The 142,197-nt window shown below is 44.5% G+C and overlaps 2 protein-coding genes across 10 annotated transcripts in view; both read left to right on the plus strand.

The window, feature by feature from the left end:
• Positions 1–4,320: 4,320 nt before the first annotated feature.
• On the plus strand, positions 4,321–69,671 carry GLCE (glucuronic acid epimerase). Of its 2 annotated transcripts, none has more exons than XM_088452787.1 (4): positions 4,321–4,400; positions 58,348–58,919; positions 59,842–60,084; positions 64,695–69,671. In XM_088452787.1, exons 2-4 carry the CDS (start codon positions 58,361–58,363, stop codon positions 65,717–65,719), a joined length of 1,827 nt encoding a protein of 608 aa, XP_088308913.1. In that variant the 5' UTR covers positions 4,321–4,400; positions 58,348–58,360; the 3' UTR covers positions 65,720–69,671. The 2 variants fall into 2 exon arrangements, with proteins under 2 accessions (XP_088308913.1, XP_088308912.1); XM_088452786.1 differs by lacking the exon at positions 4,321–4,400 and adding an exon at positions 4,426–4,486.
• Positions 69,672–100,678: 31,007 nt separating this feature from the next.
• PAQR5 (progestin and adipoQ receptor family member 5) overlaps positions 100,679–142,197 on the plus strand; it is a 47,307-nt gene continuing 5,788 nt past the window's right edge. The window contains exons 1-8 of one of the 8 annotated variants that reach the window (XM_088452788.1): positions 100,679–100,756; positions 106,637–106,755; positions 126,114–126,245; positions 126,330–126,457; positions 131,278–131,483; positions 133,400–133,526; positions 137,840–137,884; positions 140,023–140,119. In XM_088452788.1, coding sequence (XP_088308914.1) covers positions 126,195–126,245; positions 126,330–126,457; positions 131,278–131,483; positions 133,400–133,526; positions 137,840–137,884; positions 140,023–140,119 — 654 coding nt within the window. In that variant the 5' untranslated portion in view covers positions 100,679–100,756; positions 106,637–106,755; positions 126,114–126,194. The other 7 variants (XM_088452789.1, XM_088452793.1, XM_088452791.1 and 4 more) reach the window with 7 other exon arrangements.

The raw sequence follows: 142,197 nt of genomic DNA on the forward strand, positions 1-142,197 counted from the left end.
AGGGGAGAGAAGTGAGTCAAGTATGGAAGAAAAAGAAACTGTGTCGATGGCCTCAATGTTACCCCTAGTGATAGTGGCCTTAGGAGGTAGAGGAGGGGAAGGAGAGAGGGATAAGTTAAAAGAGAGAAGGTGATGGTCAGAGAGGGGAAATGGGGAATTGGAATAGTCAGAAATATCACAGCGGTGAGTGAAGACCAGATCAAGCGAATACCCACTCACATGGGAGGGTGAGGAGGTCCATTGGGAGAGGCCAAATGAGGATGTGAGGGTAAGGAGTTTGGAAGCAGAGGATTCAGTGGGGATATCAATTGGAATATTGAAGTCACCTAGGATAATGGAGGGAAGGTCTGAAGAGAGAAAATGAGGGAGCCAGGAAGCAAAGATGTCAAGGAATTTGGAGGGAGGGCCAGGGGGACAGTGAATGATAGCTACTCACAGGTGTACTGTTTGTTTGTTCATGCATATAGCATGAACCTCAAATGCAGAAATGTAAGGGATGATTCAGGGGGTATAAGTTGGTAGGTGTAACCAGGATATAGAAGGACCCAACACCACCACCATGGCGACCCCCGGGCCGAGGGGTTGTGAGAAAAGGTGAGGCCCCCAGAGGAGAGAGTTGCAGCAGAAGTGGTGTCAGAGGGTGATATCCAGGTTTCAGTAATGGCAAGGAGATGCAAGTTGTTGGAGATGAAAAGGTCATGGGTGGGAACCAGTTTATTACAGATCGATCTGGCATTCCAGAGGGCACAGCATAAAGGGACAGTATTTGTGAGAGAGATGTAAATGAGATTATCAGGATTACTGTAATGAGTATGTGAGAGTAATTTTGGGGACCAAGAGGAAAAGAATGGAGAGATTGTGCGGGCACCAGTGCTGGGAAGGGAACCTTTAGGCGCTGAGTAGGGAGGGGGTTTAACGAGATGCGGATGGAGGTGGTATGAGGCGGCACGGAGAGGAGGGTTGGAGGAGGGATTAGCAGTGGAGTAGTAGGACAATGGTGGGGTAGAAGAGAATGCAAGTGTAATAGTGGGAGAGAGTGAGGAAAGTAGACAGAGGAGGGGAGATAAGGGAAGAAGGAGTAGGTGAAGGAGGCAAGGGGGAGAGGATAAAGATGGAAGAGGGGTGCATAGCAGAGGATTAGGTAGACACTGAATGAGGGGGGAAGTGGAAGAAAACATGGTCATGGTGAGGCAGAGGTGAATATGAGGAGGAAACCTGGAAGAAGGAATAAAGTATGAATGTGAGTGAGTAGAGGAGATTTGCAGAAAAGCAAGTGAGAATACAATGGAGAAAAGAAGTCTGCACAATTACAAAAGTTTTTATTGAGGGGAGTAAAAGTGGAGATTTAATGGGTGGAGAAAATGAATGTTAAAGTAGACTGTGTTAGAAGATAGATTACATGTGGCAAGGCATTGGACTAAGCCAATAAGACATTATAAATTAAAGGAAAACTGACATTGCCACAGAATACAGTAATTTTAGAGGTATTTGTGTAATCAGAGAGCTAGCACAAAGATTAGCAAGTATAATGTTGAGTACTTATAATGAGCAAGCAGAGGGCCTGATTCAGAGCTGAACGCTCTGACCAGAGCGCTCGCTCTGAATCAGGGCCCTCCTACCTGTTTTTGGAGCGTCCTCATGGACGCTCGCATAGCTGTGGGTTACCACCCACAGATTATGCGAGCGTCCATGATGATGGTCGCGATGGTCAAAGACCATCGCGACCATCGGGCTTGCGACGAGACCCTGCGGTAGGGTCTCGCTGCCGCAAGCCCAGGAGTGATTTTGGCTCTATCAGAGCCAAAGTCACTCCCACTGACATCATTACTGATGTCAGTGGGGCCGGACTCAGACGGTAGGCGTTCCCATGGGAACGCCTCCGTCTGGCCGCCACGCCCACCAAAGGGGGCGTGCTGTCAGTCACCATCGACAGCACGCCCCCTTTGGTGCGAGACCCCGAGCGACGTATTTCTTGTCGTTTGCCGGGTCTCACGCATGCGCACGACGGAGCTCCCTCCGTCGTGCGCATGCGCATTCGACAAACATCGACTCGCTTGCGAGCAAACTTCCCTCGCGAGCGGGTCTGAATGACCCCCAGAGTCCAGTGATTAAAGTCCTGGTAATGCTGACATCCAGTGCTTGTATTGATTACATTTCTTGTGGATACTTTGTCTAAATGTTGTTGAGACTTCTGGTGGAGTTTAAGTATTATCCTTCTGTTTGACTTCAGTTTAACGGTGGTATAACGGCTAAGTTATGTTTAAATGGCACTTTTAATTTTGCACTTATATATATAGCACTATAGCCAGGCTTCTACAGCAATATAGAAGCTCTTAAATAATGAGAACTAGCATGTGTATGCAATGACTACAAACAACCCCAAACCCCACCCACTAGATGGCTAGCAATAAATTAAATTAAACAAACAAGCAATAAATACCACAAAGCTAAGAACTGGATCTATACATCTATAAACTAAAGAAAGAAAATAAAAAAACAAATGCTTGAGATATCTGGCAAGAATGCCTGGTATGGATTTACCTAATAATCAATAGATGTATATTATTGTATATTGTATAAGCAATGTATATTATTATTGTCCTCATCCTGTATGGTATTGTACTGTAAGTCACTGGTCAACCTATTTGTTTATGTACTTTGTAAGGCACTGCAGAACACTTGTGGTGCCATATAAATAAATGATAATAATAATAACAATAATAATAGATAGATGGATGTAGAAACTCCCCAGAGAGTGAGAGACTGTAGATAGATAGATAGATAGATAGATAGATAGATAGATAGATAGATAGATAGAGAAACCCACCAGAGAGTGAGACACTGTAGATAGATAAATGTAGAAACCCCCAGAGAGTGATAGAGAGAGACTGTAGATAGATCATATACAAAACCAAAACTTACTTCATATGTAGGATACCAGCTATTGATCCTCCTGAGTGGGATCTCTGGAATCCCTGAGTCAGGTCTCTCCCGCAAGCTGCATGCTCCCACCTCTGAGCTACATGCCATCCCTCAATCACCTTAGCTTTCAGTTTGTGGTCAGCATTGCAGGGCTGACTTCTGGCAGGTGGGACAGCACAAATGGAGATGGGAGCATCTAGTGGCACCTGGCAGTACTGCATTCAGCAGTGACACTGACAGCAGCTCTCTATTTTGCGCCCAGCTGGCTCATAGGAGACATTGTCTGGTCAGAGCTGTAGAAAGAGTGTCTGCCAGCCAGTCCTGTCAGGAGGCTTTCTGGATACTCATAAACCCACCTTACATGCACTACTGTAGAGCATATTCTAAGGTCAATATTAAGTACTTCCAGTGGCGTAACTAGGGCAGGGCCGCCTGGGCTCGTGCCTTGGGCGCCGGCCATGGTACAGGCCCACCCTAGTCCCTAGTCACTCAGTGTAGTGCAGACCACAGTGAGTGGGGTCCATACTAAACAGTTACACACACATCGCTGCCGCTGCTGCGGCGATGTGTGTGTTTCAGCAGCCAATGAGAGTCAGACAGACTCTCATTGGCTGCTGCGTCCACTGCCAGAGCTGGAGCTCACTCATGATCTCCGCCTTCCGCCTCCTGCAGTGGGCAATGGGAGAGATCTCTCCCATTCCATCCACAGATGGAACTGATTATTTCACCTGCGGTTCTGTGAGGAGACCTGGAAAACATGCACTGTTTGGGGTCCTGAGGACAGAGTTTGAGAAACTGTGATCTAGACCATACTAGCCTACCTTGTCATTTCTCTTCCCGGGAGAAGCCCGGGTAAGAGAATCAGGAGGGTGACTATGGGGGTGGGGCCTGGTGATTTGCATTATTAAGTGATATGCAATAGCAAAGTCAAGTTGAAGCTCTGTAGTTATTTATTAACATTTACTTATATAGCACCAGCATATTCTATTTCTCTATACAATCTGTATAGATTGCTGTGTAGGAATGTTACACGTGACAGTGCCTGGCTCAGCAACGTGTTTTTATATACAATATTTTAAAAAGCTTAGGCAAACAAGGTATACCAGCTCCAGGAGCAACCAGCCAGATTAACGAGCCGTGATGATGTGCAGTACTAAAAAGCCACGCCCAGGTTTGCGTCTCAAGCCTCACTCTGGAAACATTTCCAGCAACTGAGGGGCGGGATTTCTGAACACCTTCCCGAGAAGGTGTTATTGTCGCCTTCTGATTCGCCCATCGAGGAGGGGAGAAACCCCACGTGAATGACGAATCTCTGCGCCCATTGGCTGTTTGTCGGCCTCTCTCTAGCAGCTGATTGGCTGTGACGTTCTCTCGCTGTTTTCCCCCCAGGAGGAGTGCTGCTGGATCTGGGAGCAGAGGGCCCGAGAGACAGAGACGAGTCCCGGCGTAGAGAGCAGCAGACCATCCCCGGAACGGAGGTGTGTTTGCCCCGGCTGTCCGTGGGGCAAAGTGTGCACGGTGCTGTCTCCCGACAACAGGGAGGGGGCGACTGCATGTGCCGGCGGTATGTCTGTGTGTACGGGGGAGACTCCTATGTGGCTGCGGTGCTGCAAGTACCCTGCAGATTAGTGCTGTTAGCGGCGTCCTGTGGCTGATCCAGGAGCTGTGATGCTGCCTGTGCCATGGTCCTGGCTGTGACTTGCTAATGGGGGATTATCTGCCCTGAGCACCCCACTCAGGATTTTGTGTCTCCCCCCCCCCTTCAGACCTTGCTGGAGATGACTTGTTGCTGGTACTGTTTACATGAATATTGAGTTTTTAGCTGTGCATTATATTTATCAGTGCACAGTGACCTTGCGTACCGCTGTCTCATGTAGCGCTGATTCCCTACAATGCATGTAAGCGTTCACGATTGAATCATCCAATGGGAACGCTCATGTGCGCTGTACCGCTCAGCCACGCGCTTTCTTCGCTGCATGACGTGTTCCCAATTGTAAAGCGCAACGGAATATGCTGGTGCAATATTAGTAAATGGTAATAATTTTTCTTACTGGCTTGGTCCCTTGCCATCCAGTTGGCACTGAGGGGTCTATTTACTAAGCAGTGTTAGGAGACAGTGAAAAGTGATAAGGTGCCAGCCAATCAGCTCAAACTGTTATCTCACAGGCTGTGTTTGAAAAATGACAGTTGGGAGCTGATTGGCTGGCACCTTATCACTTTCTTATCACTTTTCACTCTGTCTCCTAACACTGCTTAGTAAATAGACCCCTGAGTTACAGCAGTGTCTATATTGACCCTGTGTAGAGCGGATTTACATGAAGCTCCATCACCTATGTGAGGTAGCTGCTTGTGTCTGATAAGTACCAAATCAGAAGCGCAGCCCCCAAGCTTTGAGACATAAGAGAGCCTGAAGACCCTGAATCTAAGGTGTACCCTGGTGCTCTGTGATGATGGGTCTTTGGCTTTTGTGGGTTAAAGAGAAATGGTGCTTATTTGCACAGCATGCTTTTACACTCTCCTGGGTGATTGGAGCATACTTCTATGGCTTCTGTAAAAAACAATAATAATAAAAAAAAAATAATATATATATAAATATATATAGGACCCGTGATGTTCTTGAGGTTGTGGTTATGCACTACAGCGCTGTCTAGAACTAAGGCTTCCCTGTATTGGATCATGGTAGATTTTTCCATCACCAAGGAACTCCTCACAGCTAAGCGGGGTTGCCCTGTATGTAGATCAGGCTCTCACTTGGAAGTCACTACTGTGGCTTGCTGGTACTCTGCCTGGTTTGTTGGCATGTGGTTAAATCAGAACAATAAATTACTTTTTTATGATATGAACAATATTTGTGTTGCACCTGGAAAATGAAATGCCAGTAAGGGTGAATATAAGTTTACATTCGAAACTTTCTAAGGGTTTTGTCACCGGATGTTTATTGTGAACTTGTGGTGTTTCATTACATAGCACATATGACAGATATAAGTACAATGTGGAAAGATGTTGTTTTTATATATGTAAATAGGATATGCGTTAGTGCAACACAATTATTGTTCATATCTGTATTTAGAAGTTTAGTGAGACTTTTCTATAGTGATTGTCACCTGCAGAAATTTTTTTTTTTTTTTTTTATTTGCGCAGTATCACAGACCATTTCAGATACCTAGTATTCTTCATGAGTCAATGTCTTCTCCCAAAACTGTTTGCATTGACAAAAGATTGTTCTGCATGCAGGAGCCACTCAGCACTTCAAGCCCATCTTCACCTGTCAGAGCTTGTAGTTGTGTTTGGAATCTGGTAGTAAAACTAGTTGAGCCATGACTTGTTTTGACAAGAGGCCGTGATCACCCTCCGGTAGCGAGGAGAGTCGCTGCGCAGGTGACTGGCTGAGGTTAAGTGCTTGTATGTTTTGTAGAAATTGAAAGGTGAAACTGCACTGTGGTTGCATTAAGCCACAGGGATCACCTGCTCTATCCTGTCAGAGATCTAGATAATTATGCAATGACTTGGAGCAAAGAGACTAAAGATCAATGTAAAAAGAATAAATCGTTGCAGATAACTGTAGTTACCAATACATTCTAGTGTGGGTTATCTTTAGTTTAGCCTTATCTGTACTATATGTCTGGGATCTTTTTCCTGGGAACACGGCATTCGGGAGAGCATATTCAGTTAGTTGCGGTTTGTTTCACGTCGTCTATATTCCAGGTAAAATGCCTAAAACTATCCAATTAGAGACCGCCATCATCCCCAAGGCAGCTGTTAGTGCTTATTTCTGTTAGAACCCTCCTGAGCTGCAAGCAGAAATAAAGTTTTACGCAATAATATGTTCTACACAATCTACAGCTAATTTGAGTCTTCCCCAGAGACTTCAGAAAAACAGAAATAAAGTACATATACATCTTCCTTTACTGGGTTATTTTTCCATTGCACTTCTATATAATAAAATAATGCGAAGGGGAACGCTGACTACAGCATTAGGATAGGTAGTGTATTTCCGATATGTGATTCTCCCAAAATATGAAAAACACTTTTTTCAGAATCCTTAAATCCCAAACATTTCATATTCTAATCCTTATTCAGCCACAAGACAGTGGTGTGTAGCTGTTCCTCCTGCCCGCAGGTAACCTGCAGTGTAAATACCATGTTCCTGTCACAGTCGTTCTGATAAGCCCTATGAATGCTGCCTGCGGGGAAAGTACCAGTTTGCCACTACCCTTATCCTCATTGACAGCAGCTAAAGCCGCTTGATATATTGTGTGACAGATAACCATAGAGGAGATGCATCGCAAAAAAACTGATCATATGAAATGCCTAGAAAAGTTCAGCAATACGTAACATTAAATATTGTATTTCCGTCCATCTTGCCCCACAGACGTAGCTTTCTGGTATTTTGGGGCCACTATCTTTGTATTCCATAAGATATTCACACGTGATATTTAGGCACAGAGTGCCACTGATTTGTATAGCTGGGTTCATCCTAAAACTTGATCATTAAGTGACTCTAATCCAGTACCACTTGACAGGTCAGTTACAATATTAGATGAATACTATGATCATCCAGCAATGCTGGAATTCATCTGTGCTCTGATATGATTTGATTGGGGTCACAGTACCAGACTTGCTGACCCCTTTTCTGTGCCAACCAGCAAAGAGTGCCTTTCTTTTAGCGAAGACCAACTCCAGCAGCCAATCTTTTCCTTCAGGTTTCCCTGGAAACCTTCACTTTAACTGGCATCATTACTTGTACACAGAATATCACAATAGCATGTTTGAAAACATAAGGCTTACTAAACAGTTCACTACTGTGGGGGGGATTAAATTGTCGTGATGGATGCGATTTGTTGTTTGGCAATCAGCCAATCGTGTCCATCTACATCGTGAGTTTTGCCTCATACCCCATAGAGGTGCACGGGAAATCTTACAATGCCAGGGCTACCATCATTGGCTGATACGTGCGCATTGTGGAGATGCCCAGCAGCACATCGTTCTGAATGTCATTCCCCCTTATGTTTGGTTTTTATTTAAATACTTATTTTTTACTGCTCTTGGACTTCATGTACTGTGTAGCTTTTTTTTATTTTTTATAAAAAATAGCCTAAATGAAATACCTTGTTTTAGAGGAAGAAAAGGGTCATACGTTGAAATGCGTGGGGGGTAAGTCAGACTGCTGTGCTGAATAGAAAAAAATATATATGTTTACAGGTCTTTTTCATTTATAGAGATGGTTCGGGGGGAGCCCAATCTGCCGTAAGGTGACCAGGAGTGGTTCAATTGCTAATGGGCACAAGCCATTATTTCTGCTCGCATCCTCCTGAGGTGGCTGGCAGAAATCAGTGGGTAGTCTGTCTGTTGGGCACTCAAACTGCCATTTGGGCAGCGCACCCATTACTTTACACAGGTTTATGCGTCTAAACCCTGTGCATTTGGGCGCAACGGCAAAACAATTGAATATCACGTGCGGGTGCCCATTACTTACGGTCGCGGGGAAACTACTGAATTCCCCCCCTTTTGTGTTTGCATGTTAATGTCCCTGTACTGCCTTTAGAACCTGATGTTGATGTTTCTGTAGCAGCTTTTATATAAAGGTGCATACACACTAGACGATATTTTACATGATTCACCCGATTTGGCCGCATCGGAATGACAAATCGTGTAAAATATGTCCAAATCGCGAGTGTCCCCTCACGATCACGATGCTCGTACCTGTGGGTCGTACACCGCATCTTCAGATCTTACCTACTGCAGACAAGATCTGACAGTCTCATTCACGATTTTGTGCAGATTGATCTTTAGTCGGGTTGGACTCATTTTAGCACCATATCATGTCCTGGAGAGTCTGAGAGTTGAAGGGAAATCGCTCATGATATCACATTGTGAGCACATCGTCTAGTGTGTAGGCTCCTTGACAGTAATGCTGCCAATTCATTTAGTCACAAGCTTATACATTTTAAACAAAGCTGGTAATTTTCTGACTGGTGTGGCTATAATATCAGAGTATAGCGTTCCATCTTTGCAGCCAGTATTTATCTATGTATTTAGCTGGCTGTATGTCACATAGCCTTTAGATGCAATTGGGCTTAAACAGAGAGTCCACTTTTGTAAACCTTTCATTGCTTACAGTGGCTATCAAAAGTATCCAACCTTCTGCCCATTTTGCAAGTTTTCTTTTCTTACAGTATGGTCTGTAAATGTATTTATTTGGAAATTATTACCACTGATCAAAACAAAATAGTATGTATTATCTGATTAAAAAGAAAAGCTTTGGGTAACAAATGGGAAAAAACAGAATCAGTGTTTAAATGTAGTATTGTACTGTTGTCCCTCTTATGTTAGTACATGACAGAAGCACCTTTAGCTGTAGTTACAGCTGAGAGTCTCTTTTTCTCTCCTTTTCCTGCATTGTTGTGAATTGACAGGAGGTTGGAAGGGATTTCTTATTGTACAGCAATATTTCAGTGATTCCTTAGATCATATATATCATTGAAGTCTGTGGTATCAAGTCATGCTAATTGTGTGGTTTTTTTTTTGTTATTTTTTATTATTTATTTTTTTAGATTTTCGATCAAGTCCTCTGTTTTGCAGACTGCATTATGTTTTTATCTTTATTAGGTGCATATCTTACACCATGCTTTTATATTCTCTATTTTAACAAGTTTTCCATTCTGTGAATCTGAGAAGCATTACCGTTATTATCATCTTTTATTTTGTATGGCACCATGAGGGTTCCATAGTAGTGAGCAAGAGGATAAAAATGACAGCAGGATACATTAAGTACAGACAGTGTATAAATGCAGGGCCGTAACTGGGGGTGTACGAGCGGTGTCGCTGTGCAGAGCTCTGTGGGCTGCATTGTCGTTCACCCACGGCCCCCACATCTGGCTAGCAGGGTGCATGGAACAGCACCCTGCTGCAAGAACCGCTGCTGCAGTGCCGCCTGGACGCTCCGGACATGCACACTGCAGCTCTTACAGCACCCTGCTTCGGGCAGTGCTGTAATTCCCCGCGCTGCCGCCGCCGCCGAACCCTCTGCATGATGCCCGGTACAGAGAGGACCTGTTGTGGTGCTGTATAAATGCATATAGATACAGAATTACATTGAGCAGTTAGTATAATTATGTAGAAAAGACAAAGGGGAAAAGTCCCTGCTCATAAGAGCTTACAATCTATAGAGGCTATTTATGGACATAGTGGGTAGAAGTAAAAAGACTGCAGGGTCAGGGGTAGAGGTTTGTCAGCTAAAATAAAAGAAAAGTGAGTTTTAAAAACACGTCTGAAGACTGGGATGCTGGGTGAAAGTCTAATGCAGCGAATGAGGGCATTGTAGAGGTTAGGAGCAGCCTGAGTGGGAAGTGATCAGGGAGGAGGTGAGGCAGCAATCATTAGCAGAGAAATGGAGGGTGTGAGGGAATGTGGCTGGATATAGGGAGGATCGGCCAGAATGAGAGCTGTGTAGGTGAGAGAGAGGAGTAGGAATGTAATCTGAGTGGTATAGTCAGCGCCGTAACAAGACTTTTTGGCGCCCTGTGCCAGAGAGAGCATTGTTGCCTCCCCCCCATTTTTTAAATAGGGGGGGAGGCACCAAAAAAAGGGGAAGGGTCAGGGAGGAGATGGGGGAGGCCAGGAGATGCTGGGGATAAAATAAGAGGAAGCTACAAGTGAGAATGATAATAAACAGGAAAATTTACAGGCCCAAACAGTGCCCCCTGTGCCATGGCAATGGTCGCACTACCCTAGTTACGGCCCTGGGTATAGTGGAGTGACTGCAGAGAGGGGCAGCAGAGGTAGAGCGATGAGAGAGGGAAATGAGGCAGGCAGCAGAATAGAGGACAGACTGGACAAGGTAGGATTTAGTGAGGCCAGAGAGCAGTGGATTCAGATAGGCATTCAGCTGTAATAGCATTCTTCCTGGAGAAGGATAATGTTTATGTGCCTTGTTAGGATTGTGCAGAGACCAAACATCTGATCTTGATCACAGAGGTGTCGCCTCGCACCCATATCGGTGCACAGTTAAACTTGCGATAATTCCGTAACTGGCTGGTAAATGAGTTGAGCATCACTGTTTGGCGGAAAATCTCCAGTGATTGAATTGCTCCTATTCTCTCCATTTAACTTTCCCAAACTGTAAAACCTCTCGCCATTAGGAGAGTCTAACCTTATATTACTTGAAGCACTTTGATCACTCCTAAATGGATTCCATTAGTGCGATTCAGTTGTTTTTTTTGGGTGGTGATAATGGGCGCCGGACTGAACAATTCAAGTCGTTTTGGGAATCCATCAATTATCACTCTTGTCACACCAAAAGCACCAGGTTCACGCCCAAACCATGGACTTTTTTGCACTTTTTTATTTGCACTTTGTGTATTTGTCAGGAGGCTGTGAGCAGAAATGTGGGTGCTTGTTGCACTCGCGTCCGATCGGAGCTACAATTGTATTGCTGTGTCGGGTGCACAAAAAACAATTGAATCCCCCTCCCTTTCAGATATACACCCAGGCAAATACACGGCTCCGACCCAGGTATTTCAATACTGGTGTAACCCAGGTCCCAGAACGGAGAACCCCTTTACACTACACCGCAGACACTGTTTTTTCCCGGGTCGACCCCTTAAGCCATGTCATTCAGTTTGAAGTAATTTAAAGGGGATGCTTTTTTGGCTCGCAAAAAATGTGGTCATGCAAACTGGGTGGTGACTTGTGTGCTTGGGGACTGCATTGCTGTAATCATGGCTGACGAGTTACATGTGTAGCCCAGAGTCCCTTGTTTTCAGCATTTGTTTGCGGTTTTACACAGCAATTGAGAGTTTGATGCGGCTGCTCACACTGTGCTACATTGCGCAGTGTCACTTCAGGAGAAGAGAGCAATTTATGACGATGGTTTCCGCTCCTCATCTCTCCAATGCGCCATTTCTCAAGCTCTGCCATCTGCCACTGATTAAGTCATCTGTAACAGCCAATCGTCTCCTGCTCGGTTCGACTCAGGTTTAAAAACCCGGGTCGCGCCATTCAGACATAACCCAGGGCACTGACCTGGGTTGCAAGTCCCTGGAATAATCCTGGTCGATTGCAGGGTCATTTACCCGGGACTGTCAACCCTGGTATGGTCCTTTCAGACATAAGCAGGACCTGGGTCAACTTTGTTTTATATTATTATAATTATTATTATTACCCTTCATTTATATGGCGCCACAAGGGTTCCGCAGCGTCTTTCAAAGTACAGAAACAAATGAGCACAAGAAAACAGTTATTAACAGTACAAACAATGCAGAACAAGTACATTATTTATATTCATTGCTGCATAACACCTAAATAAGCAGCAGGGTGTCAGCAGCCAAGTGTTCGGTGCCGTTGCAAATTAAAGTAAAAGTAAGGCAAGGAGAAGCATATGAAGGAAGAGGGCCCTGCTCGTGAGAGCTTACATTCTAAAGGGGAGGGGCAGACAAACAGGGGAGACACAGATGGGTTAGATCAGGGGTTCCCAACCACGGTCCTCAAGGCACACTAACAGTCTAGGTTTTAGGGATAGCCATACTTGAGCACAAGTGACTTCATTAGTAGCTCAGTTATTTTGATTTAACCATCTGTGCACAATCATGGATATAACTAAAACCAGGACTGGTATTATGCCTTGAGAACTGAGGTTGGGAATCACTGGGCTAGATAGTGAAAAAGGAGCATAGAGTAGTGGGTTAGGATGAGCGCTGGAAAGCTTTGAGGAAGAAATAGGTCTTGAGAGCCCATTTGAAGATTAAGAGCCAGGAAGCAAAGTTATGGAGGTTGAGCTAAGGCCCGGGGTACAAAAAAAAGGCAGCTACTCGAAGAAGTTGGAAGAGGAGATTGTTATGAGTGTTGAATGGGAAGAATGAAATAGAGGGTACATAAGGTAAGAGTTGGTAGGCGTGACCCAAGGATAAAGGGACCCCAAGACCACGGCCAGGGTGTGTGAGAGAATGTGAGGCCCTCAAAGGAGATAGCTGCAGCAGTGGTATCTGATGGGTATATCAAGGGTTTGGTGATTGCAAGGAGAATCAAAGAGTTGTAGATGAAGGGCTCATGAACGGGGACCAGTTTATTATAGACAGAATTGGCTTTCCAGAGGGCACAGGAGAGAGGCTCAGAGTTAAGAGTAGAATATCCACCTTAATAATGTCATAGAGTGGAGGTGAGATGATTTAGAGCGGGGGGATGAAGAGAGTTTGGATATGTGGTGGGCTTCCGAATGAGGAAAGGTTGACAGCAGGTGGTGAGTAAGGTGGAGGTTTAGTGTGGTGTGGGTGGAGAAGAGAAGAGGTGACTTGAAGAAAAAGGTGGGTGCAGGATTTAGTGATGGTGCAGCAGGACCATGGTGGAAGAGAAGTAAATAATACTGGAGTTATGGGAGATGCAGTGGAGAGTATTAGATGGGATGAAGAGAGACAGAGGAGAGGAAGGAGCTCTCATCTTAACTTGCTGCTACATACTACTTCCTCCCTGCCTACCCCATCTATGTCACCCCTGTTTGTCTGTCCCTCCCCCTTAGAATGTAAGCTCCTATGAGCAGGGCCCTCTACCCTCTTGTGCATCTCCTTACTATACCTTCATCTACTTCTTAATCTCTACCAGGGCAGCTAACACTTGATTGCTTTGCATTGTTGCTTATCTGGGTGTTATGGTCGCTAATGTAGCAATGTATATTATCCATGTCCTGTAATGTACTGTACTGTAAGTCACTGTAAATCAATCTATTTGTTTTATGTACTTTGTAAGGCGCTGCGGAACACTTGTGGCGCCATATAAATAAATGATAATGATGATGATAATAATAATGAGGGGGAGAAGGTGGAGGAGACTATGGATGAAGGAAAGAGGTGAGAATTGGTAGTAGAGGAGAGAATAGTGTAGATGCTGACTGAGGTGGGGAGTAGAATGCATTTGTATTGGTGCTGCTCTAATATTGGTTACTAACTGGGTATTCTATGCAGGTTATTTATATAATACTATAAATTCTCCTTAATAATTTGAATCTGTAATATATGCACACCACAATTTTCTCCTTCAGTGATTGCTGGCTTCTGACTTTTGTGCTTGGTTCCTAGCTTTCGGATACATTTGTCCACACTGATAAGTGGGTACACATTGAAGTAAAACTGACTGTAGAAGTTTCCTGAAGTATAATACAGACGTCTGAACAGAAACCCAGGGTAAACCAGAAATGTCAGAGCTGGTGGGAAGAGAAATATTGAGCGCTAATGGAAAGTAATCACAGTACTTTCAGACATTGCTGTTTGTCTTGAATGATATGTTCCTACTAATTGCTGATTTCAGACAAACCTCTCGGTTTGTTCTTTGGCAGAGTGTAGGGGTCTGTAATACATATTGATTTCTTCTGATTGATGGGACATTCTGGGACATGTTGATTCCAAGTGATATTTTATGTTTTTGCTGGAACGTTAATGTATTTGTGTAATTTATGTATGTGGGATTTTTTTTACTCTCGTGTCTTTTAGATTGGGGGATTGTATTTGCAATAACTGCTCTCTAGCATTTGCCTGTAGGGGCTAATGAGTCCGTTTTGAATTGTGAAACGATTAGGGCTCATTCACACCCATCTGCTTTTATTTTGTGCTTTTTATGTTCTGGTGCATTAAAATTATAACTTAAGCTGTGATAGTGCTGTTCCCACTCTTGTGTTTTAATATGTTAACACAGCGTTTAAAATTGTCACAAGAATGCAACAAAACCTATTTCTTATGCTTTTATTGCAAGCTACCAGTACAAGAATATGGGCAAAAGTGCACCGCATGGAAAATAGTTAAATACCCCACAAACATGCTCATCAGACACACTTGTATTCATGGGAATCGGTATGTAATGCCGGCGGCTTAGCCGTTAAGCCGCCGGATCAAATACTGACAGTGGCAGGCCGGCGGACCGAAATCACGACCGCTAAAGGGAAGTAATCGAACCCTCCCCCTAACCCTAACCCTCCTTTAGGGGTGCCTAACCGTAACCTTCCCCCTTAGTGCGTAACCCTATCCCCCTCCTCGCACCCTAAACCTAGCCCTCGCGGGGGGGTGCCTAACCCGAACCTTCCTCGGGGGGTGCCTAGCTCTAAGTTCCCCCCGGGGGTCCCTAAACCTAACCCCCCCCCCCATCCCTGGGTTAAGTATACTTACCCGTCCGAGGACAATCTGGATGGAGGGGGCTGGAGTTCCGGCGTCGGGATTAAGATAGGCGTTGAAATGCCGAACCCTATCTTTAGTCCCTTGTCGGGTAGGAGGAGTTGGGCTTTAGACCGACAGCACCGCGTCCGCCGTTTTCATGCGAGTTTGGTTGTTTCCCGGAGCATGTCTACGAATGAGTCCTCTTATTAAATGTTTTAGAACATCAATCACTCCAATTCTGTATTTATGCAGGCAAACCCATTTACCTGTGTTACACAAGTCAAGTGACAACACATCTATAAGCGGATAAATAAACAGTATATTTAAGAGTAGAATTGTACAGGTAGTCATACAAAGTAAAAAAAAAATATCTTTAAAACTCAGAAGAGACGGTTGGTAGGTTGTGCAAAACAATGGAGTCAAGTCATTAAAACTTATCTATATAATAAGCTAAAAAGCATGTCTGTCTGTTTGTCCTTTATGCATAGCCAGCGTTTTGGACCTAGCTCCACCAAATTTGGCATGGAGGTGTAGTTTAACCAAGATTAGGTTTTTGTCTAGGTTTGAATTTCGTCAGGGCCACACACTGTCACACAATCCATTAAAAATGGGGACACTCTTAAATTACAAAGGTTACAGGGCAGGCTCCAGTGGAAATTGGCAGCCTGCAAAAAAAAAAACTGTGAGAAAGCTACAAAAGTATCCTTTTAACATCAGTCTGAGCAAAGCTGATGACTCATGCAAGTTCATATTCAGAGCCTCTGTGTTTGCATGCAAGGGCTTAGCTAGAAGTTTGTGGGCAACATAGCAAGATCTTAAAAACCTCTCCACCCCACCCACCCCCCAAAAGAGGTAAAAAAAAAAGCATACATTTGCCCCCAGACAAAGCCCATTCAGGTTATGCCATACAGTAGTATCCCTTATACACATTATGCCACGCAGTAGTAGTGCCCCTTATACATTATACCATACAGTAATCAGTGTTTCACCAGAAAATTTTTCCAGCCGGGTGGCATCAAGACGTAGCCAGGTTGGGACCTTCGCAATTATGCGCGTGCCAGGACAAGGGGTATGACCTTTTTCATCAGTGTAGTGTACCACACCATAGTACCTCTTATACACATTACTCCACACAATAGTAGTGCCCCTTATAACACATTATGCCATGCTGTAGTAGTATCTCTTATTACACATTATGCCACACAGTAATGCCCCTTACACATTATCCCACACCCAGTAATGCCCCTTACACATTATGCACATTGAATACCCCCACCCATTTGATTCACATAAAAAACACGCACGCACATGCCCCCATTGGAATACATACAAACATAGGCCCCAACTGGAAAACACACACACGTGGGCACCCTCGATGTATTGCTCACCATATGCTTCTGTAACCAGACAGTAGAGCTGCATAGACGTTTCAGAAGCAAGGAAGGATAGGCACAGAGACGTGGTTGGGAGCAGGGAACGGAGTTCCACCCAGCGGCAGCCCGCACTCCAGCAGGAGCCAGGAGCAGTAATTTGAGGAGGAGGGAAGGAGAGGCACAGAGGGAGTGAGACCAGAGTCCAGACCGGGGGACAGGAGAGCTATCCAAAAGCAACCCATGAGCATAAGTAGTTAAGTGCCATCCAGCCTTCGGAGCTGACATCAACAGAACTTCCGGCGGGAATCACATATAGGCGAGCGGTGCTGCAAGGTATGTGTGAGTCACACGCAGTGTTAAAGCCACTCCCCCGCTGTACAACCGCTCACTGTACAGACACAGCAAGTCCCGGGTCAACAAGGACACATTGAGGGTGACAGGGGATGACGTGCATAGAGGCGGGGGGAAGTGCCGGGCGGCAGCCTATTTCTGCGGGGCGAGGCTTGTGCAGAATTCAGCCTGGGGAGAACACCGATAATGCCCAGTAATACAGATTATGCCACATAGTAGCAGTACCCCATATAACACATGGACAGACAGCACCGGCACACATTGAATCTGTCACCAGTCATGAGCCAATTGGAAGTCGCGTACCGGCCGCCAATCAGGAGCCACTGCTGATAGGCGGCCGGTCCACGAGTTCTGATTGCCTCGCGCCCGGCGGCGCTGTATCTTCATGACTGCCTGCCAGTGCGCCTGCTGTAATCAGCTGGCGGGCCGGGACTAATTCAACAACGCTGACACCTGGATCTCCCTCAACGGCCCTGACTGGGCCGGCCCACCTTGTGTGCGTGACTGGGTGCAGGGGGAGTGGTGGGCCACAGAGGCAGCTCGGGCACCATAGCACCCCTTTCACCCACAGTATTTACGGCACTATTTGCATGCATGTTAGCCAACACTGGGGTCCTTCTCACAATCAATAAAATGAGGTTATATGCGAGGACAATGTAAACAAAGGCTGCAGGTGTACTCTAAGGTCGTCTTCAACAATCTTAATCCATTGTCCAGGTATCCCAGCTAGAGCTAAATATAGTAACATACATGGTTTAATAGCCCTGCAAAGTACATGCATTATAATCCAGCGAGACTGGATGTGTATACAAATGTAAAAGACGTCCATCCCAGAGGAATACATGCAGGCCACGCCCCCTCTGTGTGATGTCGCATGGGGGCGGGGCCACAATCATCGGTGATTGTGGCTGCTCCGTGGAGCTGTAAGGGCAGCAGTGTGACCATCTGAAGCGTCCTAATGACACTACAGGCGACACTGCTGCGTAGATTCTGGCTGCAGGGTGCCATTCTGCAGATGAGGCTGGCAGGAAAAAGCTCAGAGGACCAGACCAAATCATTCCGCGGGTCTTTTATGACCCCTGGGCCTGAGGTTCCCCATCCCTGCCTTAAAGGATCAAGATCCGTTTCTTATTTAGCCAGCATGCAATATCCTAGAAAAAAAAATCTTATTACTTTAAAAGTTGGGAACATTACTACAGTACTACCTCATTTTTTTTTTTCTGTTTCAATTGATTGGCCCTCCATTACAGAATATATTCAAGGACACAAATGTTCATGCAGTATGTAAAATGTTCCCATCTTAGTTAGGCAGATGATAACTAATATGGTCAGACTAATTATAGGTGGGGGGAGGCAATTAGAGAGAGTGCGGAGGGGGGGGGGCGGTGGGCCTGGGCCCCCTGGTCCCAAAACATGAGTGTCACAGCGAGGGTACGATATCATTTTAAAAATATTAATGTCTGTCTGCAGCATAACTTAACCCACAGCACTGTGCTCCCACAAAACTATTACAGACCGGCATGTGTACCCCTAAGAAAACATTTCACCAGCGCATCGCTACACTGGCCCAACGTCAGTGCAACTATAGGCAATGGTTGTAATCTGCAATCTGTAACCATTTTGTGTCCAAACCACATTTAAGGGTTTTACAGATCTTTCCCACCGAGAACATTCAATGTTTTGTGGGATTAATTAATAGGGACTGTTTTACTAATCCTTTTTTAGGTAAATTGATATTTGTGTTGGTTATTGTTGATGATGCCAATGTGAGTTTTAAATACCAGCATGTTCAATTTGAGCTGTTGATACAGGATTTCTTCTTATTTTGTTGTTTGTTACATAGAGCATTGTGAATCTCTAACAAGTGCAGTGAATTGGCTAAATATGCTTTTGCTACTCATCCATGCCCAAATAATTTCTAATCCCCATACATGACGTGGTAGCGGAATAAATCTACATTTTGTCTAACCCCTCCTCTAATTCCCGTCGATGTGAAGGAGCTGGGGAGGAGAGCAGAATACATTACGAGGCAAGCTTGAAAAATGGCTTTAATATTTAAACCTTTGGAGTGCAGTGTCTGGAGACTGAGTTTTAATCCTTAAATATTTAATGTTCCAGGGCAGTCTGGCAGACTGGGTGTTTGTGGCTTTTATTTTGTGTTTTGATTACATAATGTGATTCTCCAGAGTCTGAAATCCTCCTGTCTAGTGACATTGGTATTGCCATCTAAAAGCTGTCTAAATATTTGGAGGACACGGAAGAAGGATTTTTATAACCCCTGTGTTGCAGTTTGTGGATGTGAGATGTTACAGGATACAAGACATCATCCTGCTGACCTATTCTCCCGTCTCTGGTAGAAGCATATGTGGATGTGACAGGGTCGGTTAATTGAAGTGTGTGTGTGTGTGTGTGTGTGTGTGTGTGTGTGTTATGCAGGGATAAATGGGGTATTTTATTTATGTAGTGCACACATTGCACAACGCTTTACGGAGAATGTTTCAGTCATTCACATTAGTCACTGCCCCAGTGGAGCTTACACTCTATGGAGGAGATGCAGAGGCTTTGGAATGATTTTATCTTGGGGTGGGGGGGGACATTAAATCGTCCCTCCCTCCCCTCGCCACCCCAACTTTGCTGTTATGCTGGAGCACCGTTGGCATGGAACCGCACTTCTGCCCTCACTCGACGTCACATCCGGGTCCTCTGTAGCTGACAGGAAAATTGGATTAACGCAGGGACTGGAGCGGCAGCCGCGTATGGTCAGAGGCTATGCTTTCTAGCAATAGCTGCGCAGCCCCTGCACCACACGGAGGAGGAGGTGTAATGTGCTGTCTTTTAACTTAGACACAGCCCCTGACCATCTGCGGCCTGGCGCCTTTCAAATGTTTGCGAGGAAGGTGAGCTACCCTCTGGGGTATAGCGGGATCTAGCACCACGCAGTTAAAGCTTTTGCTGCTCCCAGGATGCACTGGGTCCATCCTCCTCTATACCCCGCCCCAGCCACAGGCACCTCAGTTTTAGTTGGTGCCCGGCCGGAGTCACGTCACCCTAGCGCAGGGGGGCTGCTTAGCAGCCCCTAAGCTTCTTTTTAGAGTTTCTTATTTTCTTTTTTTTAGGGACTCTTCAGAGCGGCAGCATCAGACTGTCCATTGGACGTCCAAGCAGCCGCTCCTACACCCCACTGGCGCCGCGACGCCAGTACAGATCTGGGGATCGCGGCGGGACCCCAGAGTCTGTACTAGCACGGGCTCTGGGCTATCCCTAAACTGCTGCCGGAGCGCCGGGGATAAGGTAAGCCGCGGGTCACTGCTTGCGGTGACCCGTTTGTACAAATGCAGTCGCATACCTCCTGTCTCTGGGGATGGACCAGAGGCGCTAGCAGTCGCGGCGGGCTCCCCCTCTCCGGAGGCATACCCCGCGAGACCACTAGATCACCAGGGTATTATGCGGCAGCGGGAGCCGGCGACCCTGGGGTTAATCGCTAGCCAGGGGAGGCAACCTTCCCTGTTTAGCGGCTCCTCCCCTCAGCTCAGTGCACCTTTCCGCTTAGGTCTGGCGACGCTGAGCTGCTTCCTCCTGCGGCCACTCCTCCTCTGAGGTCTCTGGCGGCCATCTTTTCTCCGGTGGCAGCGCAGATCTTGCAGTCAGCGTGCGGTTGGTCCCCCTGTGTACCTCTCCCTGGCTAAAGGTCAGTGTACACGGCACTATAGCCCTCCCAGACACTGAATCTGGGTGGTTGATTGTCGTGACAAGGTGCAGTGAGTATTAACTTTCTGCATTGTATGTGACTTTTGCTAGTGCTGACTGTCTGTGCTTTTTTTTCTCCTTCCTGTCAGTCTATGACTATCCCTTTCCTGCTCCTACAGCCCTGGCAGGTGTGTGTGGGAAGGGCTTTTCTTGGATCTCACTTATATAGTGTTCACTCTAGCTCCGGCGGCAGGCAGGGCGCCGGAGCTAGAGAGGGAAACCTTGTGCGCCGCGCCCGAAAAGGGGGGCGTGGTCATGAAAAGGGGTGTGTCTATAAGACGCGTCCCCTTTTCGTCATACTTGGGGGCGTGCCCGGCACTTACGGACACGCCGGGCACCCCCCAAGCGCTGCAGAAAGGGAGAATAGATGCCGGGCGCATGCGGTGACCCGGTCCGACGGTGACCGGGTCACCGCATGTTTCTCCACCCGCGGGACACTGCATCCCGCGGGTGAGGACGGCACCCGCAGGCTGTGACGGCAGGGCGCTTTTTGCCCTCCTCCTGGAGGGCAGGGTGCTTTTTGCCCTCCAGAAGGAGGGCAGGGCGCCGCGCCCCGCTAAAACAGCCTAGCGGGAACGCTACCTATATAAATTCATGTATTTGTGAGGTTGTTCACATACTGTGGTGTGCTACACGGTGCCATATTTGTGGGATTATGTGCTGCATGCTTGTGGGTGCGCCAAGAGTACATTTTGAGCTTCCCTGTTGTGTTGATAGAATATATATACCCAGATGATATATATGTGTATGTGTGTATATATATATATATATATATATATATATATATATATATATATATAATCATGTCTGATGAGAAAGTTGAGCGGTCTACGGCTCCCACTCTGCTCTCCTGCAGTAAATATGGAGGATTTATCACAGGATGGGCTGTGTATGAGGTGCCGTCAGTTCGGGACAATATCCTCCTTGGGCGGTGTTTTCACAGGTGCTGGCTTCCATTGCGGACCGTCTAGCGGTCCCGACTGCTCTCCCCCATAGGGGGTTATCCCAAACAGCCATCCTCCCTTCTTCGGGTGTGCCGCAATTATTGCAGTCTCCCCCTGGGCCTCAGACTGTTCATCCATATGCGTGGTTCCCTATGTATGTTCAGTTTCCTCCAATGACGCAGCAGTCCGTCATTCCCTTCCAGGGTCTCCTGCAAGCGCAACCACCTTGGGTGGATGTGTTCTCCAAATCAGTCCAGAGTTTGGCAGCCTCATCTTCAGCCTTTCAAACCATGTTGCGTAGTGACAAGCCTCACAAGGTGTCAGAACGCCCTGTTATCTCATCCCAGTCTGCGCAACTATCAGACTCAGATGCGTCCTCGGATGACGGGGAATTGCATGAGGACTCTGATTCAGATTCCACTGCCCCGGAAGTGGAGACGAAATCTTCCATTAATTCATCCCTAAAGGATCCCATGGACAGGAAAGTGGAAACTTGTTTAAAATCCATTTATTCTCTCTCTGGGACGGTGGCCCGTCCATCCATGGCCATCTCTTGGGTGACTAAAGCCATTGAGAGCTGGGCCAATGTACTGGAGAATACTCTTCCTGAGGAAGCTCCGGCGGTTCAGAGAGCTTTGGTTGGACAGATTAGGGATGCCGCTTCCTATATTGGAGAAGCGTCTTTGTATGCCAGTCTTCTGACTTCCAGAGTTTCAGCAGCAGCGGTCTCTGATCACCGGTCTTTGTGGCTTCGTTCTTGGAGAGCAGATGCGGATTCCAAGCAGGGCCTGGAGGCCTTACCCTTTAATGGGGAGATTTTGTTCAGTCCTGACCTGGACAAAATTGTTGATACCGTGGCTAAGTCTGCGTTTCTGGCGTCAGCAGCTGCACCTTCTAAGGCTAGGACCTCAGCCTTTCGGACTCAGTGTAAGTCAAAGTGTCAGTCCTTCCCGAGGCAGTCGTCAACCAAAGCTGCCCCTAAACCAAAGAGGCAGGCCTGGAGCGCTAGATACCCAGCTTCCAAGCCAGACGATAAGCCTTCAGCCTGATGGGATGGGCCTCACTCTGGGGGATCCCAGAGTGGGGGGCCAAGTTCTTCTATTTGCCCAGTGCTGGTGCAATACCACCACGGATCCTTGAGTACGAGAAGTGGTCTCTCAGGGGTACGCCCTGTCCTTTCATCACAGACCCCCCCCCCCTTAACAGTTCTTCTGCATGAGTCTTTCCCAGGACAAGACCAAGGCCTTGCAGATTCAGGAAGCCATAGAGTCCTTGCTGAAAGCAGGGGTTGTTGTTCCCGCTCCTCTTTCTCAACGCGGGACGGGTTACTACTCTTCTCTGTTTCTGGTTCCGAAACCCAATGGTTCTCATCGGCCTATTCTCAACCTGGAATCGTTGAACAAGTTCCTCAGAGTGCCCACTTTCAGGATGGAAACTTTGCGTTCCATCATTCTGGCTATGGAACTGGGGGATTATATGGTCTCCCTGGACATCCAGGACACCTACCTCCATGTTCATATAGCCCCTTCACACCAGCGCTATCTGAGGTTTGATATACGCCAGCTTCACTTCCAGTTTCAGGCTCTGCCCTTTGGTCTTTCCACGGCTCCAAGGGTGGCTGTCATGGCTGCCCATCTGCACAGCCATGGTATATGGCTTCTGCCGTATCTGGACGACCTATCGTTGGCAGGCTTTCCGGAGGTACTTTTGCAACATCTGCACTTGACGATCGCTTATCTGCAAGCGCACGGGTGGCTGATAAACTAGAAGAAGTCCTCCCTCATTCCGTCACAGAGGATGGTTCATTTGGGAGCACTTCTGGACTCTCATCAGCAAAGGATCTTTCTGACTCCGGAAAAGGTTTCCTCCCTAGAACTACGAGTGAGCAGTTGTCTGAAGTGTTCCCAGGTGTCGGTTCACTCGGCAATGAGAGTTCTGGAGTCCATGGTGTCGACATTCGACATGGTGCAGTATGCCCAGTTTCATCCAGGCCCCTGCAGGCTTATCTTTTCCCTCCGATATCCCTGCTGCCTCGGGTCCTTTGGAAATTCAAACAGGACGGCGGCACGCTTCTGCTGGTGGCTCCGGCTTGGTCCAGACGTCCCTGGTACTCCGATCTTCGGGGCCTGTCCATCGACGTTCTGTTTCTTCTGCCTCAACGTCAGGACCTGTTGTCTCAGGGGCCCTGCCTTTACCCGGGCCGTCTTTCACGACGTGGCTCTTGAGACATCCATCTTAAGGTCCCGGAATTTTTCCAGCTCAGTCATATGATCCTCAAGCGTTTTCGTGTTTCTAGGATTTTGGCGTTCCTTCAGTCTGGGTTGGACCTAGGCTTACACCTAGCTTCTTTTGAAAGTTCATGTGTCTGTACTTTCTGTGTGGTTCCAGCATAGGATCGCTACTCTGCCTGATGTCCGCACCTTTTTCCAGGGTGTTCTCAGGATTCAGCCTCCCTTTGTCCTACTAGTGGCTCCTTGGGATTTGGCAGTGGTGCTTCAGGCCCTACAGGGTCCTCCATTTGAACCTCTTGAGTCGGTGGAACTCAAGTGGATGACAGTTAAGACTGTTTTTCTACTGGTGATTGCTTCGGCCAGAAGAGTGTCCGAATTAGGCGCGCTTTCTTGCTGTTCTCCTTTTCGCATTTTTCACCAGGACAGGGCAGTGCTTCGCACCTGTCCGGGTTTTCTTCCTAATTTGGTCTCTAAGTTCCACATTAATCAGGAAATAGTTGTGCTGGCATTTCAGCCACCTGATCTCTCGGCTGGTGAGGCTTCCTTAGATGTTGTCCGTGTTCTCAAGGTTTATGTGTACCTGACTAGTTCCCTTCGGAAGTATGATTGATTCTTTGTTCGTCCTCTTTGGTTTTTACAAGAGGGGTTGGCCTGCCAACAAACAAACTTTGGCCCGTTGGCTTCGTTTGTTTTTTTGTGAGACTTATTCACAGGAGGGTTTACCTGTTCCGGCCTCTGTTAAGGCTCATTCCACCCGGTCTGTGGGTCCCTCGTGGTGTGCTGGCCGTGGCGCCTCGGCTGTTCCGCTGTGTAAGACGGCCACCTGGTCTTCCATACAGACTTTTCTAAGGTTCTATGCGTTTGACACCTTCGCGCCTCAGGACGCATCCTTCGGGTGCCGGATTCTCCTTTCAGCGCAGGAGCGTCCCCGCCCTTAGTTGTACTGCTTTGGGACATCCCCAAGGTCAACCCTGTGGACCCCCTATGGAACATGAAGTAGAAAACAAGAGATATGGTAAGAACTTACCTTTCTTATCTCTATTTCTACGAGGTCCATAGGGTCCACAGGGCGCCCGCCCTGACGCACCTGGCTTCATATGGGCTATGTGGCTGGTCACCGATTTTCTGTCTCCCTTTCTGTGAGTATGGTTCTTGTGTGTTCCAGTCTTCCTTCTCTCTTTGTTCCTCCTCCGGCCTTGGCTACTTACCAACTGAGGTGCCTGTGGCTGGGGCGGGGTATAGAGGAGGATGGACCCAGTGCATCCTGGGAGCAGCAAAAGCTTTAACTGCGTGGTGCCTGTGGATCCAGATCCAGCTATACCCCAAGGTCAACCCTGTGAACCCTATGGACCTCGTAGAAACCGAGATAACAAAGGTAAGTTCTTATCATATCTCTTGTTCTCTCCAGCAAAATAATACATTCTAATAGTGCCCCTATTAAATACAGTAGCTCTGTGCCTCCTTTCACAGTACAATTAATATCTGAGACCTTTACATTTTAGAAATTATATATGTCGTCTCTATAAAATAATAAATTTGGGTTTTTTTAATAATCGGGGCTGATTCTGAGTTGGGAGCAAAGCAAAAAAAAACAAGTAACTTTATATCCGGAACAAACCATGTTGCAATGCAAGGGGTGCAAATATATTTATTGTTCATGCAGGGTAAATACCGGCTGCTTTTGGTTGTAGCTCACAAATGGTGGACAACTTTATTTATACACTGCAATTTAGATCTGAGTATGGACACGCCCCTCTCAAACCTAAATCTCTCTATACATTATAAATCTGCCCCACCTGCAGCTATTATAAACCTGGTTGGAAAACCATTAATTAAGTTCCACCCTTTTTTTCTGTTTTATTAATTGGAGAGAGGCATGTGTGTCAAAATGGGCTTGTGGGTGTGATAGTGCCGATATCTTTTCCACTTTCCACTAAATATATGTTGGAGTTATTTTAGGTTTTATTCATCATATTTGGGTCCTGGAACATCTGAAAATGGTGGCAATACAGGCGGTGTTTAGTCGTGAGAACCGGCATTCTCTGACTAAAGTGCAGGCCGCGAGGCTGTTAGCGCCGTGCTAAGCCAGAAAACAGCATCAGGAGGGTGCGAGAAGAAATAATTTAGTCGCCCTAACAGCGTGCTGAATTGAATAGCTCCAGGAGCTCCCTCCCAGCACTATCAACAGTGCGCTGAATTGAATGTGCCCCATAGAGCACACAACCTGTAGTGCAACTCTGGGTAGCACCACCACCCTTATCATTTTTTGGTTAAACACCTACTTTATATATTTTTCAGAGGTGACCATAGCTTCAACAATACAATCTTCATATTTATAGCTACACTTCAGATCAGTGCGGTGTCTTTATCCCTTCTTCCTTTTTTTCCCCCCTTTTCCCTGTTTTTTGTCATGACACTGAAGCAAACACTGGGGCCATGGATTGTTACTGGAGAGTAGCCAGGGGGATTCTGACCACTCAGGATGTGTCATTCCAACCAACGAAAGTTACACTGTGGTGTTTCCAAACATACAGTACAAGAGAATATTATGTATTTATCACCAGTTATTTATATAGCGCACACATATTCCGCAGCGCTTTGCAGAGAATATTTGGCCATTCACATCAGTCCCAGAGGAGCTTACAATCTATATTCCCTACCACATATACACGCACATACACACTAGGGTTCATTTGTGTTGGGAGCCAATTAACCTAGCAGTATATTTTTGGGGTGTGGGAGTAAACCGGAGCACCGAGAGGAAAGCCACGCAAGCGCAGGGAGAATATACAAACTCCACACAGGGCCATAGTGGAAATCGAACCCACGACCTCAGTGCTGTGAGGCAGTAATGCTAACCATTACACCATCTGTGCTGCCAGGCTGAATCCTCACTGCCAGGCTCAACACTGACAAGCTCCTCGCTAGGAACTGGAAGGTGCCAGCTGTTCTCCCATTATCAATATCAGTGTTGATTGTGCTGGGGACTGGAAACATTGCAGTAATAATGGCAGGTATCGCTTATGGAGCGTTACGCTTGAGCACCCCAATCTTTCTGTGCCAGCTGAGTGTCTGCATATTTGCGTCAGACAGGGAAACTCCTGACCACGATGGCTGAAGCTTAAATTAAGTGCTCAAAAAAATGTTGTCATCACTTTGGCATCTAATGACAATTGGTAGGAACTGTGAACCCTCAGACCAGAGTCGGTGATGTCTGTTTCAGCATAACACAGATCTACAGTCTACTATAGATTCTGTGCAGGCCGTTAGACCGTGCACTCACAACGTGCTTGCCACCTAACATTCATATACTAGTGTTCACTCTAGGACCTGGAGCAAAGGGCACATCTGTACCCCCCCCCCCCCCCAAAAAAAAAAAGGGGGGTGAGGCCAATGAAAAGGGGTGTGTCTTTATGATGTGTCCCCATTTTGTCACTCTTGGGGGCGAGCCCTGCACTTTCGGACATGCCGGGCAGCCCACAAGCGCCGCGGTCACTGAATGGATGCCTGGTGCATGCCAGTGACTGCTGCTCTGCCGTTTTCCCCCACCCGCGGGACACTGCGGCCCGTGGGTGGAGGACAGAACTCAGCCTAGCGGGAACGCTATGTACTCCTGAGGATATTTTAAGAATAATAAATTAAAGGAATACATTTTCTTTTCTCATAGACCTTATTGCAGAAATAATTAATGTGTAACAAAACCACATAGCAGGTCAGACCAACTACCGTCCACAAAAATAGGATTTTGAGAGTTACCAATAAATCCCTTTCTCCGATTCCACAGGGGACACTGGAGCTTCTGACAGTGGGGTATAGACTGTGGTAGAGTAAAGCCTGGCACTTTAAATAATTTAGAAGTGTGACTGGCTCCTCCCTCTCTATGCCCCATCATCCCCAGTTAAGAATCTGAGCCCGAGAGGAGATGGAGGACAAACAGGAAGACAAGGAGAAGGAGAATCCACAGAATGAAAAAAGACCCGACTGAAGGAGAAAGAGTGACCCACTGCAGGGAACACATGCAATCACACAACAACCGAATGCAGAAGCTTTCTGCAACAGAACTAGAAAATAATGAACCAAAAACCAGAAGGCAAGTAAGAAGCGCTGGGTGGGCGTCCAGTGTCCCCCGTGGAAACGGAGAAAGGGATTTATCGGTAAGTACCAAAATCCTATTTTCACCTTCATCCACTAGGGGCCAATGGAGCTTTTGACAGTAGGGACTTCCCAAAGCTAACCTCCCGGGTGGGAAGTACTGAGAACTTGCCAACTGAGCAGCCAACCAAACAGGGGCCGCCAGACAATGACGGTAGGTCAAAAAATATTTTACAGACGAGCGGAGGAGCAAGCATTGTAGAGCCCAGGAGAGAATCAGAACTCCGCAGAAATTCTCACGTTTAAAAGCAAAGTTGGTGTGCCCTTTAAACCTTGATAGCCATCACATTAGTGTTAAACTCATGGTATGCTATGTCCATGTTATAATTCTGAGCAATAGAGTAGGGACTTGCAATAAAGTGGGGTCCCGTGACGATAGGCTGCAAGCTTAAATGCATTGATCAATTCATGAACTAAAACCCCACTGTTTATTCTGTAATTATTATTATTAGTTATTATGGTGAGTGCAGAGCCCCTGTGATTTCTATTTAAACAATGTGGTCACATGCCATGTTGCACCCCCAAATCTAGGAATGGTGAGTGCCATGGATTAGTGATAGATAGATAGAGATATATATATATATATATATATATATATATATAATATTATATTCCGAGCTATTGCAGTCCTAGGAACACTCAAACAGAGTAAACATGAAGGCAGGGTCGACTATAGAACAGTCGACCAGGACCATTCTTGCAGTCCGGGCTTTGTTTGTTTGCAGGTCCTTGCGCTAAAGGCCCCCATACAAAAGCAATTGTTTGCAGCAATCGTGCAATTTGCAATCGATTGAAAAAGGGAAAGATTTTTATACGCAATCGATTGCAGCAATCGTGCAATTTGCAATCAATTGCTGATGTATGGGGGCCTTAACCCTTCCGCCTGGTCATGTCTTAGAATTTCACTGACCTGTCCAATCTCTTAGCAACCAACAGCGTCAGGTATGCAGAGTATCAATAAGTTCGGTAGGTGGTCCGAGACCCAGTACTCTGCAGTTTTGACTTCAGCCTGGAGATGAAGCCATAGAAGATGCTGTAGAGACTAGCAGAATCGTTAGTAGAGGCACATATGAGGAGAAGGAAGAGAAAAGAAGACTCTTTGTTGGAGGCAATCTTAAAGTAGTATGAATAAATTAAAACTTTAACTTTTATTTTTTTAGGTTTTAGAATATAAGGGGGAAGAGGTTAATTTTCAACCTCCAATAATATTTAAATACAACTAATAATTACAAACAAACAGCAATCAATATAGGTCACTGCCAATTTTTGTTAATACAGGCAAAAGGCGATTGTTGTAAGTGGTTAGATTCAACACATTATATTTATCTATTATTGATCATTCAAAAAACATCCCTTGTTATTGAAAATAATGCCGGAAATACCTTCCTTATCAGACAAACATATCTACATAGATTCTAGTATACTTGAATGAGTATATTCAGATGGTTTATCCTGCATACTGTTATAGGAGATATCATTGTATCCATTTAGTACCAATATCTTTCAGCATGTTGCAATGCAGTTGCTCAAGAGCTAGCAGAGAAACAATCGTTATTCATGTAGCAAGAAAAAAAAAACCAGAAAAACAAATCCCTACATTTTTTTCACTCAGTGGATGGAACACCGTACTGCTGAAAGAAATATATTACATGAAATTAATCGGCAGTAGAGATATATCTGGGTCTCAAAACTGGTAATGCAGAGTGCATTGTAGTAGCCACATTTATTAGGCATATACTAATTACTTATGGCGGAGCTTCACACTGCTTAGTGAGCAGGAGGGTCAATATTTTTTACCCTTAATAAATGTGCTGTAAAATCTACACATCAAGCATAATTGACTCAGATTTGGGTTAATACAGATTTGACTCCCTGCAAGGAACGCACCGTTTAAACCTTTAGTAGGTTGACAGAATCCAGGCAGGTGAATCCCCTTTCACTACTGCTGTCTGATCACCATACATATAGTAGAGGATGAGAGTGGAGAGGCCCTGCTTAGGGTGAAAGATAGTTGGAAATGCACTTCTGCTGTCTGATCACCATACATATAGTAGAGGATGAGAGTGGAGAGGCCCTGCTTAGGGTGAAAGATAGTTGGAAATGCACTTCTGCTGTCTGATCACCATACATATAGTAGAGGATGAGAGTGGAGAGGCCCTGCTTAGGGTGAAAGATAGTTGGAAATGCACTTCTGCTGTCTGATCACCATACATATAGTAGAGGATGAGAGTGGAGAGGCCCTGCTTAGGGTGAAAGATAGTTGGAAATGCACCTCTGCTGTCTGATCACCATACATATAGTAGAGGATGAGAGTGGAGAGGCCCTGCTTAGGGTGAAAGATAGTTGGAAATGCACTTTTGCTGTCTGATCACCATACATATAGTAGAGGATGATAGATGAGAGTGGAGAGGCCCTGCTTGGGGTGAAAGATAGTTGGAAGTGCACTTCTGCTGTCGTGACAGTAACCACCCGTCTGTGCTGGTGTCAGACGCCAGTGCAGCACTAGACTGGGTAGGTCCTGATGAGAGCGCTCGAACTACCGGGTGTCTAGGAGCATGTGCAGTCGTCTGTATGCAAGTATTGTAGTACGTACTATTTCAATAACAAAGATTAAGGCAAAAGACGCTGGTAGATTACATCACCATCTCCCTGCATGAGTATTTGCTTCAGCGGTCATATTTCAATGGAGATGGATGCGTCCTTCTTTGCTGGAGATAACAATCGTTTTGCCTAGATGGCTTGTTCACATCATGACATGTCTCATCACCCCTGAAAACGGTACCTATACAGTTATAGAGAAGGCATGTAAACTTAGGTATTGGTGATCCCAGCCAAAGGAGTGATTGACCTGTAGTCACCATAAACCAGTAAGGGGTCTAAAAGGTTCCTGATGAAATGTTCATCTTATATCAGGAAAGTCTATCTCTTCAAAAGGAAGAGTAGTGTTAAGTGGAGGTGGGGATTGATCACAAGAATGACCGCTCAGCAGCATCATCCAGCTTAAAATAACCTCTCATGCTAGACAGGGGTGGTGAGAACTCACGTGTGCTGCTGCTCCAATGTTGTGGGGGAGGGGCGGACCCAGCTGGTTTCAGTTGCGGCAGGCCCCGCTGAATCTGTGGTCTTTTTTTTTTAGCTCCCTTGTAGCACTGCGCCAGCCGCCTGAGAATAGCCGGGAACTGCATTAACAGAACAGCCTAATGCAGTAATATACCTTCCCCATATAAACGCTACTGCGGTGACATACATAACCCCCGGCGCGCTGCCGCAGTCTGCCTGTCCTCACAGGAAATAGTAATTTATTTATTTTAATTTTAATCCTAACGGGCTGGTGATAGCCAAATGTGCTACCGGCTCTCTTGAGCACAAGTTCTAAACTGGGGCTGATGGGGCATAGAGAGGGAGGAACCAGTCAAACTTCGAATTTTTTTAAAGTGCCAGCCTCTACTCTACCACCATCTATACCCCACTGTCAGAAGCTCCAGCGTCCCCTAGTGGATGAAGGAGAAATGTATTTTACACCAGTGTCTTTGAATATGTATAAACTGTTACTACACCTCATATTCAAATTCTGTACCATACCCACTATTCACATTGAAGCTATCACACACTGAGTATCTATTATATAATGAGCTACTGTGTCAGTCAAGCACAGGCACAGTAGGAGCTGGTGGGGGGTCCCACATTCCCTCCCACCCCATCCCCACCCAAACCAGCCTCTTCCATCTTGTGCATGCACTGTACTCCTCAGTATGTGCCATATGCAGTTTACCTGAATAGAATCACTTTTAGAAGTTGCTATATACATATGGACAGGATATAATTCTAGTCCTGTGACTTTTTGTTAACTTAGTGTGTGTGTGTGTTTATAGAGCAAAAATCTGTGTGTGTAGATAATCCACTTGTCTGCAAACCATCTGTGTCTCAAATGCTGTTTTTCCATTGGCGCACTGTGTGTGGAATGTGTCCGGTCACTGTGTGGTCCCCTGAATTCCTGGCGACAGGCATGCCTGCTCCTTATCCAGTCACATGCTAGTGATTTAGATCGAGACTCTAGAGATTCTCTTTGGAAAATGGAAAAATAAAAATAATAATAGGAATTGCTGACCTAGGACAAGGTTTAAACCCACCACCAGCTCCTTTTGCCAACCCCATATTTAAGGTACTGTGCATGGCACCATGCAGTGTGTGCCAGATGTAAGCTGTCTGTAGCTGCTGTCCCCCTGGCTAGGAGTCTGTGTATAGAGTTTATATCTTAGGTGGAAAGCGCTTCACCACAAGTCACTCACACTGAGCAGATGAACCTCTCTCTTACACACAGCCAGTTATCGCTTGGTGATGACAGACACGGCCCGAGGTCACATTTGGCTTCCTTGATTCTATCTCACACAGCGTTCTGGATGATACTGAGGTGGATACATTTCTCCAAATGGTCTGTACCCAGTCAGGGAATTGGATCACTCTGGAAGTGTAGGTGTGTGTGTTTTTCAGAAGGGATTTGCCCATAATGTGTTCCATGTTTTATTTGTTTTTGAGGGGGGAGTTCAGCAAATTTTAAACTTTTGCCAAAATAACAACCTCATATATTGACTATTTTTACATGCTTGTTTACTGAGATGGGATAATTCAATTAAATGCAGTAGCAGCCAACAATATTGCAAGTCTTTCCTCTCCCCACCATAGAGGTACACAGGAAAATCTTGCAATGTTGAGCTACAGTAATGGGTATATATGTGCGCAGCTAAATATAATGGTGACACCTTTCCCTGCATTGGATCGGCTCCTTTGTGTCATGGAATGTATTAACCACTTACTGGTTATAGGTGAAATTCTTTTGGTTGAGCGTCCATTTTAGTCTTTAGAAAGTTTTTTTTTTTTTTTCTTCTTCTACTTCAGTGTTTGGACAGTGATGGGTCACATTTGGCCCTTGAACGCCACTGTAGCAGTCTATGTACTCTTCCTAACCCCTCTCCCATGTTCCTCTGGACTTTTTATATTAAAGTAACCGGATATTTCATGGCCACAGATGTTATGTGCTGGAGGTGTCTTAATCATTAACCAGTATCACCAGTCAGTCTTGTAAAAAATGCATGTAGCACACATTTGTCCTGTGCTTGTGGGGAAAGGAACCACTTTCGGGCTGTAAAAATCGCACTACCCTGTTAATCTAAAATCCAAATGGTTTTTAAAATATTCTTTTATCCTTTTTATTTTTTTTGTTAACTTCAAATTTTTTTTGCAGCCTAGGAAAAAAGAAACCACTTGGGTAATGGAGCTCCTGTACTCCTTTTATTAACAACCCACATCTGGGTGAGCGCCCATTGCATTCTTCTTTAATGGTTAAGGCTAATTAAAATCCAGATTGACATTGGTGCATTATTATAGAACAGGAATTATGGCTTTGGGTGGGAAACCTCAGAAACATTTTTGTCTCCAGTAATTCTGCAGCTCTGCCTCCTTAGGGGCATATTCAATTAGCCGCGGGGCCATGCGGTTCGATTCATACCAATTCCGTGATATGCTGGTCATTGTTCGGTGCAATATGGCATCGCATGCCAGTATAAAGAATGAAATAAATTGGAGAGGGAAATAATTGGAGTCTGGTAGGATGTAAAATGAATTATTATATATCTGTGCATACTGTTATTTGACTTGGCTGAATTATTCTGCAGTAAGTTCCCTGTAGTGTATTTCACTACACTTACATGAAGTCAGATGTGCATAAGCTTTGCAGTCCTCCCCTCATACACAGTAATTCATGGAAAACTGGTCACTTCAGTCACTTATATGGCAATGTTCTAGGCATATCAGAATCAAGTTTTATTGACCAAGTATAACAAATACAAGGGGTCACTCAGCCGGCCGCCACAGCTGAAAGGAAGAGGCCAGGAAATCTCAGTCAACCGACTGAGATCCTGGCCTTTTCCCTACCAACGGCGGCGACACGCCTTTTGTTTCAGGAAACGGAGGCCATCGCCGCCCACAAACTGAGTAGACTGTCAATTACCAACAGTCTGCGAGCGGGAGCGCATACCCGTCCTGCACATGCACAGAACTGGTCACGCTCCTGTGCAGATTTCCGAACATCTGGAATCTGCGTTCAGTGCACTGCTAAATCAGGCCCCATGTCCTATATAATTCCTGGATGGGGGGAGATCATGATTATCCCCTCCAGTTTGTTCTTCTCCTGTTTTGTTGTCGATCCAAACCACACAGTAAGCGAAGTACAGAGGACAGACTGAATTATTGCTGAATAGAAAAGAATTAACAATTCCTACAGCAAATTATACTTCCTGAGCTGTCTGAAGAAATACAACCTTTGCTGTGCCTTCTTCACAATGGTGTCTGTGTTGGATGCCCACTTCAAGTCCCTGGATATCACAGGGACTTGAATATATGTATATATATAAATATATATATATATATATATATATATATGTGTGTGTATATATATATATATGTATGTATGTATGTATAAATAATCATCACCCACCTCTTATACCCAAACCTTGTTATGTAACCACCTTGACTGGCAGCATTAGAAGGCCTGAAGTGACGTTACTAAATATAGCAGCCAACCATGATAATCTTATGCCCGGTACACATTTGAGCAGCCCACCAGCCGTTCTACCGATCGAGCACCTGATTTGGTAAGCTATACATAGTTACCAGTCGGTCGCTCGATCTGTCTGGGCAGGCATTTAAATTTTGCCCTCCCAGTTGTGATGTCACTGTTGCCGGTCCCTGGGGCCAGTGTGTGCGTGGTCGGTGGGTCGCCCGTACATGCAGCCAGATGTACTGATATATCTGGTGATATATTGTCATTGGCTGTGCTGCGGGGCTGACCTGATATGCCTGTGAACAATGCCATTAAGACGTATCGGGGGAATTCAGTTGTCGTGTGTTGTGCCCAAATAGACTGGTTTAATATACCTCCGAGCACACTATTACCAGTCTAAAGTCCTGTTTAGTGCACCCAAACCACCTACTTTTCGGCTATTTCTGCTCACCACTTCAGGAGGGTGCGAGCAAAAATCAAGCATATGCACCTGTCGGCAGAAACAATTGAATAGAACCGACAGGCGCAAAAAATACAGGGTGCACTAAAACTACTGAATTCTTCCATTCGGTTGTACACACCAGCCCATGCACTAGCGAGCTATCGTTTGTTGTCCGAATGATAGATCTACAAGTGTGTACCACCCAGCTTAAGCCAACTTGGAGCCATCATAATGAGAGGTAACAAGTAATGTCACCAACAAGGTCCCAGTATAATAAACAGGACATCCATTCGTCCCTGTTGCATAGTGTAAAAGTAAATAACGTATACTAGTTTAAAATTAAACAAAAATGCACATATACTTCTTTATTTTAAGCAAACAAAAAAGGCAGCAAATTGATTCTGTGTATTCCCAAACGTACTCAATGTGGGCGCACACCGTAATGCGCTTCTGTTGGTACATAGCAAGCAGTGTGACTTATACCGTTTACAGGCAGCCCTTCTGTAATAACTTCTGACACTGCTCATTATACAAAGCTATTCTCTCATGCTCATCAATAATATCTATTATGTAAACAGCTCTGAATGAATGTGCATCAATTACGTGCTCGACAAGCTTATTTATCATGGCTTCTGATGGCACTTGGCATCCTTCATGTCAGATGTCCTGTTCTCATTCTTCAGCCCCATAGTAATCGCACTGGCAGCAAAATTCAAATGGAGACCATGCTGTGTTAATGGGCGGTTATACTGATTTTAATTTGCGTGACTTGGCGTCTTTTGCCCTAATCCTAGATCTCAAATTTTAAATTGCCCTATTTTTACAGAGAGACCTGAAAATGTCGTTAGATTATGCACAATTATATCTTTCTGCTGCAAACCTGGTACAAAAGCTGGTTTCCTGGTGTGTGCTTACAAAGTTTCTACATTGGAGATTCGCCTTAGATTGTGTTCAGCAGCCAGCCACATCCGTTCTAAACACATGCAAAGCCTGTGAGAAGCGTAGGGAATTTACCGCCTACTCCACAGAGTGCTTCTGACAGGCGCGTCGGCTGCTGTGGGTGAGAGCCTGAATTATTAAAGCCGCCTTTGTTTATTAAATTCATCCTGAGGCGTTGAGAGCATGTGTGATTATACAGAGAGGAAAATATGGTCTTCATTAGATCTCCGTTCCAATTTGAAGTCTGTCGGCCAACAAGGACACACACGAAAGAACCGAGGTATGGTGGAGGAGGCTTCTGCGTGCCAAAGAAATTATATAGCCTTTCTGTGTTTGTTTATAGGCTCAGTATGGCAGACTGCTGTTCCCTACCTTGATATCACCTCATAGCAGGTGTTGCATGTTGTACTAAAATAGATTCTCGCAAATTGTATATTTTGGACTATAAAACATTTACTGCTGGAAATTTATAGAAAATCAGTGTTTATGGGTAGATTTGTTTGTGTTTTTATGCTATGCAGTATATCAGTCGCACACAGATAAACAAGTGCACATATCAAATGAATCCGTACAGTCTCGTGAAGTGGTCTCGTCACATTGCGACTAAGGCACACATTCTATCAAGAAAGACGCTCGGCACAAGCAAAGTCAGATGGGACCTGGCATGTTGAGTAGGGCTGTTTGGAGTAACTGTATGTAGTGTATGAGGGCACACCTGAATAGGTTTATACTTCATTTCATGATCATTGCTCATCAGTTATTAATAGTGTCCATGTGAGATTCTCATAGGAGTGAATATTGTAGAGCTGGGGGATCTTGTGGCAAAACTGGTGCAACATGCGGTTTGAACATTTTTGGATGCGGGTGAGCTCAAGGTTTTCAGGGATGTGCGCATCACAGTGCGGTCAGCTTGCAGATGGTCTGCTGTACATAGATGTATAGCTGGAAATGCATAGGATGTTATCACATACTACGTGTGTGAGCGTCTGTCACACATGAGATGTAAGAAGCATGTTAGAGATTCTGCATAAAATTATGGGAACGGGGCGGATTAGCAGTGTCTGGTGCATGTAGGGGTGTGAATTGAGAGCACCAGATGTAATACAGAGTGCAAGGAAAATTGCAAAGTCCAACATTATACAGAGCAGTGCTCCCGAACGCCAGTCCTCAGGACCCCTAACAGTGCATGTTTTACAGATCTACTCACAAGTAAATTAATTAGTACAACTTGTGGATCTTTTTAAAATGTCAGCCAGTATTGAATACACCTGTGTTGCTCCAGCAAGGACCCCTGTTAGGGGTCCCCGAGGACTGGAGTTTAGAAGCACTGTTACAGACTACTTGTTCTGCACTGTATTGTAACAGTTTTTCTTAGCTAAAGGTCTTCAAGCACCAAGCTGGACATGTCCACTTCTGCATCATCTTCTAATTAACACACATCGATAAAAATATAATTCTTTAAAATATAGACCTACCAGAATTTTAGACGACAAGAGCAACAAGCGGCAATTAAGCCACACTCTAGCCGCTTTTCTATGTTGCTCCGATTTTATAATCTGGAGCAGCAGGCTTCTCAACACAATACAGACTTTAAACCCAACGGGTTTTGTCATAAACTTCAAAAAAAGGGTAGGCCTAGAATTTCCCAAAATAGGCACATTAGAAATGGCATATGCTTCGCATGGTGGACAATGACACTCCTATAGCTATGTAATTTTATATCACCAAAAACAATCCATTTTTATACGCATGTGGGGAATTGCTTTGAGTTGAGGAGAGAGGAGTTGATGCGAGTGAGCGCATCTCTTTTGACGTGTTAAGTTTTGTTAATGTCATGTATTTAATTATTATTTTTTTTTATACAAAGATGTATCAATACATACAAAGATATTTTGTTCTATTATCAATCTTCAAAACAAAAATGTATCCATCGATGATTACTACACGCTTTATCTTATATTTTCCTATGTAACACCCATTGCTCCTCCTCCTCTTCCTCCCACCTCCTTCTCCTCCCCCCCCCCCCCCCCCCCCCCCACCTCCCACAATGGGCACATGAGCGTCAAAACTGGTCCATGGAAGAAAGTGTTCTGGTCTGATTTATTTTACCATGTGGATGGCTGGGTGCGTTGTTTCTGGGGGAAGTGTTGGCACTAGGATGCACTATGGGAAGAAGACAAGCCGTCAGTGTGATGCTCTGGGCAATGTTTTGCTGGGAAAACTTAGGTCTAGCCATTCATGTGGATATTACTTTGATGCATACCAGCAACCTCAACATTGTTACAGACCAAGGCATGGCATGGTCGCGGTATTCCCTGATGGCAATGGACTCTATCAGCAGGATAATGCTCCTTGTCACACTGCAAAAATTGTTCAGCAATGGTTTGAGAAACATGACAGAGTTCAAGGCGTTGACTTTGCTTCCAAATTCCCCAGATCTCAATCTGATTGAGCATCTGTGGGATGTTCTAGGAGAACAAGCTCATTCCATGGAGGCACCACTTTGTACCTTTTTAAATGCTACTGCTAACCTCTTGGTACCAGATACCACAGGACACCTTTAGAAGTCTGGGGGAGTATAGGCCTCAACTGGTCAGAGCTATTTTGGTGGCACGACTTGCACAATATTAGGCAGGTGGTTTTAATGTTGAGGCTGATCTCTGTGTATAAATACACAAAACATGTTGCAACAATTGAAACGAACATTGCCAGTTTAGTAAGTATAGTGAATACAGCTTGTAGTGTCCATAATATACTAGTAAGTGCAGAAGTTCTCTGATGTGTGTGTGTGTATATACAGCCATAGCCAAAAGTTTTGAGCATGACACAAATATTGGTTTCAGTGGCAAAAGGAGGATTTCTAGAGGGGGGTTACCAAATGCTTGATTTTAGAGTGAGTGTGACGAGTCCATGAAGAGGGAAGAATTAGCACTTATCCAGCTTTGCGTCATGCAAAGGGTATTGTGTGTCTAATTCCAGCATATAGAGGACCAGCGATCACAGTAAGCCATTACATGCGGCAGTAGGGCCATCCTGCCTGAGCTGAATGTTTTTATTTTAGAGGTGGGCACCATACCAGAGTATTAGAGCAAGTCCGGGAGTCTGGGGGAGCAGCAGAATAACCTAGCACTGCCCTGGACATATATGTACATATTGGGCTCTATAGCAGCACATCCCTAACAGTGAATGTTTTCCATATCTCCTAGTTGGTGCACAGGTTATTTATTACTGACTGACTGTATGTTAAAAGATCCATGGGTGGTGCTAATTATTTCATTTGTGATACTGTGAAGAAAATGCAGCCCTAGTAAAATTGTATTACATTCCATTACTATTTCTATTGTGGTCATGGTGTGGGCTGGGGAGGGGGGGGTTTCCAGGCAGGCGGAACCCCCCCCCCCCCCCCCCCCTGCGCTTGCCTATGGGTTTTCACAATGTTTGCTGCTTCAGTGGTTTTAGACCGTTTTGTCAGATGTTACTATGGTATACTGATGTAAAATTACAAGCATTTCATAAGTGTCAAAGGCTTTTATTGACAATTACATTAAGGTTATGCAAACAGTCAATATTTGCAGTGTTGACCCTTCTTTTTCAAGACCTCTGCAATTTGCCCTGGCATGCTGTCAAATCAACTTCTGGCCACATACTGACTGATGGCCACCCATTCTTGTCTAAACAATGCTTGTAGTGTGTCAGAATTTGTGAGTTTTTGTTTATCCATCTGCCCCTTGAGGATTGACCACAAGTTCTCAATGGGATTGATGTCTGGGGAGTTTCCTGGCCATGGACCCAACATTTCAGTGTTTTATTTCCCGAACCACTTGGTTATCACTTTTGCCTTATGGCAAGGTGCTCCATCATGCTGGAAAAGGCATTGTTCATCACCAAACTGTTCTTGAATGGTTGGGAGAAGTTGCTCTTGGAGGATGTTTTGGTACCATTCTTTATTCATGGCTGTGTTCTTAGGCAAAATTGTGAGTGATCCCACTCCCTTGGCTGAGAAGCAACCCCACACATGAATGGTCTCAGGATGCTTTACTGTTGGCATGACACAGGACTGATGGCAGCGCTCACCTTTCCTTCTCCGGACAAGCGTTTTTCCAGATGCCCTAAACAATCTGAAAGGGGATTCACCAGAAAAAATAACTTTACCCCAGTCCTCAGCAGTCCAACCCCTGTACCTTTTGCAGAATAGTCTGTCCCTGATGTTTTTCCTGGAGAGAAGTGGCTTCTTTGCTGCACTTCTTGACACCAGGCCATCCTCCAAAAGTCTCTGCCTCACTGTACGTGAAGATGCACTCACACCTGCCCGGCTCTCGCAGGTACCCTAACTGTGATCTTATGTGGGCTACTGCTTTGAGGCTGAGTGGTTGTTGCTCCTAGACTTCACAATAACAGCACATACAGTTGTCAGGGTCAGCTCTAGCAGGGCAAAAATGTGATCATTGACTTTTTTGATGATGCTGTCCTATATCCGTGCAATATTGAAAGTCAATGAGTTTTCAGTGCAAGTCATTCTACTGCTGTTTGACAATGGAAACTGCATGGCTGTATGTTTGATCTTATGCACCTGTTTGACCATTTCAGCCACACCCATTGCCAACAAAGACATTTAATAGAAGGCGTGCCCGCGTACTTTTGTCCATAAGAGAGCGTAGTGGCTGGGCCTCTCTCCCAACTTCATCCAAAGCATTAAAAAAAAAAAAAAAAAAAAGGTAAATCTATACCAGTTGGCAAAGTTGCAGGAACTACTTTTTGTCCATCACCAACACAATCCACACCGCTTATCAGCAGCACCCACCTTCTGCAAATAGAAAAGCTGGAGCCAGACTGTAACCTATTTACAGCTCAGTAGTTAAGCTTCCCGGCATTGGAGGGAGAAAGCAGGAAATCTGGCTAACTGTTCGATAACTCCGTAGGGAACACTCGCACAAGGCTACATTACAGGGCTGCTTGTACATTTTTACATTGGCTAATGAAATGCACAGCCCATTTTTACTTAAAAAAAAGGGTTGAATAAATGTGGCAGGCACTAAATTGACCATTTCTATGAATAAATGGGTGAGATACTGAAAACACTTTTCTAATGCGAGTAGTTCAGTGGTTCCCAAACTGGGTGTGGTGGCACCCAGGGGTACCTCGGGTTGGTGGTCCAGTAACGAATAAAATGATTTTCAGTCGGTGTGATTGGCAGTCATTAGCACTGGTCTTGCCTATTAAAAAAATTGTGGACAAAAAGAAGCGCAGCCCTGTCCACCACCACATAACTGATCGTAAGGGTGACAGATAAGCACAATTTACTTAATTTAATGTTTGCTGAATTTCTCAATAAGAACCTTTTGGCCCAAGGGTGCCGTGGAAAATATGCTAATACCCTTGGGCGCCGTGATTTGAAACCGTTTGTGGATTAGTGTATTCAAATAAGCGAGAAAGAGAGGTGACTGTTGATACTTTTTGTTAGTATCATTACAATTTAATTAACATTAAGTTAGTGTAAAATATTGGATTAGGTAGAGCTGCGTGCCCGTAACTTAAATGAAAGAGCTGGTGTCATGTATATCAGAACCTGCAATAGTACTCTGGAGAAGTGATATTTGCCTACATAGTAATTTATAAATGAGGCAAGTGCTGACTTAAGCCTCAAAAGGGGCCTATCCATTACACGACTTTGTGAACAATCCTACCAAACCAGGAGGTTTTGGTCGCATTGTTCACAAAGTCATGTAATGGATAGCCGGCCAGCAATGCGCGTGCACGCTGGGTCCTTGCCGACCCCGACTATCTACTGAACATGCCCGTCAACCTGACGACGCTCAGGCTGTTTCAGCGGGGCGCCGCGCTGGATGGCAGGTTGCTCTCTGTCCTTCAGAATTGGGGCAGGGTGCGGCGCCCCGCTGAAATTGCCTAGCGGGAACACTAAAACTGTAGATTTCCTCCTTCATAGAGACTGTGGTATGCAGACTGGATGTTATTCCTTCTAGAAAGATGGTTACCACCTTTTTCTAACATGCATAAAAATGTGAGGCTTTTAAAGTTAAAAAGATTGTGGGTTGCCATCTGAAGTGGAACTACAAGTCTCAGCGTGCTATGCCTGCCTATAGCAGACAGGACACTTTGGGAAACCGCTCCACAATAGAGGCTTGTAGCTGTCAGAGAATGCCGGAATTCACAGTTCCACAAAATCAGTGCATGGCTTATACATGTTCTATACCTGAGTTTCTGAAGTCTTTGTTGCAGATCTCACACAACATGTACATGTTGACCATCATTCAGATCTGTACTCTTTCCACAAATAGCTCTTAATTTAGGGAATTGCAAGCAGTCTGTACACTTTGTACCACAGGCATGAAGTTATTTGTTGCCCAGGGAGCTTTGGCTAATGATTACATGGCTGTACGATGGATCTAGAGCAGAGTTTCTCAAACCTTGTCCTCAGGACCCCACACAGTTCACGTTTTCCAGGGCACCTTGCAGGAGCACCTGTGTATTCATTACTCACTGACATTTTTAAAGTTCCACTTGTGGAGCTAATTATTTCACTTGCGATTCTGTGAGGAGACCTGGAAAACATGCACTGTTTGGGGTCCTGAGGACCGAGTTTGAGAACCTGTGATCTAGAGAAAGGGGCAACACCAGGGTTGCCTACCCTCCCAATTCGGGCGGGAGCCTCCCGATAAACGGGTGCAGCTCCCGCCCCCCCCCCCCGGAAAGGCAGGCAAGCCTGCCGCCGATCCCCCGAACCCCCCTCCCCATTACCTGATAAACCCCTGCAGCAGGGGGGGGTGCTAACGCGATTCGCTTAATTTTGGCCCCGCCCCTACTTCGCAATGCCTTTTTTTCTGCATTGCGTAGCGGGGGCGGGGCTAAAATGACGCGATCGCGTGGCCTCACCCCTGTCACGACCTCAAACCGACCTCAGCTCATTTGGACCCGCCCCCTTTTGCCGGCCACGCCCCCTGTTCTGCAGATCTGGCTGCTCCCTCCCGGAAGGAGCAGCCAGATTGTCGGCAAGTATGGGCAACACTCATCTAATAATAAGTTAGGAGCAATTTAGTGTAGAGAGTATTCGTGAGAATGGAGCTGACTGAACTGTGAAGTGCCTGTGGCGAATAGGCCCTCACAAATTATGATATTGTATGGTCTGTAATTTTTATATTCTGTATGAACATGTCAATTGCTATTCGGTTTGCAGGTCAGGAAGGACTGGGATTAGCAAAATGTTCATTGTAAATCAAGGGGATGGCTCTCTGATAACAAAGGAATGAATATCCCTCACAGCGTGAGGTCCTGTGTGGAGAACTAGCTCTCTTCCTTTTATGACCCCTGTATCTGGAATTGTAAACCAAGAACCAGACCTCTCTTTAAAACAAGGTTCACTACTTCACATGTAAAGATTCTTGTATGCCTCTGAGTTGTGCTATAGAAGCTGAGATAAGGATTGTGATGTTTACTGTTTATCCAGGAAGGGGGACCTTGAAGAGTCAGTTATGTAGTCACATATCTTTAAACCTTGTTGGTTTGGCCAGGTAACCCTGTATTGGATCACAGGGACCCTCTATTGATCTCAAACCCTGCTGATCTGATAGGGAGAACCTGTTTAAGTATGAACAACGAATTAGAGATGTATAAAAAGAAATACCATCCAGCATTCAATGTTCACTCATTGGGGATCAGACGGAAGTTCTGGGAGTGCACAAGGATATTTTTTGGGGTGAAATCCCCCACCCCATCAGCAGTGCTAAGAACTTTATTGTGAGTTGTCTTAGAAACTCTGAGTTATTTCTCTGTTTTTAAAGCTATTTGCTATATAATCTGTGTCATGTTGTTAATATTTTTGTAACTAAGCCTTGAAAATATATTTTTTGTAGTAAACACATTTAATCTAGCATATTCTTCGCGATTCCTATTGAACTTGAGAGCCGGTGAGGCCCATGCTACATATCTGTGTGTGATTTAAATGTGATTTATTATTAATCTGTTTGGAGATCGCAGACCTCTGGAGAACAGTCTTCATGGTGGCAGAAGAATTGTGTATTTTGGTAAGTGACTGCGGTGCGCCGGCGTCACAACCAGCTGACCCAGATTGTTGTATCTGCGAGTCAGCCCGGGATCGTGACCGTGCCCATTAGAGCTTTCTGTATTTTCTCCGTACGTTATATTGGAATGTAGCAGTCTCTAGAGCATAATTATAGATGGCTGCCAAGGACTTCTGTCACTTTGTCTTTAGCCATACATTTTCTGTATCGGACTTAATTGGCAGCAAAGGCAGAGCCTAATCAACATCTGATGACTATCGGACATTGACCACCTCTGGGAGTGCCTAATTGGCGCCCTGGTGTATCTGTGTGTGTGTGTATATATGTATATGTATGTCAATCCAAGCGGCTGGCGTGTTGAAAAAAAACAAGCCATAGATAATCTAGTTCAACTTGTTTAGTGAAATAAAGTGTAAAAATGTGCAATATATATACATGCTATATTAATCAAAAAGTATGTAGTGAAATAAAGAACATAAAATAATTAGTTTTAGCTTGCAGAGATAGCTTTAAAACAATTTATTCACACTACAATTTAACCTGTGGGCAATTAACCCAATGTCCTACTTCAGTTAGACTAGCTGACACCTGATACTTAAAGGGAGTGCGGTTGCCACACACATTTATAACAGTCTTGTTGTACTTCTACTGGGTTGGTGCCTTTACCATATATATTTCATCCAGGGCCAGAGCAGGCTCCCCGGGTCAAAGTTCTGCCCAGTGTACACCAGTGGGACCGGAACCTTAACCCTGCAAAAAAGTATTGCTGATTGCGACTTTTCGCCTGTCGGAAACTTTCCTCCGTATTCAATTCCATCCGCTTTTCGCGTACGCGGAAAGTCAATGCAGTGTAATAGGCGAAAGAGACTTGCCTCTGAATAGCAGGAGACAAGAAGTGCATTTTTTTATTTTGGGGTGCAAAGATGGGGAAACCACTCAGGTCCTTTGGGGGGCTGTCCCAAGGGTTAACTGCGTCAAAGTCCAGAAAAAAAATGTAAGAACACCCCAAAAAAGTACTTTCAATTTGAGGGCAAAAAAGCACAAAGTGGGGGGACAAGTTTGCAAACTAGCGAAATAAGGTTCTGGGGGTGCTCTAAGAAGGGGGTCAAGTGTTTTTGGGATTGCAGATGCTTTTATGAGGGAAGAATTTCACATTTATTAAAACTCCACTTTATAGACATTAAAAGAGGCTTGCACCCATTTTCAGGTACCCCAAATTTGACAGGACTACTTATGTTCACAAAATAAATACTGCATTATGCCATTCTTCACCACTTGTGCAAAGACGCTAACTAGAGGCCATTGTGCGAACTTAAGTACCCCAAACAGTTTTATTAGGACTAATCAGGCACTACTACAGTTATCCCCAATGTTTCTGCATCTTTTGGGGGGGTTCAGGCTGATTCCCCCATTTCTGACACCACTTTTCGCCTGTTCTGACATCGCGTGTCGCCGTTTTCGCGTCATTTGGAATTGAATAGGGCGAATCACGGGTACGCGCATGATAAGTTTCCACTGCTAAAATATGCGATGTAGTTGAAAAGTCCGGCATGCGAAACTTTATCGCGGGTGCGAAACTAATTGAATACGGCCCTGTGTCACATTTAGTGAACCAGGCAGCAGCTCCGGTACTGCCTCCCACTATGAGGTACGTGCAGCAGTTACATCTTGCTATGTATATGCCCCCCATGCATCCTTTCTGGATGGATGCCTATGCTCACTCAAGTCAGAGTATGGTTCCACCATCTACCACTGCTCAGCAAGTGGTGCAAGCGAATAGACCAGTTACCAGTATCCCATCAGGCGCAGCCTCATCAGATGAGGATACACATGGTTCCTCTTCTGTGTCTCTCTCGGCCGGGGAAGACCAATCCTTCGTGGATGTCCCCTCTCTTTGAGCGGTTAGATCCATCCTTAGATTTAGGCGGGACCTCCTCTTCCTCTATACTAAGACTCCGGTCTTTAGGCATCAGAAAGTGGTAAAGGGTTACTTTCCTCAGTCTGAGCAGCTAACGGACCTCATGGCTGACGCATGGAGCACTCCAGATAGACATTTCCATGCTACAAAGTTAACATCTCTGTATCCATTTTCACCTGGTGAATGCACTAAGTGGGAATTCCCTCCTACTGTAGATGCTCATGTGACAGTTGATCCAGGAGCTCTACATTACCTATTCCATCCGCATCCTCACTCAAGGATGTTACAGATAGATAGATAGAAAACTTGAAGTATGTTTGAATTCAGTTTTCTCATTATCTGGAGCTATGGCCGTAGCCAAGGCTATGGAGGAATGGACGAAAGCAATGGAAGACAGTATGGCACAGGCTACCAGAGAACAACTGTCCTATCTCCCCCAAATGCAAGAAATGGCTGCTTATGTGAGAGAAGCAGTTATTGACGAGGGACTTCTGGCTTCTAGAGTATCGGCAAATTCTGTTGTTGCTCACAGAACCCTTTTGGTTAAGGTCCTGGAAGGCAGATGCGGGATCCAAGAAAGCTCTCAAATCTTTGCCTTTTGCTGGAAAAATACTGTTTGGACCAGATTTGGATAACATAGTGGCTACTTTGGCAGTATCAAAATCTGCCGGATTACCATCTGCGACTACCTCTAAATATAGGCAGTCTTCGTTTCGGACCTTTCGCCCACAAGGAAGGGCAAAGGGACAGTCTTTTTCCAGACAAGATAATTCCCGCAGGAAGGGCAAACCACAAACCAAAAAATCATGGACGGTCAGACGTCCAGCTTCCAAGCCGGATGATAAGCCTTCTGCCTGATGGGGCAGGGCTCTCAGGGTGGGAGGCCGACTTCTCCAGTTTTCTTGCACCTGGCATCAAACAACAACAGATTCTTGGGTTCAAGAAGTGGTCTCCCAAGGATATGCGTTCACGTTTCTGAGGCATCTCCCTCAGAAGTTTTTTTTTGTACAGCTTCTCCATCAGACCCGGTCAAGGCCCTGGCCCTCCAAGAGGCTATTCGTGCCCTGCTGAGTTCAGGGGTATAATCCCCGTTCATTGGCCCAATGAGGAAGGGGTTATTATTCAAATGTATTCTTTATTCAGAAGCCAAATGTGTCTCATTGCCCTATTCTAAATCTGAAATCGCTCAACAGGTTTATCCATGTGCCCAAGTTCTGTATGGAAACCCTACGATCAATTATGCTGGCAATGGAGCCTGGGGATTTTATGGTTTCCCTGGACATACAAGATGCTCATCTGACCAAAGGTTTCTGAGGTTTGCTATTAGTCAGCAACATTACCAGTTTCAGGCTCTGCCATTTTGGTCTGTCCACAGCCCCTCGGGTGTTTACCAAGATAATGGCAGTCATGACTGCTCATCTCAGACGACAAGGAGTCAAGATACTGCCATACTTGGATGACCTCCTTATATTGGCGCAGTCTCCGGAGATTTTACAACATCATCTCCAGCTGACCATTGTCTGTCTACAGGAGCACAGCTGGATAGTCAATTGGAAAAAGTATTCTCTTTCTCCAACACAACAGATGGTACATCTGGGGACGCGACTGGATTCCCTGGCACAAAGGATCTTTCTACCGGGGAACAAGATTTATGCTGTACAATTGCGGGTGAGCAAATTGCTCTGCAATCGAAGAGTATCAGTTCACTCAGCAATGCAGATCCTGGGGTCCATGGTATCCACCTTCGACATGGTGGCATATGCCCAGTTACATTCCAGGCCACTGCAGCGATAGATTCAGTGGGATGTCTCAGTGGGAAGGTCGGTATCATCTGATAAGGTTTCAAACGATCCTCATCTCGCCAGAGGTTCGGCTCTCCCTCTCATGGTGGCTGCAGACAGCTCATCTGAACAAGGGTCGCCCATTATGGATCCCAAATTAGGTTCTCCTCACCACGGACACAAGTCTTCGAGGATGGGGTTCGGTGACAAGTCATCACACCTTTCAGGGAAGATGGACAGCTCAGGAAAGTCACCTGCCCATAAACATTTTGGAGTTTCGTGCATTGTACAAGGCACTCATTCTGGCACAGGACTTCCTTCAGGGCAGGCCTATCCAGATTCAGTCCAACAACGCGACCACAGTGGCCTACATCAACCATCAGGGAGGCACACCAAGTCAGGCAGCCATGAGGGAAGTGGCGAACATTCTGGTTTGGGCAGAACATCATCTTCCAACAATCTCTCTGCAATATTCATCCCAGGAATCCTCAACTGGGAAGCTGACCTAAGTAGTCAGATCATACACGTCGGAGAATGGGCTCTCCACCTAGACGTCTTTCAGCTCCTGGTGGGGATTACCGGACATAGATCTCATGGCATCACGTCACAATCACAAGGTCCCCAGATACAGGTCCAGGACAAGAGACCCTTCAGCCGGCTTTGTGGATGCTCTGGCAGTGAGGTGGGACTTCAGGTTGGCATACCTGTTTACATCAATTTCCCTTCTACCAAGGGTCCTCAGAAAATTCAAGCAAGAAGGCGGCAGAGTGATGCTTATAGCTCCTGCTTGGCCCAGGCGACATTGGTTCACCGATCGGACATGTCTATGTATAGACAATCCACTTCCTCTACGGCCGGATTTGTTAGTGCAGGGTCCCTGCCTACATCCGCATCTACCTCGTCTGGCTTTGACGGCATGGCTCTTTAGTCTTCCGTCTTAAAATCCAAAGGTTTTTCTATTTCTGTGATTCAGACGATGCTCAGGACAAGAAAGCCTTCCTCTGCCCACATCTATTACAGGATTTGGCATTCCTTTTTTCAATGGTGTTCCCACAGAGAGTATGACCTTAAGGTTTTCAGGGTCTCCTGAGTTCTTGCTTTTCTCCAGGCTGGACTAGACCTTTGTCTTCGCCTGGCTACCTTGAGAGTTCAGGTTTCTGCATTGTCACTTTGTTTCCAGCGCAGAATCGCTCCCCTGCTGGATATTAGAATATTTTTGCAGGGTGCTCTCCACTTTCAACCACCGTTTGTCCCTCCAGTGGCACCGTGGGATTTATCCTTGGTTCTCCAGATCGTACCAACTCCATCAGGAAATCGGATGCGCTTTTTGTGTGTTATAGTTTTCATAAGCGAGGCTGGCCAACTAACAAGCAGATGCTGGCTCAGTGGCTGCATATGACTATATCTCCGGTTTATACACAGGTTGATCTCCCTGTTCCTAACACGGTGACAGCACATTCGACTCGGTCGGTTGGACCATCGTGGGCATTTAGACATGGTGTCTCTGCGGAACAATTGTGCAAGACGGCCACTTGGTCTTCGGTCCACACTTTTTAATAAAATTTTATGCATTTGATATGTTTGCCTCCTTGGATGCTTACTTTGGCCGGCGGATTCTTCTCTCTGCTCAGGAGCATCCCAACCCTTAAGGGGACTGCTTCAGGACAATCCAAAGGTAGTTCCTGTGGACCCTATGGAACCTGAATAAGAAAATAAGAGTTATGGTAGACTAACCTTTTGTTAACTCTTTCTTCGAGGTCCATAGAGTCCACAGGGCACCCACCCTGACGCACCTGGCCTCAGTTGGGATCTGTTCCGTCTTGTCACTATTTCCTTCATCTTTGTGAGAGTGTTTCTAGTGCAATTTGTACTTCCTTCTCCACTTTCCTTCTCCTGCCATTGGGCTTGTTTACAAACTGAATGGCTGGGGGCAGGGTATATGTGGAGGAGGACCAGGGCATGCTGGGAGCTAAAGCGGATCACTCCAATCACATACCTCAAGGTAGTTTATAAATATATATATATATATATATTTATATATATATATATATATATTTATAATGTGTGTTCATTCTAGCACCCTGCACCTGTCACAACCCGTGCAGTTCCTCTCTCCAGCCTGGGGTGCCGCTCTCTGCTCTGATGCTTCTAGCACACGCAGCTGATGCAACAAACTGCTGAGATACAGACCAGAGTGTGCTAGGAGCTTAAAAGCAAAGAGCGACACCCCAGGCAGGAAAGAGGAACTGTACTGGTTGTGACAGATGCAGGGTGCTAGAATGAACTCTACATTACATGTATATACATACATACATGCATTTTCTGACAGACATCTGGGGGGGGGAAATTTACTATGATTCGGGTATGGAATCCCTGTTGGGATTGCAGCATTTTTACAGCGTGTCCTGCCCCGTCGCAATTGTAAACTTACCCACGGTCACTGCCATGGGAATTAATGGGAGCATCCTGATTGGACAGAGCATGGGATGTAGCGTGCTCTGATTAATCAGAGTCCTTCCAATTATTTCTATGGCAGTGACCACGAATTACCAGCAAGTTGTGATTTTGAAAAATTTTGTAGGTTGCAAACAGTTCTTGCCCCTTAATAAATAGGGTCCTTGTTGGAATTAAACCCATTACCCTAGTGCTATGAAGTAGCAATGTTAGCCACTGTGCTGCTGTTGTGTTTAATTATAATTACTCATGACAAATGTAGAATTATGTCCTTCAGCTCCTGGGGACATCTATCCTCTAATACTGAAAATAGGTGATCATCATTTGCCAGTAGTCAATGGAGTGTGTGCCCTGCTGTGTGTCATTACTGGACATGTTTACTGCTTTTCCTCTACCATTGCCCAGTGAGCAGTCTATAGTCGAGCCATGTTTTCAGTGCGTCGCTCCATTTCAGCTAAACTTCTAGAGAAAATGCAATTTAAACCATCCTTACGGAATTCCACCGTCAGCTTGAAACTGCTTTGTCAATAGGCTTACTTTACTGAAGATCAATATGCCCTATTTTGGCGAGTGATTTAAAGAGTCATTCTCCTCCTGCTCAGTACTACTGTTCTTCTCTATGAGATTAATGGCTGCATGCAAAGCTTGTCACTTTTATCTGATAGATGCTCATTAGATTAACAACGGGGTGTAAATTTGTCTGCAGAGTGATTATTTTACATTTAGCTCAGGAATATTATTTACAACGTGTCTGTCTGGGGAAAGAAAGGGTCTCTGCAGAGAACAAAGCATCCATATTTATACATTCCCTTCCTCCACAGTCTTGTATGAAGATAGAGGGTTTTATTTTTATTATTTTTTTTTTTTTCTTCGTTTGGTTTTGTTTAAAATGGAATTTGTCTAAAAGTAATTTGGAATAAAGGAGGTTTTTAGAAAGATTCTGGTTCACAGAAATCTGAATCTCAATTCACCTGCAATGTGTGGATTAAAAATATCATTTAGCCCCCTGTGATGGTTGTGTAACTTGTATCAGATTTTGAGGGGGTGTTACTTATGTGTTTGGACAGCGGAAATGATCATATTAGAAAAAAATAGTTACTGGTTTAGTCTGATGATGATAAATGCTGTATTAGGACAGATTACGTTAAGGGGTTTCTCTTTAAGCTTAAAAATGCTTTTCTTTAATCTGGGTTTGGTCCTCTCATATACTACACTATGAAAGCTTAATTCTGGTCCTCACCATCACCTTGACATGTATTGTCTGACCTGCTTCCAGCAGTTGGCCAATAGCACCGCCTGCTTCTGTTATCTAAAGCTGGGTATACACTGGGTGATGTATCGGCCGTTGAATCGAATGGTCAATATATGGAAAGCGAGTCGGCGGGTGTGCGCCCGATATGTCTGAACGATGTTTCCAGACACATCGCCTCTGTTCTGCAGCACAGCAGATGGCCGATATATCTGCAGATCTATTGGTGCATCTTGCTGTGTTTATGGGTGGTCAGCCGACCGCCCGTGTACTTGCTGCTGCGACCGCTGATGATTGACATCTCAGCAGGAAGAGCAAAATCGAAGGCCAGCCCAGATGTGATGTCTGCACCGACACATCAATCGGTAAGTGTGTGTAGCTTACCTGATTGGCTGCTCTGTCGGGTCGCCGGTCTCATAACTACATCGCTTATAAATGTGTGTGAGTAACTAGTCTTCAATGAAAAAATTGTAAATTGTTTAAACTAAAATACTATTTTACTTTTAAAAGCAGTTTTATTTAAAGACTTGAGTAAAATCAGAGTTGAGCATCTAAACCGTAGCATTCGTCCTTTGAGGGGTTATGATGATGCAATGTGAATACAGCTCCTCCTGATCTTTTACAAGCAGTTTGGTGCTTTTGCAAAACTACATCAGATAAAAGTGTCTTTGATGGAATGTCGCTCTACATATATAAAATCTCAAACAGCGTGTGTTGTATGATTGATACAACCCCTAAGAGTCCTGTTAGTTGTATTATAACCGGTTGTCTAATGATCTGAGTCACTAATGTCTTTTTAAGATGTTCTAGTTCACATTTATGTTTCTCCTTGGAGAGATCGGCGCTGTGACTAGCATGCCCGGCTGAGAGGAGACGGATCTTTGCAGGACAGATCATTATCCAGGCTGTGTGATTGTAACAAGTGTCATTCCTGCTGATTATGCGTCTCCCCACTGTGCGGGGGCTGCAGGAGATCTCCTGAGGACCTGCGGGTGCCTGCAGCAATTCCCCCCTGCGTCTTTCTCTCCACCACCCCGGCCATGCCAGTCACCTTAGCAACGCATCCATAACGAAGATCTGAGTATAGGCTGCAAGAACTGAGTCACAGGGGTGAGGGGTATATTGTTGAACTATTGTAATATCTTACATCTCCAGGTATAAACAATATAATACTGGCATTTTTTTGGATATAACAATGTAAATCCATTAACATGATCTATTTCTTAGCTCACTGGAATTTTAAGTGCCAGGGACCAATTCATCAACACTAAAATAACTTTTTAAGGACATTTTCCTTATATAACGTTATTTTAGTATTCATGAAGAGACTTAACACATGAGATATCACTGCATTAATTTCCACATTCCCCATACATTAGTATGGGGATATGGAAATTGTGGTATTCATCAAATTCCAAAAATTATGTATTTTCGGAATTTGATGGAGTTACTATTCGCCACTTTGAGGTGACGAATAGCAGGTAACACTTACCTGTGTCAGCGTGGGCAGGTCCCCCGGCGTCTCCCTGCGGCGCTCTGGTCTCTCCTCTGGCTCCGTCTGCTATGCTGTCATGTGCTCTCCAAGCAGAACACAATAAAGTTTAGAAAAAAAAAAACACTTTTTTTTTTTTCCCCCTAAACAGTAGTGTGTGCTGTTGGGAGACCACATGACAGCATAGCAGGCAGAGGCTGCTGCGCGGGCAGGTAAGTGCTAGACGGGGGGCAGGTGAGCGGAGGGGACACACACACACAAATTTAACGCATCTGTAGGTAGTGCTGCGCATGTGCTGGTTTTACAGATGTAACAGCGCATGCGTAGCACTGTTTCCAGCTGCGATAATGTAGAGCAGGCACGGATAACTATCTATGTTCCGAAAAGCTGTCATCGCAAAAATGACAGCTTTTCGGAATAGATAGCTATAGGGAGGAGGAATGATGAATTCCTCCAGTAATTAGGTAGAACTCCATGCGAGTTCTAAAGCCAATTACCTCCAGGGAAAGTTTAGGTATGATGAATAGGCCCCTCAGTCACATACATAAGTATTCAATATGCTGAAAAGTAGGGAGATATATATATTTGCTATAATGCAGCGGGCATCAGTTGCAAGGTATTACTCTGCCTTGCATCATCTAGCTTCTATTTCTGTAGCAGGGATAGGCTGTTAGTAGGTGTGAGTGATCTGCAAACTGGCAGGTAACTGGGAACCATTCTCCTTTTGACTACTTGGATGTAACTGTATCACAGCTTTCCTAGAAGATTTTGTTTTCCATACCTCATATACAAGGCTTTGCAGCTGAACAGTCCTAGAGCATGTTCCTCAGGAATGGGGTTGTAGCCAGGCTGTGCTGTGCAAGTATTGTTTAATATCCAGATGAGCCGTGAATGGGTGTTCTCTGTAGGCACATTGCACCACATGTGTACAGCACAGAGCATACTTAGTAAGGTGCAGAATGTGACTGGCTCCTCTGGTGAGTACTGTCCATTAGATATTTATAGACGGCACGACTGGGATTCTTGCTGGCCAGCAGGTATTGATGGGGGTTATGAGTATTTCTACTTTGGCTGGTAACTTTTTTTTTTTTTTGTTAATAGGCTGCAGTAAAGTGAATGTTCGCCAGGTATATTAAATAATTTATAACCTTTAATTTCATCTTACAGCTGTTTTTACTCGTGTTCTGTGACAAAAATTGAATTACTTTTAGTGTGAGCTATATTTAAAACCATGATGAAGTCACCACACTTGTCCTCGTATCGCCTGTGCTGCTTGGGTATACCAGGCGAGTGCTGGCTGCACTGATTACATGGAAGGAGGCTGGCATTCTGCAAGTTGCTGGGGAGTATCTTGCAGTCAGAAGGCTGCACACAGATCTGAATTCAATTAGGGTTGAGACCAATTAGTTTGCATTTGTATTCACATTTCACAGTGGAATGTTTCTCTCCTCCCTGCATTTCTCATCTGAGAGCGGGAGAAAAAGTGGCAGCCAGCGCTGTGTGTGGCCTCTGTTAGGTGGTGAGTAGGTGGAGGACTTCTGCCCACAGGGTATAGGGATAGTTCCTTGATCTGTACATGCGAGTGCATATAAAGTTAATTGTGCTAGTGATGTCAGTCTGTTGAGGCAGCTGACGTGTAGCGTCTGCTTAGAGACTGTTATACAGGTTTACTGAGTGACTGTGTAAAAGACTAGAAATCATATGACTTATGTATAGTGAACAGTCATGTGATTTATGTGACAGTGGTGCACTATGTATGATGGTCATACGGCCATTGACAATCTGCACAGCTGTGTATTTCTCTTATCCCAGCGAAGCAAACTATGTTCCTTATATTGTCAGTGGCACAGTGGTTAGCATTGCTGCCCTACAGTGCTGGGACCATATGGTCAGTTTCAATTAGGGCACAATCTATGTAGAATACATACTGTATATTCCCACCACGTTTACACTGTAAGGGACATATGTCTTATCTATGTGCTGTGTGTATCTAGGGCTGTGTATATGAGGGGTATAGGTCTGTTATCCATGTGCTGTGTATACGAGGGGTATAGGTCTGTTATCCATGTGCTGTGTATACGAGGGGTATAGGTCTGTTATTCATGTGCTGTGTATACGAGGGGTATAGGTCTGTTATCCATGTGCTGTGTATACGAGGAGTATAGGTCTGTTATCCATGTGCTGTGTATATGAGGGGTATAGGTCTGTTATCCATGTGCTGTGTATACGAGGGGTATAGGTCTGTTATCCATGTGCTGTGTATACGACGGGTATAGGTCTGTTATCCATGTGCTGTGTATATGAGGGGTATAGGTCTGTTATCCATGTGCTGTGTATATGAGGGGTATAGGTCTGTTATCCATGTGCTGTGTATATGAGGGGTATAGGTCTGTTATCCATGTGCTGTGTATACGAGGGGTATAGGTCTGTTAACCATGTGCTGTGTATACGACGGGTATAGGTCTGTTATCCATGTGCTGTGTATGGAATCTGTGACGCCTGTTATGAGACCCCTGTTTTGATCACACAGTCGGGAAGCTGGCGGTCGGCGTTTAGACCGTCGGCTTCCTGACTGCATCCCGCTGTGTATATGAGGGGTATAGGTCTGTTATCCATGTGCTGTGTATACGAGGGGTATAGGTCTGTTATCCATGTGCTGTGTATACGAGGGGTATAGGTCTGTTATCCATGTGCTGTGTATACGACGGGTATAGGTCTGTTATCCATGTGCTGTGTATACGAGGGGTATAGGTCTGTTATCCATGTGCTGTGTATACGAGGGGTATAGGTCTGTTATCCATGTGCTGTGTATACGACGGGTATAGGTCTGTTATCCATGTGCTGTGTATATGAGGGGTATAGGTCTGTTATCCATGTGCTGTGTATACGAGGGGTATAGGTCTGTTATCCATGTGCTGTGTATACGACGGGTATAGGTCTGTTATCCATGTGCTGTGTATATGAGGGGTATAGGTCTGTTATCCATGTGCTGTGTATATGAGGGGTATAGGTCTGTTATCCATGTGCTGTGTATACGAGGGGTATAGGTCTGTTATCCATGTGCTGTGTATGGAATCTGTGACGCCTGTTATTAGACCCCTGTTTTGATCACACAGTCGGGAAGCTGGCGGTCGGCGTTTAGACCGTCGGCTTCCTGACTGCATCCCGCTGTGTATATGAGGGGTATAGGTCTGTTATCCATGTGCTGTGTATACGAGGGGTATAGGTCTGTTATCCATGTGCTGTGTATACGAGGGGTATAGGTCTGTTATCCATGTGCTGTGTATACGAGGGGTATAGGTCTGTTATCCATGTGCTGTGTATACGACGGGTATAGGTCTGTTATCCATGTGCTATGTATACGAGGGGTATAGGTCTGTTATCCATGTGCTGTGTATATGAGGGGTATAGGTCTGTTATCCATGTGCTGTGTATGGAATCTGTGACGCCTGTTATTAGACCTCTGTTTTTATCACACAGTCGGGAAGCTGGCGGTCGGCGTTTAGACCGTCGGCTTCCTGACTGCATCCCGCTGTGTATATGAGGGGTATAGGTCTGTTATCCATGTGCTGTGTATGGAATCTGTGACGCCTGTTATTAGACCTCTGTTTTGATCACACAGTCGGGAAGCTGGCGGTCGGCGTTTAGACCGTCGGCTTCCTGACTGCATCCCGCTGTGTATATGAGGGGTATAGGTCTGTTATCCATGTGCTGTGTATGGAATCTGTGACGCCTGTTATTAGACCTCTGTTTTGATCACACAGTCGGGAAGCTGGCGGTCGGCGTTTAGACCGTCGGCTTCCTGACTGCATCCCGCTGTGTATATGAGGGGTATAGGTCTGTTATCCATGTGCTGTGTATACGAGGGGTATAGGTCTGTTATCCATGTGCTGTGTATACGAGGGGTATAGGTTTGTTAACTAGTGTTCCCTCTAGCTCCGGCGGCAGGCAGGGCACCGGAGCTAGAGAGGGCAATGTTGTGCACGCGCCGAAGGTGCGCGTGCGCCCGAAAAAGGGGGCGTGGTTACGAAAAGGGGGCGTGTCTATAAGACGCGTCCCCTTTTCGTCATACATGGGGGCGTGCCCGGCGCTTACGGACATGCCTGGCAGCCCCCAAGCGCTGCAGAAAGGGAGAATAGACGCCGGGTGCATGCGCCCGATGTCTATTCTCCGGCGGTGACCGGGTCACCGCATGTTTGTCCACCCGCGGGACACTGCGTCCCGCGGGTGAGAACGGCTCCCGCAGGCTGTTAGGGCAGGGAGCTTTTTGCCCTCCTCCTGGAGGGCAGGGTGCTTTTTGCCCTCCAGAAGGAGGGCAGGGCGCCGCGCCCCGCTAAAACAGCCTAGCGGGAACACTATGTTAACCATGTGCTGTGTATACGACTGGTATAGGTCTGTTATCCATGTGCTGTGTATGGAATCTGTGACGCCTGTTATTAGACCCCTGTTTTGATCACACAGTCGGGAAGCTGGCGGTCGGCGTTTAGACCGTCGGCTTCCTGACTGCATCCCGCTGTGTATATGAGGGGTATAGGTCTGTTATCCATGTGCTATGTATATGAGGGGTATAGGTCTGTTATCCCATGTGCTGGTATGTAGGCAGAACTTCCTGCTGCTTGTTATATTTCTATATACTGTGTAAGTCTGAAGGCTATAGGTCTTCTGGTGTGTGTGTGTGTGTGTTTGTGTGTGTGTGGGGGGATTCTGTTAATGCGTGTGGGGCTGTATAGAGAAGACATGAGGGCTGCAGGACTTATATAGATGTGCGGTGTGTGTGTGTGTGTGTGTGTAGTGAGCTGCATGCTTATTGAGGCAGAGCTACGTGAACAGGTGTGTACGTGTTGTGATTCAGATGGATGGTGCTGTGTATTGTGCTGACAACCCTGCGAGAGGCTGATTTAATAGACACGGCTCTCGCTGTCTTATCGCGTCTGTCCAGTAATCCTGCTACTGACATGGAGCATTTAGTCAGCTGTTGCTGCATCTATTGGCTTAACTTTATCATTTTACAGATTTAACAACACAACCTTCAGTGTGCAGTGCTCTGTGGGGGACGGCTTACCATTTCCTTTTTTATTGTGAAATATACATTTTACTGCATGTTTTTGAATTGAATGTAATTCTCTTGCTATTTAAATGAGAGGATCTGCAACAGTTTCTCCTGCTGATTTTAATGATGCTTCTTTGGAAATCCCTAACATTTGAGGACAGTCATTAACAGTGTTTTAAAAAGGGTAATTCCCCTTTGTGAATCCCCTGCTAGTTAGGTGCTGTGTCACCCCATACACCCTGTGGGTTCATGTGGCCCATTTTCACTAATGCCCCTCTATTCACCCTGCTATTGGACTTGGCTGCACACGAACTGTTGAGGTCCCTGAGGCTAATTAGGAGGGGTTTCCCAAAGGGAATACTAATGTTTAACAAAGGACTGGAAGTGCTGGTTTTTATAGGACTTTAATTATTGCAAGTGTCACATTGTGGATTACATATTCCCCAATGACTTTTAATAGTGACAATACTAATATGTATAGTCTAATTTGAATTCCTTTAATTCTGTCTCCTGGTCTTCAATTAAACTTTCGCAGTTAATAATTTCATTTCTATTTTGTTTCTCCTAAAGGTATGGTCTGAACATGCGTTGCTTGGCAGCTCGGGTCAACTATAAGACACTAATCTTCATCTGCTCCCTCTTCACCCTGGTGACAGTGTTGCTGTGGAACAAATGCTCCTCCAATGACCATATTTCCACCCTGCCATGGGCACCAGAAGCAGGTCTGCGAGTTGACAGTCTGGAGAAGAGGTCAGCAGCTTCGGAAAGTAATGCAGCCCATGGCCAGCCCAGATCTGAGGAGGCCTCCCCCCAGGAGCAGCAGAAGGCACCACCTCTGGTGGGCAGTAAGGGAACAGGACAGAAGTATGAGGAGATAGACTGTGTGATCAATGACGATCAGAGCGTGCATTGCAGGAGAGAGGGAAATGAGGTCTACATGCCCTTTTCCTGGATGGAAAAGTATTTCGAGGTGTATGGAAAGATTGCTCAATATGATGGCTTTGAAAGATTTGAATTTTCCCACAGCTACTCCAAAGTATATGCACAGCGAGGTCCATACCATCCCGATGGGGTCTTCATGTCCTTTGAGGGTTATAATGTAGAAGTCAGAGACCGGGTAAAGTGCATCAGTGGAATAGAGGGTAAGTTGTTTGATGATATTGACTGTGTGGGACTGGCCTTTCCCATAAAATTGGATGCCCCTGTACGTCTATTGATTTGATACAGTCATATGATGTAGTTGTTGAATTAATACCTGGTTTACAATGATGAGGACCAAGTTGTTCTTTGTAATGGCCACATACATACAGTATATGTTGGATATGCATGTTACAGGACATATGCATGTTAAAAACACATTTACTCCTTTTAGAAATGCCAACACCTGATGTACAGAGCTGATTGCTGTGGACTGTTTCATCAGGCCTGTCCCTCATGCAACGGCTTCATTTCAGCAATGTTAAGAAAAGTCAGAGCACAGATGTTGGGACTTTCAGATAGTGTGACGTGCCTGAAGTGAAGCGGCGCCATGTTTGGTTAGTGGGCTGACCCAATATTACAAACCATATTGCACCACACTTCTGTGTATTGGTCATTCCTCTCTTCTGAAATTTAGAAACTGGTGCAATTCCTTAAATGAATGACTTTCAGCATTGACAGGTTAATGCTCATCCCTGTATGAATAGAAAGCGACACTTCCAGCAGAGGGGTGAGACGTTTGATCTATTAATTGACTCACTACTGCGGTCTTTGATTGGGCCTGTTGCCTTAGGCACAGTGGAAGAAGCCATTTTGTGAACTAAACCTGTAAGACATCACTAAGGCCTGGACAGGCACTGCCAGCTTACTTCCACAATGCAGCTGCTTCATTAGTCGCATTGCTTTCAGTGTCGGAAGGATTAGTGAATAGTTGAGTACAGATTATGGGGCTTTTACCAGTGAGTGAGTTATTTATTACATGTTGATGATTGACTTTGTGTATTAGTGCAATATGTTCTGAAAATGGAAATGCTGGAAGCTTCCTAAACAAATGATCAGTGTTCTGTATCTGTCCTTTCTTCTCAGGGGTCCCTTTATCCACCCAGTGGGGTCCACAGGGGTACTTCTACCCAATCCAGATTGCCCAGTACGGACTGAGTCACTACAGCAAGAACCTGACAGAGAAGGCCCCCCATGTGGAGGGGTATGAGAGGGCAGATGAGAGTAATGAAGGTGTCCTGGGCTTGTGGACTGTGCCTAAGGGGGCTTCTGTCACCACAGTTTATGATAAGACAAGAGGCAGCCATGTCAGACACTTGGTTGTGCCAGGTGAGTGAAGATGACAATTGAAGCTGTTGTTAAATAGTATATTGGGTAGACTCATACACCAGTGACCAGTTGCCATGTTCATTCAAACAATACACCAATAGGCTATAGTCCAGAATACTTGTGGCCCGATAACCAACTTGAAATCTTTTTTGTGTATTGTGTGTGGGGTTTTGCTTGAGGGGAATTCATTGAAATTGTAACTTTTTTGAAGACATTAAACCATTCTAGGGCAGTTTCAAGCTTGACTCCATTGTTTTACTAATGTTTGTCTCACTCTGTTACTCACTCCTCTTGGGCACGGAGAAGGTTGCCCAAATTCGTGAAGGCTCTGCTCAGATAGCCTACAGCCTGTGGCACAGGCTACGTAACACAAAAAGGTTGCAGAACCTTACACCACCTCTAAAAAAAAAAAAAAAAATTCATACAAAATTAAAAACTAAAATGGTGAAAAATAATTAAAAAAAAAGCTTAACAGATGTTAGGTTATGACTGAGCAGACCATGATAAAAAATAAACTGTTTTCTTGGGGATTGGTACGGGATGCGGTAATAATCCTGACTGCTAGGATTCCAGTGAGTCGAATGCCGGCGCCGGAATCCCGACCGTAAGTACTGGAGTTAGGGGGAGGATTAGGTTTAGGCTGTGCGGAGTCGGGGAGGGGGTTAGTATAGGCTTACCTGGAGGCGTCGGCATTGTAACCTGGTCGGGATGCCGGCGTCGGGATTCTGACTGCCAGGATCCCGAGCGTCTGCATCCCATACACATCCCACTGAACGTATCCCGCTTCTTGCCTGAGAATCTTTATGAAATAATGAACTAATCTTCAGATGTTCTTAAACCAGATTCTTAATACTGTGTCAGATACAAATTCAAGTTCAGCCTCCAACCACATAAGGCCTTGGGCAACAGGGCAGATGCATAGAGTGCAGTATAAATGTTTGTGGTGGGCTTATGAAACAGAGAATTATTTAATGTATTCAGCACTTGGCTGGGAGAAGTTCCCCTATAAGAGTTTTCTTGTCTCCAGCGCTTTGTGTACACATTGGCATGTTCCCTGCTCCCTGCATGGAGGCAGAGCTGTATTCAGGTCCTTGATTGGTTACTGACAGCCCAATTTGTCAGCTGTGTGATGAGTCTACCATGCATTAATTAGCAGAGTAGAAGGGGGGAGCCCCTCCTCCAAGTTTATCCAAGGGCTTATCTGGAAGGTGATGACAAAAGTGACTTCATTGTCTCCTGAAGTGATTGACTCGTTAATCCTAATGGGTATTGATTAGCGAAGCGCAGTACGTTAAAAGCTTGTTAAAGAGGCTGAGATGGGGAAAACCTTATTCGTAGGGCTCAATAGATGAGACTTGAGAGGAAGATAACTGGACAATCTTTTGAGGGCTTTAAAATAGCATTTTTTCCAGGCATTTGTGTCCTGTTACTTGCTTATGGACTACATGTGGTGCAACTCATTTTTGCAGTGTCTAGGGTATTTATCACCCAGTATTTCCCTCCCCCCGCTCACTAGAAAGCGACCATTCAAGCTATAACCCCCTTACCGCATTATTTACCATGTCGGATACTTCCTTGTCCCACTTTCCATCAGTGTTCATAGCCGTAATCTCGCCTGTATCTCTGTATAAAGACATTCTATTAGTAATAATTGTTATGCAGGAGTGCCCATACTCGAAAAAGTAAGGCGCCTATACCGGACACAAAGGACATAAACAATTCGCTGCTATAATTGTGTTTTAATGTATAAAAAATGGTTTATTAAATTAAACCCTTCTGATAAAAAGTTGTCACTTTAAATATCAATTTGTACAATTGATAATCCTACACAACAAATCCGCGTCTCTCAGCCTTCCTGTTAATAGGAAGAATATCTGTCTACATGTGTCATTAAGATGTTCACTCCATTAGCTACTTCTGTAAATATGATCTACACATAAGCTCTATAATAGGCTATTATTCAAGGCGATGTTCATTAGTTACTTAGTAGCATATGTATCAATTTGTAACTCCTTGTTAGACAAAAGTATCCACACGTTGCCAGTCCTTATAATAGAATCCAGTAGAGATTATTTAAATAACAAGTTGCTGCTCCATAGTAAAAAGTTCCAGCGTGTCTAGCAAGCGGCTAGACACGATGTGACCGTCAGCCGTGGGAGCTTCGCTCCGTGGGAGACTGTGTGCACAGAGTCCGATTATGCAGCTAGAGAGGTTATGTCCCGGAGACAGCAGCAGTAGTTGGTATGCATATTAGGAGCCTGCAACGTCCGAGCAGTAATTCCCAGCAGCGGAGTGGCAAGAATGTTGAAAGTAAAAAGCTATACACAGTCTTTTCTCCTGCAGTGATGGAGAGCACATGTACAGACCGGTTCAGGTACACCCTTAACGCGTTTCTTTCTTTCTCCATGAGAATTCCTTCTGAAGATATTCTCATGGAGAAAGAAATGCGTTAAGGGTGTACGTGCTAATCTGCATACCAACTACTGATGCTGTCTCTGGGACATGAACTATCTAACTGCTTAATCGGACTCTGTGCCCAGTCTCCCACGTAGCGAGGCTCCCGTCGCTGACTGTCACATCAGGTGAGCAGTCATCTCTGCAAATAGCAGGCTTATTACCAACACTAGTCATGGATCGCTGAGGTGGCTAGATAGCATGCTACCTTGATCTATTGAATGGTGTAGACATTAGAGCAAGGCTTGACAAATCCCAGGGGCCAGATCGCCATGGTTACCAGATTTTGCAGTGAGAGAGGAAGCAGATCCTCATCAGCTCCCGCGAAGATTCGTGCATATAGTACTGCGGCGTTCATTTCATGCACAGGAATGCATGTGCTGAGTGTCTCCTGCGGTGACTGCTGTGCCTGTGTCCGTCCCGGCCTGCGCTGACTCCTCCTGTCCATCCTGGCCTGCTCTGACGACTCCTCTCCATCCTGGCCTGCTCTGATACCTGCTGTCTGTCTCAGTCTATGCTGATCCTCCTGTACGTCCCGGCTGTCTACTGTCTCCTATCTCTGGCTGTATAGAGCTCTCCGGTAATAGGGTCTATGCATGGCCAGGGATTGCGGAGCAGCTTCAGAGGGATAGTGGTGTGACCACGAGGGGGGGGGGGGGGGGTGTTCTGTTGTACTTTCTGGCACCATTGTTTTATATGAAATGTGGTCCGTTATTACTGGAGGGTGGGGGATGGAGCAGAGGAGCTGTGTAGAGCAGTGAGGGGGCCTCCATGTTACTGTATTCATTCAACTGTGACCATTTTGTGGACTAGTATAGTGTGTATAACTGTTGCATAACACACACAGCTGTGCTCCTCAATCACTCCTGTAATTTTTTTGGGGGGGAAAGTGATCTGGCTCCTACACTTTCATCCTGGCTCCTAGAGTTTAGAAAAATTAGTCAAGCCTTGCATTAGAGGCATATTGTACAGCCGCTTGCTGGACACGCTTGAACTTTTTACTATGAAGTAGCAGCTTGTTGTTTAAATAATCTCTACTGGAGTCTATGATAAGGACTGGCAACGTGTGGATACTTTTGCCTAACAAGGAGTTACAAATTAATATATATGCTACTAAGTAACTAATGAACATAGTAACCTATTATAGAGCCTATGTGTAGATCATATTTACAGAAGTAGCTAATGGAGTTAACATTTTATTGACACATGTAGACCAATATTCTTCCTAGTAACATGAAGGCTGAGAGATGGGGATTTGTTGTGTATGTTTAAATATCACCTATAGAATAAAATATTCCCTTTGTACAATTGATAAAGTGACAACTTTTTTATCAGAAGGGTTTAATTTAATAAAACATTTTTTAAACATAATTTATTATATCGGCGAATTGTTTGTCCATTATAGGCCTATAGGTGCCTTCCTTTTTCGAATATATTTACAGTTAATATATGTTTAAGGTACTGGTGGAACCCTAGGAGAGCTGCCTGCCGAGATCAGCTATTTATAGATGGGCGCCCGGTAACTATTTCATTGTCTAGACCCAGGAGTGCCCATACTGCCTGCTTCTTGGCTGATGGCAAAAGTACTTCTAAACCGCGGCATCCCAACAGTCAGTCAGAATCCCGACAGGATTAGGTAAGTATCCTAACCCCTCCCTTCCCCTGCAGTCTAAAGCCGGGTACAAACTAGACAATATGTCGTCCGATCAGATATGGATCGGAGCAACATATAGAGTACATAGTCCAGTGTGTACCCATGGTATGCGGGTTCCCGCGGGCTGTTAGCAACATCCCCCGTTGGCCCTACTGCTGGTCCGATGGGGGATGTAGTTAGCAATGCATGGCGCGTCCCTCTGTTGGACCCAGCATCTGGGTCTCGGGCTGGGTACATATCTAACGTGTACCCAGCTTTACTCTAAGCAGCCTGCCCCTAACCTGAATACTTGCCGCCTGGATGCCAATTACATCCCCTTTTGAATGTACATCGCTGATAAAGGGGCTAGCTAAAACCTGAAAATAAGTTTTATATATATATATATATATATATATATATTAATATAATATAATGCTGGTGTATTTCCCCCTCTAAATGTATTACTGGTGTAATTTTACTCCTCTCTTACAAGTCTTTCTGTTTTCTTTTACCTTTCGGACAGAAAATTCGGAGGGTGCTTTGCTAACGCTGGGTAACTCAAGAGACTTTATCTTGTCTCTCGACTTGAAGTTCCTGACCAATGGCAGTATCTCTGTGGTGTTGGAGACCACTGAGAAGAATCAGTTGTTCACTGTACACTACGTGACCAATACACAGCTGATCACTTTCCATAACCATGACATCTATTACGGGATTGGACCCCGGACCTCCTGGAGCACACTGACTCGAGATCTTTTGACTGATTTAAAGAAGGGAGTGGGACTATCCAACACAAAAGCTGTTCGTCAGACTAAGATCATGCCGAAAAAGGTTGTCCGTCTTGTGGTAAGGGGCAGTGTTTTTTTGGATAATGTCACTATCTCAACTACTTCCCACACAGCTGCCTTCTTCGCTGCCAGTGATTGGCTGGTGAGGAATCAAGACGCCAAGGGTGGCTGGCCAATTATGGTGACCCGAAAGCTGGGGGAGGGGTTTAAATCTCTGGAACCGGGTTGGTACTCTGCTATGGCCCAAGGACAGGCAATATCTACACTGGTCCGTGCCTACCTGCTCACCAAGGAGCAAGTCTATCTGGACTCTGCACTCAAAGCGACTGCTCCTTTCAAATTGCCCTCAGAAAAGCATGGCGTGAAAGCTGTGTTTATGAACAAGTATGACTGGTATGAGGAATACCCTACTACACCTAGCTCCTTTGTCTTAAATGGCTTCATTTATGCTCTGCTCGGTCTCTACGATCTTAAAGAGACTGCTGGAGAGAAGCAAGGCAAAGAGGCATGGCTGCTATATGAGCGAGGAATGGAATCACTCCGCGCCATGTTGCCTCTTTATGACACAGGTTCTGGAAGCATTTATGACTTAAGGCACTTCATGCTAGGCACTGCCCCTAACCTTGCCCGTTGGGACTATCACACTACCCATATTAATCAACTGCAGCTTCTTGCGAGCGTGGATGGGTCTCCGATATTTAGAGACATTGTGCGTCGTTGGAAGTCCTATTTAAAAGGAGGCAGGGCAAAGCATAACTAGAGGGGCAAACCCGAAACCAAAGGCTGTCGGTAAAACAGATGCCCAGGTCCATCTTATCCCTTCTGTCTCCTTCATGCTTTGCAGGTGGTGGTGAACTCTCCACCTGCTATTACTACAGTACAACACCCAGCGGTCTCTTCAATGGAAGCAATTGGCAGAGTAATCTGGGAACTGTGCTTCAACAGTCATGTTTGGCATAGCTTCTCTCTAATGTGTGTTAAACATACTAGTGTTTTATTTAATATTAGTTTGTGCTTGGGAAGCTGGAACCAGATTTAAACAAATTATAGGGTTGGTCTTAAACTAGGATGGTTTCTAATTCCATTCTGTGCCTTCTGTCCTTAAGATGTCATAGAAGCAGAGGGAGCAACTTTTGAAATTACATTAGGATAAAATTCCTAGTGGAAACCCTACATTATCTGTCAATGGGACTGGAGTGGTTGGGGAAATATATTCCCAGTATAGATTATATATTGTGTTGACAATCATACAAGTTAGCTAGTTATCTTTCAATGACATCACGGACTGAAACGTGCAGTGCTCCTATACCCTTTAACTTTTTTTTTTTTTCTCTCCATATGCCAACTAATATTAGCAAAATACTAGGACTATACTATTCCTGTTGAATGCACTTTACTGCCCCTTATGTTACAATAATCCCAATATCTTTAGGGTTCCAAAGATTCTACCCCAAAGCGTGACCTTCTCCCTAACACGGTGCTAAGCGTGTTTCTGTTAAACAAGTCTAATATTCACTTTAGATCCAGTTTTAAAATACATAGTTTTTATACCTGCCAAAAGAAAGCAGAATAATTTTATACATGAAATCGCTTATATTCTGTATTACAAATGTTTCTGTTTAAAAAGAGATTTATGCGAATAACTCTTTGCAATCACCACTCCCACCCCTCAGCTTGCCTGCTGAACACTGTGACAGTGATGTTAACATGTCGGTACTACCAGTTGCAGTTTCCATAAGCTTCCTCTCAAAGTATTTTGTGTTTAATCCTACAGAGTGCGGAGAGTGTGCTATTTTGTTTAGTCTATTAAATATAGGATAAGCAAAGAGTCCGTTAATTTAGCCCCTTTTGGGGGTCCATTTTTTATTTCTATGTTACTGCATGGTCCTTGTCTGGGATTCTTGTGGTTTTGTCAACAGACATTACACAAGGTTTCATATGTTTAAATGTCTATTGTGTGTGCGCACCTGACTGGTGTTATGTAGAAGGTGATTTTATGGCCCTACACGCACACTGTGACCCTTCTACTCAACATGGTGGCCACCGTGGATACAGTTCAGGCTTAGGCTGAGCAAGCTGATTACTGCAGGCTTCAGCTGGCTACACACTACGATGTGTGTACACAGCAATGGCACAACTTGATGGAACGATATATTGCGTCGACTGTACACACACTGCACAATCTGATGTACGACTGCACAATAGATCGTTACATGCTGCATTTAGCAGAAAGGTGGTGTTCATTGCATTGTCCCATCTGCTGTGCAGCACAGCAAATGGGACGATACGATGAACATCTGCCGTGCATGTGTGATCGGGCGTATGCACTATACGATCCACACAATATCGTTCCGATACGCATCGGAGCCATCTATCATAAGGCAGATCGCTTAGTGTGTACCAAGCATTAGACTAGGGTCAGGAGATGACTGTACACAGGCCAGTAGTGTTCATCTTCCGGCCATATCATGCTCCGTGATAACTTGATTTCGGTCTGTTACCGGGCATAGTGCTAGATATGAGTCAGTAGAGACTGTAATAGTACCGTGGGTGTGGCAAGCATTAGATGTATTTAAAAAAAAAAAAAACATAAGATTTAATATAAAAGACTTATCAAACCTTCTAAACCGTAAAAGTGGAGGTATTGCCCATAGCAATCAATCAAATTATATCTATTATTTATCTAGTACATTCTATAAAATGATAGCTGTAATGTGATTGGTCGCTGTGGTCAACACCTCCCACTTTTGTTCTTTAGAAGTTTTAAGAAATTTCCCCCCCCCCTGGTGTTCCCTGCAAGTTGCTCTATAAAGACAGACACATCCAATGCCCTATATAACAAATATGATACAGGGGACAGGGGTGCACTCTTCCCAAGTACATATTCAACATTTAAAAAGCTGATCCATTCTGTAGGGATGGTGGAGACCAATGGAATAAATGGCTTTCGTGGAGAAGTAAACTACAGTGAGTAGGAACAGGGTAGCAGGTCTGCATTTTATTAAGATTGGGTTCTCCTAAATAGGTGGATGTGTATTTTTAATTTTAGGGGAATCCAAAAATTCATACTGGCTGACTGCTAGTAGGAAGTCTTACAGCAACAACTTGTATGTATGGCTATATATAGCCATTGCAGGACTAACAGAAAAAGTGGGACTATACCAAAAGCTCCTAGCATTAATGACTATACTATTCTACACATACTTAATATATTGTTTTTAATTTGGTATGAGTAATTCCACTTGTATGGTGATTTATTTTATTATGGTGTTTTAACAACACTACAGAGCACCCCCTTTTCTCCTTTTTGTTATCTATATATCTACAAATATTTATTTTTTTAAATTGTTTAATGTTGTGACTTGAAAACTAAAATCCAGAATTTATTTGTGCTTTTGTTTTAACCATTGTCTCCTCTGCTACATATTCTCCTACATTCTCTTGGCCCAGGACATTCTGCTACACTCTCCTGTCTGTTCCAGTTCCACCTCACTGTGTCATCTGGTACATCTCCCATTGCCTCATAGAGCACCTACTGACAACATTTACATGCCTGATAGATTATCAGATTATAATCTGACATCACAGGAGTCTCTCTTGTCACATGCTATATTGGGCCAATTTACCAATATCTGCTTTTATTACAAAGCATGTGTAATCGGCATTCATTTGATCTAAACCAGCCAACCGTAATGGTATGTTACCTGTCTACACTCAGGGGTCTATTTACTAAAGTGTGTTTATATAGAAGTGGAGGTGTTGCCCATAGCAACCAGATTCTAGTTATCCTTTATCTGGCACCTTCTAGAAGAGAATAGCTAAAATCTGATTGGTCGCTATGGGCAACACCTCCACTTCTATAAACCTGCACTTTAGTAAATATACTCCACAGACTCTGTTGGTCTTTCTTTATCATGACATTGTAGGAACATGCTGTAACATTCATGAGCATGCAGCTGAGAACCACACAAATGATGTCTAGTGTCTACGGTTAGTCAGTAGAAAGCAGAGTACCCTAATTGTCGCATTCAGTGAGCCCATGAACATCCTGTGTTCTCCTAGTTATTAATCTGTGAGTTGTCCTATAATAACCTATCTTGCCCAGAGCTAACATTTTCCTTACTGTAACAATAGAGATTGAATAATCAGCAGAACAAAACTAGAGTCATGTGGGTTTGGTGCAATATGAACACTCCCCTGTCTTACTCCTGGCTCAGTGTTAGATTAATTTGCTGGTGAGAAGCCCAAGGAAGAAACTTGCCACCAGTGACTGGGTATATGGATCTGATCTACAGAGCAGGGTATGGGAGCGACACCGCAAACAATACCGGCTACTCCTTACCCACTGGTATTTGAGGGTTCAAACTATGTGTTGTGTTTGTGGATATCACATTCTGACCTTTAGCATATGGGCATATGCCCTGTGTTTGTGAGTGTGTGTGCATATATACAGCATGTGTACACACCTATATATGCAATACTTTGTTTACCGGATCCCTTGTGGTGAGGTGGTCCTTTCCGATCGCTGTATAGACTTTGCATTTTAAGCACAATGTGCACATGATAATTTTATACACAGATTTTTTTGCAGAGAATTAGAAGTACCTGTTGCTATGTTTATATAAATATATAATAAAAAAAAAAACAGGTCAGCGTCATGCTTCAGTAAAGCTGCTTTATAAGATTGTAAAATAAAGTTTTTATCTTCTGAACAGATTGTGGCGTTTGTATTTCTTTCTGCAGTTTATTAATGTAAGGACAAGAGACTGTTTTATGTGTGTGCTGTTACTGCATGGTGACAAGGGCAATCGTGTAGGACTGGCACTGTGCCCCAGAGACATCCGTGCCTTCTCAGAAATGCCTCCCTGCTCTGGCGTCAAAATATTGATTTATTTCCTGATTTTCCAAAAAGCAATTTGTCAGATCGGCACTAAGCAGACTAACGCTTTTGCTGAGATGGATGAGCATCATCTTTGCTTGGTTTGAGGTAGAAATCCCCATAGATTGAGCCCACAGCAGCAGACGACATGTCATGGGATTTCACATACTGAGATATAATAATGACACCTTTATTCACAATAGTAATGTTTGTGTGATTTACATGATCATCTCAAAGTGAATGGTGGAATTCTGACTGCTAAAGAATTCCATAATAAATTAGCTCTTATTTTATTTAAAGGGCCACTTGTACTAGTCTCGTCAATGGGGTACATCTTCTGAAGTTTAGCCTCTGGGACAAAAGCCATTTGTGTAAATCACCTGCCCAGTATTCATTGGTACTGGACTGTAGCAGAGGATAATCTGACAGTGCTAGAAATGTCTCCTCCAGGAGAATCATGCCCATCCAATAAGTAGTCTGCTGTCAGCTTCCCTTGGTACATTCAAGTGAGTACAGGTGACAACTGCATAAATGACGGGCCCTGGGGTTGTAGGCGGAGGGGGATTCCTGCTGATGCATTATTCTGGTGGAAATAAGAGTGTGTAAACAGGCCACCACCAGTAACAAATTATTATAACCTTTTATCATATTACGACTGAAGTTTAGTTTGCATTGTTCCTGTATAATTATTGGCATGCTGCAACCCACTTAGTTACTTTTTTCTTTTAATTTATTATTTTTCGTGCACAAAGGTGTAATGTATATTAAAGGGCTCAGTGGGCTGGAACTGTGCAAAAATGAGCACACACATTAAGGTCTATCTTGCAGTCCCCTTTTAGTTTAGTGCAGTGGCTCCCAAACGTTCTTGGTTCATGGCACCCTTAGTGTGTCAGATTGTTTTATTTTTTTTCACTGCACCTCTAGGTGCCAGCGGGGCCAAACTCTGAAAAGCTTTGCTTTGTATTGTATGGTACAAAGGGGCAGACCGTACTCCCCTCTGCAGGAGATTTCTGTGAGCTCATTAGGCAGTTAGCAACAATTCATACATTTATGCAGAAACTGCGGTTCATACATTAGTTTATGAAAACCTTGATTGCTACATAGGACCCTAAAATCTGAATCAAAATCTTTTAGAGTAGTTACTCAGTTATGGAAGTTAAAGCACAAGTAGATTGTACTTACCTGCCATCCTCAGGTACTCTGCCACTTCCAGCATGACCCAACCACCTTCAGCAGTAGAGGAAGGTAAGTGGTAAAGAGGGCAGACGTTGAAGTAGAAAAGGGAGTGCAGGGAAAGCGGAACAGTTGTTTCCAAAGGGCACAGAGTATAGGGGAGGGGGATAAATGGTAGAAGCAGATGGAGGGACAGATGATAAGAGGAGCAATTGGAGACACATGCACAGGTGGAGAAAGAAAGGCCAAACACACAAAAAGATGGTAAGAGTCACATGGGCCTGGGGCGACATGGATACATATATTGGGGGCTGCATGACCATGGTGATATACATACTGGGGGACGGACAGACTGATATATAAAACATGCACAATAGGGCTTTGGGGGAGGGGGACATGTTGACATACACACTGAAGCTCGAGGGGGACATGGTGATACACACACTGGACCCAGGCTGCTGCAGCACAAAGTTTGGGAAGCCCTGGTTTGGTGTATTTGTCAGGTGAATGAATTGTGCGGCACAGGGAATTTACATGTGCAATCTCCAACTGTGTCTCAGCCACCAGCAACTAACCACATGAAAGCTTTACATGAGTGACCACGTTTTTTATTATTATTATTTCAGTACTGTAATTCAGATGAGAATTATACGTTCCATTTAGCAAGAATTTACTGTGTATTTTAGTACTGTGCAGTCAGCAGGCAGTTCCACCTCTCCTTTGTTTTATTAATTCAGCAACTCTATCATTTCCTGTGCTCCACGCCCTCTTTCCCCAGGAAGAAAATGAAATCCCCCTTACTTAAAGCAACTCTGTGTGCTATGAGCGAGGGGCATACATGGACAAGCCTAAGGAGGGCCAGGTGCCACAACAGCTGGACCCTTCATATTTTCCAGGGATAGCAAGAAGTCTGTTATTCCTCCTTACTAAGGGGGGAGATTTTTAACAGTAAAAGCAAAATATAATGGGACTTGCATTTAAAAAGAGATTTATTTTGTTTCTGGAAGTGTTAAAATCAGCTTTAAACAAACTGAATATTACTAGACATTTCCCCTCTATTAGGGCTCACTGACAGCCATGTAAATATTCAGTGCACATGTTTGGTTTTAGGGAGGTCCACAGGTTTTGCCCTTCCTGGGTGGTGTTGGGCACTTTGCTAGGAAAGACTCTGGTGCATGAATACACAGTTTTGCACCTAAGTGAAAAGAATTAGATTACAGTTTATGGGACAGTATTATTTAAATCAGTTGTCAGGACTGGTGAAAAAAGGAGGTACTACTAGTGCAAGCAGATGGATCTGGTTTATCTCATGCCTAAAGGCCCCATATATCTGCGGTGGACAAGTCCCTGTTTTGCTGATATATGATGGGGGGGGGGGGGGAATTGGCAATGTATGGGCAGGGTCGAAACTAGGATTTTTGTCACCCAGGGCAAGGCCATAATTTGGCGCCCCCCCCCATAAAAAAAAATACAACATGGTGGGCGAAAAGGGTGTGTAGTTTTGTGACACAGTAATGTCCCTTATAACACATTATGCAACACAGTAATGTCCCTTACAACACATTCTGCCACAGTAATGCCCCTTATACATTTATGCCACAGTAATGCCCCTTATACATTTATAACATAGTAATATGTCCCTTCTCTTACCTGCTAGGGCCATGTGGTGGGTGCGCTCGGGGTGGAGTGGGACGGGGCTGCCACATATGGGGAACTGCGGTCATTGTAATGTGGTGCTGCTTGCGAACCAATTGTAGCTCACGGACAGGCAGCATCTGCTGATTGACTTGCGACCGGCACCACATTAGACTGACTGTGTCTCTGTGCCTCCCAAGGCCGGGATGCGGCTCCAAACCCACATGAGCAGCAACCTAGTCTCCCAGCAGCCTCTCCCCGGCAATCTTGCCCCCCCCGCCCCCTCCCCTAATCGTGGCCCTGGTATGGGGTACACCAATCAGATTCCCTGCAAAAAGTGATCAAAATCAGTAAATTAGGTTGTCCAACATGTTGTCTTTCACCGACCAGTCGGGGCTGTAGTTTGATAGTTATTTTGTAATGATCAGCCAATTTGCTGACTGCTTATAGTAAAAATGATGAGCCCTTCAAGACTGGCAGGTCTTTCTTTCCTGAATAAGATCTGCAAATCACTGAAAAATATCTAAACTGTATGGGCGCACATGGTGGGGGATCACAGACCCTGTGAATCGTTCTTTTGTGATTGCTAATGTATGAATCCCTTTAGATATGGTTTCACCAAATCTTGTCCTATACTGAAATAAACAAAAAAGTCACTAAATAAAAAAAGCTCAACAGTAACACATGGTAAATATACCACTTGTATTTAAATTACTGCATAAGTGTTTCCAAAAGGTAAAATAGGGCCTTCCCCTTACTAAAATACCTGTTTAATAAAAACAAAACAATTGAGCCAATTACAGTTCCTACAGAACTATATAAACATTTTGAAATATGCCAGTGGATGACTGAAATTGCTAAACTGTACGGTTCTCTGCACTTACCCCTAACTCCAACTTTATCTAGACTCACAAAGGGGTACAGTACAGGTGGAATAACATTTATGGGCTCTTCCTTTAATATTTAAATCTTTCTAGAAAAACTAATTGAACCTCTCGATATGTAGAGTTCTAAAGCTGGTCGTACACCAGAGTTGTTTTCGGTCTTCAGTCAATGGTAGTCTGACTGAACGGTTGAAATGATCTTGAAGTCTCTCCATATATTGAGCAATTTACCATCATGATTTAAACAAATATACAGCACAAGGTGCAAAATACAGACAATTATAAAAACAATCTAAAAACAACCTGCGCACTCAAGGACTGCAGCTCAGTCCACACTCAGGAGCACCACCCCTTCAAAATATAGCAGAAATACAACAATATGAGTGGTCCAAAGAGCGCTGTCCCTCATAGGTCACGTCTTCTCCTATTCTTTCATGGATAATGCAATGATCTCAAAACAGGGAGACAGAATAATACACGATTATACTCCAAATGATAAGTGTTACTTCCAATGGTCCGCAATTACTGTTAAAAGCTACTCACCTAAACTAGGTGAGATACGTTCATATAAAGGTATCTTTCTGAAGTGTTTTACTCTGGTCATAGACAAACACACCAATTTTCATCGCTTATTCCCCACTGGGAATACACTCACCTGAAATCAGGTATAGGCGTTCACAAAAAGGTATCTTTTTATTCCCATTAGGAGAGTTCCATCCTTGACCCAGATGACTTTATAATAACTAAAAGATGATGCAACTCCAAAGGAATAAAGTTTCACTTTTTAATCCAAGAATATAAAAAGGTTGTGTCTATCCTTAGATAATATACAGCCAAAAAATGTACAAAAATCATTTAAAAATACAGTCACAAATGGGTTCCACGGTGAAAAAGGAAACAATTACCAGCCAAACAGTAGCCACTCTTATCCGGAATAGTGTGGAATCCTGATGAGATGCACTGGATGTATAAAGTGCAAAGGTAAGTTCCAGTGCCACCATAGATAACCCCTAAATCCACCACCAACGCGTTTCTGACTTTCAAGTCCTTCCTCAGGGTGTACTAGGACTGTAAACTCCCCTCCTATTTATACCCCTCAGTATCCATATGGGGGAGGACTAAAAGATAACCAATTGGTCGGCTATAATTAAAACCTGGCATCTGGATCAAAATTCCTTATAAATTACAGTGATCAAAACACAATGCCCTCTACATAATAATCCATAAATGGACACACACAATGATAAAAGGCAAAAAAAAGTAAAAACAGATGAGCATACATAAAGATAAGATTGAATAACAAAAGCAATATAATGAAGATCCGGTTCACTTTTTACACAAGTCCCCTTGATCCTCTGATGAGCCATGTAATTTGGCGCCAGGCCTCCTCATGCATTAGCCGCAGCCTGTTCTAAAACGTAACCGGACTTCCGGTCCATGAGGAACACCGCCGTGTACAACTTCCGGCATCTGTAACGCAGATACTTATGGTCCGCAACTTCCGGTGATGCGTAGTCATCCGCTGGTAAGCGCGTAACTCTGGAAGTCCCAGCTACAGCGTATCAAGGCTGCCGGACATAGTAATGCGTTCTCTAGTAATCCTCTGGACGCCATTTTATTGAAGATCATAATTCACACTGATCTTATACGAGGCCCATCAAGAACATTAACGATGCCATAAACCGGGGGACATGAAATAAAGAAAACAAAGTATAAATAAAACCAGTAAGGAAAAATAACAAATGGAATAATAAGACCAACCACTTATCAAGTTAATGTATACTGAGAGACTATAAGAACCACTTGGTCTCAAAATCAGCATTCAAACCTCTAGGTACTAGTGTTTTAAGTAAATAGATCATTTCCATTTCAGCCAATCTAACATCCATATCATTAACCCGCCAGTTGGATTTAACAGATTTGATACCACAAAAGGACACTAAATGTTTAATATCACAACAATGTTGTGCCTTAAAATGCAATGAAACATTGTGCGTATCCAGACCTTTTTTGATATTTCTGACGTGTTCAGCTAGTCTCACTTTTAGCATTCTAGAGGTCCTGCCAACATATTGGCTACCACATGAACACTCCAAAAGGTACACACAATACTTCGTATGGCATGTGATGAAATCTTTAATTTCAAAATTTGCACCCGTGTATCCTGACTTAAAATGTGTAATTTTGGTATTAGTGGATTTACACACTTTACACATACTACACGTCCCACAACGATAAAATCCTTTTGATTTGATATCACCCACTGTGGGCTTAACAATGGCACTCCTCACTACATGATCTTTGATATTCCGAGCTCTACGGTATACAAATTTAGGACGTGACTCTGTGATCTTTTAACAAAGGGTCCTTGGTTAATATATTCCAATGTTTGGACACCATTTTTTCTAGTTGTTTATACTGGCTATTATATTTGGTGATAAACGGGATTTTAGGTTTATTATCCACTTTTGTATTTCCAATATCACTAATAGCTTGTACTCTATTAAGGGTGGCACCTTTTTGTTTAGCAATACCTACTACCTGACTGTCATATCCCTTAGCAAGGAATTGACTTTCCAAACAATCAGCCTGTGTATCAAAAATAACCTTTTCCGTACAATTGATACTTGAGAACAATTTTTTCTCGTACGATGACTCTTTTTTTTCTCCAATTAACGGGCACGGCCATGGGCACCAGGCTGGCACCAAGCTACGCCAACCTGTTCATGGCTTGGTGGGAAGCGCACGCAGTGTGGAGTGGACATCAGTTTGGTGCCAGCCTGGTGACATGGCACCGATACATAGATGATATTCTATTTATCTGGAGGGGTGATCAGGTTTCTTTGGACCTTTTTTGTCAGTATTTAAATAATAACACATCCAATATAGTTCTGACATTTAATGTCAGTGACGTAACTGTGGATTTTTTAGATCTTACCATCTATATTGAGGACAATTGCATAAAAACCAAGAATTTTGTCAAACCTACTGATTGCAATTCCTTGATTCAAAGTGATAGCAATCACCACCACAACTGGCTTAGAAGTATTCCAAACAGTCAGTTTCAACGCATTAGGCGAAATTGTACGGAAAAGGTTATTTTTGATACACAGGCTGATTGTTTGGAAAGTCAATTCCTTGCTAAGGGATATGACAGTCAGGTAGTAGGTATTGCTAAACAAAAAGGTGCCACCCTTAATAGAGTACAAGCTATTAGTGATATTGGAAATACAAAAGTGGATAATAAACCTAAAATCCCGTTTATCACCAAATATAATAGCCAGTATAAACAACTAGAAAAAATGGTGTCCAAACATTGGAATATATTAACCAAGGACCCTTTGTTAAAAGATCACATAGAGTCACGTCCTAAATTTGTATACCGTAGAGCTCGGAATATCAAAGATCATGTAGTGAGGAGTGCCATTGTTAAGCCCACAGTGGGTGATATCAAATCAAAAGGATTTTATCGTTGTGGGACGTGTAGTATGTGTAAAGTGTGTAAATCCACTAATACCAAAATTACACATTTTAAGTCAGGATACACGGGTGCAAATTTTGAAATTAAAGATTTCATCACATGCCATACGAAGTATTGTGTGTACCTTTCGGAGTGTTCATGTGGTAGCCAATATGTTGGCAGGACCTCTAGAATGCTAAAAGTGAGACTAGCTGAACACGTCAGAAATATCAAAAAAGGTCTGGATACGCACAATGTTTCATTGCATTTTAAGGCACAACATTGTTGTGATATTAAACATTTAGTGTCCTTTTGTGGTATCAAATCTGTTAAATCCAACTGGCGGGTTAATGATATGGATGTTAGATTGGCTGAAATGGAAATGGAAATGATCTATTTACTTAAAACACTAGTACCTAGAGGTTTGAATGTTGATTTTGAGACCAAGTGGTTCTTATAGTCTCTCAGTATACATTAACATGATAAGTGGTTGGTCTTATTATTCCATTTGTTATTTTTCCTTACTGGTTTTATTTATACTTTGTTTTCTTTATTTCATGTCCCCCGGTTTATGGCATCGTTAATGTTCTTGATGGGCCTCGTATAAGATCAGTGTGAATTATGATCTTCAATAAAATGGCGTCCAGAGGATTACTAGAGAACGCATTACTATGTCCGGCAGCCTTGATACGCTGTAGCTGGGACTTCCAGAGTTACGCGCTTACGAGCGGATGACTACGCATCACCGGAAGTCGCGGACCATAAGTATCTGCGTTCCAGATGCCGGAAGTTGTACACGGCGGTGTTCCTCGTGGACCGGAAGTCCGGTTACGTTTTAGAACAGGCTGCGGCTAATGCATGAGAAGGCCTGGCGCCAAATTACATGGCTCATCAGAGGATCACGGGGACTTGTGTATAAAGTGAACCGGATCTTCATTATATTGCTTTTGTTATTCAATCTTATCTTTATGTATGCTCATCTGTTTTTACTTTTTTTTGCCTTTTATCATTATGTGTGTTCATTTATGGATTATTATGTAGAGGGCATTGTGTTTTGATCACTGTAATTTATAAGGAATTTTGATCCAGATGCCAGGTTTTAATTATAGCCGACCAATTGGTTATCTTTTAGTCCTCCCCCATATGGATACTGAGGGGTATAAATAGGAGGGGAGTTTACAGTCCTAGTACACCCTGAGGAAGGACTTGAAAGTCAGAAACGCGTTGGTGGTGGATTTAGGGGTTATCTATGGTGGCACTGGAACTTACCTTTGCACTTTATACATCCAGTGCATCTCATCAGGATTCCACACTATTCCGGATAAGAGTGGCTCCTGTTTGGCTGGTAATTGTTTCCTTTTTCACCGTGGAACCCATTTGTGACTGTATTTTTAAATGATTTTTGTACATTTTTTGGCTGTATATTATCTAAGGATAGACACAACCTTTTTATATTCTTGGATTAAAAAGTGAAACTTTATTCCTTTGGAGTTGCATCATCTTTTAGTTATTATAAAGTCATCTGGGTCAAGGATGGAACTCTCCTAATGGGAATAAAAAGATACCTTTTTGTGAACGCCTATACCTGATTTCAGGTGAGTGTATTCCCAGTGGGGAATAAGCGATGAAAATTGGTGTGTTTGTCTATGACCAGAGTAAAACACTTCAGAAAGATACCTTTATATGAACGCATCTCACCTAGTTTAGGTGAGTAGCTTTTAACAGTAATTGCGGACCATTGGAAGTAACACTTATCATTTGGAGTATAATCGTGTATTATTCTGTCTCCCTGTTTTGAGATCATTGCATTATCCATGAAAGAATAGGAGAAGACGTGACTTATGAGGGACAGCGCTCTTTGGACCACTCATATTGTTGTATATACAGCACAAGGAATCAGTAGCGAGAAATAGTTTGTCTCCATACATTCACAGAGAAAACTGCTAAAATCAGAACAAGATCTATCCCCCCCACACAAGTAAGATTTAAATGATATCTGAAGAATGACTGATATATAACCATGCTTGGAAAGGATAACCAAATATCACAATTTTGGGGAGATATTTGAGCATTTGCTGCTTATTGGTCAAGTACATACACAGAACAGTCGTAAATCATGTGACTGGATTGTCTTCAGTGTATGGCTATTTTAAACCTAAAATTCCAGAGTGTGTCAATACATCATTTGCTAATCATGTCACTACTCCAAGCAGAGTATTATATGGTCTGCTCCTGTTATAGAGAGCCCCCTCGAGTCTTCACTATGTATAATGGCTAAATGTTCAGAGATACGGTGTAGTTCATACTTATGAGTGTTTGTTCTCTATGCGGGACATCAAAGACTGTAGTCCTCCCATGTAATGCAGTGCACAAGGGCAATGCAGGATGTAGATAATGTACAATGACTCACAATTAGAATGTCCTAATCTTATATTTCTTGTGTGTGACATAGTATGTAATCTCGGTTGCCTTATTTGCGATAAAACCACAAGTCAGACGACACTGTATGATTACATCTGTAGCCGCGTTGCGGTTCATGGAAGTGACCATGTAGAGATGACTTGTACCCATTTTCAAGTCACTTGGGTCACAAATTTAAGTTTAAATTTTTTAAATAATCATAGGTCCCTCACTGATGGTTAACAATTGGATCTTGCTGAAGGATTCCAAACTTATTCAGAATGATTTATAATTGTTCCTGATTATGGTACTTCAAAGTGAATTGTATGAAATCACCTGATGTAAATATATTCAGTCTCCTATTTCATTTGTCTGAATGCTGCATCTAGAATACTCCCAGATAACCTCTGTCAACATTTCATACATATTCCCTGCTTGTATGTTGAAACCCATATCTAGAGATTCCCAACCTGTTCAGTAGACATCTTGTGGTATTTCTTGTCCATGTGGTTATAATGTCTACTCCTGTAATACAAATAGTTCTTAGGATCTACAGACTTACTGACGTTATATAATAAACATTATTCTCCCTATATTGAGAGGGTGACCAAAGGTGCCAATTCAATGAAATGTGATGTTGAATAGCACCAGGAATGAGAGCCCTGCACCTAAGCCGAGAGAAGCAGATTACGGTGCCTAATGCCGGGTGTTTAGTCGCGGTAACCTGCATTCTCCGTTTTAATTGCTGGCTGCAATGCTGTTATCACATGCGCTAAGCCTGAAACTAGCATCGCAGCACTAGTTTAATCAGATTTCTGCTCGCACTTCAAGAGGATGCAAGCAGAAATCCTCTAGTCGCAGGTTAACAGAGCGGCTAATTGAATAGCTCCAGGAACTCATTCCCTGCACTATTCAACATCTCATTTAATTGAATTCCCCCCAAAGACATTTATAAAGAAGAAAACTCCACAGTGCTGCAGACAAATCAATATGCAAAAAAGAAAACACTTCTACCATGCTTCCTGTAAATTCCACAACATATATTCTAAACTAAAAAAAAGCAAATAGCTGTACACAAATGGCAAAACCTATAACACCTGTTACATAAAATATACAGAATCATAAAACCAGAATGAAACAAAAGCTTATAGAATAGATGTGGTCCGTGGAAATGGCAATAATAAGGCCTTGTACACACTTGTACGACCGGCAATCTTGCCGATGGTTGGGGTAAATTACCTTGGCCCCGGACCAGATTGGCGGTACACATTAAGAAGATTTACTGAATGATGGCACAATGTGTCTACACCCCACTGTATGCAATATTGTGGGATTGGTCGGGCTGAACGGCCAATCACATGACATCGCATGCGACTCGTGGGAGTGCGCAGTTGGGCATACACACTGCACAATATGCCAGATAAGAGCCCGATTTGGTCAAATCGTAACGTCATATCATGTAAGTGTGTACCCACCCTAAGGGGCAGATTCAGTTGCTGCGCCGGTCCAATTCAATTGCTGGGGATTCCTCGGGCGGGAGTCCCCGCGCGAGATCCCCCACAGTTGGACTTTACCTCGCAGCACATGGTGGTGCGAGGCAAAATCCACGTTTACACAACCAATTCGGCCTTGCGCGCGGGGAAAAACACATGATACTGCGTAAACTACGGAATCAATGTGTTTACGCGTGAGAGTCCCGATTTTATGGTGTGGGACAAAGGCTATTTAATTGAATAGCTTTTCCGTGCGCCGCGGAGGTTTTGGAGGGCAATTAGTCATGGGGACAACCCTGCGGCTAACTGAATCTTCCCCTAAGTATTGGATTTTTATAGAGAGTCACCTTAAAATCTGTTCCAGGTGTAAAGCAGGTTTGCTTACTAGAAACGCATTCATTAAAGACTACAGCAATAAAGTGAGTGAGTCCAACAAACAAAAGTATATGTAAAACCAACAATATGTCAAATATGTAATCGGGTAAAATAGTTGTGAGACCACAATTCATCAGAGAAAGAAGGAAAAAAAAGAGAAGGTAAGTAGAGAAGCGAGGGAAGGCAAGGGAGTCCGCTTAACCACCAAGACACGAGTTGCACAGGGTACTAATCATGGAGAATGTGGTCTAATGCAGAGAGATCAATTAAGTGCAGGGTGGACCTGACAGTGGAAGGACCAGGGTTCCCATATTTTAGAATAACTCTAAGATGAGCCCTGCAGAATACTAGTCGTGTTCCACAGAGTCAATGTGCTAGATTTTAGCCTCCTGAGTTGCTTCAGGGACATGCACTGGCAGGAGAAAATGTTTGGGACTAAAAGGGACTGAGATACCTAGGATGCAGCTGGCGATGGCAAAAATCTCTTTCCAGAAAGGGACCAGTTTCAGGCAGTTCCTCCATATATGAAAAAAAGTTCCATTGTCCAACCCACAGCACTAACACAGACTGGAGACAGGGCCGGTTCTATGCATATGCATGGTACACAGCTGAGTAGGGTGCCACATAGTGGAGGGCTCCTCAGCTGCGACCATGCGGGCTGCGGCCAGACTCTGTGTGACACAGCTACACCGCGCGTGTAGCGCTGACTGGACGGAGTGACAAACACACAGCTGTCGGCTCCGGCAGCTGTGTGTTTGTTTTAATTAGCAGCCAATGAGGCAGTCTGTCAGACTCTCATTGGCTGCGGAGCCCACTGCCGGAGCAGGGCTGGAGCTCACTCATGAGCTCCATCGTCGGGCTCCCACAGTGGGTAATGCAGAGCGGCCCAGCCTGGGAGGACGGACGGAGGAGCGGATGGCGATGGCAGGAGCGGGATTCAGGTAAGTGGGTTTTTTTTATTACGTGTGTGTCTACTGGGGTGGGGGGGCCACTACAAGGGGCACCACAAGGGGGGGGCTACTACTAGGGGCACTGCAAGGGGGAGGGGGACTACTAGGGGCACTACAAGGGGAAGGGGGGACTACCACTGGGGGGATTACAAGGGGAAGGGGGGACTACCACTGGGGGCGCTACAAGGGGCAGGGGGGATTACCACTGGGGGTACTACAAGGGTGAGGGGGGGAAGCGAAATGATAGACATAATCCGATTGGTTGCTATGGGTAACACCAGCACTTGTCTGATACTATTTATTAAAATTTCTAAAACAATCAGCCATTGATATTATAAAGAGCTACATAAGTCCACGCTACAAATGACTGACTCGGTATACTGGCATTGGTGAATTTGTTATTACCCCAAGCTTGTTTCTTCACCCATATTGATTTCCTCAGAGGGTCAGCAACAGAAATGTATATTCATGTGTGTACAGTTAAGATTGTAATTATTAGAATTAAGAAAATTCAAGTATCACCACCTCATCTAACACAATTTGTATTCCATTTAAAACATTTTAGTTGGCTCATTAGATAACCATTTGTAATACATTATATGTTATAATATAGTGTAATGAAACACATTTTACACTTTGCAGTTGCATTATGAGTACCGAACTAACAAAAAGCCTTCAAATACACAAAGTGACCCATTATAAAGAGCCAAGTTGTCCCAACACATGATTTAAGAGATTAACAAGCTCAAACCAAGTAGTAATTTAGAAGATTAAAAAAAAAAAAAGTTTATCTGAATGATAGCTCAGTCCTGAATTGGCATTTATACTCTTTCCACCATGTGCATTTTTGGGTGTGTCTGCAAAACCACATATGTGACCATGAGGCTGATTTAGATTTGTAGGCAAACAATGGTTTGCATTCAAGTCCGATGGTGGTTTACCGCGCATGTGCACAATGGGTACAATGCAGTGCCGCCTAAGCCACAGCTTGACTGACAGGCTGTGACCGTTTGGGGGGCGGTGCTGGGCTGCATTCCAGAAAATTGGGCCGAATCGTCCCCGTTTTCTGGGAGGTCAGAGGCCGGTGTCTGTGTCTTCCAATGCAGATTTACTTGGCAGCACAGATGAGGTGGACAATCTTAGTAGCCTTACTCAGATGACCAATGCTGCAACCAGCATTCAGATCTGGAGGTGTCTCTTGTCCTCCTGCAGCATTAGTGTATTTGTACACAGTTGCCGTGTGCATAGCATACAATTCTGAATCGGGCCCTATATCACCCTCTTATGGGACCAGTTTCATGTACCAGCTAGTGGGTTCCCAGACTAAATTTGTGCTGGGCAAGTAATTAGGTACCACATGCTCAAATAAAGTATTAGTGCAGTTGATAAATGAGCCTAAGGCAGTGGTCCCTAAGCTGGGTGCCACGGGTTGGTGGTACAGGTTCAAATCAAATTACTTATGGTCCATGTGAAAGGGGAGGGAGGGCACAACACCACACACTTCTCACCATTTTGAGAGCAAAATCACAAAGAGAGTAGAAAGATGTACTAAATCTACCCCTCAGTCTGTCTATTGTAAACACAAACAATAGAGACACCTCTCAGCTGCCAGATTCACCAAGGATAGAGTAGCATTAATCCAGTGTCACTATCAAAAGATGTACAGTTTGGAACCCAGCTTCCCTATTACCACTGGGTCCAAAAGAGAGGAAAAAAATGAGGATAATAATGATGCAGATGACATAATTGGATTTAAGTAATGAAACTAGAGACAAGTGACATTCCTACCATGGCTGATGTGCCCCTTCAGGATGCAGACCTTCACCTTTTTGATGATAGGTCACGTTATTATGTGGGGGGTGAGCCGCACACAGGTTATGCAGTAACCCAGGGCCAGACTGCCCATCTGGCAAATGCCAGACCGGACGATGGCCAGATGAGCCGGTCCAGCGTCAAATCCTGGCTGTGCAGCTCTGCCTCCCGGCGCTCTGCTCAGCCAGGGATACTGAAAGACGGGGGCGTGCCATGAGGGCAGGCCCCCGGCACTGCCCTGTGAGGTGAGGCCACACCCCTTTTGTGGACATGCGAGCGCCTGCTGGGGGACTGCCAGGGCTGCTCAGCAGCAGAACCTACCGTCCTCCAGCTTAGCACAAAAAGCCGAGCTGCAGGCTCTAGCGGCCGCCTGTATATAAGCAGAAGGGCAAACCGTAAATATTTGACTGATTCAAGGCATACCTATGGATTCATTCATGATTATGGCCCAATATGGAAGAGTAGCGATTTTATGGGGTCATCTGGCAAGCCTATTAAACATGCAGATTGCATTAGATCCTTGTCAAAGGAAGCCGCCCTGAAACCACCCCCAGTTAACGTGTCAACAATATCAGTAGAACTATTCAACCCTAACCTACTGCAGAAAATGCAAGCACAAGCCACACTGAAGGAAATAGCAGTCCGGAAAAGGCTAGGAGTGGAGGAAAAAGAAGGGAGGTTGATGGTGGATCAGCACCGTTGTCTGCCCCGCTCACTGTACCCAGTCATGGCTCAGACACTTCATGGGAAAGCGCATAAATTCAGAGATACAATGGGCAATACTGTAAACAAACATTGGGCAGTTCCTGGGTTCACGCAGGCAGCACAGGTCTATACCATGGGCCGTACAATCTATGCCCTACATAACCAAGGGAAAACAGTTTCTGTGCCTCTTAAGACTACCCCTAAGGCATATTCCCCATTTCAGAGATTACAGATAGACTTTATACAGTTACCCAAAGTAGCAGGCTACGAGTATGTTTTGGTGTGTGTGTGAGGTTGGGTGGCTGGAAGCGTGGCCCTGCAGATCAGCAAACACAAGAACAGTAGCAAACAAAATTGATTGCAGAAGTGATTTGTAGACATGGAGTACCTGAGGTAATAGAAAGTGACAGAGGTGCACATTTTACTGAGGAAATTAAAAAAAAACATTTTGGCAGACTTGGGAATCACACAGGCCCTACATACCCCATATAGGCCCCAAAGCAGTAGCAGAGTGAAAAGACTGAACTATACACTAAAATTGAAATTGCAGAAACTAATGGCTGAAACCCAAAGGAGCTGGTTAGAATGTTTACCCTTTGCACTATTTTCAGTCATAGTCCCAGTGGGAAGCATAAACTTACCCCCTTTGAGATACTGTTTGGGTCTCCAGCTAGAACAGGATGTTATTTCCCTCAGCAATTATAGCATGAGCATTTAGTTTGACACAGTATGTCATTCATTTACAACAAGAACTAACCAAAATACACCATCAGGTGTCTGCCTCTATTCCAGATCCCAATTTTTCAGGAGAAACCCATGACCTGGAGCCTGGTGACTAGGTGGTCCTAAAGAAACACGTCAGGAAAGGATTGGACCCACGATTTGAAGGTCCCATCAAGTTCTCCTCACTACCCTGACCTCGGTTAAGGTGACGGGACGAGACACTTGGATTCACGCATCACATTGCAAGAAGATTTAAAAAGGGAGTATTGCTTCACAATACAATGTTTCATAGTTACCAACTTATTGGTCCCAAGCCAGACAGAAGTCTATGGACCTCCAGACTAGGATGTGGACTTTTTTGTCCTGGTTTGATTTTGATAAAATGGCATTACTAATTGATCCCCAGCCCTTACTAAGTTCCCAATTTAATTCTACCATTAATCTTACCCACCTTAAGCGAGAATTGCATGAGCACCTGTCTGAAGGCTGGAACAACACATTTAAACAGATGCATTACCTTCTGGCTAAGGGTACCAATAGCATTGACTGTTGAATTTGCACACATTCTCCAATCTCTGCAAGCACTAGGACATATATTGCCTTGCCTGTCTTTTGGGCAGAGATGCAGACTTTGAGTGAACAATATTTCAGTTCCACTTCTAAGGCAAACTTACTGCCTAGGACAGGGGACAGTTATAACCAGAGTGTTTTAAGTTATATCATTGTGGGTTGGCAGTCTCCACTATGGTGGAAATGAGAGAGACAGCAGCCTATAGAATTTGTAAGATCAGTATGGGTTAACAATACTCAGGTGAATGCAGCAGTGTATCATGGGTCCCTAGGTATTGTGTGGGAGAAGGCTAGTATTACCATTAGAGATAGTAAAAGATATTTAACTGATTGTTCCATCACTGCTTCGTACCCTACCCTACTGTGGAATGCAACTAAGCCATGGAATAGTTATCTTAATGGCAGTAAGGATATTAACCAATGTGATGATTCGGGAAACTAATTGTACTGATGAGCAAAAAGTGTTCCCGCATTACTATGGTACTTGTATTCCCAGAAGAGCCCAATTTTTTATATATTTGGCCACTGAAGTTGCTTGGATAGGCCAATTACTATTATCCCCCAAAGTGTATTTTGTGTGTGGGCACAGGGCATACAAGTTTTTACCTTTTGGTGGAAAAGGGAGCTGTACACTGGCCAGGAATGCCCCCCGCAACCTGGACACATTAGTAATGAAGCCTCAGCATGCCCATGATCTGGTATACCTCTCCTGGTACAAGAAAATGTTCCTGTCAGGTACTTCTGTGAAAAATGGTCACAATATAGAGGCTTTGGCTAAGTTGTTTGACAATGTAACAGATCCAAGTATTGCATGTACTAGAGATTATCTCAAAAACTTTGAAGTATCATGTTAAGATACTCCGATAACATCTATTAATTTTAGATTACCTCACAGCAGCACAGAGAGGTATGTAGTAAGGCCAGGCTGCTGTTCCCATATAGCAGACAATTTTAGTGATCCTATAGCAGCACACATACAAAAACGTATGAACTGAAGGATCGGTTTAGGAAAGAACATAATGAGCCTGAATGGGACTTTTCTGGACAGGATTAAGCTGGCTCAACCCTGAAAACTGGATCAAGGGGATAGGTGGATAGTTGTTGGGTATACTACACATAGTAATTCAAGGCTTGTCGCTCATACTAATTGTTTATGTAGGTAGAGTAGCAATATAGCTTGTTAAGAACTTGGTTGCTAACAATGGGCAGCACAGACGGTGTAATGGTTAGCATTACTGCTTCACAGCACTGAGGTCATATGTATGATTCCCACTGGAGTTTTTATATTCTACCTGTGCTTACGTGGGTTTCCTCCGGTTTCCTCCCACACTCCAAAAATATACTGGTAGGTTAATTGGTTCCCAACATAAATGAACGTGTGTGTTTGAAAGAGAATATAGATTGTAAGCTCCACTGGGGCAGGGACTGCTGTGAATGGTCGAATATTCTCTGTAAAGCCCTGTGGAATATGTGTGCACTATATAAATAACTGGTAATTAATAATGAAATGTTTTTCTTCTAAGGATAAAAGCTGACATTATTGTTGGTCTGGCTATTCAAGGGACACCTTGGTATAATTCAATCTGCATCCATTGTGACCTCCAACAACCTAATGTACTATGCAACATACTCACATGTGGTTCAAGCTTATCTGAATCCTCAAACTTTAAAACTTTACATGCATGATCTATTGATTGCAATGTTTCCTCCAATTGTATATGCAAGGTAGGGATTGATCCCATTCCTGTAAATAAGCAACAGTGCTTACTGAGTGCATTACATATACTCTTACCCCTCATGAATAATCCCCATAATAGATGTTTTCTTTTTTAGATGATTAGTAGTAGATAGGATTGACAACCGAAATAGTGAAACTAATGGATCTCTGATCCCACTGCTTGGAACCAGTAGGGTTCCTAAGCCATGAAATATGGGTCACTATGGGGGTCAATCAATATTGGGAAAGGTAGGTTATTTAGAATATAGTAATTTGAACAAAAAGAGGGGACTGATAAAGTTAAAACCTGGATATTGGTTTGTTCAAATTTGTGCTGAGACAGGAATGTGCATCTGTTAATAAGGAGTTCTATGCACCTATTGTGAGCAGTGTTGGAGATGTATAAACAAATCCTGGAATGCAAGGTCACATCTGGATTCTCAGAAATAAATGAGCAGAACCTCTTAGTTATGTGTCAAAGAATATATATTAGTATTTGCTTATTAATAATACTGCCCCCTGCTGGTAACACACGTAATAGTTCCCAGTGTATAAGTGACTAAAGTGATCAAATTGTTAGTACACATGCCCGGAAATGATAAGATAGCCAATGAAGAAGTTAGACAAATGCTTGACACGCCTAATAAAACTTGGAGTATTGTTTGAACCATTGCTGTGTGTGTCTGCTTGCTCTCTGGCTGTAACCCTTTTCTTTCCAGATAGTCTGGTTACCTGACAACTTGCCTTTATCAGTAGTGGCTAAGGGAGGGGGGGGGATTGTTTCTGGGGAATAGAGGGCAATATGCAGAGGACAGGGTAATGTTGCAGGGGGTAGGCAAAAGGGAGAGGTAAAAGAGATTAAGGAAATGAGGCAGGTACTTGGGGGGGAGGAGGCAATATAGGCAGATAATGCGTGGTGTGGGAATGCGATGGGTAACAAGGATGGGTGTGGGGATGGGGAGATAAAATATTTAAATTAGTGAAGAGGGATGCAAAGGACAAAGACACTTCGCCCCCCTCCCCTAAATTGGGCTTGTTTTTTACTTATCGGTTGCTTTGTATTTCATCTAAGAGTTGGCAACCCTGGTACATACATTGACACAATAGAGCTTTAAAAAAGAAGATCTTGAGTAGTTAAAATTCATATTTATTTTGTACTTATGTAGAAAATCAAAGTACTAATTAGTCTCTCTACTCAAAATGTATATTTAATGGTAACAGATGCAGCTTTGTAAAATGACATAAGACATGCTTGCGATATGTCTTAGTAATCTATGCGCAGTGGATAAAGAACTTTGATGCTGCACCAAATGTGATGTACGCTGAAGAGTAATTTTATTTTTTCCTGGCTGCTATGCAGTCATTTTTTGTTTCAAGATGGGATGAAAACACAGGTGTATCAACTGGATCTTGGCTGCCACCTCTTGTTTGGTTGGAGAGTTGCATGTGTGTCCATTTTTACTGACAACAATGATTACACATTATACATCACGGATATGTAGAAATGTATATCCAATTTCAAACTGCACCAGTTTTCCTGTACTGCTCTCTGATAAATTAGTAGCCCTTATAATTAGAGCGCAGAGAACAGGCTTCCCCCTTGTTTGCCATTATCTTTCTCTTGAATACTGAGCCTGCGCACTGTTCTGTATGATCATTTGGTCAGTGTCACAGGATTTGTAGCGCACCTTAACAAGTCCAGCAGTTAACTAAACACTGCCTTAGGTATTATTTAACAGAATATGCTTGTTCGAGAATGGCATGTGTGCTGAAAACTGTACATTGCAAAAAAGCTTTCCCTTAAGCTGTAGCATGGTTAGATTTTTCAAAACTACATTACAAATGCTCTTTACTAAATTACACAAATTACTGTCAAATTATCATAAATCAATACTACATGTGTGTTGCTGTTCTAGAGTGTATCAGTAATGGCAAATTACCTGATATTTATTTTACTTCCTTTACCCAGATTAGTATTGGTGTGGGGTGTGTGTGTGGGGGGGGGGGGGCATTTTGCTTCTGCCTTGGGTCGCTTCTCAAATATTAGTCTCGTTGGTTGATTCAATTAGCTGCGAAGTTCCATAGTAATCTATCATTCATTTTCGGGGCATTCTTATTGTGTATTATGAAAACATCACTCGCAGATTATTACGTGACCACATCATATTAATTATTTCCTAACCGGCAAATGACGGCCATTCTCTTATCTAGCAAAAAGGTAATTATCACTACATATACAGTATATTGTGCAGGGATAAATTATTGGCAGGCATATATTGAAGATAATTACTTCCCATCACAAACCAGAATGTGTTCTGCATTTTTAAATAGCCGCAGCAGGTGTTTTTTCCCGACATTAGAACAAGTGATGCAGAAGAGCACTTAGGTTCATTTTTTTGTTTTTTTTAAGTGGTCACATCAAATTTGGAGTACTTGAAAATGGGTACTAGTATATTTTCAAGTCCCTAAACTTATTTTTTAAAAACTCTGCAAACATGCACCTGCCGCTAATAGCCTATTGAAGAAAACACCTGCCGCATACTTGTAGAACACCCCCAAACCTATTTGGCTATTTTTAAACACTGTTCCTCAATTTTTTTTTTATTACCCGAAATTTACAATTATTTTTTGGGGTGTCCCTATTTTTTTTTTTTACTTTTTTTTGACACAGTTCATTTTTATGGGCTATTCCCAGGAATGAAGGCTATTTTTTAAACCTGCACCCCTAAACCCCAATTCTGCACTTTTTTTCGCCAGCTAAAGGCTGGTGAAAACTTATCCCCGTTTTATTTCAAAGACTTTTCGAACCGGCGAAAAGTCTTTGAAATTAAGTAAAGGGATAATTGGAACATGTGAAAATGACATCATCGGCGATAATTTATCCCCGATTTCGACTTTTTGCAGCCTAATTGAATACCCCCCATAGGCCCGTAATCAATTTGAGCTGAGCCGCGATACTTTATCGCCTCCCGGACTTTTCGACTACAACGCATGTTTTGCAGGCGGAAAAGTATCGCGCGCGTGCCCGCGTATCGCTGTATTCAATTTGAAAGTAGGCGAAATTGGGACCCGGCGAAACTTAAACAAGCGGAAAGTACTCATAAAATAAATTTAGAGGGCGCATACACCAATAAATCTTATTTGTAAAAGGTAAGTCCTCAGCAATATGAATATTGCACCATTAAAAAGTCCAAAAAAGATGTAATCTTGGATTTCTTAGGTTCTCCTTTCTCAACTTTATTCAGAGGTAGACTTCCAAACACTTGATAGGTGAATCCATAAATCCTAACTGGATTTTCTAAAACAGACCCCCTCACCAAAAGAACACCCCGAAAAATGGCCCAACGGCCAACCATTAGATAAAATAAACAAATAATTTCACAAATATTTTATTAAAATGTTTTATGACATAAAATTTTGTAACATAAAATGCTTACACAATAATTGTCTTAACATAGATGACGACAATTTTCTCTGCCATTACCCTTAATGGGCCAGATTTTAAAGCAGAATCCTCCCTTCTAATCAAAGAATAACACCCGATGCGTTTCGTTCCTTAGGACTTCTTCAGGGGTTTTTGACAATCTGGAGGTTATGTAAGAACCACAAAAGAACTTGCAAACTGTATCCTTAAATTGGACAAGCTGTGCTTTCAATATGTGATGTGCTCTAGTCCCAGTCCAAAAGCATGTTTTGCAGGCAGAAAAGTATCGCGCGCGTGCCCGTGTATCGCTGTATTCCATTTGAAAGAAGGCGAAAATGGGACCCGGCGAATTTTAAACAAGCAGAAAGTACTGTCAGATTTGAGGAAATCAGCCTGACACCCCCCAAAAGATGCTCTGACATGGGGGTTCCCTATGGTACCCCCCCGATTTGGCTTGCTGAAGGTATTTGGTGTTTTTAAACGGGCTCAATAGCTGCTATATAGCATTTTTGTATAAGTGGTGCATAATAGTATTCTGGAGGGTATTTTTGTAGAAAATAACTTATCCCAGCAAATTTGGGGTACTTGAAAATGGGGGTCAGCATATTTTAAAGTTGCTACGGTTAAGTTTTAAAAAATTAGAAAAATCCTGCCGCAAGGCCCTGCAATGAAAAAAACACCTGGGGCATACTTGCCCCCCCCTACCCAGAGGCAAGTCTGCTAGTTTTTAACTTTGTCCCCCAACAGTTTATTTTTCGCCCCCAAATTGTCCTTAAGTGTTTTTCTTTTTAATTTTTACACAGTTTACCTTTGGGGGACTGTCTGAAGGCTGCATGGGGGTTCCTGCAACATTGCACCCCAAAACCCCAATTCTGCACTTTTTTCCACCTGCTATTCATAGGCGAAACATGCATTGCATTTACTTTCCGCCTAGGCGGACCCAATCTTAACTACTTATATAAATACACCCCCATTGCAATTGCATATTACCAAGAAATAAAGCCCACATGGTACTGTAAATATGACAAACCAATATCACCACACTAAAACACAAAACTGCAGGAAAATATCCCCCTCACCCCAAACACGCATACATTACAAGCCACATATTGCACAGTAATACCCCCAATATATAGTGATCGCACTGTTCGAAAAAAATTGTGGGTCCTAGGGACCCCTCACTTTAAGAAATGGGGGTCCTGCTCCACTGTTTTTGGGTCTCATCACATTATGGAGGGTGAGGGCAGGCATTAGGTGGGACATAAGCATCTTTGGGGAACTCTCATTTGTTACCCTGGTGAAACAACATGGGTACCGAGAGGTCTATATTCCCGATAGCATAAAAAATGCTTCAGACCTGAGATTCGTCAGCACCCAGACTGAGACTTAATCGTCTTCTGACGTCTAAAGATTGGCACCCCAGACGTTAATGAAACCTCCTCTTCCTCCATACTGAGGACAGTCTCCGCTCTTTCAGAGAGGGGACACTAGGAACTAATGGTCTTCTTTCACCGAGACAGACCCATTACTCCTCGTACCGGAGTCTGATGAAGAGGCAAAGTCAGACTCTAATCCTAGGTGCCCCTGCTCCCCCGCTACTGATCTAACTGCCTGTGGATAGGCTATAGACCACAGTATACTCTGACTCGAGTGAGCAGTAGTATAAACCCAACAGGTTGCTGTGAACACCTCGTACCCTGAGGCACTGCAGCCGGAGCCCGTGCTTCTGCGGCTTCTGTCCACTGTGCGACAAAATCGGCGGCCACACAGGTGGCTCTAGTGCTGGTGCAGGTGTACTGAGGACATAAAGTAGCTGTTACAACAGTACTACACAATCCATCCTGGTTAACAACCTGCTCAGAAAAGCCTGTAGCACAGGACTTACCTGCTCCTTCTTACCTGTACCTTTAGACATGACAAATGTATAAGGTATACAGTATAAATGCAATGTGACTTATATGAAACACCCCACACACCTTCACAGTGATGAGGAGAAACACAGTGATAATACACCTGACAGTTTTGCAAACAGGCAGTGTACACAAAGCAGCTAGCGTTTATAGTCACATACAGGCAGTGTACACAAAGCAGCTAGCGTTTATAGTCACATACAGGCAGTGTACACACAGCAGCTAGCGTTTATAGTCACATACAGGCAGTGTACACACAGCAGCTAGCATTTATAGTCACATACAGGCAGTGTACACAAAGCAGCTAGCGTTTATAGTCACATACAGGCAGTGTACACACAGCAGCTAGCGTTTATAGTCACATACAGGCAGTGTACACACAGCAGCTAGCGTTTATAGTCACATACAGGCAGTGTACACACAGCAGCTAGCGTTTATAGTCACATACAGGCAGTGTACACAAAGCAGCTAGCGTTTATAGTCACATACAGGCAGTGTACACACAGCAGCTAGCGTTTATAGTCAAACAGGCAGTGCACACAAAGCAGCTAGCGTTTATAGTCACATACAGGCAGTGCACACACAGCAGCTAGCGTTTATAGTCACATACAGGCAGTGCACACACAGCAGCTAGCGTTTATAGTCACATACAGGCAGTGCACACAAAGCAGCTAGCGTTTATAGTCCCATACAGGCAGTGCACACAAAGCAGCTAGCGTTTATAGTCACAAACAGGCAGTGCACACACAGCAGCTAGCGTTTATAGTCACACACAGGCAGTGCACACACAGCAGCTAGCGTTTATAGTCACATACAGGCAGTGTACACACAGCAGCTAGCGTTTATAGTCACACACAGGCAATGCACACACAGCAGCTAGCGTTTATAGTCACACACAGGCAGTGCACACACAGCAGCTAGCGTTTATAGTCACATACAGGCAGTGCACACACAGCAGCTAGCGTTTATAGTCACACACAGGCAGTGCACACACAGCAGCTAGCGTTTATAGTCACACACAGGCAGTGCACACACAGCAGCTAGCGTTTATAGTCACATACAGGCAGTGTACACAAAGCGGCTAGCGTTTATAGTCACATACAGGCAGTGCACACACGGCAGCTAGCGTTTATAGTCACATACAGGCAGTGTACACACGGCAGCTAGCGTTTATAGTCACATACAGGCAGTGCACACAAAGCAGCTAGCGTTTATAGTCCCATACAGGCAGTGCACACAAAGCAGCTAGCGTTTATAGTCACAAACAGGCAGTGCACACAGCAGCTAGCGTTTATAGTCACATACAGGCAGTGCACACAAAGCAGCTAGCGTTTATAGTCCCATACAGGCAGTGCACACAAAGCAGCTAGCGTTTATAGTCACAAACAGGCAGTGCACACACAGCAGCTAGCGTTTATAGTCACACACAGGCAGTGCACACACAGCAGCTAGCGTTTATAGTCACATACAGGCAGTGTACACACAGCAGCTAGCGTTTATAGTCACACACAGGCAATGCACACACAGCAGCTAGCGTTTATAGTCACATACAGGCAGTGCACACACAGCAGCTAGCGTTTATAGTCACATACAGGCAGTGTACACACAGCAGCTAGCGTTTATAGTCACACACAGGCAATGCACACACAGCAGCTAGCGTTTATAGTCACACACAGGCAGTGCACACACAGCAGCTAGCGTTTATAGTCACAGACAGGCAGTGCACACACAGCAGCTAGCGTTTATAGTCACACACAGGCAGTGCACACACAGCAGCTAGCGTTTATAGTCACACACAGGCAGTGCACACACAGCAGCTAGCGTTTATAGTCACATACAGGCAGTGTACACAAAGCGGCTAGCGTTTATAGTCACATACAGGCAGTGCACACACGGCAGCTAGCGTTTATAGTCACATACAGGCAGTGTACACACGGCAGCTAGCGTTTATAGTCACATACAGGCAGTGCACACAAAGCAGCTAGCGTTTATAGTCCCATACAGGCAGTGCACACAAAGCAGCTAGCGTTTATAGTCACAAACAGGCAGTGCACACAGCAGCTAGCGTTTATAGTCACATACAGGCAGTGCACACAAAGCAGCTAGCGTTTATAGTCCCATACAGGCAGTGCACACAAAGCAGCTAGCGTTTATAGTCACAAACAGGCAGTGCACACACAGCAGCTAGCGTTTATAGTCACACACAGGCAGTGCACACACAGCAGCTAGCGTTTATAGTCACATACAGGCAGTGTACACACAGCAGCTAGCGTTTATAGTCACACACAGGCAATGCACACACAGCAGCTAGCGTTTATAGTCACACACAGGCAGTGCACACACAGCAGCTAGCGTTTATAGTCACATACAGGCAGTGCACACACAGCAGCTAGCGTTTATAGTCACACACAGGCAGTGCACACACAGCAGCTAGCGTTTATAGTCACACACAGGCAGTGCACACACAGCAGCTAGCGTTTATAGTCACATACAGGCAGTGTACACAAAGCGGCTAGCGTTTATAGTCACATACAGGCAGTGCACACACGGCAGCTAGCGTTTATAGTCACATACAGGCAGTGTACACACGGCAGCTAGCGTTTATAGTCACATACAGGCAGTGCACACAAAGCAGCTAGCGTTTATAGTCCCATACAGGCAGTGCACACAAAGCAGCTAGCGTTTATAGTCACAAACAGGCAGTGCACACAGCAGCTAGCGTTTATAGTCACATACAGGCAGTGTACACACAGCAGCTAGCGTTTATAGTCACACACAGGCAATGCACACACAGCAGCTAGCGTTTATAGTCACACACAGGCAGTGCACACACAGCAGCTAGCGTTTATAGTCACACACAGGCAGTGCACACACAGCAGCTAGCGTTTATAGTCACACACAGGCAGTGCACACACAGCAGCTAGCGTTTATAGTCACACACAGGCAGTGTACACACAGCAGCTAGCGTTTATAGTCACACACAGGCAGTGTACACAAAGCAGCTAGCGTTTATAGTCACATACAGGCAGTGCACACACGGCAGCTAGCGTTTATAGTCACACACAGGCAGTGTACACACAGCAGCTAGCGTTTATAGTCACATACAGGCAGTGTACACTCGGCAGCTAGCGTTTATAGTCACATACAGGCAGTGTACACAAAGCAGCTAGCGTTTATAGTCACATACAGGCAGTGCACACACGGCAGCTAGCGTTTATAGTCACACACAGGCAGTCACACACAGGCAGTGCACACACAGCAGCTAGCGTTTATAGTCACACACAGGCAGTGCACACACAGCAGCTAGCGTTTATAGTCACACACAGGCAGTGCACACACAGCAGCTAGCGTTTATAGTCACATACAGGCAGTGCACACACAGCAGCTAGCGTTTATAGTCACATACAGGCAGTGCACACACAGCAGCTAGCGTTTATAGTCCCATACAGGCAGTGCACACACAGCAGCTAGCGTTTATAGTCACATACAGGCAGTGCACACAAAGCAGCTAGCGTTTATAGTCACATACAGGCAGTGCACACACAGCAGCTAGCGTTTATAGTCCCATACAGGCAGTGCACACAAAGCAGCTAGCGTTTATAGTCACATACAGGCAGTGTACACACGGCAGCTAGCGTTTATAGTCACATACAGGCAGTGTACACACGGCAGCTAGCGTTTATAGTCACATACAGGCAGTGCACACAAAGCAGCTAGCGTTTATAGTTACATACAATGTATAAATACGCACATTTGCAAAAGCAATGTGGACTCTGAATTAACTGACCGACCCCCGGAGGGGGATGGTAGGATATAGAGTACGCTATATGCCAAACCCAAGGGAGAGGTATATAGAGAGACAGACCAAACCTCTGAGACAAACTGCTACAGCCGTGGACAGATGCTAAACTGAGCGCATCTCACGCAATAGGTGTTCATTTATACCGCCTTATCTCTCCTAAGCAGCGATTTTGACAGCCGGATACGCTGAACTACAAGGTAGCAAGACTTTGACTAGTGCGCTCTAGCACATCTTACCACCCGTCCCCGGCAACAGAAGATATGGTCCCGGCCACCTTAGTGAGGAATCGCAGAACGTCATTCACCCGCAGCGGCCTCTGATGCGTCTCAACACCAGAGGCAAGGGACGGCTTTGCACATGATTCCCCGAGAGGAATCCTTACCTGCCATCTCCGCTACCCGACCGCAGTCCCGGACCTCATCGTTTTTAGGCCGCTAGCTTAAGCCATGCTGAGGCCTGCCGAAAACCTCAGTTCATAAAGCGGGCTGATGTTTCGGCATTGGCGGAGGTAGATGGAGTCACAGTACAGCGTCATCACCGGCGCTGGTACCGCTAAACTCTGAAGTTTCATAAACTTAAGGTAAAACATAAAAGAAAAAAAAGCCTAAGACTGCCTAGCAGTCCCGCTGTTATAACAGGTGCTCTTGCCATGCACTAAACAAAAAACTGAATGCCTGTGGCTGGGGCGAGTTATATAGGGAGGAGGACAAGTGCATGCTGGGAGCTCCAAAGCTTTAGCTGTTTGGTGCTTTGGATGCTATCAAACTATATATCCCAAGGTAATTCCTGTGGACCCTATGGAACCCGAAGAAGAAATAAACTGGAGAAAGTGTAACTCATAGTATGTTAATATATAGTCTGGATTTGACTTTCAAATAACTTAGCTTTAATTACCCTAAAGTTAAATGAATATTAATTTAAAAATACGCTGGGGCTGATTATGAGTCACATGCAGAAGCGCACACAGCAGCGTCTATTGGCGCATGCCCGTCTGTGAGTATATGGAAGTGACACTACAAACTCCTTGCCTTCTGTACATCCAAATGCAAGGGCTAAGACGTACACGCTGTAATACCCATTGGTGCGTCCTTACACCCCACCATCGAAACTTGCACCAGCGCTATGGCAGGTACAGTATCTACGTCTGACCATGACCTCCTTAGCATGTGGCCGTGCGTCTATGTAGGCAACCGCTATCACTGACACGCCCACGACACTCCCATAACACGCCCACTGAATTCACCATCATTGCTGCATTTCTAGCCACCTCCTACCCACTGCACAGGAACGCCCATCACTTACCCACTACACAGGAACGCCCATCACTTTCCCACTACACAGGAACGCCCATCACTTTCCCACTACACAGGAACGCCCATCACTTTCCCACTACACAGGAACGCCCATCACTTACCCACTACACAGGAACGCCCATCACTTTCCCACTGCACAGGAACGCCCATCACTTTCCCACTGCACAGGAGCGCCCATCACTTACTCACTACACAGGAGCGCCCATCACTTACCCACTACACAGGAACGCCCATCACTTTCCCACTGCACAGGAACGCCCATCACTTTCCCACTGCACAGGAACGCCCATCACTTACCCACTACACAGGAGCGCCCATCACTTACCCACTACACAGGAACGCCCATCACTTTCCCACTGCACAGGAACGCCCATCACTTTCCCACTGCACAGGAACGCCCATCACTTACCCACTACACAGGAGCGCCCATCACTTACCCACTACACAGGAGCGCCCATCACTTACCCACTACAACCATTTCTGATACCGTCCGGACCGATTGCAACAGCGCCTCTGTGTGTACACTGAGTAATTATAAAGGGGGTCACTTTCATCATTTTAAAACAATCCACCCCGATTCCTTTGCTGACTTCTTCTCTCTCTGCTTGGAGTGTATGTAGACCGGTGACTAACTCCAGTGAACATCCTGTTCTATATATGTTCAAGGGGAACAAAAGATAAAATAGGAATGTACATTATTTAAAAATAGCAAGAAATAAAATAGGTGCTATCTTCGAAACACACAGGACAGAACGTATATAGAATGTGCGTTACTTAATTTGCTAAATATAAATCTGTGGAATAAGATAAAAATCTGTTCTTCACACTTTATGATATAGCGGTGACCATTTAGCGGTGACCATTTGGGTGGGTGGTGTAACCCACCACCCACCCACTTGACTTGGTAAGTGGGCGGCTCCAAAAGACTTGCCCACTCTGCTGAGTGCCACCTAATTTTCAGGAGCCTCCCGACCATTCCAGGAGAGCAGGCAAGTTTGCTACACATTCAGGGCCAGCCCCAGATCTACCTGCACCCTGTGCTGGAGTTTTTGGAGCACCCCCCGCCCAATCTAACTATGTAGCCTACATAATGAATACTATCAAATGAAAATATGCTTCCGACAGGAACAAAAAACTCACATACACATTGACCTCCCACAGAGAGAAAAAAAAAACACATTGCCCCCACAGAATCCTTATATGAGTTGAAGATGCAAGTAGTGCAAGAGACTATGGGGCAGATGTATGAAGCTCTGGAAAGTGCAGAGTGATAAATGACCAACCAATCAGTTCCCAACTATCATTTTTCAAACACAGCCTGTAACATGACAGTTGGGAGATGATTGGTTGGTCGTTTATCACTCGGCACTTTATCACTTTCCAGAGCTTCATCCATCTGCCCCTACGACTGCACTGCTTCCTGCTGAGCTGCCTCACTCACATGGTGGGGGAGGGACCTGGCTTATGAAAGCTGCAGGTTTAACTGCTTAAACATTCCCTTGATGAGGTGAGCATAGAGGAGGAACAGAAATTCTTTGAAGGTGGCAGCAGGCATCAGCTACTAGCTGCCTGTACTGTGCCGCTGCTCACCTCCCCTCCCTTCTCGCCTTCAGTGCACTACGTAGCTGAGTGACCTCCATGATGTCATGCAGCCACATTAAAGATGGGTCAGCCCAGGCCACATCTGAGCCAAAAGAGGAGCCCAGCTCAGCATGGGCCAGAAGTTTAGCGGTTACACTGCGCCCCTTATGGGGTGAGGCCCCTGTGTGGCAGCTCCAGTGGAACGGGCCTCAAGCCGGCCCTGTACAAATTGATGTCAGTTTGCAATATAGGGGGAGATTTATCAAATCTTGGAGAGAGATAACGCATACCTCCCAACATTTGATGATGGGAAGGAGGGACAGGTTGTGCGCCGAAGGCACGCCTGCCCAAAAATGGGGTGTGGCTTATGCTAAAGGGATGGAGTCTATGGAAAACAGGGCGAAGCCTCACAGCTTCCCCCTTTTTCGTCACTTTGGGGGCATGCCCAGCACTCTCCGAGATGCTGGGCAGCCCGTATACGAGAACAGATGCTGTGCGCGTGTGCACGGCATCTGTTCTCCTCCGGCACACCAGCTGCTCTGTTATGCAGAGCAGCAGTTTGTGCTCTCCCCAACTTCCCCCCCACTGTGGGACAGCGAGACAGTCCCATAAAAACAGGAGGTATGATAGAGTGGAGAAGTTGCTCATACCAGCCAATCAACTTCTAACTGTCATTTTACAGTCTGTGCGAGATAAATGTCAGAAACTGATTGGTTGGTAGCTATAAGCAACTTCTCCACTTTATCTCCCTCTGAGGCTTGTTAAATCTCCCCTATAGTAGTAACATTTGTCTCAAATAGTGAATAAAAAAAATAGTTGCAGAAGTTGGGTGAGGATCTCCCCCAAGGGTAATAGGTTCAGAGACCATAGTGGCTTAATACCTGTTATCTACTGGTTTTCTAGAGGAAGAGGTGGAGTTTGTTTTGATCAGGGCAGGAAGCTAGCCTAGAATTGTGCAGTGCAGTCCTCCTGCTCTATAGGGAGGTTACAGGTAAGATGTGTATAGGGATAGACCTGAGTGTACCTCCCACTGTTGCCATTATTATACTGTGCGCTTTGGGGCTCTGCACATATCTCCTGATTCAGAAATGCATACACACACTCTGTTTGCCTGTGCTGGATATGCTTGCCTCATGTGTTTTTCTTCTTATAATTGCAACATGACATTTAGAGGATCTTTTCATAGAAAATATTACCAGTTTGTGTATGTATACTGTGCTGGTAGTACTTCTGAATATGGTATGTGTTTATAATGTTTTACTTTTGCAGATGGAATATACATAGAGTATATCCACATGTCTGCATTTGGTGATTTGAAGCAAAGATACAGGAACTGTGTGAAAACCAAAATGAATCATTCACACTCCTGATACATTTTTTCATGTGTTGGTCACATGAATGTAAAAACACACATTAACTACCTGGCTCCTTTTCACAGTGTACGTAACCTGGCTTTTAAAGGCATTTTGAACATCAATTAGCTAATACTGAGCAGGTTATTGTCCACAAGAATGAAGTGGAAGAAGCAGACTACTAACTCATTGTGATAAGAAGCAGGGTAGGATGGCATGCTATACTGCAGGGGTTCCCAAACTTGGTTGTCAAGGCACCCTAACAGTCCATGTTTTAAGGAAATCCATTGTTGAGCACAGGTGGTTTGAGTCGTACCTCAGTCCTTTTTAATTTAACCATCTGTGCTCAGCCATGGATATCCTTAAAAGATGAACTGTGCCTTGAGGACCGTGTTTGGGAACCACTGCTATACTTTCTGGGAACACAGCTGTACCATTTACAAAATCATTCCCTATTGCGGTTTCTAAGCAACCCTGTAAAACAGGGTTGCTTAGAAAATTGTAATTTCTTGTGCCTGCGAAAAAGCGGTGTGCCTAGTCCAGGTGTAGCCAACCCTGGTCCACGAGAGCTACCAACAGTGCATGTTTTTCAGGTCTCCTCACAGAATCGCAAGTGAAATAATTAGCTCCACCTGTGGATCTTTTCAAATGTGTTAGTGAGTAATAAATACACCTGTGCCCCAGCTAGGTGGTCTGGAAAACGTGAACTGTTAAGCTGGCCACACACCAGACCAACTTACATCCAACCAGCCAACTTGTTGATTGGTTGGAATGAAAGTCTGGTAATGTATGGGAGTAAATGATGATCAGCAATTGGCTCCTAAATGCTAGAAAACAGATGAAAATGGTCGTTCAGACAAGTTTGTTAAATGTTTGATCTAAACTATTTGTTCAAGCAACAGTTTTGGTCCATTTTCCAGCGTTTGGGAGCAAATTGCTGATGGTATACCTTACCAGATTTTCATTCCAACCAATCAACTAGTTGGCTGGTTGGACAGATAATCTTTAGATGTGTGGCCAGCTTTAGTAGCTCTCGAGGACCGAGGTTGGCTACCCCTGGCCTAGTCCCTACAGAGGAGCTGATTTAGTGGTATTGTAGCAAAAGCTTTAGGAAAGGTAAGTAGTATTTGCATTAAAAATACATCTGGCACTAATAAACTTATTTGCTCATTCATGTTATAGTAAGCTGTTTGCGCAGTAATTAAGTTACTATTTTTTGTAAATAACCATATAGAGTTATGATTTTTATGCATTCTAATATATCTGCAGCACGTGAGAACTGCGTAGGTGAAATGTGCACCACCTAGTCTACATACACTGAAATTTTCTAACTGGTGGGGGAATGAGGCACTGACTTATGCCTGTTGCATGAGTGTGTCCAGATGGAAGGTTTTCTCCTCTCTGGTGAGGGAGATCTCGCACAGGTATGTCCTGATTTACTGGGCGTTTTTACACCATATGCCGCGAGATGCCCGGCACGAGACTGAGACACTGCGAGAGGAGCAGCGTACTGTATCCTTCTAGAAATGTTTGCGCAGACGCAGCAAATAACTTCTCACAGAGTACTAGAGTCGCTAGGCATCGACTTTTACTGCAGCTGCTCGCATCGGTGCCCTATTTATACAGATTCAGAGTTGGTCATACACAGATGTACCAATGTCGCATACCCAATTGATCAGTGTACGCTAGTAATGTAATTTTGTCGCTTCTGTGTGTTTTAAATATGCAAATAAGGCGCACATTTTTGAGAAAAAAAGCTGCTCAGCGTGGGACCTCACGATCCGAGAAGGGCTATTTGGCGCCACTGAGGCAACAGTCAAAAAGGACACACATGTAGATGTTTCATTGTCATTTTAGAATTTGATTGCATTCAATGGCCACAGCTTAGGAGCATTAAGGTGCTTCAGATATGATCGAAGAAAACATAAATCTGGAAACACCCTTAATATATTTTAGTGATTTGTCACAAAGGAAGAATTATTGTAAATTAAATTAACGATTTTCTCAAATGGAGCTCATAAATTAAATACAGCAGCTTATATCTGTATGATTGATGAGACTCCCCCCTCCACCACCTGATGAAGAATGAACTGATACAAATAGTAAAGCCATTAAATGTGTATTTGTGGAGACCATTTGACCATTTTCTTTCATGAAAAGTTCTGTATCAATGAGCAAATTAAAGATTTAAAAAGTACATTTAAGGACTTCACCCTGAAGTAATGTTTTCACCATCTGATATAATCCTGCTAAAAATGTACATTTTAATTGACCAATTATTTATGATAGAGGGAGCAGTACATGCTAGCGAGAGAGACTTATACCACTTTTCCTTCAAAAAGCCGGCTCCAACCAGGGACACTGGCTGGACCCAGGTTATTTCTCACGCGACCCGAGTCTTCCGGCGTGATGGTGGACGCTCTGAGATGAGGTCATCTTCAAGCCCTACTGTAGCCAGCCAATTCGCTGGTTTGAGGTATGACCCGTGTCATATCGTTTACAACAGATCATTACCTGGGTTGGATTCCCGTGTCACTTGACCTGGGTTATTTTTCAGAGGCTCTTTTCCACTGAGACACGACCCAGGTTGACCCAGCAATAACCAGGGCTATTGCGGCAGTGAAAGAGGGGTATAAGTAGAATACATCTACAAACTTTATCTGTTTATGGAAGTGGTCTTTATGGATTAATTTGGCCTGTATCCAGATTAACATTTTTCTTTTTATTATTTATTAGTATTCACTTGAACTAGATTAAAGTCTGCCTTAAACTTCAGACCAGATTGGTCCATCTCCATGTTAGAGTATTAGCTCCTACTGTATGATGCAGTTTCCTTCTTCCTGTCTGGGTTATGTTCCACCTCTTAGGAGACAGGGCACTGACAGGAAATCTGGATTAATTCTCTTCCCTATAGGTTGTCCTGCTTCTCAAATTTTTGATCAGCGCTAAGCATAGTTGGTGGGCACATGGCCTTGGTCCTTAGTTTAAGTTTTTATATTTTAGTTTTAATTTGTTTAACTTAACTTGCACTGCTAGGGGCTCTACTTAGTTGCCCACTGCACTGCAGAATAAAAGAGAAAACATATCCTATGATGCTTTATATGCACCTTCTTAGCTGTGATCAGTGCATGGTAGGAAGTGTGGCACAACCCATCCATCTACCTGATCACAATGCGGGATTCCCTTAACACCACCTCTGATACTGGTCTAAGCTGTAGGTTTTGTCGACTGTTCTTTCTCTCTACTATACACACTGTCTTGGCATCCAGCAGTCCACAATCCATTTCAGTATCTGGACGATCTATAGCAGCGTTTTTCAACCGCTGTACCGTAGGCAAACTAGTGTACCGCGAGCGGTTGTCAAGCGTGCTGCGGGGTCAGAACTGCTGGTCAGATCCGCATTTACTCTACTGCGGAAGGGGCAGTGCTGAGCTCTTCTTGGAGGCATGCTGCTGACAGGTCTGCACTGTGTGCACCCACAGCCAAAAAAATAAAAATCAAATTTTTTTTTATGTGGGATTTGTTTTTGTTTTTTTTGTGGAGGGAGCAATGTGTTTTTTGTTTTTCCTTTGGGGGACAGCCAATGGTTTTATTTTTTATGGGGAGCAATGTGATTTTTTTTATTTTTATTCTGTGTGGCCAGTCAATATGATTGTTTTTCCAGTTTGGAGAAATGTGTGTTTTTGGAGTTTTTTTCTGTGGGGGCCGATGTATGTGTTTATTTCTCTGGGGCCAATGTATGTATGTTTTGTATTCCTTGTGGAGACCAATGTATGTGTGTTTTGTATTCCTTGTGGAGACCAATGTATGTGTGTTTTGTATTCCTTGTGGAGGCCAATGTATGTGTGTTTTGTATTCCTTGTGGAGGCCAATGTATGTGTGTTTTGTATTCCTTGTGGAGGCCAATGTATGTGTGTTTTGTATTCCTTGTGGAGGCCAATGTATGTGTGTTTTGTATTCCTTGTGGAGACCAATGTATGTGTGTTTTGTATTCCTTGTGGAGACCAATGTATGTGTGTTTTGTATTCCTTGTGGAGGCCAATGTATGTGTGTTTTGTATTCCTTGTGGAGGCCAATGTATGTGTGTTTTGTATTCCTTGTGGAGGCCAATGTATGTGTGTTTTGTATTCCTTGTGGAGGCCAATGTATTACCCCTTTCAGACACACAATCTGGGAAATTTCCTGCTCAGACCCGGGAATTTCTCCTGTGCAAATTCCCAGGTATTTGGTCGAGACCCCCCTTTCACACTACAGAAATTCCCAGGTAGACCCCTTTCAGACAAGAGCAGGGTTTTTCTGCTTACCTGCCTCTCCTCTGCCGTCTGCTCCTCCTAGCCTATCCCCTCTCTGGCTGATGATGATGTCATCATTCAGCAGCCAAAAGCCGGCCAATCGTAATGCAGCTTTTTTTTTTTAATTATAATTTTTTTAACATTTATTTTAATTCCCTTGTGGTCCAGCGGGAGTGCGGGCGGCCCGCTGTGGCACAGCCGGCCGGTGCTGGGGGTGGTGAGCAGCAGCGCTGAGCATCCTATAGGACGCTCTGCGCTGTCAGCTCAAAACAGCAGCGCTGAGTGTCCTATAGGATGCTCTGCGCTGTCAGCTCAAAGCGTGTTCCCGGGTAGGTACCTTTCACACAGACATAAGACCCGGGAATTTTTTCACCGAGGCAGGCCAAACTCCCGGGAATCTCAGTATGTCTGAAAGGGGTATATGTGTGTTTGTACTCCTCCTGGAGGCGAATGTAGCGTACTGTTTTTTTTTGTTTGTTTATTTTTTTATGTGGGAGCCACTATGTATGTTTTTTCATAGGTCGCACACGCCATGTTGCCCAATGGTGTGCCTTGGCAATTTTAAAGTCTTGTGTAGTGTGCCTCGGGTTGAAAATCACTGATGTATAGGGAGGAAAGTAGCGCATTCCATTTCCCTAAGATGGTGAGTAACTCACTTGGTCTTTCCTGTTTTATGGAAGTAACTTTCTCCTTCCTTGCGCAGTGTGAAGTGCAGACATGGGAATCGCCATTCTGCTCCACCTTCTATTCCACGGGAGCTCTCCTTGGGCATGGGAATCACCAGCCAATCCAGTCTACTACAGTCAGCCTTCAGCAACTCAGTCTGTTTGGAGGACAAAGGTGCCAGCTGATGGACACTGACTCCTGCTACTCATGGATCTGGATAGCCTAGGAAATAATTTGCAGGGCTCAGCGCCAGTTTTCTAGTTTGTCGTCTTTATAGAACACAACAGAGTAATGTTTGAATGTGATGTTTTCTGCTAGGGTGCAAGATGTCTCACTCCCAGGAACCAATGTTTAAGAAAAAGGGTGCCAATCGTCTCGCCATGGTGGTATACAATTATAGCTGCTCTTAGTGTTGACATTGTACTGCCTCCTAGGGGGTGGGGCTGAACCCATTCTGTCTGTCCCTCTAATGTATTAGAGAAATGTATTCAGCTGTAACTATAAAACTGTAATATTTAATGTACTGTACCTATATTTCAAGGATGTATTTCCCCCCACTAGCCCGTTCACTCCCCATCATGAGGACACTTCCTGTGGGACGGCCTGTACCCCAGCCTCAAAAAAGAGCCCTTAATATAATTCTCTGTGGAACACAGAATGACATGAATTGAAACATACAGGTATGTCAAATATTTCAAAAGTATTAATCGTTATGGTGTTCACATGCATCAACTCAGACATTGGGGTGAAAGTAATTGTAAACTAAAACTATTGATTAATTACTAACAAGCAATAAAAGTTGTTGGTTAAAACAGCTGGAAGTCGAATAGAACGGGATAAGTTCAGTATCTAGCCACAGGGGATACCCGTAATCCCGACATCCGTCAGAATTCCGGCGCTGGCATCCCGAAAGTAAGTAGCTGGGTTGGGGGTAGGGTTAGGGTTATGCACTAGGGGGAGGTTTAGGGTGCGGGGAGGCGGAGGGTTAGGCACTAGGGGGGAGGTTAGGTTCAGGCACCGGGGAGGATTAGGATACCTACTGACAGGTAACCCTGTGGGGATGCCGGCATCGGGATTTTGACCGCTGGGATCCCGAGTGCCAGCTTCCCGTGCCCATCCCAAAAGAACATGTTAATACCCCATTAACAGAACTTTCTTTCATGGAGAGTAAAATTGTGTAAAATCTTTTTTTTTATTGTGTTACTGGTATTTGTCAGCAGTACCCATCACTAGGTCACAAAGGAGTGCCCGACGATTAAACATTATCCTTTTACTATGCACAAAGAATGAAAGAAAAAAGAAACCAAAGCCATCACGCCCAAAGAAAAAATGTGTATAAAATGCAGTCAGCGTACAGATGTCTGTAAAGCTAACATATGCCACTTTTACCTAAAGCACAGTACTACTAACTACTGACCTATAGTGTGAAACACATTTTATTTTTTTAGATGATTGATTTTATTTACTAGATGAATTCTGGCAAGAAATATGTTTTGCAAAGTATGATTTCAATAGAATTTGTTAAATAGAATTAAAGGCTCAATTTCTAATCGGTAGGTCAGTGGCTGCGTACTGTATTGTTGCCTATTACAAAACACAGTTCCTCTGCAATTAATCTTTCTGGGTCCCTTGGGGCCTCTGCAAATTCTCTATTCGTAGGCCTTGCTGCCAGGGGTTCCAGTAATATGCACAGCCATCTATATATAGCTTGATAAACCGGTTTAAGCCTCTGTATCTATAGAGGTTTATAAGTGCGGAAGGTAGGGTAAGGCCAGGGAAATCTCTAGGGCTTTTCATATATTAAATACCTACGTATAGTGCACAAGGCATTAGGATGAAATACTTTTTGATATTTGACATGTTCACTACATTACAATCATTTTAATCCTCTTACAGGCATTTGCAACATTGTCGCTGATTGGTTATCCTGTTTGTAAATTCAGATCTCATTAGGGGTATATATCTGTATGCCCAGGAGGTTCATCTTACAGTGTCTTCTGCTATTTTGCCCCCAATGTAAGCTAAGTGCTGTCATTTTGTTGTGAGGACAGCGATGCTTGGTACAGACAGAATTTCAGTAGCTAGTGGGTGGCAAAGGCGGAGCTCATTGGAATGCAGGGAATGTGTGGTAATAATCCATCCAATATAATAAAAAGAACTCTCTGATGACTTCTGACAGTTGCATTAAAGTGTGATATGTGCAGGCGACTCCATTGGGAGCTGCGGACACGTTTGCATCAGACAGTTGTGTGTGATTTTTGACGTGTAGTAAAATTTGGCTCTCGCTTTATGGGTGGTGTCACACGAGTGCTTGTATCACTGGAGTTTTTTTTAAAAACGGACAGCAGCATTTTGGACAAGTGTGCAAAGTGCTTGATATAAATGCTTTCTAAGGGATGTAGTCACCATCCCGGCGGTCCCATTATTATATGACACGGTCACACGGAGCGTTGTAGGCACTCATTACAACTGTGAGGTGTGGGAAAATGCTGTACTTTGCAGAAAAGCTATAAATAATAGCCGTGAGCACTTCTGACACTGGGAAAGAGCTAGTCTGGAAAGCACCCATGTGCAATACCCTATAGGTGTGAACAATTGGCAGGTATTACCCCATCCACCTTCTCTATTTATACTAATAGTATATAACATAAAGACATGGTAATGCTTTTGGTGGAATTAGTGTTACCAGGTTACAAGGTCGGATACACAGGATTTTCTATTACAGACTCCTGCCTCAACCTGCCCTGGACATGTATAATCACATGGAGAGTCACTGAAAGTTTGTTTCCCTTTGTTCCCAAACCTCCTATACATTTATCTAGAACCAAACCCGTTATTTCATCATGTAACGGAATTTAGTGATTGGAGAATTCCGCTTCTAGGACAAAGGTTAGATGTATGTGTCCTCATGTCTGTGTATAAGGAGGAGGTGATGGGTATGTGTACTGATATCCTATGTATTAGGAGGAGGTGAGAGGTATGTGTCATGATATCTGTCTATAAGGAGAAGGAGAGATGTATGTGTCCTTATGTCTGTATAATAAGGAGGTGAGTGGTATGTGTCCTGAGGTCTGTGTATATTCAGAAGGTAAGAGATGTGTCCTGATGTCCTGTGTATAAGGAGAAGGTGAGAGGTATGTGTCCTGATCTCTGTGTATAAGGAGGAGTTTAGATGTATGTGTCCTGATATATGTCTATAAGGAGGAGGTGAGAGGTATCAGGACACATACCTCTCACCTTCTCCTTATACACAGGGCATCAGGACACATCTCTTACCTTCTGAATATACACAGACGTCAGGACAAGTCTCTCTCACCTCCTTATTATAAACAGACATAAGGACACATACCTCTCACCTCCTCCTTATAGACAGATATGTGTCCTATGTCCTGTGTATAAGCAGAAGGTGAGAAGTATGTGTTCTGATGTCTGTGTATGACGAGGAGGTGAAAGGTATGTGTCCTGAAGTCTGTGTATAATCAGAAGGTAAGAGATATGTCTCCTGATGTCCTCTGTATTAATGAGATGTACAGTATGTGTCCTGATGTCTGTGTATTAGGAGGAGGTGAGAGGTATGTGTAATGATATCCTGTGTATTAGGAGGAGGCGAGAGGTATTTGTCTTGATGTCTGTGTATTAGGAGGAGGGAAAAGGTATGTATCCTGATGCCTGTGTATTAGGAGGCGGCGAGATGTATGTGTCCTGATGTCTGTATATAACAAGGAGACGATGTGTGAATGTCCTGATCTGTCTGTGTATAACAAGGAGGTGAGAGAGTTGTCCTGATGTCTGTGTATAATCAGAAGGTAAGGGATGTGTCCTGATGTCCTGTGTATTAGGAGGAGGTGAGAGGTATGTGTCCTGATGAAAACGAGGCCTGTATCCTTATTCCTCTGTGTTAGCAAGGGGTTTGGGAACAGTGCTGTTTCCAGTAGTAGAAGTATGGTGGTATATGGTGGTATGCCATGCTGCCACTACTTCTGCTTTTATTGTAAAATGTTCAGATTCCATTCACTTACATTTATATACTGCCACTTCTAAATTTCCACTGTCTGTTTATTATAAAACTGTACTTTTAAGTCTATTAGTTGGCTATAAGAGGTTGGTGGTGTATTAAGAAAAGACAAGAGGCCTGTGGGGGTCATTCAGACCCGCTCGCGAGCGGGTCGATGTTCCCCACTGCGCATGCGCATGACGGAGGGAGCTCCGTCGTGCGCATGCGTGAGACCCGGGGAGCGACTGGCTTTCCATCGCTCCGGGTCTCGCACCAAAGGGGGTGCTGATGTTGATTGACAGCACGCCCCCTTTGGTGGGCGTGCCGGGACGTGCCTGCCAGACGGAGGCGTTCCCATGGGAACGCCTACTGTCTGAAGCCAGCCCCACTGACATCACTAGTGACATGTGGGAGAGCCAAAATCACTCCAGGGCTTGTGGCAGGGAGACCCTACCGCAGGGTCTCCGTCGCAAGTCCGATGGTCGTGATGGTCAAGACCATCGCGACCATCTTTTTGGCCGCTCGCATATGCTGTGGGTGGTTACCCACAGCTACACGAGCGGCCAGGAGGCCGCTCCATTTTCATGGAGGAGGGCCCTGATTCAGAGCGAGCTCTCTGGTCAGAGCGTTCGGCTCTGAATCAGGCCCAGTGTCCTGATAATTGTGCATTAGGAGGAGGCCAGATGTCTATACTGAGGTCTCTTACTTACTATGTACATGGAGAGGCGGGGATAAGTCTACATTAGGTGGCAGTGGTGTTGCCCATGTATTAGGAAAAGATTAGACTAATTGCAGGCACAGAAACAGGCAAATCTCAGGTGCACAACTCCAAATTATTGATATATAAATGCAATAAAATTTTGCAATCATTAGAGGTTTTTAGCTTAATCATGGCCAAGGTTTTGGGCCTACCCTCCATATCCAGGTAACCTCTTTAGGGTAGGTCCCTAACATACTAGGGTTCAAATCCAGAGCACAGGACTCCCCCCAAACTGGCCCAGCTAAGTTGCCCCAGCGCACCGCCATAGTAAGAAAAGTGCAGTGTAAAAGATAGTTAAGAGCTGCCACAGATGCATATAAAGAATGAAAATAAAAAAGTGAAATACATGTATAATAAACAAACAGTGAAGGATTAAAATGTGTTGTAAAAGAATAATGGGCCTGATTCAGAGCCGCTCGTAAGCGGCCGCTCGTTCGTTCCTTCCGATGTTTGCCCAACTGTGCATGCGTATGGATCATAATACGCATGCGCGAACCAGTCAGTGCGGCCGAAAATCGTTTGTTCGCTAAATAGCGAATGCCTGCTAATATGAGTGACAGAAGGAGGCGTTTGTGGGTGGTAACAGGGGAAGGAGCTTGTAAACGGGGAGTGGAGATCCGAACGCAGGCGTGCTTAAAGGTCAAAACGGGCGTTTTATGGGTGTGCATAATTAATACAGCAGCGTCATTGACCACGTCACTGGGTTATTTTATAGTCAGAACTGCTCGCAAGATTGTGGTAGGAAAAACCAACCACAAGAATAGCGAACAGTTCATACCCTGGTCGATGTACTCGATTAATCTAATAAATAGCGGACATGACGTAGGATGCGAGCGGCCAGGGGCGTAGTTATCCAAAAAACGACCGCAAGTTTTGTTCGCTCGTCCAGACATAGAGGCGTGAACAGACCACAAAGAGCGAACGGTTCATTTGAATAGCCACCCCCTTTTCCTGAACGACCGTCTGCAAATTGCGTCCGGCTCTGAATCAGGCCCAATGTGTTATAATGCGGTGCCCTGAAACAGATCAACCAAAGCAATCCAGGGGGACCCACGCCCCAAAAATTAACCAAAATTGCACTACAGTATATAACTTGTAGGACTTACCTAGAATTGTGCCTAATACTAGTGTGCATATACATTACCAGACTCCGTGCTTTTAAGCCAATAAGGAAGGGGTGCTTTATTATAAGGGTGAAGTCTGAATGGATGTTACTAAAGTGGTTACAGCTGTTATAAAAAAAAAGTCATTTTTTAGCTCTCATTAAGCAGTAACCTTATTGTAAGCGCTGCAGAATAAGCTGGTGCTAATAAAAATATGTTATTAAATAATTGTTATTAAACAGTTCCCTATGACTTTAGGCACTTCAATCATCTAAATAACTTCTCCCTCTTTCAATCAGGAGGACTATGTAGAATGTATCCACTCTCAGGAGATGTCTGTGGAGGTACTTTTATTCCCAAAGAGCTAGCAATTTATTTTATTTTATTGAGCTTTATTCAGGGTATTATTATCAAATGAACCAAATACGATGAATCAGACCATCTCGGCTCTACAGCAATAAAGTTACAGCATTAGATGAAGTTTAATGTGATATTTTAGGGGTTAATTAGAAGATGATGTGACTTTTAAGGCCCCCATACATCAGCAATTGATTGCAGCAATCGTGCAATTTGCAATCGATTGTGTATAAAATTTTTTTCCCTTTTTCAATCGATTGTGTCAATTCTGCAATCGATTGAAAAAGGGAAAGATTTTTATACACAATCAATTGCTGATGTATGGGGGCCTTTAGGTCTGTGTGTCCAGCCGATTGTGCAGCTCACCTGTCAGTAGTAGAAGAGTCCAGGCAGTAATGAGCACTCTCCAGTGGTCCATGCTCCAGGCTCTCATTCTGTCAGTGATGATCCCTCTGCCAGACTGGTAGCTGGAGAAGCTGCCACTTTCCCACTTCAGTCTCCGCTATTCCCTGGCTCCCAAACTTTGGCTTTTCATAGCAGACTGAGGAAGTGGGAGGACCAGACTCTAGTAGGAGGTGTATGTGTTGCAGAGGACAGGACAAGAGCAAAATAGTGGGCTGTAAGGGGGCATTAATCATATGGTCATCAATAAGAGACAAACAGAGGTATTCAATATGAAATGGTTAACTTGTTACTCGTTAACTCGTTAACCTGGCAAAGTTAACGTTTCATATCAGAGTTTTTTTCTGCGTAAGGGTATGGTGCGCGCTCCCGCTTATCCCCGTATTCAATATCAAATTAATGAAAACGGGAAACTCCGAAGTTGGATTTCCGTAAAGTTACGAATTTTTCCTTAAAATAATTGTAAGACCCCCCTAAAGTTGTAAAAACATGGGGGAACACTTGGGTACCCCCGTTTTAGCCTTTAATTGAAAGTTGGGGCTTTAAATAGCCGCAGCAGGTGTTTTTTTCCCGACATTGTCGATGCAGAAGAGCACTTAGGTTATTTTTTTCGTTTTTTTAAGTGGTCCCATCAAATTTGGGGTACATGAAAATGGGTACTAGCAGGGCTGCCATCAGAAATTTTGGGGCCCGGTACTGACAAAATAGGCAGGGCCCCCCGGGGTATAGGGCAGACTTGGGTGGATAATGTGGGTGGAGCTACTTCGGGGATGGTACCTCAATTGGTGTGTAAATCAGGGATGGCTAGACATGGTGGAGGGGGGGGCACAGGGTAGAGAAGACTGGATATTAATTGGGGGGCACAGGGCAGGGAAGTGGATTGGGGTGGCAAAGGGCATGGAAGGATGGTTTGGTCTGGGGGGGGAAAGGGCAGGGAAGGCCGGCTGGACTAGGGGAGAGGCAGGGCAGAGAAGTCTTGCTGGCTGGCTAGACATAGGGGTGCCGCAGGGAAGACTGGCTGGACTAGGTCAGAGAAGACATGCTGGTTGGCTGGACTAGAAGGGGGAGGTAGTACAGGGAATGCTGGCTGGACTGGGGGGGGTGGGCAGGGAAGGAAGGCTGGCTGCACTGGGGGGTAGGCGGGGAAGGATGGCTGGCTGGACTGGGGGGGTAGGCAGGGAAGGATGGCTGGCTGGACTGGGGGGGTAGGCAGGGAAGGATGGCTGGCTGGACTGGGGGGTAGGCAGGGAAGGATGGCTGGCTGGACTGGGGGGTAGGCAGGGAAGGCTGGCTGGACTGGGGGGGTGGGCAGGGAAGGCTGGCTGGACTGGGGGGGTGGGCAGGGAAGGATGGCTGGCTGGACTGGGGGGGTGGGCAGGGAAGGATGGCTGGCTGGACTGGGGGGGTGGGCAGGGAAGGATGGATGGCTGGACTGGGGGGTAGGCAGGGAAGGATGGCTGGCTGGACGGGGGGGTAGGCAGGGAAGGATGGCTGGCTGGACTGGGGGGGATGGGCAGGAAAGGAAGGCTGCACTGGGGGGGTGGACAGGGAAGGAAGGCTGGCTGCACTGGGGGGGTGGGCAGGGAAGGCTGGCTGCACTGGGGGGGGGCAGGGAAAGAAGGCTGGCTGCACTGGGGGGGTGGGCAAGAAAAGAAGGCTGGCTGCACTGGGGGGGTGGGCAGGAAAAGAAGGGTGGCTGCACTGGGGGGTGGGCAGGAAAAGAAGGCTGGCTGAACTGGGGGTGGGGGGGTGGGCAGGAAAGGAAGGCTGGCTGCACTGGGGGTTGGGCAGGAAAGGAAGGATGGCTGGGAAGGAGAGGGCTTAGGGAAGGCTGGCTGTATTCAAGTAGGGGCAGAAGACAGGTCCAACACAAACATACACTTACCTGAGAAAGGGGCCAGGGAGGCAGCGGCGCAGAATGCATCAGGCGGCAGCCGGAGAAAAATCATCTGCGTTGCAGTATTAGATGTATGGAGCCAGCTGTGATTGGCTCGCGTAACGGCAGCCAATCAGGAGCAGCCACTTTTGATTGGCTGCTGTTCCGCAAGCTGTGATTGGCTCGCGGCCAGCTGTATACTATTGAGCTGGCCGCGAGCCAATCACAGCTCGCGGAACGGCAGCCAATTAGGAGCAGCCGCTTCTGATTGGCTCGCGACCAGCTGAATACAATTGAGCTGGCCGCGAACCAATCACAGCTCGCGGAATGGCAGCCAATCAGGAGTGGCTTCTCCTGATTGGCTGCTGCGGCCGGCTCCATAGTAGTGCAAATGCAGCAGCGCCGATGCTCTTCCTCGTCGCTGCCACCCGAGCCCCCTATCTCTCCGGGCCCGGGACAGGAGGCCCGGCAGGCCCCCCCTGATGGCGGGCCTGGGTACTAGCATATTTTGATGTCCCTAAAGTAAATTCTGCATTTGTGCACCTGCCGCTATAAATCTATTCTAGAAAACATCTGCCGCATACATGCAGAATATCCCTGAACCTATTTCCCTATTGTTTAACAATTTTTCCCATTTTTTTTTTTTTGCACCCCAATTTTCAAATTAATTTTTGGTGTGTCCCTATTTTTTTTTTCAACTTTTTTTGACACAGTTCTTTTTTAGATGTCAATCTCAGGAGTGCAGGCTATTTTTTTTAAGCCTGCACCCCTAAACCCCAATTCTGCACTTTTTTTCGACACCTATTCAATGGTGAAAAGTTATCCCCGTTTTTTATCAAAGACTTTTCAAAACTGCGATAAGTCTTTGAAATTGAATACGGTGTAAAAGTCAAACCTGCGATAATGACGTCAAAAGTGCGATATTAACGCAAAAACGATGTTATCGCTCCCATATTGAATACCCCTGAAAGAATGTGAACCCTTCTAGTGTGACCCCTTTAATAGACCCATGAGTCAGATCATATACAGAGATGAAGGACTACTATTTCAGCTTCTGTGTTGCAATGCTTTGGATACCTGCTTATTTTTTTCTTTTTCTTTCTTTTTGTCTTCTTGGCAAAAATCTCAAAGGGATCTGTAGTCTGATTCAGTGTCAGTCTGAGTTATAAACCGTCTTCACATTTGGCAGCATCTTATTACACAATAACATTTCTGGTGTAAGAGCTGGTGCAATAATATAATACAGGTTGAGTCTCCCATATCCAAATATATGGCTCTTTACAGGTGCATGAAAAGGGAGGGGTTAATCAAGAGAGGAAAAAGGTAAAAATGTTCCCCCAGCACTCTGCAAAGGGCCAGCAATGAGATTTGAGTAGTACATGATAATAGAAATACAGAGATCAGTTTGCATATATTTTCAAATATATTTTTTTATGCCACCGGGCCGCATCAAGGTTCTTTTGTTCTGGTGGTTCCTAATGTTACGTGATAATAGCACCCACTTTGGGTCATATAATTGTATCCTGTTAGGCTATACGATAATAGTACATGCATTAATATATCTAATTTGAGAACCAACTCACCTGGAGGAACCCAAAAATCCTCCAAATGGCACTACATGAAGTAGCACACCCTCCAAATGCTGGTTCCATCCATGCCTCTCAGAACAGTAAAGGCTCATAGACACTGGACGATGTGTGTATGAGCCAATATTGGCAGCGGGGGGGCCCGGCAGGTGTGCCGGCATCTCAGTGCATACACACTTGCTGATGCCGGCAACAAGGAACGACGGCGTGGGTGGGCGACATGGCATTCAGCAGCATGGCATTGTTAATGATATTCCCAGAATTGGCTGCATGTTCAGCCGACTGGAGATATCATTAACGATCCGCAAGAGCGCACATCTTTTGTCTGTAAGGTACACACATTGGTCTATATGAATGACATATCGTTGATCGTTAGGTAGGTCCCTAACATCCTAGGGTTCAAATCCAGAGCGCAGGACCCCCCCAAACTAGCCCAAGTGGTTAAGATATATAGAAGGTGGCTGGGTTCCAATGCAAGCACAAGTGATACAGACAATATCTGATGCACTTGCCTTTGCTACGGATTCTGGGGTCTATTTACCAAGCCTTGAATGGAGATAAAGTGAACAGAGATAAGGTACCAGCAAATTATCATCAATAATTTGGAGTTGTGCACCTGAGATTTGTCTGTTTCTGTGCCTGCAATTAGTCTCATCAGGCAGCACCTCCCATTATATATATTCAGGGTGTGCAGTCCAGGAATTTTTCCCATATACTCCATTTAATGTGTTTAATTGCACACCTGAGGGAAAGGAGACGACCCCAGTCTGGATTAGCACCCTTCCTTATTGGTTTAAAAGCATGGAGTCTGGTAATGTATATGCACACTGGTATTAGGCACAATTCTAAATAACTCCTACAAGTTATATACTGTAGTACAACTTTGGTTCATTTTTGGGGCGTGGGTCCCCCTGGATTGCTTTGGTTGCTCTGTTTCAGGGCACCGCATTATAATACATTATTCTTTTATAACACATTTTAACCCTTCCCTGTTTGTTTATTATACATGTATTTCACTTTTTTATTTTCATTCTTTATATGCAGCTGTGGCTGCTCTTAACTGTCTCTTTTACACTGCACTTTTCTTACTATGGTGGTGCCCTGGGGCAGCTTAGCTGGGCTAGTTTGTGGGGGTCCTGCGCTCTGGATTTGAACCCTAGTATGTTAGGGACCTACCCTAAAGAGTTTACCTGGATATGGTGGGTAGGCTCATAACCTTGGCCATGATTATGCTAAAAACCTCTATTGATTGCAAAATTTTATTGCATTTATATATTATCAATAATTTGGAGTTGTGCACCTGAGATTTGTCTGTTTCTGACATTTTATGAGTCAGTTTGAACAGGGCATGATTGTGGACATTCAACATTCCTTGATCATATACCGTGGACAGTGCAGTGGCCGACCACAGGTGCTTAATGATCGTGACCAGCGGCGTCTGGCCAGAATTGTCCCTGGTAACAGACAAGCGACATTGGCTCAAATCACATCCACATTCAATGCAGGCGGTACCAGACACCGATCCAGCAGTTCAGGGCAGCGTTCTTTAGCTTCCATGGGATATGGAACGACACTGGACATAGCTCCTCACCTGAGCTCATGACATAATCAATTGGACACTGGAGGATTGGCAACAAATGGCGTGGTCCGATGAGTCATGGTTCCAGTTGTTTTGGACTGATGGTAGGGTTCGGGTGTGCTGCAGACCCCATGAGGTCATGGACCCTAGTTGTCAACATGGCACCGTGCAGGCTGGTGGTGGTTCCATAAAGGGTGTGGGGTGTGCTCACGTGGCATAGGTTGACCGGTAACCGCATTGTTGTGCATTGCTTAATGACCATTTGCAGCCCTTAATGGACTTCATGTACCCCCACAACGATGGAATATTCCAGCAGGAGAATGCATTGTGTCATCTGTCAACTGTCCAGAATTGGTTTGAGGAGCATTCTGGAGAGTCACCACAAACGTTTTGGCCAACATGAACGCAATCAAGCATTTATGGGTCGTGGTGGAGAGGTCCATTTGCACCCAAGATCATGCACCTACAAATATCAGGGAGCTGTTGGAAGCTATCTAGATGGCATGGGTCACCAACGGGCTAGAAAGGGGACCTACACGATACTAGTCATCTATCCCATGACTTGTCACTTCAGAGTATAAATCATTACTAGCAGGCTGAAGAAACACACCAATGCAAAAAGGCAATCACCAAGTGTTGCGCAATTGGATATTTATTCTTTTATTACTGAAATAAAGTTATGTTTGAGCTTATAGTGGCTCATAAGTCGAGGGGCAAAATTCTAAGTATACAATACCCACACATATATATATCTACGATCCAAGAAATAGATCCAGCCAAGTTTAAATATACTTTACTTGGATAAGTATAAAATGTATACAGTACATATGTATTTAACTAATTGCTTATTTCACTTAACCACTTACCATTTCTTTTAAGGCAGTGTTGGGGGATCAAGGCAAGAAAACCATTTGTTAGTCGGAAACGCCATTTACTGGTTGCCTAAGATGTTACCATGTTACCATCTAACAGGATGTTACTATGATATAGAATCTGGAAACACGATCTGAATTTAATGTTTTGGTTACATAGCTGATCTGTCAGCGTCCTAAAGCTGGGTACACACTAAACCACGCATGTACCCATCGATGCGACAGACGATCCCCTCCTCTGCCGATGGGCCGACATATCAGGAGGCCCGTGGACACTGGTCAATCCAGTGCCCGACCTCCGGATATGAGTCTCCCCCCCCCCCCCCCCCCCCCTCCCCGGCTGCATACCGCTGCATGGGGTAATCAGCCGCATCGTCTGAATGGACCACATGTAGAATAGATCAGACGATGCGACTGACGACCGCACGGGAGCATTACATGATATAGTGCATACACACATGATTTTAACGATTTGTCGTTCTGATGCGTGGGAATCTGCCAAATCGTTAACAAAATCATGTAGTGTGTAGGGGCCTTAAGGGCTATTTCACACTTGTTGGTTTTCACCGGGTGGCACGCTCGTATAGCTGTTGGTCACCACCCACAGCATATACGAGCGTGCAACAAGATGGTCGCGATGGTCTTGACCATCGCGACCATCGGACTTGCGAGGGAAACCCTGCGGTCGGGTTTCCCAGCCGCAAGCCCAGGAGTGATTTTGGCTCTATCAGAGCCCAAATCACTCCCACTGACATCACTAGTGATGTCAGTGGGGCCGGCTTCAGACGGTAGGCGTTCCAATGAGAACGCCTCCGTCTGGCAGGCACGCCCACCAAAGGGGGCGTGCTGTCAGTCAACATCTACAGCACGCCCCCTTTGGTGCGAGACCCCGAGCGATGGAAAGCCCGTCGCTCGCCGGGTCTCGCGCATGCGCACGACGGAGCTCCCTCCATCATGCGCATGCGCAGTGGGGAACATCGACCCACTTGTGAGCGTACTGCCGCTCGCGAGTGGGTCTGCATGACCCCCTTTGTACCCATTGGCTCTCCTCTCTAGACACACATTTTTTATGTCCCTCTCTTTAACAATTTGGTAATGGAACCTGGAAATTATGTCTTGAGATTGGCTTGATTGTAAACCTCTTTGACATATCACCCTGTGACCTAGGTTGAAAACATTTTGAGCATCGAGTCAATATTTTAAAGGAATATACTCAGGTATTCCCCTAATTATTTGGTTGTAGCTAATACATAAACCTCGATTATTCAGATGATCCAGGCATTTTTGGATTTCTCCTTATTCCTAAACTAGCAGAGTGACTGTGGTATAAATGCTGTCAAATGCCTCTTTATTATCCTTAGAGATGTAAGCTAGCTGCCACAAATACAAGAGCCAATTTCTGTTCTGACCACCTTTTATATATCTTTTGCTCCAGGACCTGAAAGTCCTGTTTCAGGTCCTGAAGGTGATGTGCAGTTATTCTCTGCTGATAGTTGGAGAAGCTCAAATGTAGTTACATTGTGATTGCATTGATTACAATTGTAGGAGGACAAAAGATGTGGTAGGCTGAGGAGCTGTGTAGAAATGCTATATAGTACTTTGAGTTAGAGATTTTTTACCTTGCTTTTCCATGTCCTTCTTTGTTGTCTCTCTTGGCTTACCCCATTTAACCTGTTAAGAAGTTTGCCGTGTCAGATATACATCACTTCATAATACAATATTCTTCTTCTAGACACATTTCCTCCTTAGTAAGCTGATATTTATAAGAGCATGGGTGCTTACATCTCAGTAAGTGTTGAGCTGGGGTGGCCTAGTGCTGACAAGACCCCAGAGGAGTTGACCCCACAGTACTGGACCTCAGGCTGGGTCATCAAGAAGCCACTGCTTGCTGGAGGCCATTATATCCCGCTGAAACTTACTTTTTATTGCACTCACCCAGGCAAATAGTTCTAAAGGCCATTGTAATGGGTGAACTTGGTCTGGTTAAACAGCTTACACTGGGCCAGTTAGAGGAGAAACAGTTGCGACGCCAATCAAAATGATTAACAAAGATAACTATATGAGAAACTTGAGACCAAAGGTATTATTAAGACCAAGCCAATAGATCAGTGATTCCCAACCTCTGTCCTCAAGGCACACTAACAGTCCTGGTTTTAGTAATATCCATGCTAAAGCACAGATGGTTAAATCAAAATAACGGAGGTACTAATTAAGTCACCTGTGCCCAAGTATGGCTATCCTTAAAACCTGGGCTGGTAGTGTGCCTTGAGGACCGTAGTTGGGAACCCCTGCAATAGATGGTCGTATGAGTTTATTATTTGCAAGTTATTTAATTTTGAGTGAATACCCAAAATGTGTCCATTGGGTATGAACCCCAGGGGTTGTTCTGCTACTCTCCCAGAACCTATAGGAGGCTCCCAAATTTTCAGGTAGCGCCCTCGAAAAGTAAGCATTTCTCCCGCATCCCGCGCACTTCCTAGTGAATTGGGCAGAATGGGGAGAATCTTACCGGGAATCCGCGATCTGTTGGGAGAGGGCAGAGCTTAATGATGCAATTCTATTTTAATTGCATAATTTGGATCCGCATCCTATTCAAATGTGCGCGATTTGATGCATTTTATCATGAGTGGGTGGGGCCTAATGATGTTATAGCCCTGCCCCGCCCTCATCACTGCCCACCTGCTTCTACTCTCCCGGGCTTCTCCCAAAGAGCACTTTTCCAATGTCTGTAAGTATGCATCTATCTCTTCTCCTAATGCACAGACACAATTCTACTAATACACAGGCTTATTATGAATCAGACCTCTCTTCTTCTAATATACGTTATGCAGTTAGTAAGTCACCATTAGAATGTTGACATTTACAAAGTCGCCATTAATGTCAACATTGACAGAATATTGATGCCACAAACCCAGTTCCAAGGGTATATGTTTAGGAAGCCGGCGGACGGAATGCCGACCGCCGTCTTCCAGACAATTTAATCCCGACAAGGGACGAATGACAGGCGTCTAAATCTAGACGCCTGTCATTTTATCGACGCCGGGAGACTGGCGCCCGGCATCCCAAACGAGATGATGCCTGGCACCGCAGCGGACAGCCGTTTGGGGGGGGGAGGGTTAGGTTTAGGGCTCCCGGGGGGGGGGGGGAACAGGGTTAGGAACCCCCCCAGGAGGTTAGGGTAGGGGAAGGGAGGGCACTAGCTTTATCCTGTGTGACATAATTGTTTTTTTAAATTATTAACACTATCTGGTCTGCTTACAGAAATGATTACACTACTCAGTATCACTCCCACGCACTATTAATTTTCCAAATATAACTGCCAACACTTAAGGTGCATACACACGTAACGATTTTTTGAACGATTTGTCGCTATTGTTCAATCGTTCAAAAAATCATTCAGTTTCCGGGTTATAACGATGAACGATAATCGTTCAAGCGCGCTACCGTTTGTAGTTCATCGTCCATTTCAGACTGTCCAACATAACGATTTTCATTAAGGGAAGGAACATTTTTCATTCATCGTTGTAAAAATCGTTCATTACACTTCAAAAAATCGTTCACTTTTTCAAGGGAAAATCTGTCAAAAAATCTGAGATAATCTGACAGAAAATAGTTGGTTACAAAATGGATACATGTGTATGCACCTTTTAGCCTTAATCTCTCCCTACAATGACAATTAAATCCCAGCTATTTTTACCCAAATAATAGCTAATATATATATATATATATATATATATATATACATACATTAATGTATGTATGTGTATATATATATATGTATGTGTGTATATATGTATATGTAGCATGAATTCACAAAAAAATCCATAGGCAAAATGGATACAATGGTTTCTGTGATTCCTAATCTTATTAAATTAAGTTTAATATGAGAGAGACTTACAATGCTTACTTTATATCCAACAAACAATTAACATGACATACAATGATAGCCTCAGGCAAATAGTTTTCTATAAACAACAATGGTTAAAAAAAGAAAAGTCTCACTTATTTGAATCTGTTTTGTGGGAAGACACAAGAAGATTGGAGCAATTCCCCATGTCAGATGGGCTTCCAAGAATTGTACACACTTCAGAGTTTTGCATGGCATATTTCTGGGCTGTCATATAGCTGGCTCACTGTCTTGTGAAGATGCTAATTAGGTTTTATGGCCTCTTTGTACTGGTATAGAGTGAGGTTTTGAGGTGTCACAGAACTTCGGAGGAGTTTGGGAAGTAACCTTACCATGTCATGTGAACATTGATATAATAGTTGCACCATACAAAACTATATGACCTTCTACAGACCTTCCGTTATATGTGACCTGATATGTGAGTATCTCCCTGCATATGGCACTTTCTGATACCTTTTACACCGGAGCTAAAACCCGGGTTTTTGAAGGGTTAACCCGGGCAGCTCCCTGGTGTAAAAGGGGAGAGAGTTGGATCGCCGGGTCAAGTGACCCGGCAATCCAACCCAGGTAACTAGCAGGGTTTAACACGGGCGTAGCCCGTGAAACCCTGCTGTGAGAACAGCGCACTCCGGGTCACGATGACCTGGAGTGCGCTGCTAGCCGGCCGATTGGTCCGGCTTCAGTGGCGCGTGGAGATGACGTCATCTCCAAGCGACCACTTTCACTCCGCAAAAGCCGGGTCTATGCAGACCCGACTGCGGTGCGAGCGGCGCTGACTCGGGAATATCCCGAGTCGGCGCCGGCAAAATTCCGTGTCTGATCCGGATAGGAACTTTGTTCCAACTCCGGGTCAGGCCCGGAATTTAGGTGGAAAAGGGGTATTAGACAAATAATTAACCCTGCTACTGGACCGTACACAAAACACAATGATTTTCAACTCGCGGCACACAGAAGATTTTGAAATTGCTAAGGCACACCATCTTTCCCTCCACGGGAAAAAACACACACACATTGGCCCCCATGGGAAAAAAGTACAAGTAAAGTTAACTCTGACCTCGCAGCGCACTTGACAACCGCTCGAGGCACACTAGTGTGTCACGGCACAGTGGTTGAAAAATGCTGACATAACAGTTCATCTGCAGGTCAACATGCTCGGTAATTAAAAGAAATACAAATTAACAAATACAAAGGGTGAGGTGGTCTAACATCTCCTGTTCGATCCATAACATAATCGCGACAATTGACATAGATAATTTCAACATGCTGACCTCTCTATTAGGGTTATTGTTAAAGTGATCTTGAATGTTGTGGTTGCTGTTAGGCTTAGGGACAGAATTACAGCAAAACCAGTATGTTGACATCATATGGTCAATTTTGACATTAAGACCATGTCAACATAATGAATATCAAATATACCATGCCCACAATATAGGCAGAAAATGGATGGCACTCAGGGTCATGAATCACTCAAATCAAACAATCCTAAACAGGGGGATGCCCACTATATACAAATATGAAGACACAGATCTCTCTCCTCTTCCGCAGACATAGAGGACAGTTTCAGTTGGTGGTGATGAAACTTGTGTGCTAATGTGTGTTATCTGGGCATGATCAACTTGCCCATTTATGCTCATAGAAAGTTGCAAGCAAAAACAAGTGAGGTTTAACTCCCATAAATTCCTGCAATGTGTACACCACAAAGTTCAGACGGAACCTTGTGCTCAAATGAATCCAATAGGGAGTATATTTACTAAAGCTTCCAAATCAAACAAGTGCTGATGTTGCCAATAGCAACCAATCAGATTCTGTGTATCATTTTCTAGAATGTAATAAAAAAATTATAGTTAGAATCTGATTGGTTGCTATGGGAAACATCACCACTTGTCTGTTTTAGAAGCTTTAGTAAATCTACCCACCCAGACTCTTCATAACGCGACTGCTTTCTCCTTGTTACAGAGAATATGCTGTTAATGTTGCTCAGTAATATTAATTCTGCTTGGTGCAAAAGGACTTGCTTCAGTTTGTATTGGAAGAGTGTCGCTGAGTCACACAGTGCTGTCACCATTTACTATTCAGTCAGTTTTGGTTGCCGTCTCCCCACAAACCAGTCAGACAAGTCTTGGATGTTTGGGGCAACAAACACAATGAAAAGCATTTGAGGAGGAGTGAGAGCATAGAGTGCAGGAGAAAGGTGAAGACACTGGTAAAATGCTGCTATAAAGTATGCAGTGAGTGAAACTATGCAAAAGAGCAAAACCTGAGTGAGAATGTCCTCATTGTGTATCTCAGGTGAGTGTGCACTGGTGTGCTTCACATTTTACACGTCTGACTCCATAAAGATGTTCTCTCTCACATCTTTGTAAATGGCATGTCAGGTGTCATAGATACAGAGAATACACAGGTGTATTAATGCTGCAAGCTACAACTGTTGTATTGTTCTGACAGTTTAAGTATGTGTCCAGCTGTATGTTACAAAGTATTGGGTGTGTGAAGGCAGGGATGAGAGACCACTTTTGTTCTCTGTTTATTTGCATCCTGGTTTTAACTATAATGCTTGATCGTACAATCGTAGTTTTTTATGGGCCAGGCGCTGCCTCTTTTCCCCGGCATGTAGACACATGGTGCACCTAGGTTTGTGCTGGTACGTGTGATCTAGTTTGGGTACTGCTACTTCCCAGATTACACTTTAACTAAACCCATCCCCTCTTGGTTACTTATTAACTCTTGCAATGTTCCCTTCTGATTTAAATTCGCCTAGGACATGACATTGAATTACAAACAATCTCCCTTAGACAGACATTAACATGACAGGGCTGTCAGACTAACTCGAGCTGCTGCGATAAATGTACAGGAGGGCTTAGACTCTTATCTCCATTGATAAATTCAGCAGGAGCCTGGCACAGAGTACTGGTGAGAGATTAGAAAAGGATTAGGCTGGTGCACAAAGGTAAGCTATTGTATATAGACATCTATTCCTGAGTGAAAATTAACTATATTTACTGAAGAACTTGAGCACCGTGGTCGGTGAATCCCTGAATTTATGGAGCAGGCTACACAGTAGGTATCCCCTATGTAGTGTTGTGGTGTGTCCCTTAGTAACAGTGTTGTGCAACAATGCAGTGATTTATAAAAGGGGAAATACGTTTTCTAAGTTTAGTCCAAATTTCTTAGGCTAGTGTTTAGCAAATACCTTTCTTTGCAGATTTACCTGTGCAGCACATGTGATTGATGCTGTCTGCATTGTAAGTTAATGTGTGTCCTAATTTGTCAGGATCTGGGGTTCTCAACTACCACTAACAGCTCATGTTTTCTGGATTACTGTCTGTGGAAACATGTGGGATAATTACTGACCCAGCAAAATAGATTACCTCACCTGTGCATGATTGTAGTAATCCTCAAAACCTACCCTGTTTGTGGTACTAGAAGATTAGTATTGAGAACTCATGATCAGGATGTCTTAATGAGTTTATCAAATGAGCAAACAGGTAAGGTGTGTAATGGATGGTGCCATCCTGGGAGCAGCAGCCCAGAGTATTGAAGTACGGTGAGGTGCAAACTGTAAAATGCTCGGTGATGCATGTATGTGATATCCGTGTCCCTAGAGCAATAAGAGCAACACATTACAAGAACCAACTGCAGGAAGACTACATAGAAGTGTGGCGTATAAGCCCTGAGCTGGCAACATGCTCAGCTGGAAGCTACCAAGGCTGCTAACCGTTCAGCAAGTGCCGAAGGTAAGGTCCACCAAGGCTGGCAGATACGGAGCATTCATTATTTCATGTACATGTAGAACCTCTGTGTGTATGTGTGTGTCCCAGGTCTTTCATGAAGACAGCATTATATGTGGATACCGTTCCCCACGGAGTTCAGCCACTGCTTGTGTCCTCAGTCTCTTCCAAATGACCAATGAGACCCTTAACATCTGGACGCATTTCATACCTACCTGGTAAGATATTACATTTCTAGGAGATAATGTATTTGCCTTCAGCTACTAATACATCACCTTACTGTCTCTAAACTGCTTATTTTCCCTCCTGTCACTGCCAATGACTCTGCCTGATTCTGTTTCAGAGCCTCCACTCTATGTATGTGGAACTCTACTCTTTTCTGGATATTTATTATCTATCCAACCAAAACTTGGGATCCTTCTATCCTCCTCCGTGTAAGTGTCCTTCAGTGTTTGATGCTTCCACTGATTTTCATTTATTTACTTAAATTTCTATGTTCTATGTGATCTCCATATTAATGATCATTTCCACTGTATGCCATATAACAAATATACATGTAAATTGTAAAGTAATCTTACATCAAACTGGGGGAACAGCTCTCTCTCTAATCGCCCGGCATGACCACTACAGCATCCTACAGAGGAATGTTATACTCTATGGTTCACCATAAAGTCCCAGCACTTTCTTTAGCTTTCCTTATTACATTTATCTTCGTACAACAAAATAATTTATGCATAAATTACAGGGTTTTTTTTTTTTTTTTAGGCCTTTGTGTTTTGTTTCCACATACATTGTATATCTGCTGTCTATCAGGGAAAATTGGCATTCTCCGATATTAATGTTGAAGTTAATATCTGATATTAATGACGAAGTTCATATACATTTACTCTTTTACAGCAGTTTTAATAAATGAAAGATTACCGCCACTCCCTAAAGCCCCTCCCATATCTTTTCTGGAGTAGTATCCTAATAATGTAAGACTGCAATCATTGACCTGCTGTCGCTATACCAATCCTTATACATTGCTGTATAGCAGAGTAACCGAGTATAACTGTAGCATAACTTCATAGCATACATACCAAAGGCATACTATATTCTATAAATAAGCGTTTCTGCTAGTGGGGAGGATCTGTATTATCTGTGATCATTCTGTATACTGCAGCTAATCTAGTAAGCGTAATAAATGTCAATGTTTATTTGCATTAACAAATAAAACAGTTTTTTCCTGCATATTGCTGTAAACGGAGGGAGCTTTTGTTTGCGGTTAGATCTTGTGCTAAAAAGAAAACAAACTGAATCCTCCTGATTGATTCTAATGCAATACAACTGCTCTAGAAACAAGGAGCAATGCAGGAATAGTTTATCTGATGTAGACACGGGGGGCCAAATGTAATAGGGTGTCTGTTCACTAAAACTCGCATTTTTCAGAGTTACTAAAACTCCCAATTCTCAAACTCGCATCCAGATGTTTTCACATTGAAAACAATCACCTCGCCCAATGTAATAAGTGTCTGTTTCAGACTCGCAAAAAAAAGATTACCAAAAGTCCCCAAATAATAGACCTGCTTCAGGCTAGCGAGTACATCCTGAGCAGGTTAGATTAACACAGAAACATGCACATATCCATGAGATATGTACATGTTTCTGTGTGTACTTATGTAAAATGTGTTTAAATAAAAAAAAAATGACGTGCACCCCCTCCCCAAAAGCATAACCAGCCCCGGGCTTTATAAAGCCTGTTCTGGTTCTAAAAATACAGGGGCCAAAATGCGTAGGGGGCCCCTGTATATTAAGAACCAGCACAGAGCTTTGTTGAGCTGGTCCTGGTTCTGGAAAATCGGGACAAAACGAGTAGGGGTCCCATGAAAATTCCTGAACCAGCACCGAACTCTTTCTAGCAGGGGGATAATGCCACAGCCAGGGAAAACCTTTCACCGGCCAAAGCATTATCCCTGACCGCTAGTCAGTCCAGGCCGGGGATCCCTGGGGATTTGGGTACCGCCCCAATAAAGGGGTACCCCTCTCCAGGGCACCCCAGGCCTAGACTGATAGCCCGGGGCTATCCCCGGCACCCTAGGGCGGTGGGTGCCGGGTTGATAGTGTAAAGTGTAAAAATAAGTTTTCCATATTGTCTTTATTTGTAGAACCACAAGTACCAGCAAGCCTCCCCTGCATGCTGGTATTTGGAGAACCACAAAACCATACCATAAAAAAACAAACTTACACCGTGAAAGTATAATTTTAATAAAACATACATGCACACTCACACATACTCACCTATTATCCGAAGTAATCCATAGGGGTGTACCTGAAAAAAAAATTCATATTCACCTCTCCTATGCGTAGATCACGTCCTCTTCTCCAAGTAGGCAATCCAGGGGTTAAAATAAAAAACCGAAAAAAAAACGATCCATGCGGACTGAGCAAAGGTATGTGTGTACACATACCTTTGCTCCGCGTAAATGACCGGGGCACACGTGTGCCCCGTCAGTGCAGGGGCCGCCAGCCAATCGGGGAACATCTCCGTCGGAGCAGCTCCCTGATTAGCTGAATGCGGCCAGCCTCTGTCTCCCATAGCCGTCTATGGTGAGAAATCCCCATAGCCCGTCTATGGTGAGAGCCGCTACATAGTACCCGCAAGATTAATTGATGTTAATCTTGTGGTTTACATCAATGATACAATGTCGCTACTCGCATTAAAAGGTGTCAGTTTACATTGTCCTAAACTCGCCTGCACTCGCAAATGCAGTAGCCTCGAGCTGAAAAGTTCGCAGGCTATTGAATTTGCGAGTTTCAGTACTTTTTAAAAGTGCGAGAAAGTGCGAGTTTGTACTGTTACTAAAACTGACTACCTATTACATTTGGCCCGGGGTTTCTTTGTCTATTGGGTTACGTGTGTGTGTGTGTATGAATATATACATAGTTTGATAAATCTGAGTTATGTTGTAGGACAACTTTTTGGAACTCTTATGACTTTCAGCATAAGAATACAGAGCTTTACAGAATCAAGAGGTCATATTGGTTTTGATGTGAGGTTTATTGTGCAAACAAATGGGTGTGTTCTAGACTGCAGATGGTTTGTTATAAACCACACACATTGGATGCGGTTTGAGTTTTTAGCTTTGAAAACTGTATCCTATGTGTGGTGGTTTACAAACTGCATACAAAACACGTGATGTAGTTGGCATCCCGACGGTCGAGATGCCAGCACTCAGAATCCCGGCGACAGGTCAGATTCCAGAACATCCCTATGGTAAGTATTAGGGTTAGGTACTAGGGGGAGGGTTAGGCTGTGGGTGGGCGGTTAGTGTTAGGCTGCTGGAGGGAGAGGGTAGGGTTAGGGTATGTCCCCATCCTCGTCACTCTTAATTTGTTATGGTGTACCATTCCATGCACCCTTCTGGCCTGCCCCACTCCTTGGTTGATTGGGCTTACACGGTCGCAGGCTTACCTGTATGCGATACATCCTACTGGTTGTAACTACTTAGGCATTGCTCCCCTTCCCATTGGGTGGCATGGGAACATCCCATTGTATATTCCCCTACTGCCAATGGGGAAAGGGAATTGTATCGTAAATATTATCCTTTAATACTTTTCTCTATTCCTGTAGGGAGGCACAGACAAGCACATCCAGGAATGATCCCTGTCCTTGTAGCTATTTGTTTGATATATTCTTTATTTAGTAATTTTTGAAACATCAAATAAGTAAACAAATTCACACACAGATATTTTGAAACACTAAAAGAATCAATTAAGTGGAAATTGTAATGCTATTTGGGTCAGAATGTAGGGCATGGAGGGAATAGGGTTCATAGGAATAAAGACTGGGATTGAAATTAGTTAAGGGGCTCTAGAGTACCGGCCAGGGCAGGGGTGTATCTAGGGATCCAAGTGCCCCTGGCAAGGTAATGGACTGGCGCCCCCCAAAATTCCAGGAAGTGCTCCCAGTAGTAGTCCCCTCTATGCAGTGCCCCCAGTAGTAGTCCCCTCTATGCAGTGCTCCCAGTAGTAGTCCCCTCCATGCAATGCCCCCAGTAGTAGTCCCCACCATGCAGTGCCCTAGGTCGTAGTCCACCCTATGCAGTGCCCCCCAGTTGCGGCCACCCCCTATACAGTGCCCCCCCTAGTAGCCACTCTCCCTCCCCCCCCCCCACCCCCAAAACTTACCTGATCCCCGCTCCTGCCAACATCCACTCCTCCAGGTCCGCTCTCGCTCTGCACTATGGGATGGGAGTGACATCCTGACGTCTCTTCCATCAACCGCTGCGGGGGGAGCCGGAAGGCGGAGCTCATGGGTGAGCTCCAGCCGGCTCCCTCCATGGACGCAGCAGCCAATGAGTCTCTGGCGGCTGTGTGTTTGTAACAGTGTAGGGCAGTCTGTTCTCACTGCAGTCTGCCCTACAGTTGTGGGGCCCGGGGGACTAGTTCAAACCCTTGGGTAGTCCACCCATTAGCTGCTGGTGGCACTGCCGTTCGGCTCCCCCCTTTTGGCTGGCGCCCCTGGCGAGTGCCATCCTGGCCAATGGGTAGATACGCCCCTGGGCCAGGGTCAGGAGTAATATAGGGCAGGATTCAGTTAAACACCCAATGACGTCTTAATGTGGATGAGGGGTAGGAGTTTGGGAGGCACCAGAGTCTGGGTAAGATTGGTAGGCACACTGTATGTTTCTATAAATGTGAGCCAGTTAAACAATTTGCAGTGAAATCCTTTCTGCCCCTGTCACTTTTTATCATCCTCTCTTCCAAAGTGAAATAATTTTGGTCCACACACTTCACCTTCTATTTTATTTGTCTCATGTCATATATTATAGATTAATATCTGTTCAGAACAGAGGCTCCTTTCCTAACACTTACACATGTATGTATGCATGTACGGTATGTATCCATGTACAGTATGTATGGACCATGCCTGTTCCTTCTAGCACTAGTCATCTAATTATTATTATGTAGTGTGTTTTGTATACAAATCTCTCTCCTGCACTTTTATCTTTAGTAATTGTCATTGCTTTCTGTATAACAACAGAACATCTCTCTGCAGGTACTTCCTATGGCGACTGCTGACGGTCCTCTCTTCTCCTGGGGCCCTGCATGACCCATATATGTGGCCGCTGTTTGTTTACCTCCTGTCATGCTGCATCTACCCGCTGATGTCCACCTGCGCACATACCTTCAGCGTCATGTCTACCCAAGCTCGACACATCTGCTTTTTCCTGGACTATGGAGCTCTGAGCCTGTACAGTCTGGGTAGGGAAACAGACTACAGAAGCATTTTACATTATATAGAAGAAATTATTACGAAATATAGGGCACTTTTTTGTTGTTGCTCTCCAACCATTACTGCTATACTATTTGTCATTTCTAGAACTCTGCGTAGATCAAATTTCCTATGGTGTCTAATCCATTCAATAAGATTGTCTGTCTGCTAAAAAAAACAAAAGAAAAACGACTATAGGACACTGTAGCATAAAGCCCTATCAGCAACATGAACTAATCTATGGCAAATTCAAAAAGCTTTAAAGGGGACCCCAGGAGGAAATGTTGATGTGTGAACTAAGGGCATGGCCGCAGCAGCATTCCAAACTGCCTATGTTGGTAATTGTGGTTCTCAGGATTCTACTAATTGGTGGGAATTTTCTGGACAATGAAAGATATCCTTTATGGGGTTAATTTATCATTAAATATTTGTGGCATATTCCCCGAAAACACCAGTTTTTTGGGGGGATACCTGCAAATATTTGGTATCTCCTGAATGCATTATGTAAGGATTGCAGCAGATATCTCCTATGGTATGCAGTCAGGAAGCCGACGGTCGAAATGCCGACCGCCGGCTTCCCGACTGTGCAACCCCGACAGGGATCTAATGACAGGTGTCGAAATCCCGATGCCTATCATTATTCCTGCGCCGGGAGCCCGACGCCCGGCATACCGAACGAAGGTGAGCCAGGCGGCGGGCGAGGACAGCCTAGGGGGGGGAGGGTTAGGTTAGGTGCTTTTGAGGGGGGACTTAGGGTTAGGCACCCCCCCGGGAGGGTTTGAGTTAGACTAGGAGAAGGGGGGCGTAGGGTTAGGCACCCCTGAGGAGAGGTTAAGGTTAGGCACCCCGCTGGAGGGTTAGGTTTAGGCTGCGGAGACGGGGGGGTTAGGTTTAGGCAGTTACGGGGGAGTTAGGGTTAGGCACTAAGGGGGAGGCTATGGTTAGGCACCCCTAAGGGAGGGTTAGGGTTGGTGGGGGGGGAGGGTTAGGTATAGTTATTTACTTACCTATCAGGATCTTCACTGCTGCCGGTCTTCCAGAATCAGGTTTGAACCGCCGGACCTGGCGGTCATTCATACCGATCCCATCTCAGATTGCTGCTAGCAGCCACAACCCCCATAGGTTTGTTTGGGGGGGATGCGATGCTGTCAGATTTTCCAAGTCGCATTCCTGGACTTGGTCCCCGCTGCTTACGCCATCTGAAGATGGTGTAAGTCGCTGTAGCCTACGGGCTACACATCGAAAATTTTACCGGGAGAGGGTTCCATAGGAGCAACCCCCAGCAATGGATGCAGCGCATGTGTGGTCAGTAGAACGTGCAGGCACAGGATCCCCAGCACAAGAGTGAAGTGAATGCTGATGCGGTCATTTTACTAAGCGCACATCACAGGGACGGGCTCCTTTCTGACCCCTGTTCTGCAGGTGCAATTTGATACATTTGGGAGCTATGATCGCATCCTGCATTGTGATCATGGTGCTAATATATCGCCCAGATCACATTACAGATGTGAATCCTAATAAATGGGCCCCTTAATATCCTTGAGGGCTGTCCTTCCCATTTACCCATTAGTGATAGTCTATACACAGCAAAGACTGCATGCTGTACAGTGGATAATTTTGTATGATGTAGATTGGTTTAGGGATAATCCCTTTCAGTAGTTCTTTTTCATCTCAGGCCCAGAACTTCAGCTGTAACTTCCCTCCTCCATAGGTGTTAAGTGAAGACTTGTTTAGCATTTTTGTTGTCACGTTAATGAATTGCCTTGTAATGTTTGTCAGTGTAGATCACTGTATATGCTACACTTGTTATGCAGCTGAACTTGCAACATAACCTTAGATTTCCTGTGCTTCATTTTTGCTCTGAGGCTTGTCTGTCCTCTCTGACATGTTTGGTTTCTAATTTCAGGATCGGCAATTGCTTACTCTGCATATGTGTTCCCAGATCGGTGGGTAAACAGCATCTTCCACCAGTGGTTTGTGTCATGTGCTGTTTTCAATACCACCATCTGTACTGGAATGGCCTGTTATTCCAGGTACGTGTTCTCCAGAGCAGCAGGGATATAAAATATTATATATGTAATGGGTAGGTCAGACAGAGGAGACTCCGCATGCTGGAGGTAGCTGATCTATTCCTCACTTCTCCTCACTGGAAGCTCAGCACGGCTATTTAGAATTTGTTTATATCTAGGATACAATATAGGGAATAGGTGAGTACAGGACTCAGGAAGCACGGCCTTGACTAAATCATGTAGTACAGTCCATAAGGTGCCCTTAAGCTTGCCCGAGACACTCTCTACACCCATGCCCATTCTGTATATTAAATTAGACCAATATCCAACATTATCATTACTCCCTCTATGCAACATTTGATTTTGAAATACAGGAAAAAACTAAAGATTAAATATTAGACATCTGCAACACCTGGCATGTCCGTTTTCCCAAATTATTACAATGCCCAGGCCCAGCACGGGTTGCACACATATGAATGGCCAGTCCTTTCACAGAGTGGAATATAGCCACATTGTAATGCAGAGTTCTTCACCGTCTCATTAAACCATGTACCTCAGTATGTCCTATCCTGCCTGGGTAATGTAACGTTTCTGCCCTCGCTGTGCAGGGAAAGACTGGCACTCTCAGCACTTGTAGCCCATAGGCACAGACCTGCCTGCAAGTAACAGCACCTTTTATCTTTACTTGTTGAGATCACAAAACCATTAAATGTGGACGCGGTAATATCACTTCTTAGCCGTCTGTGCTGTCCTATAATTTGTTTTTCATCAGCACGTTTTATATTTCTACCGTGTTCATCTGCCGCACCGCTATTTCTGGCCAGTCGAACGTGAGTGCGAGCTGTCTTTCAAGTTCTTGTCTGAACTCAATGCTCACTGCGGTATAGATGTAATTATATAGAAAATTATGATCCATTTATACTGATGGATGATGGGTCAATAACATCTGTTTGTGGGTTTTTTTTTCTTAAGAAAAACACATGACAAAGAACAACGTACAGAGCTTATTGGTTTCTTCATGAATGCGTCTCTTGCGTTGCTCACCTATGTTAACAACATATGAGGCAGTCGTGCGGTTTCCAAAAATTGCTGCATACTACTTGTGTACATGGGTCTCACTCTCTGGTATAAATCTCTATACTGTTGTGCACAAAGCATCTGTTTGCAGCCATATTGTGCACTGAATATTCCAGAGAGGACCTCTTTTAAATTCAGTAGGAACTCTGACCTCCCCACCATTAGATTAGAGGCATTGAGATTGTATAAAGATGCTTCTTACATCTGAAGATCAGGATTTTCAGCAGATTCGATGGTACAACATCAGAGTAACAGTGTGTACGAACCTTCCACCGTTCTGTCCGAAGCTTCTGTCCATGCTTCTCCAGCAGCAGCGCTGCCTTTGTGTTATATCAGCATATATTTTAGACAGGCGGTAGTCACCATCCCGGCGGTCAGGATGCTGGCGCTCAGAATACCGGCGCCGCAATCCAGGCTCCAGAATCCCCACCACCGGCATCCTGACGGTAAGTATTAGGGTTAGGGGGAGGGTTATGGTAAGGCTGCGGGATGGGAGGGTTAAGGTTTGGGGGAGGGTTAGGGTTAGCATGGGTTGGGTATGAAATCCTGGCAGTCGGAATGCCGCTGGTCAGAATACCGACAACGGCATCCCGAGTGCCTAAATTTAGCCTCCCCACACCCTAAACCTAACACCGCAGCCGCTTGCATCAACATGCCTGCGACACTCCCATGATACGCTCACTGAATGGTTTATTTTTACGTGCAGTACCCACCACCCAGGAACGCCCATCACTTTTCTTTTGCCTTTCTGATACCGTCTGTCCCGATCACCAGAACCTTTGTGCGCACACTCTGTGTAACACATGCGCCATAGGGTTTTTTTTATAACTGTTCGCAGATGCGCAGTTGCCAATAATCGCTCAACTCGGAATCCTTAATGTGCACCTGTCTGAAGGCAGCCATTTTGTGCACTGAATATTCCAGAGAGGACCTCTTTTAAATTCAGTAGAGACTCTGACCTCCCCACCATTATTTTGGATGATTTCTGATTTCCACATCCCGGTTGAATATACACATTCAGAGGGCCGGGTTCTGAGTTGGCCGCAGCTGCATCATATGCCTCAGTCGCGTCTACGTCATTATGCTAATGCCGCTACAAATCCCTACTCTAGTGCACGGCCATGTGTCAGAATGTGCAAGGACTGAGACGCCCACTGTCGGCATCTACAGACGCCAAAAATACCGCTTGGTGAGCATTTAGATTCCACCATCGGTTGCACCATTGGAACTTGCACCAGCCCTGTGGTAGGTGCAGTCTCTCTGTCTCTGTCTCTCTGGCCTCCTATGTGAGCAGTTCAGCGTCTTTGTACAGAATGCTATCGGTGACACGCCTGCGACACATCTCAGTACGCTTGCTTAGCCACCCCTGCTACCCCTCAGTCAACGTCATGAACACCCCTTACATTTCTGCTACCATGCATCTAAATTTCATCTGTGACTCTGTATAAACAAAACCGGGTCACATGCGCGGCCTGACTCTGAGGCATGCGCAGAAGAAAAAACATTGCACGATTGTGTGAATATGGACATAGCGCGTGACTCTGAATCAGGCCAAGAGTATCATCCGATCACCTGTAATCTCTTTCCAGATAAGCCACATTGCGCTCTCGTACATGTCTCATCATATATGCAGAAAACAACTTTCCCCCATTTCTGCATCCACCTCTATCCGCACGTTCCGCATTCTCCTGTCCTGACCTGAAACATACCCTAAACCGCCCTCGGCTAAGTGGCGTCAGCTGCTCTTTCTTCTCCGCATCTACCAATATCTCAGCTTTGGCACATAGAGGAAAGCTCTCCCGCCAATAGTACGTCAATGGTGAATGCACTCTGCTTCGGATGACTCCTTTTAAATATGCTACCACATCCCAAAATGCCCTGAATTTGGCAAAGAAATGCACTTTCCCTCTTTCCTCTCTCTCAACCCCTCACAAACCAACCCCGCTGATCACCATCACAGATATTGTTTCTACGCCAAGAGCAAGATTGAAAGAATCTGAAGTGAAATATTATCCTGCTGCTCAATCAACAACCTGCACAATTCCTCTACAGTAGCCCCTGGCTCCATCACCATCTCCATTTTATCCTGCAACTATATATGAGGTCTCTATCAGTGGAGGATTTTATCTAGGGGCTGCAGCCCCCAAGAAAAATCTGCCAACCTAGTGACTGCCTGGCAGTGGCAGTTGCTTCCCATTGGATGCACTGTCTGCTAATTCCCGACAGGCAGTCCCTGGGGTAGTTTTGTTTTCCACACCGTGGAGTTGCCAATCTGGACTGCGATAACAATAAGAGCTTCCAATGGGAAGCCACTCCCCTGCTCTTATGGCAACCTTACCTGGCTTCTAGGGGCTGCAGCCGATGCAGTAACTAGAACCCGGCTTGTTTTTAGCACAAGATCGTGGTCCCGTGAATGCGCACATTTACGGACACCCCGGCCACACAAGGTTGGAACCGACGCTGGTCTCTACCATCTTCTTGCCCCTTCTCATCTCTCTCCATTAAACCCTATCCCCTCACAAATAGGTTTTCACTATCTCCTTTGCCAATCCTAACCTTAACACCTGAGATCTCTTCCTCTATCTTCCCTTCATTATCCAACCATGTAGTAAGAACTCTTCTTATGAGAAAAAAAACCCCGAAATCTGCCCCAAATTCTCTAATTACTGTCCCACCTCTCATCTCACATGGCCCCTAAGCTTCCCGAGATGCTTGCTCACACTCTCCTCATACTGTCCTAGTCGGGCTGTCCATCTCCACACCCCATAGACTAATGTGGTCAGTGATTTTATCATTGCTAATATAATGGCCACTACTTGTTTCTAATACGCTTTGACCTATCTGCTGTACTTGTTATATTATTTGTATGTACCATATGAATGATGTGCATGTAATGTGTGTAATATGACCAGTTCGAAAAAATTAAGTGGGCACCTCCCTATGGCAATTCTGCACTTGTGCCTCTTACCCATGATCCACGTGTTACCGCCCATCCACCGTACCTGCACGCTGTACCCTGACCTCCGCTGCATGTTCAGTTTGCTAAGAAACGGTATTTAGTCATATTATCCCGTAGCTTGTGCCACTGGGTAATTGTGATTTGTTACACATAGTGTTAGTCCGTCAGACACCAGCATTATATTACATGCTAACACTGCTTTATATTTGCTACTGGTCTCTGAGTCATTACTATGTCTCCTGGATACTTAACACTGCATTCACACTTCTATGACTCTAACTTCTATAACTGTCACCGACAGGCTGGGTGCTCCTATTCTGCATTATAACGAACTCCTGATAGAAAGGTAAATAACAGGCACGGCGTGGGCACCTTCACATCCTGACTATGCCTATGTGTCCTGCATTGTGTTGGATCTATAAGGATTACAAATTGGGGTAAATCGGGAGAGGTGCAGAACTTCTAACATACATTTACAAGAATAATTCTGTCACTTAATCTATTTGCAGTCAATACTCCTCTAACGTCACTTGTTTTGCACACATGAATATTGATTTGGAATTTATCACGTAGGCAAGGATTAAAGTGCACCTGTCATTATACAGGGCCTGATTCGGAGGTGGATGGTAATGAGCCGTGACCGCGTCTTCTATCGCAGCACGACTGCGTCTTTATACTAATGCCGCAGCTGATGGATTGCCCACCGGCTCCGACTGAAATCAGCCGCTTTGCATAATAAGTCTCACCATCTGACATCAGAGCAGCCCTGTAGTTGCTCAGAATGTCTGTCAAAACATGGCCGCTGGTGCCTGCACAACAGCGAAAAGGCAGTCGCTGGCCACGACGTGCCCATGTCTAGCTAGCCATCCACCTGTTACCACTTAGAAATGCCCGCTGAATTTGTCTGTCTGCGTACAAAATAATTTTGCGTCACCCGGCGGTGACCATCGAGGCGCACGTGCAGTGCTACTTGGATGCATGCGTAGACTGAAAACATTGGCTGCTTGCGACCAAAATCGATACTGCGTCCACCTCTGAATTTGGCAGACGGTTACGTTTACTGATTTAATTATCCTTTGAAAGAAACCGCTGCCATGCTATCTGTGTCTACCTGAAAATCTGTCCTTTATTACTGTTTTATATATAACCCTGAAGCCACAGACAGACCCATCTAACCATTCCGCTCAGCAGTGTTTCATCCAAATAACTTCCACAAAACCAGCATAACATTTGCGTAAGTCTAGTGTACACTAAATGACACAAATATTTATGTGGATAATTACAACAGCCCCTTTGTTTTGTAACACATAGTCATCTAGGTGAATAGTAATTCTTTGTTTAAAGGGTTTCTCAGCAGAAATGTAAAAATACATGGCCTCACATAACCGTACTCGCCTCCAGACGTTCCCATTGTTGTTCAAGTGTGGGAACCTGTATGCTGAACTAGAGCCTAAAGCTGGGTACACACTGGGCGATATATATATCGGCCATTTAATCGAATGGCCGATATATCGTGAGCACGTCGGCGGGTGTGTATCCCAGATGTATCTGTGAACTATGTTGTTTCTTTGCAGTTACCAATAGTTAGGTTAGTTGGTCCTGTGTACCCAACTTATTTCTATTTACACCTTGCTGTTCAGAGAATAGTCATGGGGGCCAACAGTGTGTAGTTCACAGTGCAGCTCACAGTAAGGATTAGAGAGAGCACAGGCGTTTGAATGGACCAGGGTGAATGCAGGTGAGTACTGTTATTTTATTGTGTTAATGTTAACAACTTTGTGCAGAATCTCTTTAGGGGCCTCAGTCAGCATTTGCACGTAAGATTATCGTGAATCTTCTCGTGCGCAGGACCCGTTCTGCGCATGTGCAGAAAGGGTCCTGCATGATTGCACACAGAGCGGCATCAGACTGTCAGTGATTCACATTTTGCTGCCGTTTGGGGTGGGGAGGGGGCAGCGACAACAGAGGAGTGTCGCCACCATTGGGGTGGGAGGGAAGAGGCAGATGGAGATTTCCTGGCCTCTTTTGGACATCTGTGATGGCCGGCCTGCGTGACCCCATGGTCTCAGCCGGCCAAGGATCACGCAGATGATCCGATGCTGCGTCCCTGGACTCAGCTCATATTATTAATGCATGCAAGAGGCATGACACCTGCTGCTGCATTAACATGATTGCACTTCCGTCCACTACTGAATCAGGGTCTAAGACACTATTCTGATTTATAAGGCACTGACAGGTACACTTTAACAATATTTAAGAGCTGCAAACCTCTCAATAGATGCATGTCTTGTAATTGGGTTGAATTCACTAAATAACATTCCAATTAATTTTACTTTCAATTTATGTGAATATCTGGACAGATGGATGTGCTGACATACTGTATCTCAGCAGTAAAGGGCTGCCGTGTGTTTGCACAGATTATAATTTTGTGTGTGTTGAACAAGGTAAGGTCAAGCCGCAGATTTAATCTCCGTATGCCTGCAGGTTTCCGGAGGAAACTCGCCCACGACTCAGCAAGGTATTGCGGACGACGGCCTTCGCACACCCCTACCTGTTTGACAGCATTCCATTGTTTTATCGGGTAAGACTTGGAGTTGGTAAGCAAACTGGGAGGGAGGGTGTCATTAAATCAGTTGGTGTCAAGCATTGCACTAAAAAGTAAATCGGTAACAGTGAGTATTGTTTGTGGTTCATGCATGTATTACAGTGTACAATGAAAAATGGCCATATGCATGAGTAGTTGTCTATTTTATATATATATATATATATATATATTATAATTTCAGCATGTACTAAGATATGACCATTATGTTTTACAAGACATATAATTCCCCCCACTATTGATAGCATATGTGATCATGTACAACTACCATATATAAAGTTATATATACAGCTTGGAGTAGTTTCATGAACACACATACTGTAATTGCTAGAGTTGTGTGTTGCATTAGTGTTATGTAACTAATGTAAACTAATCCATGGTACACTGGGAATAAAAGTACTGCTTATAACTGCTTACCACATTGAAGAATGGGAGTTGGAGAAACAGAAAATAAACTTATTCTGTAGGTAATACACTCTCTTAAACTGTTCATGGATATAGGCAGCTTGGTCATAGGCCAAGTATCGTCAAACCATATACTGTATGCAATCCATGCATATTTACGCTTTCATATTATATTTACTCCTCGGACTCCCTGGAATAATTGCTTGACAAATATCAATATTCAACTTAAACTTTATTAAGTATTTAAAAGAAACAAAAAAAAATTGTCCGAAGAAAACACAGATAATAAAAATGGAAAGTAACAAAATATAAATAGGAGCAGTGCTTCACAATTCACCGGTATAGAAATGTAAAAGTATAGCAACATAAATAATAGTGACTGGGCAGAAAATAACATCTCGCATCTAAAGAGAGTGGCTGTGGCTGCAGCTGCTGTGTGTGAATATGCTAATGCTGCACGAGGCGTCTGGTGTAAATAGACTCCTCTTACCGGCTTCTGTGATCCGCTGCTGCGTCCATGGATGTATCATCTGCGAAAACATTGGCTATCTGACTAATACTCAGGTTACACAGGATGGCCGGTGTTTTCAGAGATCTGCATCGGAAGACGCAGACCCTGGCCTCGGCACACCTTGAAAACGAGGCAGATGCTCCAGATTTCAAGAACGCTGGCCATTACAGCTCCTTCCCCGTCCGCAAACGGCTGCAGCATGTCACTTATGCTGCGGCTTAGTGGGGCAGACAGTGATGGGCACATGCGTAGCATCATGCTCCGATCATTAAACATCGGAGTTGTGTGTAAACCATAGAGAACCAGGATATACAGGAGTGTATCTCTGCCTAAATAGGAAATCTGGAGATGACCCCACCCCTCTAGATCCATCGAAAGTTTAAGTGATGTAAGGGTGAAGGATTTTATCGGAGACTGTTCTTAACCCAATCAAATGGGATGCAACTACCCCCGGATGGGTGAGAAATCCTCTGGTGCAAATACAGCGCCACAGATTTTTCCACCTTTTATCGAGAGATCTGAAATCTTCACTATCAATGTTACAGTGCGGGGAACAGGATCTTGATCTCACAACCATCAACGTAAAACACTGCCCCTGCTGTAAAATATGGAGGAGAGGATCCAGTGGCAATTTTAACAGAAGGGGCAATTGTGAACACCCATGCTGCATACTCCATTCCAACAAAAGGTGGACTCTCTATAGTCCATTCAGCAGAATAGTGGTAGATGGCAAAATATTTCAATAGCAGGGCCAAAAGCCCTACGTTACAAGACATCCTAAAGATGGTCGTATCAAATACTTTTGAGTCACCTAGACTGAGGAGCATATCGTGGGAAGCAGAAGCCGCAGGGCCACAACTACTGTGTCAATTCCTTTTACCTAATGGCGACCTTCAAACAGCTCCAATTCATGACAAGTTAAAAGATCGGGGAGAAGTGACTGGTGCCTACTGGCCATTATTTTGTCTACAAATATTAAAATCCATGTTCAGAAGGGACAATAGGAGGAGTCCGAACTTTAATTCTTATTGGGTTTGGGTAGGAAAATGTTAAGGGCTTTGTTGAAAGAGAAATAGTGAGGAGAGTTTTGGGGAATAGTTTGGAAGAATTCTATGAGGGAAGGGGACATATTATTGTAGAG

Source organism: Taudactylus pleione, unplaced genomic scaffold, assembly GCF_031769625.1.
Source record: "Taudactylus pleione unplaced genomic scaffold, aTauple2 ptg000556l, whole genome shotgun sequence".
Classification (NCBI taxonomy): Eukaryota; Metazoa; Chordata; class Amphibia; order Anura; family Myobatrachidae; genus Taudactylus; species Taudactylus pleione.

Excerpts from the sequence above, each read along its gene's own strand:
- GLCE (XM_088452786.1), top strand. Across the intron at positions 58,920-59,841 it reads GTGCATCAGTGGAATAGAGG|GGGTCCCTTTATCCACCCAG; the intron begins GTAAGTTGTTTG and ends CTTTCTTCTCAG. Across the intron at positions 60,085-64,694 it reads CAGACACTTGGTTGTGCCAG|AAAATTCGGAGGGTGCTTTG; the intron begins GTGAGTGAAGAT and ends CCTTTCGGACAG.